The following is a 144,179-nucleotide window of genomic DNA, read 5'->3' as shown; positions in this document are numbered from 1 at the left end:
CACTACCCTCACTAAGATCCAATACAGTATCCACTACCCTCACTAAGATCCACTACAGCATCCACTACATTCACTTAGCCACTACAGTGGCTGGATTTCTTTTCATCTTATAGGTATATACTGTACTCGATATCATCTACTGTATCTTGCCTATGCTGGTCTGTACCATCACTCATTCATATATCCTTATGTACATATTCTTTATCCCCTTACACTGTGTATAAGACAGTAGTTTTTTGGAATTGTTAGTTAGATTACTTGTTCGTTATTACTGCATTGTCGGAACTAGAAGCACAAGCATTTCGCTACACTCGCATTAACATCTGCTAACCATGTGTACGTGACAAATAAAATTTGATTTGATTGATTTGATTTACAGTATCCACTACCCTCACTAAGATCCAATACAGTATCCACTACACTCACTAATCCACTACAATATCCACTGCAGTATCCACTACACTCACAAAGATCCAATGCAGTATCCAGTACACTCACTAAGATCCACTACAGTATCCACTACACTCACTAAGATCCAATGCAGTATCCACTACACTCACTAAGATCCAATGCAGTATCCCCTACACTCACTAAAATCCAACGCAGTATCCACTACACTCACTAAGATCCACTACAGTATCCACTAGACTCACTAAGATCCACTACAGTATCCACTACATTCACTAAGATACACTATAGTATCCACTACACTCACTAAAATCCAATGCAGTATCCACTACACTAACTACGAGCCACTACAGTATCCACTACCCTCACTAAGATCCACTACAGTATCCACTACATTCACAAAGATCCAATGCAATATCCACTACCCTCACTAAAATCCACTGCAGCATCCACTACACTCACACAGATCCAATGCAGTATCCACTACCCTCACTAAGCCACTACAGTATTCACTACACTCACTAAGATCCGATGCAGTATCCACAACACTCACTAATATCCACTACAGTATCCACTACACTCACTAGGATCCACGACAGTATCCACTACACACACTAAGATCCAATGCAGTATCCACTACATTCACTAATTCACTACAATATCCACTACCCTCACGAAGATACACTACAGTATCCACTACACTCACTAAGATCCAATGCAGTATCCACTACACTCACTAAGATCCACTACATTATCAACTACATTCACTAAGCCACTACAATATCCACTACAGTATCCACTACCCCCACTAAGATCCACTACAGTATCCACTACACTCACTAAGATCCACTAAAGTATCCACTACCCTCACTAAGATCCACTACAGCATCCACTACATTCACTAAGCCACTACAGTATCCACTACCCTCACTAAGATCCAATGCAGTATCCACTAGCCTCACTAAGATCCACTACAGTATCCACTACACTCACTAAGATCCAATGCAGTATCCACTACCCTCACTAAGATCCACTACAGCATCCACTACATTCACTAAGCCACTACAGTATCCACTACCCAAACTAAGATCCAATACAGTATCCACTAGCCTCACTAAGATCCACTACAGTATCCACTACACTCACTAAGATCCAATGCAGTATCCACTACACTCACTAAGATCCACTACAGTATCCACTACACACACTAAGATCCAATGCAGTATCCACTACATTCACTAAGCCACTACAATATCCACTACAGTATCCACTACCCTCACTAAGATCCACTACAGTATCCACTACATTCACTAAGATCCAATGCAGTATCCACTACACTCACTAAGATCCACTACAGTATCCACTACCCTCACTAAGATCCACTACAGTATCCACTACCCTCACTAAGATCCAATACAGTATCCACTACACTCACTAAGATCCACTACAGTATCCACTACACTCCCTAAGATCCAATGCAGTATCCACTACACTCACTAATATCCACTACAGTATCCACTACACTCACTAGGATCCACTACAGTGTCCACTACACACACTAAGATCCAATGCAGTATCCACTACATTCACTAAGCCACTACAATATCCACTACAGTATCCACTACCCTCACTAAGATACACTACAGTATCCACTACCCTCACTAGGATCCACGACAGTATCCACTACACACACTAAGATCCAATGCAGTATCCACTACATTCACTAATTCACTACAATATCCACTACCCTCACGAAGATACACTACAGTATCCACTACACTCACTAAGATCCAATGCAGTATCCACTACACTCACTAAGATCCACTACATTATCAACTACATTCACTAAGCCACTACAATATCCACTACAGTATCCACTACCCTCACTAAGATACACTACAGTATCCACTACACTCACTAAGATCCAATGCAGTATCCACTACACTCACTAAGATCCACCACAGTATCCACTACCCTCACTAAGATACACTACAGTATCCACTACATTCACTAAGATCCAATGCAGTATCCACTACCCTCACTAAGATCCACGGCAGTATTCACTACATTCACTAAGCCACTACAGTATCCACTACCCTCACTAAGATCCACTACAGTATCCACTCCACTCACTAAGATCCACTACAGTATCCACTACACTAACTAAGATCCACTACATTATCTACTACATTCACTAAGCCACTACAATATCCCCTACAGTATCCACTACCCCCACTAAGATCCACTACAGTATCCACTACACTCACTAAGATCCAATGCAGTATCCACTACACTAACTAAGATCCACTACAGTATCCACTACACACACTAAGATCCAATGCAGTGTCCACTACATTCACTAAGCCACTACAATATCCACTACAGTATCCACTACCCTCACTAAGATCCACTACAGTATCCACTACATTCACTAAGATCCAATGCAGTATCCACAACACTCACTAAGATCCACTACAGTATCCACTACCCTCACTAAGATCCAATGCAGTATCCACTACACTCACTAATATCCAATACAGTATCCACTACACTCACTAGGATCCACTACAGTGTCCACTACACACACTAAGATCCAATGCAGTATCCACTACACTCACTAATATCCACTACAGTATCCACTACACTCACTAGGATCCACTACAGTGTCCACTACACACACTAAGATCCAATGCAGTATCCACTACATTCACTAAGCCACTACAATATCCACTACAGTATCCACTACCCTCACTAAGATACACTACAGTATCCACTACCCTCACTAAGATCCAATACAGTATCCACTACACTCACTAATCCACTACAATATCCACTGCAGTATCCACTACACTCACAAAGATCCAATGCAGTATCCACTACACTCACTAAGATCCAATGCAGTATCCCCTACACTCACTAAAATCCAACGCAGTATCCACTACACTCACTAAGATCCACTACAGTATCCACTACCCTCACTAAGATACACTATAGTATCCACTACACTCACTAAAATCCAATGCAGTATCCACTACACTAACTACGAGCCACTACAGTATCCACTACCCTCACTAAGATCCACTACAGTATCCACTACATTCACAAAGATCCAATGCAATATCCACTACCCTCACTAAAATCCACTGCAGCATCCACTACACTCACACAGATCCAATGCAGTATCCACTACCCTCACTAAGCCACTACAGTATTCACTACACTCACTAAGATCCGATGCAGTATCCACAACACTCACTAATATCCACTACAGTATCCACTACACTCACTAGGATCCACGACAGTATCCACTACACACACTAAGATCCAATGCAGTATCCACTACATTCACTAATTCACCACAATATCCACTACCCTCACGAAGATACACTACAGTATCCACTACACTCACTAAGATCCAATGCAGTATCCACTACACTCACTAAGATCCAATGCAGTATCCACTACACTCACTAAGATCCACTACATTATCAACTACATTCACTAAGCCACTACAATATCCACTACAGTATCCACTACCCTCACTAAGATCCACTACAGCATCCACTACATTCACTAAGCCACTACAGTATCCACTACCCTCACTAAGATCCAATACAGTATCCACTAGCCTCACTAAGATCCACTACAGTATCCACTACATTCACTAATATCCAATGCAGTATCCACTACCCTCACTAAGATCCACTACAGCATCCACTACATTCACTAAGCCACTACAATATCCACTACAGTATCCACTACCCTCACTAGGATCCACTACAGTATCCACTACATTCACTAAGATCCAATGCAGTATCCACAACACTCACTAAGATCCACTACAGTATCCACTACCCTCACTAAGATCCACTACAGTATCCACTACCCTCACTAAGATCCAATACAGTATCCACTACACTCACTAAGATCCACTACAGTATCCACTACACTCACTAAGATCCAATGCAGTATCCACTACCCTCACTAAGATCCAATGCAGTATCCACTACCCCCACTAAGATCCACCAAAGTATCCACTACACTCACTAAGATCCAATGCAGTATCCACTACACTCACTAAGATCCACTAGATTATCAACTACATTCCCTAAGCCACTACAGTATCCACTACCCTCACGAAGATCCAATGCAGTATCCACTACACCCACTAAGATCCAATGCAGTATCCACTACATTCATTGAGCCACTACAGTATCCACTACACTCACTAAGATCCACTACATTATCAACTACATTCACTAAGCCACTACAATATCCACTACAGTATCCACTACCCCCACTAAGATCCACTACAGTATCCACTACCCTCACTAAGATCCAATACAGTATCCACTACACTCACTAAGATCCACTACAGTATCCACTACACTCACTAAGATCCAATGCAGTATCCACTACACTCACTAATATCCACTACAGTATCCACTACACTCACTAGGATCCACTACAGTGTCCACTACACACACTAAGATCCAATGCAGTATCCACTACATTCACTAAGCCACTACAATATCCACTACAGTATCCACTACCCTCACTAAGATACACTACAGTATCCACTACACTCACTAAGATCCAATGCAGTATCCACTACACTCACTAAGATCCACCACAGTATCCACTACCCTCACTAAGATACACTACAGTATCCACTACATTCACTAAGATCCAATGCAGTATCCACTACCCTCACTAAGATCCACGGCAGTATTCACTACACTCACTAAGATCCAATACAGTATCCACTACACTCACTAAGATCCACTACAGTATCCACTACACTAACTAAGATCCACTACATTATCTACTACATTCACTAAGCCACTACAGTATCCCCTACAGTATCCACTACCCTCACTAAGATCCACTACAGTATCCACTACCCTAACTAAGATCCACGGCAGTATTCACTACACTCACTAAGATCCAATACAGTATCCACTACCCTCACTAAGATCCACTACAGCATCCACTACATTCACTAAGCCACTACAGTATCCACTACCCTCACTAAGATCCACTACAGTATCCACTACACTCACTAAGATCCACTACAGTATCCACTACACTAACTAAGATCCACTACATTATCAACTACATTCACTAAGCCACTACAATATCCCCTACAGTATCCACTACCCCCACTAAGATCCCCTAAAGTATCCACTACACTCACTAAGATCTACTAAAGTATCCACTACCCTCACTAAGATCCACTACAGCATCCACTACATTCACAAAGCCACTACATTATCCACTACCCTCACTAAGATCCAATACAGTATCCACTACCCTCACAAAGATCCACTACAGTATCCACTGCACTCACTAAGATCCAATGCAGTATCCACTACACTCACTAAGATCCACTACAGTATCCACTACCCTCACTAAGATCCACTACAGTATCCACAACACTCACAAAGATCCAATGCAGTATTTACTACACTCACTAAGATCCACTACAGTATCCACTACACTCACTAAGATCCACTACAGTATCCACTACCCTCACTAAGATCCACTACAGTATCCACTACCCTACCTTAGATCCAATACAGTATCCACTACCCTCACTAAGATCCACTACAGCATCCACTACATTCACTAAGCCACTACAGTATCCACTACCCTCACTAACATCCACTACAGTATCCACTACACTCACTAAGATCCAATGCAGTATCCACTACCCTCACTAAGATCCAATGCAGTATCCACTACCCCCACTAAGATCCACCAAAGTATCCACTACACTCACTAAGATCCAATGCAGTATCCACTACACTCACTAAGATCCACTAGATTATCAACTACATTCCCTAAGCCACTACAGTATCCACTACCCTCACGAAGATCCAATGCAGTATCCACTACACTCACTAAGATCCAATGCAGTATCCACTACATTCATTGAGCCAGTACAGTATCCACTACACTCACTAAGATCCAATGCAGTATCCACTACATTCACTGAGCCACTACAGTATCCACTACACTCACTAAGATCCAATGCAGTATCCACTACCCTCACTAATATCCACTACAGTATCCACTACACTCACTAAGATCCACTACATTATCAACTACATTCACTAAGCCAGTACAATATCCACTACAGTATCCACTACCCCCACTAAGATCCACTACAGTATCCACTACACTCACTAAGATCCACTAAAGTATCCACTACCCTCACTAAGATCCACTACAGCATCCACTACATTCACTAAGCCACTACAGTATCCACTACCCTCACTAAGATCCAATACAGTATCCACTAGCCTCACTAAGATCCACTACAGTATCCACTACACTCACTAAGATCCAATGCAGTATCCACTGCACTCATTAAGATCCACTACAGTATCCACTACCCTCACTAAGATCCACTACAGTATCCACTACCCTCACTAAGATCCACTACAGCATCCACTACATTCACTAAGCCACTACAGTATCCACTACCCTCACTAAGATCCAATACAGTATCCACTAGCCTCACTAAGATCCACTACAGTATCCACTACACTCACTAAGATCCAATGCAGTATCCACTACACTCACTAAGATCCACTACAGTATCCACTACATTCAGTAAGCCACTACAATATCCACTACAGTATCCACTACCCTCACTAAGATCCACTACAGTATCCACTACATTCACTAAGATCCAATGCAGTATCCACTACACTCACTAAGATCCACTACAGTATCCACTACCCTCACTAAGATCCACTACAGTATCCACTACCCTCACTAAGATCCAATACAGTATCCACTAGCCTCACTAAGATCCACTGCAGTATCCACTACACTCACTAAGATCCAATGCAGTATCCACTACACTCACTAATATCCACTACAGTATCCACTACACTCACTAGGATCCACTACAGTGTCCACTACACACACTAAGATCCAATGCAGTATCCACTACATTCACTAAGCCACTACAGTATCCACTACCCTCACTAAGATCCACTACAGTATCCACTACACTCACTAAGATCCACTACAGTATCCACTACACTAACTAAGATCCACTACATTATCAACTACATTCACTAAGCTACTACAGTATCCACTACCCTCACTAAGATCCACTACAGTATCCACTACACTCACTAAGATCCACTACAGTATCCACTACACTAACTAAGATCCACTACATTATCAACTACATTCACTAAGCTGCTACAATATCCCCTACAGTATCCACTACATTCACTAAGATCCAATGCAGTATCCACTACCCTCACTAAGATCCACTGCAGTATTCACTACACTCACTAAGATCCACTACAGTATCCACTACCCTCACTAAGATCCACTACAGTATCCACTACCCTCACTTAGTTCCAATACAGTATCCACTACCCTCACTAAGATCCACTACAGCATCCACTACATTCACTAAGCCACTACAGTATCCACTACCCTCACTAAGATCCACTACAGTATCCACTACACTCACTAAGATCCAATGCAGTATCCACTACCCTCACTAAGATCCAATGCAGTATCCACTACCCCTACTAAGATCCACCACAGTATCCCCTACACTCACTAAGATCCAATGCAGTATCCACTACACTCACTAAGATCCACTACAGTATCCACTACACTCACTAGGATCCACTACAGTATCCACTACACTCACTAAGATCCACTACATTATCAACTACATTCACTAAGCCACTACAATATCCACTACAGTATCCACTACCCTCACTAAGATCCAATGCAGTATCCACTACACTCACTAAGATCCAATGCAGTATCCACTACACTCACTAAGATCCAATGCAGTATCCACTACATTCATTGAGCCACTACAGTATCCACTACACTCACTAAGATCCAATGCAGTATCCACTACACTCACTAGGATCCACTACAGTATCCACTACACACACTAAGATCCAATGCAATATCCACTACATTCACTAAGCCACTACAATATCCACTACAGTATCCACTACCCTCACTAAGATACACTACAGTATCCACTACACTCACGAAGCCACTACAGTATCCACTACATTCACTAAGCCACTACAGTATCCACTACCCTCACTAAGATCCACTACAGTATGCACTACACTCACTAAGATCCACTACAGTATCCACTACACTCACTAAGATCCACTACATTATCAACTACATTCAGTAAGCCACTACAATATCCACTACAGTATCCACTACCCCCACTAAGATCCACTACAGTATCCACTACACTCACTAAGATCCACTACAGCATCCACTTCATTCACTAAGCCACTACAGTATCCACTACCCTCACTAAGATCCACTACAATATCCACTACCCTCACTACGATCCACTACAGTCTCCACTACATTCACTAAGCCACAAAATGTTCCACTACACTCACTAAGATCCACTACAGTATCCACTACATTCACTAAGCCACTACAGTATCCACTACCCCCACTAAAATCCACTACAGTATCCACTACCCTCACTAAGATCCACTACAGCATCCGGTACATTAACTAAGCCACTACAGTACCACTACCCTCACTAAGATCCACTACAGTATCCACTACACTCACTAAGATCCAATGCAGTATCCACTACATTCACTAAGCCACTACAGTATCCACTACCCTCACTAAGATCCTCTACAGTATCCATTACCCTCACTAAGATCCAATGCAGCATCCACCCCACTAAGCCAGGATGAGCCACCAGTTTATCCTCTCATCTGAGCTCATTAATTACTCATCTGAAGTGCAGCCGCCGGCCGTTAGGTCCTGGCCTCTCTATCGACCAATCAATGACGTAGAATAAGAGGTCTTAGAGCGCTATCATGATAGAGTGGGCATTGATCCTGAGTAGTGTGTCTTAGACAATCACATTGATAACGTGTATGTGTGCATGTGTGTGTGTGACCTTTGTGTATGTGGTGTGTGCGAGCAATGTGTCTGAGGTTAACGCATTAATAACAACCCTCCATATAACTTGATCAGCTGATAACCTGAGAAAAGTGTGTATCTCAGAAAATCAATCAGCATCGCCACAAGGTATAGAGAGGTAGGGGTGAGGGAGGAGGGGTAGACGATGCATGCCAGGCATTCGTTCTTGTGCCTTTATCTTCATTATTTTACAAATGTGCACACTGTGAGGCACCTCTATACACGACACTGTACACCTCAGAGACACAGACAGGTAAAGAAAGGAGTTTTACTTTCACGGTCCATAATGGTCTTACAACAGTAAGCTTGGATAAATGCATTAATGCAAACAAGATAAGGTAACTCATTCAGCGGTTAGAGGTCAAGAGTTAAGCTAGATAAGGCCCAGAATGAACCACATACCAGGGAAGAGAATAGATCTCTAGATGGAGGAGGTGGGTGTAAACCGAGAGCATCTTCCTAGGTGGTTAATCCGCTCAGCATTGTTGCTGTGTCTGCAGCAACCAGCTCAGTGCAATAATCAAGAAAAAGGTTGTGAAGGGGAGGGTTCTATTGCTATGTGTGTGTGTGTGTGTGTGTGTGTGTGTGTGTGTGTGTGTGTGTGTGTGTGTGTGTGTGTGTGTGTGTGTGTGTGTGTGTGTGTGTGTGTGTGTGTGTGTGTGTGTGTGTGTGTGTGTGTGTGCGTGTGTGTGTGTGTGTGCGTGCGTGTGTGTGTGTGTGCCATAGATGCCCATCAAGCTGAAATATGAAGGACATTAGAGCTAGGTTGCTGACTTCACACTCTGAGAGGGGGTAAAAATATGTGATCTTGTACGGTATGAAAAAAAGGCAGAGGGGTTTAACCGTTTAAAACGGATGAGCTGACAGTGACAGGTAAGTGTTCAAACTCATATTTATAACACGTGGGGGGGGAAACCTGCACCAGAGGACATCGAAACCACTGCTGTCTGAGTGAAATGTTCTCCTGCCAAATGTACTTTTTGTAATTATGTTGGTGATTGGAACGGTGCAGGAGGACAGAACATTTATCCTACAGCAGACTTACCCCACCCGGGAACCACACCAAAGTTCTCTTCCCCACTTTACTCCTCAGTCGATAGATGGACGGATGGCAGCTCTGTCAAATGGTGAGCTGTTAATAGGAGCTGGCTGGTTTCTCTCTGTGAAGAAAATGAAAATAAAACATGGACACAATGATTACTGTACAGTATGGTGAGGTCAGCATTAAAACCTACTGGGTCACACACACACGATTTACCGGCCAACTGAAGCATCCATGTGACTGGCACCAATAAATCATAAAAAATGAAGAATCCATCAGAAAAGGTAAAGGCACTGACTGGGAATGTTCCCTCCAAACAGGTATCACTGATCTTTCAGTCTCATTGTCCAGACATACACATCCATCCATCATCCATCCCCATTCATTTAGGAATGTTTTCTATATTTTCCAATGGTCCCTATAGGAGGGTTGTTTTTCTGCGATACCTGACACTGTCTGTAGTTGATGATATTTTTCTAAAGCTTTATGCTGAGAACAACACCTTTCATTGAAGATGGATGACTTTGTATGTTCAGCAACCATGTGTGGGTGTGTGTGTGTGTACTCTAGGTCTATGATTTCTTATTTGTGACAGCAGACAGTGGTGAATTTATGTTCATGAGGATTCCTGAGACAGTTCAATCCATCTGTGAGTACACACACACACACACACACACACACACACACAGAGAGAGAGCTGGAGGGGACTATTGAGGTTAAATTCAGGGCAGAGAAAATAACAATAACACAGAACCGATAATACCAGACAGACAGCCCTGAAAACGGTACTTATAGCGTTATTACAGAATCCTCATGGTCATCATATATTGGAATGATATTTTGTGCCGACGATGGATCCATATGAAATACCAGCACTCCCTCTAGTGATGAAATGGTGTATCCATAAAATGAGACTAATATAGTCACTGAGGAAAATACAGGATTTATTAATGCTGTAATGAATGGTATGCAGAAATAGAATGTTTGTTCAGCTGCTACTGTAGCTCCAAGTCAAGCTCTGGAAGGATTAGACTTCACTCAAGACATAAATTAGGTCAAATCTAAATTATTATGTAATCGTTAGCAGTGGTCCATTAGGAACTCTAGATCTTGACATAGATACTTAGTATTCAGTTCTAGATTTCCCAGTGCTAGCAACTGATATAAAAAAATAATAATTTTGCATTACATCAAATATTTGTGAATATATTTCACAGGCAAGTTGTACTGAAGACGTAGTACTTTTATATCATCACTAGATGGAAGTAGATGGTTACATTTAATATTGTTTGGCAGGATTTTAATCCCTGGAAAGTGTCCTACAAATTAAATAAAACAGTTAAACTACCAGTAATCATTCAGGACCAAATGTTTCACAGCCACCTTCACATCCTTAATACCAGCTTATCAACATGCCTGTGGGACGGAGGACAAGACATTGCCAAAGAACTCTGCTATAAAGTGTCCCTTTTACCTCTCACCATGGTCAACACATGGTGCAAATGCCAGCATCACACACGGACACACACACACCGACACACACATACAGGGACGGACGGAGAGACGGATGCACGCAAATGCACATGCACACATGACCACCAGCAGCGTCCTATGAATCACTTCTTGAACATGGTGGTCAAAGCCAGGATCCCTGTCTGGGTCCTTAGTGACAGTGTAGTCAATGTTAAATGCTGAATTTACTGTTTGTGTTTAAACTCTCTGGCCAGCTATTGCGATTTTGGTCTTGGAGAGCAGAGTGGAGAAAGAGAAGGGCTTTGATGTCCAGAGCAAAACTGGATCTGGGCCTCCATTTTCAGACGGACAGCCCTGTGTGTACTGTGTTCCTTCACACTGTGATCACTTATCAGAAAATAATGACACTTGGAATGGGTGTGTGTGTGTGCGTGCATGTGTGTGTGTGTGTGAGGCCTTGACCTGGGCTGAAAACAAAACTCTCTTGGCCATAAAGACTGGGTGTGTCCTGTGCTTATAGTCTTAAATCACACCGAAACTACAGTACTGCAATATTGTATAACACAATGTATTTATATGCTAGATACATAGGCACGTACACTGTAATTACAGTGTAGTAGACATGATATAGTCTTGGTAATGTGGCATGATCATGTGAGCACCAGCATTTTTAAGTGAAGCGCAAACATTGTATTATATATGCTAATGATGCCATTTACCTATAGGGTCACCCAAGTTAATCTACGCCCACCTTTACAGTGAACTGAAAAATGCCTCCTTAATTGTGTGTGTGTGTGTGTGTGTGTGTGTGTGTGTGTGTGTGTGTGTGTGTGTGTGTGTGTGTGTGTGTGTGTGTGTGTGTGTGTGTGTGTGTGTGTGTGTGTGTGTGTGTGTGTGTGTGTGTGTGTGTGTGTGTGTGTGAGTGTGTGTGTATGCCACGTGTGTGAATTGGTCTGGAAGTCTCCATGTTGATTTTAACGCCGGGCGACAGCTTCCAGAACAGCGTTGTGGTCGCCAGAGGGAGAGGGTGTGTGTGTACTCTGCAGCTGCAGCACTGAGCCTTTATTTATAGGGGGACTGTGGATCAGACAGAGGCTGGGTTCACAAGGCCGCCTCTCCCAGCACATTATCCTATTTGTATTTCACATTGCTGCATGGCACTATGACTGAAATCTGCACAAATGCACACACACACACAGACACACACACACAGATGCGCACACACGCACACAGGGAAAGCTCTTCTAGACTGGAGTCAGGTGACTACAAAATAGAGAGATTATGTTGTTGTCAGCAGACAGAAATTGTGTTTTTTTCTTTCTCTCTCAAACTCATACTTGTCAGATTGTGTTAGGCAGATGTTGGTGAAGAGGTCAAATGGTGGGGATACTAGATTCATAGATGCTTAGAGTGTGCTGAGGTCCCAAGGACATCAAAGACTCAACTTCTGCTACTTGTGAATTTCACGTTTAGTACTTGTCTTAATGGGTAATAAAACATTCATATGGAAATGCCACACTAGGATATCCAAGAAGACTATGAAGTAAAGTTAGTACTGGAATCAGCCGTACTGACAACAAGTGCGAAGGCAAAGTGGAGTGAATAACTGTCAGGAATTGTGCTAGTGTAGCAGATCTGAAGTAGTGTCACCTTTAGCCAACCCAGACCATGGTTTTGGCAAGGTATTTGCCAGCACTAGCTTCGGGAGAACAAAGTGTTGTTGTTGCCGAGGGTTTGCGTACCAGTTTGACAAGTACAGGACCGGAACTCAAACATTTTGGTTGGATCAACTCATAAGAGTAGGACACCATGTGTCCCAGAGATCCTGGTATGGATCTAAATCAGACAGAGGGGAAACAATAGAACAATGAGGAAGTAACAGAAGGTCTGGGGTCCCGAGTTTAATTAACAAGCTCTTAGACCCTGGACTGATTACCTCCTGTATCCCTCCACGCCTCTTCCTCCTCAGGCAGACAACAACACCATAGAAATAAGGACTATCCACACTAGCATACCACAGAATAAAGCAATGTTTGCACATTGGAAGTTAGCCTTCCTTTAAAGTAAATGTTCTGTGATGTGTGGACCAGTTTTCATATTGAGTATATATACAGTGGGGCAAAAAAGTATTTAGTCAGCCACCAATTGTGCAAGTTCTCCCACTTAAACAGATGAGAGAGGCCTGTATTTTTCATCATAGGTACACTTCAACTATGACAGACAAAATGAGAAAAAAAATCCAGAAAATCACATTGTAGGATTTTTTATGAATTTATTTGCAAATTATGGTGGAAAATAAGTATTTGGTCACCTACAAACAAGCAAGATTTCTGGCTCTCACAGACCTGTAACTTCTTCTTTAAGAGGCTCCTCTGTCCTCCACTCGTTACCTGTATTAATGGCACCTGTTTGAACTTGTTATCAGTATAAAAGACACCTGTCCACAACCTCAAACAGTCACACTCCAAACTCCACTATGGCCAAGACCAAAGAGCTGTCAAAGGACACCAGAAACAAAATTGTAGACCTGCACCAGGCTGGGAAGACTGAATCTGCAATAGGTAAGCAGCTTGGTTTGAAGAAATCAACTGTGGGAGCAATTATTAGGAAATGGAAAACATACAAGACCACTGATAATCTCCCTCGATCTGGGGCTCCACGCAAGATCTCACCCCGTGGGTCAAAATGATCACAAGAACGGTGAGCAAAAATCCCAGAACCACACGGGGGGACCTAGTGAATGACCTGCAGAGAGCTGGGACCAAAGTAACAAAGCCTACCATCAGTAACACACTACGCCACCAGGGACTCAAATCCTGCAGTGCCAGACGTGTCCCCCTGCTTAAGCCAGTACATGTCCAGGCCCGTCTGAAGTTTGCTAGAGAGCATTTGGATGATCCAGAAGAAGATTGGGAGAATGTCATATGGTCAGATGAAACCAAAATATTACTTTTTGGTAAAAACTCAACTCGTCGTGTTTGGAGGACAAAGAATGCTGAGTTGCATCCAAAGAACACCATACCTAGTGTGAAGCATGGGGGTGGAAACATCATGCTTTGGGGCTGTTTTTCTGCAAAGGGACCAACACGACTGATCCGTGTAAAGGAAAGAATGAATGGGGCCATGTATCGTGAGATTTTGAGTGAAAACCTCCTCCCATCAGCAAGGGCATTGAAGATGAAACGTGGCCTGGTCTTTCAGCATGACAATGATCCCAAACACACCACCTGGGCAACGAAGGAGTGGCTTCGTAAGAAGCATTTCAAGGTCCTTGAGTGGCCTAGCCAGTCTCCAGATCTCAACCCCATAGAAAATCTTTGGAGGGAGTTGAAAGTCCGTGTTGCCCAGCAACAGCCCCAAAACATCACTGCTCTAGAAGAGATCTGCATGGAGGAATGGGCCAAAATACCAGCAACAGTGTGTGAAAACCTTGTGAAGACTTACAGAAAACGTTTGACCTCTGTCATTGCCAACAAAGGGTATATAACAAAGTACTGAGATAAACTTTTGTTATTGACCAAATACTTATTTTCCACCATAATTTGCAAATAAATTCATTAAAAATCCTACAATGTGATTTTCTGGATTTTTTCCCCTCATTTTGTCTGAAATAGTTGAAGTATACCTATGATGAAAATTACAGGCCTCTCTCATCTTTTTAAGTGGGAGAACTTGCACAATTGGTGGCTGACTAAATACTTTTTTGCCCCACTGTATGCCAGGGGAAAAAAGCGGGACATCCTAGTAATGTTCCCCATTCTAGTCATTGCATTTGTATGGACAATACTCTAGACCATCCAGATCAAGAATCCCATTCACATGGATAAATTAAGGGGGTTAATCAGTTCACAGCACTTTGTCATACCTGATAAATTAGTTGATTACTGCATGGATCTGGGAATTCTATGGATGAGAGAGGTTACCTCAGTCTAAGTAGGATTCCAATGGTTCATCCACCGAAACCAATTGCTGCCTCTTAAATGGCATTTTGAGCAGGGTCCATGGGGTACTTTTGACCAGGGTCCATGGGGTACTTTTGACCAGGGCCTATGGGGTACTTTTGACCATCGCCTATGGGGTACTTTTGATCTGGGTCTATGGGACACTTTTGATCAGGTTCTATGGGGTACTTTTGATCTGGGTCTATGGGGCACTTTTGATCTGGGTCTATGGGATACTTTTGATCTGGGTCTATGGGATACTTTTGAGCAGGTTCTATGGGGTACTTTTGATCTGGGTCTATGGGGTACTTTTGATCTGGGTCTATGGGGTACTTTTGATCAGTTTCTATGGGATACTTTTGATCTGGGTCTATGGGATACTTTTGATCTGGTTCTATGGGATACTTTTGATCAGGTTCTATGGGATACTTTTGATCAGTGTCTATGGGATAATTTTGATCAGGGTCTATGGAGTACTTTTGATCAGGGTCTATGGGGTACTTTTAATCTGGGTCTATGGGGTACTTTTGACCAGGGCCAATACAGTACAGGAGTTGGATCCCCTGTCACCATTCCAAGATTATTCACAAATGTTTTCAGTTCAAAATATCAAAACATGGTAAACCTAGACCTCTCTACCACTCTGACTTGGTTACAAAAAAATATGAGATGGAACACACCATAAAAAAACGTGGTTAGCCATATAGAGACATACTGTATAAAGACATTATTAACCGATTCCATGACACATGGTAAATTAACTGATAAATAAAACAATGCAGGAGCTAAACTCTACAAATAGCACTCCTGGTTGATTTGAAAAGTCTTATTCAATCGATCAATAATATAATAATACTCTTCTCATTTTTTAAAATCTCAAATTTACAATCTATAGAAACTGTGATAATTGAAATTTTCAGAACTTTTGTGAAACATCACAGCACAGTTGAAACACAAATGTCAAATACAAATCAAAACTAGATGGTGTTCAGCAGTAGATGGGAGGGGTTGAGTGGAGCTGAAGGGTGGGACTGAAAACAAACAAAAGATAACTATTGTAAAATAATATGTGTCTGTAAAATGTATATAGTATGTATAAGCTAGAAGTAGAAGCATAAGTGTTGTTGTCCATTCGTTTACTCCAATTAGAGGAGGGTTAGGGGAAAATAATAAAGGAAAATATATTTACATTTGACATAATTACACAAAAAATATATTTATGGGGATTGGAAATTATGCAGACCATTACATGATGCGAGCCACAATCTATCTACAATATTGTAGCTGATCTACCCCCTAAAAAAATACATTATTAATCTACTAAATGATGTCAACAGCTGTCATTAGGTCATTAAATGTATTGGTAAAAGCTTCTGACTGCAGTGTCCAACTTGAGACAGCCAGCCAGACAGACAGACAGAAAGACAGACAGACAGACAGACAGACAGACAGACAGACTAGATATATGCAGTTGCAGTCCAATGGCTTTTTTCTCTGTGCGGATGTGAGAGGTTATGTGGTTTGACCTGTGGTTTGGGTGCTTTGTGGTTTTATAGCCCGCTGCTCTCTCCCTGGTCCCTCCTCTGGCCTGATCCTCCCTCTCTCTCTCTGCTGCTGTATCCTCCCACTTGTCTATGTCTCAGACCTGGGTTCAACTACTATTTGAAATAATTGTAAATACTTTAGCTCGGCTTGATTGAGCTTGCCTGGCGCAACGGAACCAACAGAAACATTTCAAATGTACAAATCTCACTAATCTGACACTAAAATGATGCAGTCATTGCAGTGTAAATATTATTACACATTTATGTGTGAATTTTAACTCTGTTAGAGTGTGAAGGGATAAGGACAACCCAGCAGGCCACACCTTCCCCTAACTTGGACGAAGCTGGGCCAATTGTGCTCCGCCTCATGGGTCTCCTGGTTGCGGCCAACTGCGACACAGCCCAGGATTGAACTCGGATCTGTAGTGACGCTTCTAGCACTGTGATGCAGTGCCTTAGACCGCTGTGCCACTCAGGAGGCTCCCCTCTGTTGAAGTTTCTGAAAGTTATTGAAAGGAGTGGTTTAGGAAGTTCATTCAGTTCAGGCACATTAACGTTCAACCCATACGCGACTGTAGATGCTGTTCAAGAACATGAATCTTTAATGCTCTAAGTCACTGATGCATAACACAGCAGATAGTGATAGAGAGAGAGCAGACTACTCTATTCCCTAGTGCTTGGCTTAGGTCCTACACAGCAAGGCAAGAGCTGCATGCTTAGAGAAGGTACTAACCGGGGTAGCTGTATAGTAGGCTTTTTATAAGTGATTTAGTGAGTGAGTAAATGGTAGCACTTTACATAACAGCATGGAATAAAGTAGTATATACAGTAAGCAATTCAAAACATATACGCCACTGAGAGCAGCAAGAATAATGGACAAATGCTAAGCAGGGTGAATGTAATTTGCTACTCTTTGAGTGATGGTTTCATATTTTACTGCAGTGGGCTAAATCAGGGTCACTCAGGATGATTCTTGGTTGTCTTAAACAAACGTATACACCTCATACACATGGTTATGGGCTTTAAAAAAAGAGGACATCTGTACCATATCAGATATAGAGGCGAAATGTATTCAATTTTGAGTTTGCATCCCAATATTACATCACAGAAAACTGAAATATAACTAAACTGTTTGACATAGAAACACCGGATTTTGTCAGTAAAAAAAACAAAAAACGTTATTAATTGTGAAATTATGAAAAATAACCTGATCAAATGCACTTAAATATTTTGGCTTGCCCATTCACCCTCTGAATGGCACACATACACAATCCCTGTGTCAATTGTCTCAAGGCTTAAAAATCCTTCCTTAACCTGTCTCCTCCCCTTCATCTACACTGATTTAACAAGTGACATCAATAAGGGATCATAGCTTCACCTGGATTCACCTGGTCACTCTATTTCATGGAAAGAGCAGGTGTTGTACAATCAGTGTACATTTTACACTAGAGTCCAGAACATTCTCAGACCTTTACGGCAGTTACAACGGCACTAAAAACGACCAACAACCAGACATCCCAGCGACATATCAACACAGATGATATCATTAATGGAAGGGCACCTGTTTTAGCTTATAACTTCATTGCCTGGTGTCTGAACTACTGCCTGCCTGCCAGCCTGCCAGCCTGCCAGACAGTACTGTGTCACAGATACTTGACCAGAATTGATTGGTATCGAAGGATGCACTACAGCACACCATGGTAAGGTTGGGACACATTGGACAGCAAAGAAAGACAGCCACTACCTAGCACTAAACCAGATAGATTACTGCAGATACCACTTTTATTACAGTCTAAGCCTACTCATGTGATTGGTTGATAATATAACTTTATTCATAGCCTAAGCCTACACTTGTGGAAATAAAATAGATATAATTCTGTCATAGCCTAAACCCATTATTGTGTTATGTTTGAAATACACCCCTACTATGAATAGTTAGGGGGTGTTTAGTGCTGTTGCAACACATTATATATGAAGCCAAAAAGGGAAAATGGATTTAACTTGTTTATGTTGGTACAGTCAGTGGCGACCTGTCATTCAGGGCAGGTAGGGGAGAGCATTTTTTGCCAAATAAATCATATACATGGGGGGGTTGCCTGTTTTGCATGTTATTTTGTCATTAATACATGTCACATATCAGTTAGCAAACAAAGTAAAACATTTAATAAAATATTTTAGTTAATAAAGCCTCCATACATTTTTGCTTTCTTGAATAAGGCAGCTACAAAATGCAGGTGTTTCAGCCTAGCTCAGTGCTTTCTGTGGTGGTGGGGCAGCCAGCGGAAAACATGGAGCATAGGGGTTGGTAATGTTCTCTAGTTGCACCGTGATTCGCTCAGTGTTCTGTCACTCATGGGGACACTACGTCACTGCCAAAAATGCAAGCCCCTTGGGTGCTGCCGTAGAGTTACATTAGAAGTGCCCATCCAAGAAGGCTCAAGGTCATTGGCTACAGATAAAATGATGTCAAATCACATTATATCTACAGTAGCTTTGATTGGACTGTTCATGTCAACATCATATGTTCAAAATCTTAGCTAGCAGTCATCATCATGAATCAAGTCGACAATCTACTGGCAAATCCCTTTTAATCCTTGTCATTTGAATAGAAATAATAATGAAATAATGAAGAGAAATTAAAGGTAATGTATTGGTGCTCATTGGCCATAAACATTAAACAACAAATTGGAAATCGCAAATTCAACAACAATGAGTGGTTTGGAAGGAATCCGTGGCTATCTGTAAACATTGCAAAGAAATCACTAGCCTGCTATTCAGTGGAGTGGGTGTGTGGTCCCAATTCTAGGTTTAAGGGTCTATTTTCCAAGCTTAAAATGATAAACATTCAACATTGGCCATGCTGTCAATCCAGCATGATTTCTCAAAACAACTGTTAACTCAGAACTGGGAAATCTGACTTCAGTGAGTTCAAGACAACTGGGAACTCAGGAAAAAATTAGCTCCGAATGGGAAAATAGGTTTTGAACGGTCAGCCAACTCGGAGTTGAAAATCGGGAACTTGGGCCTCTTTATAGAGCTACGACCTGAAGATCACTGATGTCTTCATGATTTGGCCTTGTTTTTTTTACATTTCCCAGTTGTCTTGAAAGCACCATAAATCCTGAGAATGCCAAGACTTTGATGACAAAGTCTGATGACAAAATTTGCCCACGAAAGACTACTGCACCACCTTCCTGTTCAAGTGAGCAAAGCACAACAAGGTGAGTCCAAAAATGTATTGTTTGCTGCTGCAGAAATTATGAAATATGCCAGGGAGATATATATACTGTAGCTAAGAAAGTAATACTAAGTATGTTGTGTAGTAAGCTGTTAGTAGCCCATTTGCCTCACCCTAATAATTTGGTCTATTTTCCCCTCTTAATTTCTCCTACTGTTCTGACTTGGTGATGCACATGTAGCCTATAACCTGATTTAGAGAAATGTAATCATTGAATATTGTAAGAGCTTTCATTGTCTGCTTATATGCTCCTTTTATTTATCCTACGTTGCTGACCTGGTGTACAGGGAGTACACTGTAAGAACGGCCCATGTTCTAAATTCTGTCACTGTACATTTCAAAAGTGCTGAACAAATAGTTATATTCACTACGTCCTTCCTAGCTCCCTCATTAATGTCTTAATTGAAATTACGGATTGCCTCTTATCCGCTTGTCATCCACTTATGCCATAGTTTGTACTTCTCAATTGTCAGTAGAAACCACATTTGTTTAAGCAAGTCAGCCATATCTGCTATGTTTTCTAAAAGGCAGTGAATGAGGCTGCTTGAACTGTTTCGCTGTCAGACAAGGCTCCGCTGATAGACAGGTGTAGCAGTGGTAAGATGTTGGGACTCTGCTGTTGGGACAGCTTTATGTAGGCTCTAACAGTTTGTTGGCACCGTTTGTCACCGTTATAGTGCAATTAATGTATTGTTTAGTGTTGTGTTGTGCTGTGCTGTGTAGTGGCTTTGCTGGCATGCATCCCCCCCCCAAAAAATAGGTTTGCCCCACCAAGGTTGACATGCTAAAATTGCCACTGGGTATAGTAGTCATGATTTTCTGCAATTTCTGCGTCATATCACCAGTGTCCATCCCAAATGGCATCCTATTCCCTATGTAGTGCACTACTTTTGACTAGGGTTATGGTCATTAGTAGTGCACTATATATTGAATAGGGTGCCACTTGGGACATTGGCCATGATATATTTAAGCAATAAGGCCAGAGAAGGTGTGGTAGATGGCCAATATACCACGGCTAAGGGCTGTTCTTTGGCATGACGCAACGTGGTATATTGGCCATATATCACAAACCCCGAGGAGCCGTACTGCTATTATAAACTGGTTACCAATGTAATTAGAGCAGTAAAATGAAATGTTTTGCCACACCCGTGGTACACGGTCTGATTTCACATGGTCTTCAGCCAATCAGAATTCAGGGCTCAAACCACCCAGTTCATAATCTGCCTTGAATTCCCCTCACAGTTAGGAGGCATACTAAATGTAAAGGTTCACTGATTCTTCCAACCAGGTCAAGGTCCAAGAGAGAGAGTGAGAAATGTGGTCAATGTCATTACAAGTAAACCTACTGCTGTTTATTCAGTGGTCTAGCCATGTACATGGTAGCCTATAGTTTGAAGAGAGGAGCATATTGACGCTATGAGATTAAAACACACACACATGCATACGCACACAGACACACGTCCACACAAAGGTGAACTGATTCTTCCAACCAGGTTAAGGTCCAAGATAGATCAATTGGGGTCAATTGTCATTACAGTAACAATACTACTGTATATTCAGTGGTCTAGCCATGTAGGTGCAGTTTGATGAACATATTGACGCTATACACAAAAACAAATACACAGTCAGACACAGACACAGATAGACACACACACAATATTATTTTGGGAGTAAGTGGATTCAACATCATTGAAGTCATTGAATATAACTGTATGAATATGCATGTTTTCAACTTAGGTTACACTACATCTGTCAGAAGACACATGTAAACTAGGGGTGATGCCAGTGGAGGTTCCTCAGAGGACGAAGGGGAGGACCATCCTCAGCAAATTTTCATAAAAATACAAATAGTGAAACATTTAAAAAGTGATCCTTTTTTGATAAAACTACACTAAATATATTAATGTGACGAAACAATTGATTAAAACACACTGTTTTGCAATAAATGTTTACAGTAGCCTCAACAGCACTCTGTAGGGTAGCATGATGGTGTAGCCGGAAGGACAGCTAGCTTCCGTCCTCCTCTGGATACACTGACTTCAATACAAAACCTAGGAGGCTCATGGTTCTCACCCCCTTCCATACACTTACACAGAAATTATGACAAATTCCTGAGTGTCACGTTCTGACCTTTATTTCCTTTGTTTTGTCTTTATTTAGTATGGTCAGGGCGTGAGTTGGGGTGGGCAGTCTATGTGTGTTTTTCTATGTTGGGGTTTTGAGTTCAGCCTAGTATGGTTCTCAATCAGAGGCAGGTGTCGTTAGTTGTCTCTGATTGAGAATCATACTTAGGTAGCCTGGGTTTCACTTTTGAGTTGTGGGTGTTTGTTTCCGTGTGAGTGTTTGTTGCCACACGGTACTGTTTCGGTTTTGTTCGGTTCACGTTTATTGTTTTGTAGTGTTCAGTTTGTCTTTAAATAAACGTTATGGACACTTACCACGCTGCACATTGGTCCTCCGATCCTTCTCGCTACTCCTCCTCAGAAGAAGAGGAAGAATGCCGTTACACTGAGGACATCTTCCAACCTATCAGAGCACTTGCAGCATGAACTGACATGTTGTCCACCCCCAAAAAAGGAACAGAGTATGAATCTAGTACTGAAAGCATAAGCTACAGCTAGCTAGCACTGCAGCACATAAAATGCAGTGAGAGAGAAAGACAATAGTTGAACAGCTTTGAACAAATACATTTCTTCAAAAGTGAAGGAGAAGCAAGAGAGAGACACCCACACAGAGGGATGCTATGTTAGCTAGCTGGCTATGACTATCCAACACAACACTGGATCTCTGGTCACATACAGATGAAGTGTTGTGCATTGAAGTCCACAAGCAAAGGGAAAAGGTGAGAGGAGTATTAAAAAAATAATAATTCCACTTTAGTATAGTGCGTAGACGTGAGAAGGAACACAATGTGGCTACTATGAAAATGAACTGTGTGTACGTTTGATCAGGGGTGTATTCATTCCACCGATTATGTAGAAAAACGTTTCTTAAACGGAAGATAAAAACAGAACAAAACAGGGATAAACATACAATAAATTGTCCAACTGAAACTCTCATTTGCAACTGTTGGACTAATGATTACACCCTAGATCAGCTAGAAGCATGCAAGAGTGTGCAAGGCTGTATTGAATGTGTCACTGTGTCCATTTTTTCTTTCGACCTGTGTACACCTACGTTGTAAACTTTCATTCATAGGCTAGGTTGTAGCAACCTCAGGAAAGGTATAGTGCAAATTTGAGTATAAAGTAGTAGTTTGAATCTATCGATGTTGGCCTCCAGGGTTGCACAGTGGTCTAAGGCACTGCATCGCAGTTGCTAGCTGTGTCCCTAGAGATCCTGGTTAGAGTCCAGGCTCTGTCGAGAGCCGGCCGCGACCGGGAGACACATGGGGCGGCGCACAATTGGCCAAGCGTTGTCCAGGTTAGGTGAGGGTTTGGCTGGCAGGGATGTCCTTGCCCCATCGTGCTCTAGCGACTCCTGTGGCGGGTCGGGCGCATGCATGCTGATACGGTCGCCAGGTGTACAGTGTTTCCTCCAACATATTGGTGTGGCTGGCTTCTAGGTTAAGCAGGAATTGTGTCAAGAAGCAGTGTGGCTTGGTTGGGTCGTGTTTCGGAGGACACATGGCTCTTGACCTTCGCCTCTCCCGAATTCGTACAGGAGTTGCAGCGATGAGACAAGTCTAACTGCCAATTGGATACCATGAAATTGGGGTGAAAAAATGTAAAATAAAAATATCATAATAATAATAATAATAATCTATCAATGTTACATTGAGCTGGGTGATTGGAATATGAATAACAGTCACCCGCTATGCTGTAATAGAAATAAGGCCATGCTCATAAAAAAAATAATCATCCTCCCTCATCTTAAATGGCACCAACCGCCACTGGGTGATGCTTGGTTTGTTTCCTGGCTGACAAGGATTCAAACAACAGCTCTCTGATTCCCCATAGCGATCAATCCGAGCGCTGCAGTTGTCAGTAGGCTACACTTCGTTTTCCTGGGTCCATGTTGAAGTTGGTCAGCCCAGACTTTCTCGCATACTCAGCTTCGTCGGGTCATTCCAGGGCACGCGTTGCATCTGTTCCATCCCGCTCGCAGGTACAACAAACACCGACTACATCCGCACAAACTCAGTAAGAGAGGAATGCACCGGCGGAGTGTCGGAAAATAGCATTTCTGTGTGCCGACCTGCGTATGTGGTATGTTGCCCCATTTTTGTGTTATTCTTTGCTGCGTATGTAGTATGTTGTCCAATTGTTGTGTTCTTCTTTGAAACATCAATATTCCGGTGCAGGGAAAAGGTGCTGTTGAAAAAATTACGTCCGTTTGTAAAGCGTTCCAGAAGTCGCTAGACTGTTCATTCGTTTGTCGATAAGAAACACTCCCTTTGCCTGATTATTGTCTACTTTCGTCGAATTGTTTTTTATACGATCTCTTGAGTTGGTGTTTGTTGTTCAGGCTAATGGCGGTCTGAAATCAAGGTTTTATAATGTGGGCGGATGTGAAATAATTTTGTGGCAGAATCGGCAGATTAATCTAGGTGTGCATTTCGAATATTTTTTTTGTGTTGGCTACAGTTTGCATCAGAATTACAACTGCTGCATGCCATTGGCCAGTCAACAAGTATGTATAACGTTATATGGATTATAATTTGTTGCCGGTCAGTCTTTAGACACACACAGGCCGGGGCGCTTTATAATTCCAATGCGCTGTTCAGAACATCTGGATAGCTAGCCTGCCCCAAATATGAACAAAACTTTGTCATGCAGGTTATTGGCTAAGTAGGCAAAATAAAATAGCCTATGCTCGCCTAACAACTTGATAGATGCAGAATGAATAATGAATAATTAAGAATGGCTTTGTGTACGTTAATAGGCCTTATTATTGGGCTATTAAAACTGTCTTGTAAGAGAAAATATTACGCGTTTCAAGTTTACATGGACAAGGGAAATGGCTTTCTTGCAAGCTCTAACCCAACAACGCAGTAATCAATATCAATGTAGTACTAAAAATAATATAAGGTGTAACAAAAACACAAGAAATAGAAATAAGAAATATGTTGCCAATCACAATCAATGCTGAATTTCAAATGTTCAAAATAATATCCAATATGTATGAGTCATTCGTTCTTGAATCATAAAAATAAGTTATGCATGAAGTAGCCTAACAGTAAGCTATTTGTCATTGGAGACACTGACCTATATAAGGCACAGACCTTTTATATGGAAAATAAATACGTAATTTAGGCCTAGGCCTATGGCACAACACGGAAAGTCTAGAGATGTTGAAGGGGTGAGGAAATGTTATGCAAGGTAAGGAGGAAATAGATGGTTGCTCTCATCGTTGAGATAACGTAGCTTCTCATGGCTGATAGGCGGGGTTTTGATTGGGCACTGTGCAGGTCGTCTAATAGCCCATTGAAGGCATATCAGTCATGTTTGGAAGTAGCCAATATATTGCCCCTGTAACTTAATCATTATTTTAGGCTATAACGTTGCACCATCACTCATTCTTAGCCTAGACTACTAAGTGCTGTAAACGATTTTCTTTTCCGTTGTGGAAAGTTAATTATGATTCAAACCTCTTACCACTGTGGGCAGTTACAATGTAACAATATTTTGTTGGAATGGTTACAATATTACGTCACGTGGATATGATAAACATGTTCGTATCAACGTGCCTCAGAATGAAATTGTCCTTCCAGTGTTGCCGTAGATAGAGTTTCGGGACATGTATCAGAATTCTCCGCTCTCATGGATTCTGCTGTTCTGGCTGGGGGTATTTCAGGTCAAACGACAGCCTTCACAGCGATGCCGTGTGAAAATTGAAGTCAATTTGCGAACTGGTGAAGAAATCAAAAGCTGACCTGACGGTACGAGTAGACTTACAACACCTACATCGATTAAATATACATTAGGATAATTTGTGACACGAGTTAGCCCTAGTGTAAATTAACCGGGCGATATCCTAATGTAGCCCTATTGAAAGCACCAAAGCACGCCTGCAGTGGGATGTCTGATAGCCACTGGATTACGTAAATGTCCAATCCTTTCTGATCTGTCAGGGTTCTGTATTCAGGCTATTGAAACTTCGAGTTTGTTAGTTTGACACGGCATTGAAAGCAGACTTTTGAATGTCCTCGGTTGGCCTGTACTATCAGTGGACTTGCAGGATAACTTCTGATAAGGGAGTGGTCGAAATGTACACAATTGTTACCCGGAGGAAAATGGGGGAGGGTCATGCTTTTTCAATTTCAGTCATCGGGGGGAGGGGTTAGTATTTTTTTATTTAGTCAAGGGGAATCATGTCATTTGTAATCGATTAATTAACAAACCTAACACAATCGTAAATCTAAGCACTGATGGTAGCACTATGGGTATGGGGGTGTATCCAAAATATTTGTGCTATTTTCACCACCAAAAATTATCAGCACAGTGCTGGCAGTGGCATGAAATGGCTGGGTTTTGATTAATAAACCAGTTGTGGGTTTATCGAGGTTAGGCCCCTCACTGGCCAATCAGAACGTGCTCGATGAGGAGCCTCCCGGGTGGCGCAGTGGTTAAGGGCGCTGTACTGCAGCGCCACCTGTGCCATCAGAGTCCCTGGGTTCGCGCCCAGGCTCTGTCGTAACCGGCCACGACCAGGAGGTCCGTGGGGCGACGCACAATTGGCCTAGCGTCGTCCGGGTTAGGGAGGGCTTGGTCGGTAGGGATGTCCTTGTCCAATCACGCACCAGCGACTCCTTTGGTGGGCTGGGTGCAGTGCGCGCTAACCAAGGTTGCCAGGTGCACGGTGTACCCTCCGACACATTGGTGCGGCTGGCTTCCGGGTTGGATGCGCGCTGTGTTAAGAAGTAGTGTGTTAAGAAGTAGTGTGTTAAGAAGTAGTGTGTTAAGAAGTAGTGTGTTAAGAAGTAGTGTGTTAAGAAGTAGTGTGTTAAGAAGTAGTGTGTTAAGAAGTAGTGTGTTAAGAAGTAGTGTGTTAAGAAGTAGGGTTGTGTATCAGAGGACGCATGACCTTCAACCTTCGTCTCTCCCGAGCCCGTACGGGAGTTGTAGCGAAGAGACAAGATATTAGCTACTACAACAATTGGATACCACAAAATTGGGGAGAAAAAGGGCTAAAAAAAAAAAATGTGCCCGATGGATAAACATAAAATACCATAAATACATATATTTATTTATGGTATTTTATTTTTGCTTCAGGTGGTGTATTTATGGTATTTTATGTTTTGCCTTGGAATCAACTTCAACTTATAGTTTGTTAAACAGCTTACAGAAATGAAATAACTAAATATTGACCCATCCCATCTTTAAATATGTTAACTTGAACCAAATATAATGTTTTATATAAACATTGGGGCCATCTTCGCATTCACACGTCTCCAGAAGTTGCATTGCACACCATAAAACCAGGACAGTGTGTATCATTCAAGTTTTTCACAGAATTTTATTAAAACCAATTAGTTCGTTTTTTTTCAACAACAACAATAAATGCATATTCAATTTAATGATATCCTTAAATTGAGGTTAGCTGAAGGCTGGGACTAAAAACGAACAAAAGAGAACTCATGTAAAATATACTGTCCATATACTGTCTGTCAAATGTATGTATAAGCCAAATGTAGAAGACTAAGTATTGTTGTTCATTAGTTTACTCCAGTTAGGAGAGGTGTGGTAGGTTTAGGGGAAAATAATAAAGGAAAATATATTAAAACAAATATATTTTTACAAAATAATATACATTACCTGTCAAAAGTTTGGACACACCTACTCATTCCAGGGTTTTTATTTATTTTCTACATTGTAGAATAATAGTGCCAATGTCAAAACTATGAAATAACACACATGGAATCATGTAGTAAACAAAAAAGATTTAAACAAATCAAAATTAATTTGAGATTCTTTGAGATTCTTCAATGTAGTCACCGTTTGCCTTGATGACTCCTTTGCACATTCTTGGCATTCTCTCAACCAGCTTCATGAGGTAGTCACCTGGAATACAAGGTGTGCCTTGTTAATTTGTGGAATTTCTTTCCTTAATGCGTTTGAGCCAATCAGTTGTGTTGTGACAAGGTAGTGGTGATATACAGAAGATAGCCCTATTTGGTAAAAGACCAAGTCCATATTATGGCAAGAACAGCTCAAAAAAGCAAAGGGAAACGACAGTCCATCATTACTTTAATATATGTTTGTCAATCCATAAAATTTCAAGAACTCAAAGTTTCTTTAAGTGTAGTCGCAAAAACGCTATGCTGAGACTGGCTCTCATAAGAACCGCCACAGGAAAGGAAGACCCAGAGTTACCTTTGCTGCAGAGGATAAGTTCATTAGAGTTGACTGCACCTCAGACTGGAGCCCATATAAATGCTTCACAGAGTTCATGTAACAGACACATCTCAACTAGAGATCGACCGATTAATCGGAATGGCCGGTTGATTAGGGCCGATTTCAAGTTTTCATAACAATTGGAAATCAGTATATATTTTTTTGACACCGATTTGGGCGATTAAAAAAAATATATATATACATTTTTTACACCTTTTATTTATCCTTTATTTAACTAGGCAAGTCAGTTAACACTTTCTTACTTTCAATGACGGCCTAGGAACGGTGGGTTAACTGCCATGTTCAGGGGCAGAATGACAGATTTTTACCTTGTCAGCTCGGGGATTCAATCTTGCAATCTTACAGTTAACTAGTACAACGCTCTATCCACCTGATTACATTGCACTCCACAAGGAGACTGCCTGTTACGCGAATGCAGTAAGAAGCCAAGGTAAGTTGCTAGCTAGCATTAAACTTATCTTATAAAAAACATCATCATAATCACTAGTTAACTACACATGGTTGATGATATTACTAGTTTATCTAGCGTGTCCTGCATTGCATATAATTGATGTGGTGCGTATTCGCGAAAAAGGACTGTCTTGCTCCAATGTGTACCTAACCATAAACACCAATGCCTTTCTTAAAATCAATACACAGGTATTTATTTTTAAACCTGCATGTTTAGTTAATATTGCCTGCTAACCTGGCTCGTTGCGAACTCTGTGAAGACAATGTCAGCCAACTTTGCCAAACGGGGGATGATTTAACAAAAGCGCATTTGCAAAAAAGCACAATCGTTGCACGACTGTACCTAACCATAAACATCAATGCCTTTCTTAAAATCAATACACAGAAGTATATATATTTTTAAACCTGCATATTTTGCTAAAAGAAATCTAGGTTAGCAGGCAATATTAACCAGGTGAAATTGTGTCACTTCTCTTGCATTCATTGCACGCAGAGTCGGTGTATATGCAACAGTTTGGGCCGCCTAATTTGCCAGAATTTTACGTAATTATGACATAACATTGATGGTTGTGCAATGTAACAGGAATATTTAGACTTATGGATGCCACCCGTTAGATAAAATACGGGACGGTTCCATATTTCACTGAAAGAATAAACGTCTTGTTTTCGAGATGATAGTTTCCGGATTCTACCATATTAATGACCTACGGCTCGTATTTGTGTGTTATTATGTTATAATTAAGTCTATGATTTGATAGAGCAGTCTGACTGAGCGATGGTAGGCACCAGCAGGCTCGTAAGCATTCATTCAAACAGCACTTTTGTGCGTTTTGCCAGCAGCCCACCGCTGTGCTTCAAGCATTGAGCTGTTTATGACTTCAAGCCTATCGACTCCCGAGATTAGGCTGGTGTAACCGATGTGAAATGGCTAGCTAGCTAGCGGGGTGCATGCTAATAGCGTTTCAAACGTCACCCGCTCTGAGAATTGGAGTGGTTGTTCGCCTTGCTCTGCAAGGGCCGCGGCTTTTGTGGTGCGATGGGTAACGCTGCTTCGAGGGTGGCTGTTGTCGATGTGTTCCTGGTTCGAGCCCAGATAGGGGTGAGGAGAGGGACGGCACCTACAGTGGGGCAAAAAAGTATTTTGTCAGCCACCAATTGTGCAAGTTCTCCCACTTAAAACGATGAGAGGCCTGTAATTTTCATCATAGGTACACTTCAACTATGACAGACAAAATGAGGGAAAAAAAATCCAGAAAATCACATTGTAGGATTTTTAATGAATTTATTTGCAAATTATGGTGGAAAATAAGTATTTGGTCAATAACAAAAGTTTATGTCAGTACTTTGTTATATACCCTTTGTTGGCAATGACAGAGGTCAAACGTTTTCTGTAAGTCTTCACAAGGTTTTCACACACTGTTGCTGGTATTTTGGCCCATTCCTCCATGAAAATCTCTTCTAGAGCAGTGATGTTTTGGGGCTGTTGCTGGGCAACACGGACTTTCAACTCCCTCCAAAGATTTTCTATGGGGTTGAGATCTGGAGACTGGCTAGGCCACTCCAGGACCTTGAAATGGTTCTTACGAAGCCACTCCTTCGTTGCCCGGGTGGTGTGTTTGGGATCATTGTCATGCTGAAAGACCAGGCCACGTTTCATCTTCAATGCCCTTGCTGATGGAAGGAGGTTTTCACTCAAAATCTCACGATACATGGCCCCATTCATTCTTTCCTTTACACGGATCAGTCGTCCTGGTCCCTTTGCAGAAAAACAACCCCAAAGCATGATGTTTCCACCCCCATGCTTCACAGTAGGTATGGTGTTCTTTGGATGCAACTCAGCATTCTTTGTCCTCCAAACACGACGAGTTGAGTTTTTACCAAAAAGTTATATTTTGGTTTCATCTGACCATATGACATTCTCCCAATCTTCTTCTGGATCATCCAAATGCTCTCTAGCAAACTTCAGACGGGCCTGGACATGTACTGGCTTAAGCAGGGGGACACGTCTGGCACTGCAGTATTTGAGTCCCTGGGAACTCCTTCAAGACTGTTGGAAAATAATTCCTCATGAACCTGGTTGAGAGAATGCCAAGAGGGTGCAAAGCTGTCAAGGCAAAGGGTGGCTTCTTTGAAGAATACAAAATAAATGTTGATTTGTTTAACACTTTCTTTTGGTTACTACATGATTCCTTCTGTGTTATTTCATAGTTTTGATGTCTTCACTATTATTCCACAATGTAGAAAATAATAAAAAATAAAGAAAAACCCTTGAATGAGTAGGTGTATCCAAACCTCTGACTGGTACTGTATATTGCCAAAAAATATATGTGGGGGATTGGAAATTATGCAGAAAATTACAATAATTGAAGCCACAATCTATCTGCAATATGAAGTCCTCTGTTTTAGTGCTTTTTGCTAAGTGAGCTGCACAGGTTTTTGTTCTATTACCTTAGGGTTGACGTACCAACTTAATTATTTTGTGTATTTATTTGTGTATTTTGCCCCCTTTTTTCTCCCTAATTTCGTGATATCCAATTGCGATCCAGTTATGATCTTGTCTCATCATTTCGACTACCCAATGGGATCGGGAGAGACAAAGGTGGTGTTACCCGTCCTCCGAAACATGACCCTCCAAACCGCGCTTCTTAACACTCGCCCGCTTAACCCGGAAGCCAGCTGCACCAATGTGTTGGAGGAAACACTGTTCAACTGACGACCGAGGTCAGCCTGCATTAATGGGTATTGTGTGTAGATTGCTGAGGATTTTTTTTATTTATTTAAGGGTGTAACGTAACAAAAATGTGGGAAAAGTCAAGGGGTCTGAATACTTTCCAAGGGCACTGTACTGTCCTTGACCAAAGCTTGAAACTGAACGTGATTAGAAACACAGTTTGTGGATTTTGGAGTACTCTTCATTTCAAAATGATTTTCATATCTACAGTGTTTCCTGAAGTCCACAATCATCTCCTTCGTTTTGTTGACATTGAGTGTGAGGTTATTTTCCTGACACCACACTCCGAGGACCCTCACCTCCTCCCTGTAGGCCGTCTCGTCGTTGTTGGTAATCAAGCCTACCACTGTTGTGTCGTCCGCAAACTTGATGATTGAGTTGGAGGCGTGCATGGCCACGCAGTCGTGGGTGAACAGGCAGTACAGGAGAGTGCTCAGAACGCACCCTTGTGGGGCCCCAGTGTTGAGGATCAGCAGGGTGGAGATGTTGTTACCTACCCTCACCACCTGGGGGCGGCCCGTCAGGAAGTCCAGGACCCAGTTGCACAGGGCGGGGTCGAGACCCAGGGTCTCGCTTGATGACGAGTTTGGAGGGTACTATGGTGTTAAATGCTGAGCTGTAGTCGATGAACAGCATTCTCACATAGGTATTCCTCTTATCCAGATGGGTTAGGGCAGTGTGGTGAGATTGCATCGTCTGTGGACCTATTTGGGCGGTAAGCAAATTGGAGTGGGTCTAGGGTGTCAGGTAGGGTGGAGGTGATATGGTCCTTGACTAGTCTCTCAAAGCACTTCATGATGACGGAAGTGAGTGCTACGGGGCGGTAGTCGAAGTTAGCCTATATTCATATTCTCATTAGAGAATATGAATATAGGCTAAGGTATTTTGGTATTTCTGTACTAGCTGTCCACTGCCATAGGGTGCGTCAATGCTCTGTTCAAAAGTAGTGTACTATGTAGGGAATAGGGCTCCATTTGGGATGCAAACTTCCTTCTTTGACTTTAATGTGATAACTAACTTTGTCAATGTTATTGGATTTGTACAGAGACTTGCATGTTGTGTTACCAAGAGGTGTCTTTTAAAATGTCTGCCCTTTCAAACCCTGCATGTCTTGTGTCAGGGGCAATTTGAGTGTAGCACACCGTTTAGCCTAATCCTGTTTTATTGAGGGAAAAACCGAGATGGAGCAAATTGGGTGCTACATGGTTGGTTGTTATTCCAGCTTTGACTGCAAAATTCTGGAAACTTTTCCCAAATTCTCTGGTTTTCTTAATCTTCGTTGGAGGACTCAGGATTTCCTGCTTTTGCCCTCATGAGTCTGGGAATTTCTTACTGTTCAATACAAGAGCTTTAAAGAACAATATTAATATTGAATCATGATTGTGATTATTTATTGCTTGGATTTAAATGCATCAATGTTGTAGAAATTGTTTGGTTTGATTGAGTATTTGTAGTGGTGATTGTTTGATTTGAAGGGTTGAGTAGACACTGTCAGCTTGTAGATACAGTGCTGGGTAACGGAGAGTTGTCTGTTGATCCTATTCCCTATATAGAGCACTACTTCTGACCAGTCCTATGGGACACTGTGGTACCTTAAGTCACACATGTGGTGCTCCAAAAGGGAGAAGGTTTATCAAACAACATGCCAGTTTTCTTATATCTTCCAGAGGTCAAGGGCTTCTTCCGAACAAAGCCCATGGCGTAGTGGTGTACTTTTGTTTCCTTGTTGATTTCTTTTTCTTCTTCCATGAATTGCATGTGTTTTATCTCCATGAAGGGGCAGACTGCCTGGCTACCTTTTTTTAAAGCAAAAAAAATTCAACGTAAGGAATGAAAAAAGGATTGCGTGGTTTTAAAATGTATAAATAGTTTTGAGTCTCAAAGTAAAGAAATAGTTTTACTAGATAAGCCTAGGCTATATTGTAAGTGAGGCTTGTCAGTTAGACCCAGGTTTGTTTTCAGTGGTTGCCGTCTTTCGTTTTCTTCCAGTGAACAAAGTAACCGTAAGCCATTTGCGAAGAAGCTTTGAATAAAAAGAAACTTGCTCAAACCTTGCATTATGACAAAAAATACTTGCTGTGTGTTGGTCAAACCTTTTAGGGAATAGACCAAATGTCTAAAGGCTGGATAGGGCATGAGACTTGCAGCACGTCTTTTTAAAAGCTATGATTCATTTTAGCGGCACAGCCAAGTTCAAACATATAACTCCTGCACTGTTGAATAACTCAACTATTACAACCCTCACATTCCCATCCCATTAAAGCCTACAGTGTCTGTGTCCCAAAGGGCCCATAGGGCTCTATCAAATGTAGTGCTCTATATAGTATCTCCATACATTATCTCCTCAACCAACAGTAAATGATTGTTCTATGTCTGTCCGTCCATGCTTTCTCCATCCTGCTCTACTCCATGTTAGGCCAGTCACTCTTCATGAAAGTCATAGTTTAATTATCTGACTTGCAGTCTCTTGCAGTCTCACCCTACATACACAAACATTTCATGAGCTATTACGGGTCAGGCCAGACTCATATGTTCTACTCAGAGTTCTGCGGCCCGAGTTTTGGGTTCTCCATGTCAATAATCAGTTGATGGATACCACTACACCCTGCTCCATGCCACCTCGGAGTTATTGTAAGGGCGCAAGGTCTTCCTTCTAGGTCTGCTCAGACCTGGGTTCAAATACTATTTGTTTCCTTCAAATACTTAATTATCTTGCCTGGCAATATGGAATAGTCTGAAAAGTACAAACCCATGCAAACCCCTTATGGGCCTTGGTCAAAAATAGTGCACTTTAAAGGGAATAGGGTGTCATTTGGGAGAGAACTGTTATCTCACATCTTTGAGCGAGCTAAAATACTCACTCACTCATATTTCATCACTGACCGGCTGGCTGGCTGCAAGCTGTGCTGTGTTCTAACTGTTCTGACTATATTCAGGCTGCTAATGCCCACAAATCACACTGCTAATGCCCACTAATCAGACTGCTAATGCCCATTAATCCTCTGCTAATGTCCACTAATCACACTGCTAATGCCCACTAATCACACTGCTAATGCCCACTAATCATCTGCTAATGCCCACTAATCACACTGCTAATGCACACTAATCACACTGCTAATGCACACTAATCATCTGCTAATGCCCACTAATCCTCTGCTAATGCCCACTAATCCTCTGCTAATGCCCACTAATCACACTGCTAATGCCCACTAATCACACTGCTTATGCCCACTAATCCTCTGCTTATGCCCACTAATCACACTGCTTATGCCCACTAATCCTCTGCTAATGCCCACTAATCACACTGCTTATGCCCACTAATCCTCTGCTTATGCCCACTAATCACACTGCTAATGCCCACTAATCCTCTGCTAATGCCCACTAATCACACTGCTTATGCCCACTAATCCTCTGCTAATGCCCACTAATCACACTGCTTATGCCCACTAATCACACTGCTTATGCCCACTAATCACACTGCTTATGCCCACTAATCACACTGCTTATGCCCACTAATCACACTGCTAATGCCCACATGAAATGATATTGCACTTTAGCAGAATTTTTAACATAGAGGCTGGAATTCAAACAAATTGACTTTAGAAGGTGATTTCTGCTCTAGCTGACATTGGCATTGTTTTCAGCCAACAGCTTTTAATGCAGTGGGCTAAATTAGGGTCACGGAGAGTGTTTATTGGTAATCTTAAACAAATGAAATTTGAAACAAAAGGATACACCTCACACACGTGTTTATGGGCTTAAACAAAAGAAAACACTGTACCAGGTCAGGTATAGAGTTTAAATGTATTACTTTAAAAAAAAAATGTCTCATCGCTACAACTTTCGTACGGGAGAGACAAAGGTCGAAAGCCATGCGTCCTCTGAAACACAACCCAAGCAAGCCGCACTGCTTCTTAACACAGCTCGCATCCAACCCAGAAGCCAATGTGTCGGAGGAAACACAGTGCACCTGGCGACCTGGTTGGCGTGCACTGCGCCCAGCCCGCCACAGGAGTCGCTAGTGCGCGATGAGACAAGGATATCCCTACCGGTTCCCTAATCCGGACGACGCTAGGCCAATTGTGCGTCGCCCCATGGACCTCCATGGGACACCAGAGTCTCTGGTGTCACAGCTAGCACTGCAATGCAGTGCCCTAGACCACTGCGCCACCCGGGAGGCCCTAAATGTATTACATTTTGAGTTTGCATACCAATATTACACTTTATATACATAACAGAATACTGAAATATAACAAGACTTTGACATAGACAACACCTGATTTTTTTTTTTTTTTTACAAAAAATAAAAAATAAAAAGTTTTAATTTTGAAATGATGAAAAATATGTATAATATTCCACCCATGAGCACACTAGAGGGTGTTTAGTCATTTGACTGCAGGAAAGTGCTACAAGTCTAAATCTGTGTTGGTTTGAATCCAGGGCTAAACCTTAACCTACCGTATGATGATCCTGCTTACAAAAGCAGAGATACTTGTTAGGTTATGGGCCCCGGTCAAAAGTAGTGCACTATATAGGGAATAGGGTGCCATTTGGGACGCAGCCATTGGTTGCAAACCACTCATGTGTTCCTGTGAGGTAAAGGAAGAGAATTGATCCAAGTTCTGATTTAGATAGTACAGTGTTTTGGAATGGTGTGATCGTTAATCACATGAATCTCTTGAAGCGATCCGATTATATAATAGGTCAGGTAGATACACATTGTTTACTCCTGCAGGAGAGTAAGTATTATCCACCTGATTCAGCACTTCTCCACAGAGGCTCCTCTGTTTAGCTCAGTGGGGTTGTTTTTTCCTTAACGTGCCTATAGGGGAGTTTATGAATGTTGCAGAAAATAGACATTGGCCAGATGGCAAACAGACAGGCAGGCCGCTACAGGTAGCATTGGGTTGGTATGTTAGAATGGATGAGCCCACAGAATGCCCCAGAAGGAGTTGTACCTGGTCCATCTCCTCTCTGGAAGATGTGTCTCCTGATGTGCCACAGACCTGTGTTCAAATACTATTTAAAATATTTTATATACCTTTTTAACATTCAAGCCCAGATAAAGTATTTCAAATGATTTGGAATGATATTTGAATCCAGGTCTGATGTGCATACAGGCCCCTGGGAGGGTCTGGATGGCATTCAGCAGGGGAGTTGAGCCACGGTTTGGAAGAGACAAGATGTTTTAAAGAATGTATGTTTTCTTCTGTTAAATGAGCGGCGTAGTTTAATGGTCGTCGGGGTCAGATGACACAACAAACAACAAACGCATGTCTGGTGCTGTAAAGAACAGAACACACACACACAACACATGCCTAGAACAGAACACCGCTGTATGAGGAAAGGACAGCATGAGAAAGACGACTTGACAGCTGAGTAATGAAATTGTCTTGTGTTCCTGTGGTCTGGTGTTTGTGTGTGTCAACCCTGGACAAAATGTGCAGCTTGGCAGAGAAGTGGCAGCTTGGCCTCTTGACTACCGACAGCAGCACCAAGGCTGTGTCCCAAATGGCACCCTATTCCCAAATGGGCTCATAGGGCTATGTCAAAAGTAGTGCACTATGTAGAGAATAGGGTGCTATTTGGGACACTGAACAAGCATCTGCAATGGTTTAGCACAACCTCAGATAGTCAACCCAGCATGTTCTCAGGAACATCTTAATGATTCTTACATTTTTATCAAGATCACAGAAAAATGCTAAAGAGAGAGCTTTGCCCAAACACAAACACGGCTTCTTCTTTCTGCAAGCCTGTACATGTTTGAACATAATAATTGCTGCATTTCTGGTTTGTTTTCTTTACAATGTACTGTACCAACCAATGTGATGTGGTCTGGGAGGTGTACAGATGTAGGGTTCTTAATTTGCCCACCCTGTTGCAGGATAACTTTCCTGCAATGCATTTGGATTTCCACTTAGAAATGTCAGACTTGATTTTCCCTGATGAAAATGTATATGAATTATAATCCACATAATAATTCACATTTCCTGTTGTAGCAAACTGGCTCAAATGAAGATCCTACATCTGTATAGTGGTGAGGCCTTGTTGATTGAACTGGTAAGACCTGATTCACCCTTCTCATTTCTGTTCCTGAAGTTGTCTGTAGTGACATACATTACCATGGCTCTTGTAGTAGTGACATGTACAGTACCAGTCAAAAGTTTGGACACCTACTCATTCCAGGATTTTTCTTTATTTTTACTATTTTCTGCATTGTAGAATAATAGTGAAGACATCACATCTATGAAATAACACATATGGAATCATGTAGTAACCAAAAAGATTCTTCAAAGTAGCCACCCTTTGCTTTGTTGACAGCTTTGCACACTCTTGGCATTGTCTCAACCAGCTTCGTGAGGTAGCATCCTGAAATGCATTTCAATTAACAGGTGTGCCTTGTTAAGTTAATTTGTGGAATTTCTTTCCTTCTTAATGCGTTTGAGCCAATCAGTTGTGTTGTGACAAGGTAGGGGTGGTATACAGAAGATAGCCCTATTTGGTAAAAGTCAAACTCCATATTATGGCAACAGCAGCTCAAATAGGCAAAGAGAAATGACAGTCCGTCACTACTTTAAGACATGAAGGTGAGTCAATGCAGAAAATTTCAAGAACTTTGAAAGTTTCTTCAAGAGCAGTTGCAAAAACCATCAAGCGCTATGATGAAACTGGCTCTCATGAGGACCGCCACAGGAAAGGAAGACCCAGAGTTACCTCTGCTGATAAGTTAATTGGAGTTGACTGGACCTCAGGTTTCAGCCCAAAGTAATGCTTCTCAGAGTTCAAATAACAGACACATCTCAACATCAACTGTTCAGAGGAGACTGCGTGAATCAGGCCTTCATGGTCAAATTGCTGCAGAGAAACCACTACTAAAGGACACCAATAATAAGAAGAGACTTGCTTGGGCCAAGAAACACGAGCAATGGACATTAGACTGGTGGAAATCTGTCCTTTTGATCTGATTAGTTCAAATTGGAGATTTTTGGTTCCAACCGCCGTGTCTTTGTGAGACGCAGAGCAGGTGAACAGATGATCTCCGCATGTGTTGCTCCCACCATGAAGCATGGAAGAGGAGGTGTGATGGTGCTTTGCTGGTGACAGTTTGTGATTTATTTAGAATTCAAGGAACACTTAACCAGCATGGCTACCACAGCATTCTGCAGCGATACGCCATCCCATCTGATTATGCAGTTAGTGGGACTATAATTTATTTTTCAACAGGACAATGACTCAAAACACACCTCCAGGCTGTGTAAGGGCTATTTGACCGAGAAGGAAAGTGATGGAGTGCTGCATCAGATGACCTGGCCTCCACAATCACCCAACCTCAACCCAATTGAGATATTTTGGGATGAGTTGGACCGCAGAGTGAAGGAAAGGCAGTCAACAAGTGCTCAGCATATGTAGGAACTCTTTCAAGACAGTTGGAAAAGCAGACAGCCAAGATGATGCATGAGTGGCTTCGGGACAAGTCTCTGAATGCTCTTGAGTCGCCCAGCCAGAGCCCGGACTTGAACCCGATCAAACATCTCTGGAGAGACCTGAAAATAGCTGTGCAGCGACAGTCCCCATCCAACCTGATAGAGCTTTGAGAGGATCTTCCGAGAAGAATGGGAGAAACTCCCCAAATGCAGGTGTTCCAAGCTTGTAGCGTCATACCCAAGAAGACTCAAGGCTGTAATCTTTGCCAAACATGCTTTAACAAAGTACTGAGTAAAGGGTCTGAATCCTTATGTAAATGTGATATTTCAGTTTTTTTATTTTAAATTTGCAAAAATGTCTAAAAACCTGTTTTTGCTTTGTCAATGTGGGGTATTGTGTGTAGATTGATGAGGGTAAAAAAGATTTAATGATTTTTAGAATAAGGCTTACCGTAACAATGTGGAAAACGTCAAGTCTGAATACCTCCCCAATGCACTGTATATGAATGCTTTATAAAGCCAGACACATTTGTGGACGCAATTAAGTTGGTTTCCTCTCACCTAATTTTTCTTAGACAATTAAGGCAAGGGCTGTTTTCTCATCTCTTAACTCTGATTTTGCCTCTGCCGCATTGTTCTGAACACCAATATTATGGGTAACTTTTCAATTATGCACGTAGCAACACGGTCTAGAAAAAAGGCACCAATTCAACAGCACAGTGATGCGTTTCAGAACCGCGGACAGCGACCATTATCCAACGCGGGAAGAAAGCTCATTTGTCCTAAAAAATAAATAATATTTTTTTGTGTTGCACCATTGTTCTTACATTATATAACCATAAACAATTTCAGTAGCCTATGTCTTAGACTGCAGGACTGTGCCATCCCCACTGCCTCAACAATAGATCAGTCCACTCAGACCACATCGAATCAGATAGGTGTCTTGTACATCAAGGTTATTTATTTATTTGTTTTTTGCTACTGCTTGACTAAAGAAATCTCAGTTAACCAACAGCCTATCGACCAAACAATTGAATAGTCGACTAAATAGAGTCAGCCCTAGTCCATAAAATGTTATTAAGCTTTAAGTAGAAGCCTAAGTGTTGTCCATTAGTTTACTCCAATTAGTGAGGTGTGGTGGGGTAAAATAAAAAAAGGCAGGGATTGATAGATGGGTAACAATAACTAAGCAGACATTGAATATCTCTTAAGCATGGTCAAGTTAAAAATTATACTGCGGATTATATTTAAATCACCCAGACACAAGATACAGTCACCCTTCTGAAATGAGCTCCAAGACCGGAACGAAACTGCTCAGGGATGTTGCCGTGAGGCCATTGGTGTTTTTAAAACAGCTACTGAATTCAATGTCTGTGATGGTAGAAAACTGAGGATGGATCAACAACATTGTAGTGACACCACAATAATGACCTAAATGACAGAGTGAAAAGAAGATACACAGTTACAGAATAAAAATATTCCAAACATCTTGTGTGCAACAAGGCAGTAAAGTAACATCACAGGAATACACTTTTTGGCCATAAATGCAAAGTCTTATGTTTGGTTCAAATCCAACAAATCACTGAGTAACTGCCTCTTTATTTCCAAGCATGGTGGTGGCTGTGTCATGGTCGGGGTATGCTTGACATCGGCGAAAACTGAGGTGTTTTTCAGGATAAAAAGAAACGGCATGGAGCTATGAACAGGCAAAATCTGCGGAAAACCTGCTTCAGTCTGCTTTACTCCAGAGACTGGGAGAGGAATTCACCTTTCAGCACGGCAATAACCTACAACACAAGGCCAAATCTATGATGGAGTTGCTTACCAGGAAGACCGTGAATGTTCCCGAGTGGCCAAGTTACAGTTTTCACTTAAATCTGCTTGAAAATCTATGACAACTTAAAATTCTTCAAGTGTCTTGACAGAGCTTGAAGAATTATTTAAAACAATAATGGGCAAATATTTCACTCCAGGTGTGCAAAGCTCTTAGAATTACCCAAGAAGACTCATAGCTGTAATCGATGCCAAAGGGGTTTCCAACATGTATTGATTTAGGGAGCTAAATACTTATGCAACGACTATATTTTAGTTTTTAGTTGTTTTTTTACTTTGACATTACTGTATTTTGTGTAGATTGTTGGCAAAAAAATGAAAATGAAATCTATTTTAATCCCACTTTGTAACACAATAAAATGGGAAGAAATCCCAAGGGTCTGAATGCTTTTGCAAGGCACTGTACATTACCATCACTACGTAATCTGAGATTAAATTGCTACATGATTTCCCATCTTAGAGGAACGGAAACTAGGAAAGAGTTGGTGGTTGTAACTGATTAACGTTTGATTTAAAAAGTATGGATTTCAGAGACAGGCATGCAACAGAAGAGGACAAACATGGGTAGGGGTGCACGGTAAAGGGTTCAAAAAAGTAAAAAAATGTAAAGAATCGACTACATAGCTAGTCGAAGGTTCATTTAAAAAACTCTAGTCTGCGTTTAACTTCGTGGAGGAGTTGAGGCTCTTGGCTGAGGGAATAGGGTGCCTTTTGAGAAGCAGCCATGACCTCCATAATACAGTACAACATGCAACTCTGAGCCAAATTCCATCTGCTCATTTGCTGGATGAACTGTGGTGTGTTGTAAACTGATTGGCTGACTGGGGTTCTACTCGCAGCTGTCAAAAGCAACTGTTTAGCAACCACACAGTATAGAGACAGTAAATCTCCTTGCAACGACAGTGGTCAATGCTGGCTGGAAGAGCTCTCTTTCTGCAATGTTTGGCTGCCAATCCTGCACATTGCAGACCTGGGTTCGAATAATATTTGATCTAATTTCAAATACTTAACACTCGGAGCTTGAAAATTCCATAACTGCTAGAATTGCCATGTTGGTCATTCTGACCATTTTAATATTTCAATTGTGTAAATTTCAATGGTATATTCCAATTGCTAAATGAATGCATTTATTATGTTAAAATAAGTCATAAGAAACCTCACGACACCAAACGATGTTGAAACTAATTTCACACATATAATAATAGATGTGGCCTTAAGATACAATTGATAATATTGTAAATTTAAAAAATTGAGAATGAAAAGAATGATGGCCAGTGCAGCATCCATTGACACGAAGGGAACGGAGCTTAACAAACAGTCCATGCAGGCCAGACGTTTTGATTGAGGAGATTCTACAGTTTCTAATGAACCTAGTTTTGCCAAACAACTCTCAAAATTGCGCGGATGGGCACTGTTTCAAAATATAACTCGAATAAACACGGCTCACACGTTCCTCATGAGTACTGGCGACAATCAGCAATAGTCATTTGGGGAAAATATCCTTTCTATTTTATTCTGTTATGTCCCATAATATCCTTACTGTAAAATACACACTGAGTGTACAAAACATTAAGAACACCTGCTCTTTCCATATCTGAATCCAGGTGTGATCCCTTATTGATGTCACTTTTTAAATCCACTTCAATCAGCGTAGATGAAGGGGAGGAGACAGATCAAAGAAGGATTTTTAAGATTGGAGACGATTGTGATGTGGATGGTGTATGTGTGCCATACAGAGGGTGAATGGGCCAGACACAATATGTAAGTGTCTTTAAACAGGGTATGGTAGTAGGTGCCAGGCGCACCGTTTTGTGTCAAGAACTGCAATGATGCTGAGTTTTCGCGCTCAACAGTTTCCTGTGTGTTTTAAGAAGGGTCCACATTCCAAAGGACATCCAGCCAACTTGACACAACTGTGGGACACATTGGGCCAGCATCCCTGTGGAATGCTTCCGACACCTTGTAGACTCCATGCCCTGACGAATTGAGGCTGTTCTTAGGGGGGATGGTGCTAAACATAGCATCTCCAGGACTCCATGCATACAAACCACTGATGAGCATCTTTGGAACATCTACATTTTAAAAAGTATAATAAGTCAATTTAATATACACCATCACAATACATCCATTATGTATTTTATTCAGGTCTAAAGTAACATTATGATATGAAGAAAATGTATTTCAGAAGAACAGAATATGAGTTGGGCTACTGTATGTTACCTGGCTATGTGCCATGCCATAGACTGTAGACTTGTTCAGTTAGCAGACAAGATATGTTTAAGTCCCGTGGCATTATTTTATATTATATGATTTTATAGTAAGAAGAATATTATTGAACTTAGCTGAATAAAATAGAAAGGGTATTTATCCCATTCTGGAGCAAGTGTGCATATGAAGTGGCTATGTTGAGTGTAAAAGTGATCATTTGAAACAGGTCCTATATGCTAGATTTAAAGTTATTTGGCAACTTTAGTTGTGAATGATACAAACCTTAGAATGCCTTCAATCAAAAGATATATGGGCTGCATCAAGCGACTAGAGACTATTAATGACTTGAGAAAATCGCTAAAAAAGCTTTACGCTCTGTTCATTGCCTCAGGCTGCACACGCTGTTCTCTCTTCAAATGATCATATTTTCACCCATCAGACTTCTCAATTTAATCTAGTCTAATATGTAAAAATGGATTTAATTTAGAATGGCCTATTATTACATGTGGAGGAACAGAGGAAAAAATACATGCTATCCTTATGCATTGGAATAGTGAATGGAGGCCGCTTTCCTTCACTCATGCTGGGTAGGCTACTCCAGTTAGTTCCCTCCACCCCTCAACCACTGTTTGAGGAGTTTGTAGCCTCTTGCTGTGCGACAGATGTTATTCCGCCCAAACTCTGTATGCCATGGACTCTCTAACCCTGTTCCTGCAGCTACCCAGTGCTTAATTTGGGAAGTGAAATCTGTTCGGGAACACCGATAGTAACATATTTTCACAACAAAACATAGGGAATTTTTACATGTATATAATTACTATTACTTGGCTATTCATAATCAAATAAAAATTCACTGTAATTGTAGGCTAACTCTGTATACCGCCCTGTACCATCATTCACTGAACCAACATCAATGCCTAGGCCTTTATGTTCTCTCCCAGACTCATGAATAGAAACTTTGGAGTCCGCTTTCCCGCCTGTTTGTTTCTCAATCATTCTGGTTAGGCTACTCAAAGTTAGTTCACTCCACCCATCAACCACTGTTTGAGGTGTGGTTCAGGTAACCAGTCTATTCAGTATGAATAATAATACAGTCCACACTCAAAGGCCATTACTAGAATTTCTTACATTTTTGAGTGTAGTTTAGACCAATCATGACTTCCCAAATTAAGCACTGGGAAGCTGCAGGAACAGGGTTAGAGAGTCCATGGCATACAGGGAATAACATCTGTCGCACAGCAAGCGGCTACAAACTCCTCAAACAGTGGTTGAGGGGTGGAGGGAACTAACTGGAGTAGCCTACCCAGCATGAGTGAAGAACGTACCATTTTTTAAAATATTTTTCTGCATGCGTAATATGCGGTAGGCTATGTATTGTGTAATGGTGCAATCATTGTAATTTATGTTTTGTTTTAGGGAGGCTTGGGGTCATACAGTATATATGGTCACCGCAACAGTCCTAGGTGTTCCTTATGTTTGGTATACTCAGTGTACGTGTTGACTTTGGTAGAGCAGTGGAATATAAGTGTGAGATGTCAGCCATATAGCCTCGTCTACTAAGCACTAATACATTTAACTCAAAACATGCTATTCTGTTCTTTTGAAATACATTGTCTTAATATCATATTTTTTATGAATATCCCAAATTAAATATTAATGGTTTCTTTGTGTTTTTGTATATTAAAGGGATTTATTAGACTGGCAGCTATTGGTAATTGTTGAGGCCCGGAGATTCTACTGTTGAATATGCATACGGTCATTTTGACTGTCATGGCGCTTTGAGGTAGAAATACTCAGAAAGTTTTAGTCTTTTATGATATTTACACTACATGACCAAAAGTATGTGGACACCTGCATCTCATTCCAAAATTATATTCATTAATATTGAGTTTGTCCCCCCTTTACTGCTATAACAGCCCCCACTCTTCTGGGAAGTCTTTCCACTAGATGTTGGAGCATTGCTGTGGTGACTTGCTTCTATTCAGCCACGAGCATTAGTGAGGTCGGGGATTGATGTTGAGCGATTAGGCCTGGCTCGCAGTCAATGTTCCAATTCATCCCAAAGGTGTTAGATGAAGTTGAGGTCAGGGCGCTGTGCATGCCAGTCAAGTACTTCCACACCGATCTCGACAAAAGTGTTGCCACAAAGTTGGAAGCACAGATTTGTCTAGAAAGTCATTGTATGCTGTAGCATTAAGATTTCTCTTCACTGGAGCTAAGGGGTCTAGCCCGCACCACGAAAAACAGCCCCAGACCATTATTCCTCCTCCATCAAACTTTACAGTTGGCTCTATGCATTGGGGCAGGTAGCGTTCTCCTGGCAATCACCAAACTCCGATCTGTCCGTCGGACTGCCAGATGGTGAAGCGTGATTCATCACTCCATTGAAAGTTCAGAGTCCAATGGCGGAGAGCCTGTCAGCAACGGGTGTGGCTGAAATATCCGAATCCACTAATTTGAAGTGGTGTCCACATACTTTTGTGTATATATAGTGTATTTCAAAGTACTGCTAGAGTATAAAATAACCATATTTAGGAAAAGTCAGGGACAGGTGGATTAAAGGTTTTTATTCAAATTAAATGATTGAAATTACAAAAATGTAAAACAGTCCGCAATCGCTCAAAGCAAATGCTCAAAGTAGTTGAAATATCTCAAATAGGGATTGAACCCAGGTCTGCATGTTGCACATACTGTACTCTGAGATGAACACATTAGAATGTCCTGGGAGGGATATATTTCAAGAGGAGTTTGGAGTGAGAACTAAATGTCAACCCCTCCCGCTGTCCGAATCCTCCCACTCACAACTAATCATGACCCATGGCAGCCGCAGAGTTGGCTTCCTTTTCCCCATTATAGGAAGTGAGACGTTTATGGCCAAAATCTCAACCACAGCTTGTTGTAACACTGAGCGTGTGATATATGTTTTGGCGGCAGGTAGCCCAGTGGTTAAGAACATTGTGCCAGTAACCGAAAGGTCTCTGGTTCAAATCCCCAAGCTGACTAGGTGAAAAATCTATCGATGTGCCCTTGAACAAGGCACTTAACCCTAATTGCTCTTGTAAGTCTCTGGATAAGAGGGTCTGCTAAATGACTAACATGTATGTACTGCATGGGCGGTCTCAAAACATGGAGATGTTAGTGAATGAGTAAGTGATTGTGTGTGTGTTCAGCTCTAGCTGGTTGTTTGACATTCACTGATCGCTTTCATGATAATCAACAGTGATACTACTTCCACCCCCACACACCCCTGTTCTGTACACTGGGCCAACTTCCTGGTGAAGAGAGAGATGGTGCCGTTCTGTTGTCTCTATATCTCTCCCTCTCTGGCTCACCCTCCCTCTTTTATAAATGCTCAGTGCTGTTTCCATAATCACTGCACCGTAGTGGCAGCAAGCAACACATTGTGGATACTGATAGTGTGAGTGGCGGTGAGAGTGGAAAAAGAGAGGAAGGGAACGTAATAGAGAGAGGGCGATATATGGATAAAGAGAGAGTAGCAAAAAGAAAGCACTTCATCGTGAGAGAGCTACTTGTAATTGGCCCCTGCTCACCCCCCACAGTCAGAAGCCCTTATCCCAAAGTACCTAGCCACTCCTTCACCACAATGACTACAGAGGACGTCACAGCCAGGCCAACACTAACGATACAGACTCTTATGATACTTCATATGAATGGGCCGCTAGTCTAGTACTGATTAACTTGGTTTGCATCCCAAATGGTAGCCTATTCTTGCGTAGGGAATAGGGTGCCATTTGGGACTTACATTGGTGTCGGGCTGGGGCATCATGCATGCCAACTCAAGATTTATAAGATTTATACACTGGAAATATAAGCTTCTAGAAGATATTGTTTCCTTTATGGGTAATTCCCTCAAAGATAGGGAGTTTGGCCATCTGTGTGCCCTAAAAGATAACCTAAGGGTACATGAAGCCTCTGGTATAAGGATATCATAATCTAGGCTAAATCATTTGGGATTGATAGTCCTTATTTACATATTTCACATTTCATATTTCTCAGCAGATAACAAATGAAAGAAAACAGTCAAGTGGAGATAGTTTTGGAACAGATTAATTTGTTTTGGAACAAACTAATTGACCTCAGTTGGGCCTTTCGGAGCAGTTGGCAAAGTGTTAGCATGCAGAGTTCTATGAAAGACTACGAGGCCTGTACCCTGGCAGAAAGCTTGTCAGGCCTGTTACGCCATTGTGTCTTGGTTTCCGTTTTCCCATCTACTAATACACTAATACCTTCACTATTGATGGTTATTGAGCATATATAGTGCACTACTTTTGACCAGAGCCCCATGCCCTATAGAGTATGGCTATACAGTACAAATAGATTAGCATAATATCGTTCGAACTGCAGCAGCCCCCCCCCCAAAATGTTTCATTCTTGAGTTGGAGCTTGTTGAGCAGAGGCTGGCTGTAGGCTATACACTATACACTGCACCTGCTCTTTCCATGACATTGACTGATCAGGTGAATCCAGGTAAAAGCTTATTATTGATGTGACTTGTTAAATCCACTTCAATCAGTGTAGATGAAGGGGAGGAGACAGGTTAAAGAAGGATTGTCAAAGTGCCTTTGAACGGGGTATGGTAGTAGGTGCCAGGTGCATGGGTTTGTGTCAAGAACTGCAGCGCTGATGGGTTTTTCATTCAACAGTTTCCCGTGTATATCAAGAATGGTCCACCACCCAAAGGACATCCAGCCAACTTGCCACAGCTGTGGGAAGCATTGGAGTCAACATGGGCCAGCATCCCTGTGGAATGCTTTTGACACCTTGGAGAGACCATGCCCTGACGAATTGAGGATGTTCCAAGGGAAAAAGGGGATGCAACTCAATATTATGTGGTTCCTAATGTTTGGTATACTCGGTGTATGTTTTGGTTCTACAAAGCTGTGTCCATCTAACATTCAATGATCAATTAATTGCTTTCATTCTTGCACCATGCGATCAATGATCAGTTATAAACATGTATTTTACTTCTCTATGATGCCTGCAGCATGATCTATTTTCCTGCGCACACATTTAAAAAAAAATGTGGTCGGAGCACATCTGCACAACACTATTTGGCAAGACTGCACAAAGAGATCTAGATCCAGGCTAAGCAAACCGCTGTATACCTAACTGATTGCTGTAGTCTCTGTTTGTGTATGTGTCCTCAGAGGTTGTTAGACAGGCAGAAAGATTAGGCCACATCAAGGTGATTTGATTTGAAGGACCACTCAAATGATGCGCCCTGATCTAAAGGAAGAGACGGCGGAGAAGAAAAAACATGTTTTTGTTGAGGCCGAGGGCCTGAATTACTGGAGGGTAACATTTGACGTCCTCCTATCTGTTATCTATTATCCTAATGTGAACTGTCTGGATTTCATCAGCGTCCCAAGTTGCACCCTATTCCCTATATAGTGCACTATGTTTGACCAGGGCCCTAGGTGCACTTTGTAGGGAATAGGGGGCCATTTGGGATGCTGTTCCCTTTTCTCAAATCTGGACCCCCCCTTCAAGCAGAGGATTGGGAAAAATATATTGGCCTACAATATACAGTACCAGTCAAAAGTCTGGACACACCTACTCATTCAAAGGATTTTCTTTATTTTTACTATTTTCTACATTGTAGAATAGTGAAGACATCACAACTATGAAATAACACATGGAATCATGTAGTAACCAAAAAAAGTGTTAAACAAATCAAAATATATGTTATATTTGAGATTCTTCAAAGTAGCCACCCTTTGCCTTGATGACAGCTTTGCACACTCTTGGCATTCTCTTGACGAGCTTCATGATGAATGACATATGATGAGCACTTGATGGCTGCTTTTCCTTCACTCTGCTGTCCAACTCATCCCAAACCATCTCACTTGGGTTGAAGTTGGTTGATTGTGGAGGCCAGGTCATCTGATGCAACACCATCACTCTCCGTCTTGGTCAAATAGCCCTAACACAGCCTGGAGGTGTGTTGGGTCATTGTCCTGTTGAAAAACAGATGATAGTCCCACTAAGCGCAAACCAGATGGGATGGCATATCGCTGCAGAATGCTGTGGTAGCCAAGCTGGTTAAGTGTGCCTTGAATTCTGAATAAATCATCGACCAGTGTCACCAGCAAAGCACCCCCAAACCATCACACCACCTCCTCCATGCTTCACGGTGGGAACTACACATGCGGAGATGATCCGTCCACCTACTCTGTGTCTCACAAAGACACAGCGGTCAAATTTGGACTCATCAGACCAAAAGGACAGATTTCCACCGGTCTAATGTCCATTGCTCGTGTTTCTTGACCCAAGCAAGTCTCTTCTTCTTATTGGTGTTCTTTAGTAGTGGTTTCTTTGTAGCAATTTGACCATGATTTAAATTTATTTTATTTCACCAGGTAGGCTAGTTGAGAACAAGTTCTCATTTGCAACTGCGACCTGGCCAAGATAAAGCATAGCAGTGTGAACAGACAACACAGAGTTACACATGGAGTAAACAATTAACAAGTCAATAACACAGTAGAAAAAAAAGAGAGTCTATATACATTGTGTGCAAAAGGCATGAGGAGGTAGGCGAATGATTACAATTTTGCAGATTAACGCTGGAGTGATAAATGATCAGATGGTCATGTACAGGTAGAGATATTGGTGTGCAAAAGAGCAGAAAAGTAAATAAATAAAAACAGTATGGGGATGAGGTAGGTAAAAATGGGTGGGCTATTTACCGATAGACTATGTACAGCTGCAGCGATCGGTTAGCTGCTCAGATAGCAGATGTTTGAAGTTGGTGAGGGAGATGAAAGTCTCCAACTTCAGCGATTTTTGCAATTCGTTCCAGTCACAGGCAGCAGAGAACTGGAACGAAAGGCGGCCGAATGAGGTGTTGGCTTTAGGGATGATCAGTGAGATACACCTGCTGGAGCGCGTGCTACGGATGGGTGTTGCCATCGTGACCAGTGAACTGAGATAAGGCGGAGCTTTACCTAGCATGGACTTGTAGATGACCTGGAGCCAGTGGGTCTGGCGACGAATATGTAGCGAGGGCCAGCCGACTAGAGCATACAAGTCGCAGTGGTGGGTGGTATAAGGTGCTTTAGTGACAAAACGGATGGCACTGTGGTAAACTGCATCCAGTTTGCTGAGTAGAGTGTTGGAAGCAATTTTGTAGATGACATCGCCGAAGTCGAGGATCGGTAGGATAGTCAGTTTTACTAGGGTAAGTTTGGCGGCGTGAGTGAAGGAGGCTTTGTTGCGGAATAGAAAGCCGACTCTTGATTTGATTTTCGATTGGAGATGTTTGATATGAGTCTGGAAGGAGAGTTTACAGTCTAGCCAGACACCTAGGTACTTATAGATGTCCACATATTCAAGGTCGGAACCATCCAGGGTGGTGATGCTGGTCAGGCGTGCGGGTGCAGGCAGCGAACGGTTGAAAAGCATGCATTTGGTTTTACTAGTGTTTAAGAGCAGTAGGAGGCCACGGAAGGAGTGTTGATGGCCTGATTCATGCAGTCTCCTCTGAACAGATCAAATCAAATCAAATTTTATTTGTCACATACACATGGAACAGTTGATGTTGAGATGTGTCTGTTACTTGGGCTGCAATTTCTGAGACTGGTAACTGTAATGAATTTATCCTCTGCAGCAGAGCTAACTCTGGGTCTTCCTTTCCTGTGGCGGTCCTCATGAGCCAGTTTCATCATAGCGCTTGAGTGTTTTTGCGACTGCACTTGAAGAAACTTTCAAAGTTCTTGACATTTTCCGTATTGACTGACCTTCATGTCTTAAAGTAATGATGGACTGTATTTTCTCTTTGCTTATTTGAGCTGTTCTTGCCATAATATTGGCACCCCTACCTTGTCACAACACAACTGATTGGCTCAAACGCATTAAGAAGTTAAAAGTTAATTGGTGGAATTTCTTTCCAAGGGACACCTGTTAATTGAAATGCATTCCAGGTGACTACCTCATGAAGCTGGTTGAGAATGCCAAGAGTGTGCAAAGCTGTCATCAAGGCAAGGGTGGCTACTTTGAAGAATTTCACATTTCAAATCTTTTTTGATTTGTTTAACACTTTTTTTGGTTACCACATGATCAAATCAAATTGTATTTGTCACATGTGCCGAATACAACAGGTGTAGTAGACCTTACAGTGAAATGCTTACTTACAAGCCCTTAACCAACAATGCAGTTTTAAAGAAAATTCTTAAAATGTAAGAAATAAAAGTAAGAAATAATTAAAGAGCAGGAGTAAAATAACAATAGCAAGGCTATATACAGGGGGTACCGGTACAGAGTCAATGTGCGGGGGCACCGGTTAGTTGAGGTAATATGTACATGTAGGTAGAGTTATTAAAGTGACTATGCATAGATAATATCAGAGAGTAGCAGCAGCATAGGGGGGGGGCAATGCAAATAGTCTGGGTAGCCATTTGATTAGATGTTCAGGAGTCTTATGGCTTGGGGGTAGAAGCTGTTTAGGACCCTCTTGGACCTAGACTTGGAGCACCGGTACCATTTGCCGTGCAGTAGCAGAGAGAACAGTCTATGACTAGGGTGGCTGGAGTCTGACAATGTTTAGGGCCTTCCTCTGACACCGCCTGGTATAGAGGTCCTGGATGGCAGGAAGCTTGGCCCCAGTGACGTACTTGGCGGTACGCACTACCCTCTGTAGTGCCTTGCGGTCAGAGGCCGAGCAGTTGCCATACCAGGCAGTGATGCAACCCGTTAGGATGCTCTCGGTGGTGCAGTTGTAGAACCTTTTGAGGATCTGAGGACCCAACAAATCTTTTCAGTCTCCTGAGGGGGAATGGGTTTTGTCATGCCCTCTTCACGACTATCTGGGTGTTTGGACTATGTTAGTTAGTTTGTTGGTGATGTGGACGCCAAGGAACTTGAAGCTCTCAACCTGCTCCACTACAGGTCCGTCAATGAGAATGGTGGCGTGCTCTGTCCTTTTTCTTGTAGTCCACAATCATCTCCTTTGTCTTGATCACTCATGAAGGAGATGTTGTTGTTGTCTTTGCACCACACGGTCATGTCTCTGACCTCCTCCTTATAGGCTCTTGTCGTTGTCGGTGATCAGGCCTATCACTGTTGTGTCATCGTCAAACTTACTTAATGATGGTGTTGGAGTCGTGCCTGGCCATGCAGTCATGAGTGAACAGGGAGTACAGGATGGGACTGAGCATGCACCCCTGAGGGGCCCCCGTGTTGAGGATCAGGGTGGCGGATGTGTTGTTACCTACCCTTACCACCTGGGGGCGGCCCGTCAGGAAGCCCAGGATCCAGTTGCAGAGGCAGGTGTTTAGTCCCATGGTCCTTAGCCTAGTGATGAGCTTTTGAGGGCACTATGGTGTTGAATACTGAGCTGTAGTCAATGAATAGCATTCTCACATAAGTGTTCCTTTTGTCCAGGTGGGAAAAGGCAGTGTGGAGTGCAATAGAGATTTCGTCATCTGTAGATCTGTTTGGGCGGTATGCAAATTTGAGTGGGTCTAGGGTTTCTGGGATAATGGTGTTGATGTGAGCCATGACCAGCCTTTCAAAGCACTTCATGGTTACAGATGTGAAAGCTACGGGTTGGTTGTCATTTAGGCAGGTTGCCTTATTGTTCTTGGGCACAGGCACTATGGTGGTCTGCTTGAAAAATGTTGGTATTACAGACTCCGACAGGGAGAGGTTGAATATGTCAGTGAAGACACTTGCCAGTTGGTCAGCGCATGCCCGGATTACATGCCCTGGTAATTTGTCTGGCCCTGCGGCCTTGTGAACGTTGACCTGTTTAAAGGTTTTACTCACATCGGCTGCGGAGAGTGTGATAACACAGTCGTCTGGAACAGCTGATGCTCTCATGCATGTTTCAGAGTTACTTGCCTCGAAACGAGCATAGAAGTTATTTAGCTCGTCTGGTAGGCTTGTGTCACTGGGCAGCTCTCGGCTGTGCTTCCCTTTTTAGTCTGTAATTGTTTGCAAGCCCTGCCACATCTGATGAGCGTCGGAGCCGTTGTAGTATGATTCGATCTTTGTCCTGTATTGATGCTTTGCCTTTTTGATGGTTCGTCGGAGGGCATAGAGGGATTTCTTATAAGCTTCCGGATTAGGGTCTCGCTCCTTGAAAGCGGCAGCTCTAGCCTTTAGCTCAGTGCGGATGTTGCCTGTAATCCATGACTTCTGGTTGGGGTATGTATGTATAGACACTGTGGGGAAGACGTCATCAATGCACTTATTGATGAAGCCAGTGACATATGTTGTGTACTCCTCAATGCTATCAGAAGAATCCCGGAACATACAGTGCCTTGCGAAAGTATTCGGCCCCTTTGAACTTTGCGACCTTTTGCCACATGTCAGGCTTCAAACATAAAGATATAAAACTGTATTTTTTTGTGAAGAATCAACAACAAGTGGGACACAATCATGAAGTGGAACGACATTTATTGGATATTTCAAACTTTTTTAACGAATCAAAAACTGAAAAATTGGGCGTGCAAAATTATTCAGCCCCCTTAAGTTAATACTTTGTAGCGCCACCTTTTGCTGCGATTACAGCTGTAAGTCACTTGGGGTATGTCTCTATCAGTTTTGCACATCGAGAGACTGAAATCTTTTCCCATTCCTCCTTGCAAAACAGCTCGAGCTCAGTGAGGTTGGATGGAGAGCATTTGTGAACAGCAGTTTTCAGTTCTTTCCACAGATTCTCGATTGGATTCAGGTCTGGACTTTGACTTGGCCATTCTAACACCTGGATATGTTTTATTTTTGAACCATTCCATTGTAGATTTTGCTTTATGTTTTGGATCATTGTCTTGTTGGAAGACAAATCTCCGTCCCAGTCTCAGGTCTTTTGCAGACTCCATCAGGTTTTCTTCCAGAATGGTCCTGTATTTGGCTCCATCCATCTTCCCATCAATTTTAACCATCTTCCCTGTCCCTGCTGAAGAAAAGCAGGCCCAAACCATGATGCTGCCACCACCATGTTTGACAGTGGGGATGGTGTGTTCAGGGTGATGTGCTGTGTTGCTTTTACGCCAAACATAACGTTTTGCATTGTTGCCAAAAAGTTCAATTTTGGTTTCATCTGACCAGAGCACCTTCTTCCACATGTTTGGTGTGTCTCCCAGGTGGCTTGTGGCAAACTTTAAATTACACTTTTTATGGATATCTTTAAGAAATCGCTTTCTTCTTGCCACTCTTCCATAATTTGGAATATATTGCCAGATTTGTGCAATATACAACTGATTGTTGTCCTATGGACTGAGTCTCCAACCTCAGCTGTAGATCTCTGCAGTTCATCCAGAGTGATCATGGTCCTCTTGGCTGCATCTCTGATCAGTCTTCTCCTTGTATGAGCTGAAAGTTTAGAGGGACGGCCAGTTCTTGGTAGATTTGCAGTGGTCTGATACTCCTTCCATTTCAATATTATCGCTTGCACAGTGCTCCTTGGGATGTTTAAAGCTTGGGAAATCTTTTTGTATCCAAATCCGGCTTTAAACTTCTTCACAACAGTATCTCGGACCTGCCTGGTGTGTTCCTTGTTCTTCATGATGCTCTCTGCGCTTTTAACGGACCTCTGAGACTATCACAGTGCAGGTGCATTTATACGGAGACTTGATTACACACAGGTGGATTGTATTTATCATCATTAGTCATTTAGGTCAACATTGGATCATTCAGAGATCCTCACTGAACTTCTGGAGAGAGTTTGCTGCACTGAAAGTAAAGGGGCTGAATAATTTTGCACGCCCAATTTTTCAGTTTTTGATTTGTTAAAAAAGTTTGAAATATCCAATAAATGTCGTTCCACTTCATGATTGTGTCCCACTTGTTGTTGATTCTTCACAAAAAAATACAGTTTTATATCTTTATGTTTGAAGCCTGAAATGTGGCAAAAGGTCGCAAAGTTCAAGGGGGCCGAATACTTTCGCAAGGCACTGTATTCCAGTCTGTGCTAGCAAAACAGTCCTTTAGTTTAGCATCTGCTTCATCTGACCACTTTTTTTTATTGACCCTGGTGCTTCCTGCTTTAAGTTTTGCTTGTAAGCAGGAATCAGGAGGATAGAATTATGGTCAGATTTGCCAAATGGAGAGCAAGCTTTGTACGTGTCTCTGTTTGTGGAGTGCAGGTGGTCTAGAGTTCTTTTTTTCTCCGCCTGGTTGCATATTTAACATGCTGATAGAAATGATGTAAAACTGATTTAAGTTTCCCTGCATTAAGATCCCCGGCCATTAGGAGCGCCGCCTCTGGATGAGTGTTTTCCTGTTTGCTTATGATGGTATACAGCTCATTGAGTGCGGTCTTAATGCCAGCATCGGTCTGTGGTGGTATGTAGACAGCTATGAAAAATACAGATGAAAACTCTCTAGGTAGATAGTGTGATCTACAGCTTATCATAAGATACTCTACCCCTGGCGAGCAAAACCTTGAGACTTTCTTAGATATCGGGCACCAGCTGTTGTTTACAAATATACATAGACTGCTACCCCTTGTCTTACCAGAGGCTGCTATTCTATTCTGCCGATAGAGTGTATAACCCGCCAGCTGTATGTTATTAATGGGGGATGAGGGCCGGTTTGGAGTAAATCCGTCTCGTCCGACTTATTAAAGAAAAATTATTTGTCCAGTTCAAGGTGAGTAATCGCTGTTCTGATGTCCAGAAGCTCTTTCGGTCATAAGAAACGGTAGCAGCAACATTATGTACAAAATAAGTTACAAACAATGCAAAAAAACAAACAAAATAGCACTGTTGGTTAAGAGCCAATAAATTGGCAGCCATCCTCTCCGGTGCCATTCTATAGAATGTATAAATTCCATATGTGATATTTCATAGTTTTGATGTCTCCACAATTATTCTACAATGTAGGAAATTGTAAAAAAAAAAAAAAATGAAGATAAACCCTTGAAGGAGTAGGTGTGTCCAAACGTTTGAAGTATGCATGTGATAGTCTGTAATGTCCTCCAGTGTCCTGTCAAAATTCCGTAGTGGCTGACTGGTTTGGCATCCATGCACAGTGATTCCAGAGGAACAAAGCTGGAGCTGAGGCTGTCTGATTGGCTGACTGAGGTTTTTTCTAAAGGGAACCCGTGTGAATATTTAAAGAGGTCTGCGGTTTTCACAAAAATGCTTTGTCATATTTTGATGGCTGCTCTTGTCATGCCGTTTTGGTTTACTGTTTTTCTCCCTGCACAGTTTTCCCTCAGAATGGGAGTTCCCATTCTGTTGTAGTCTGTTTTTTCAGCTTCTAGTTAGGGTCAGTTCTGTGTCCTCTGGCCTCCTCTGTTGACTGTCTCATGGGTGTTTTATGATGTAAGGGCGGTAAAAAATGGAGAGATTAAAAGTGATTTAGTTTCAGGCAGAGATTTGAAAATGAGCGAGAAAGAATGAGGGATGGAAAACGAGAGAGGGAGGAGAAGGGAAGAGAGCTGGGTTGAAAGAAAAGTCAATGCAGGCCCATTCTTATACCTCTCCCAGCAAAGACGTCCATATTTCAACTGACACGTATTCCATCCAACCTCACAGAGCTTTGTTCCCCTGCCTCACTCTCTCTCTCGCTCTCTGTCTCATCTCTCTTTCTCCCCCTGTCCTTCTCTCTTTCTCCTTCTCTCTTTCCCTCCATTTCTCTTTTTCTCTCTCTCTCTCTAGGTGTCTGTTTTTGATGATTAGAAGGGGACCTCTCTCTTTTCACAGAATGAGTGTCTGGCCATGACACTCTCTTTAGTCTGGTGCTCTCTGTCTCATTGAGCTGAGTAGCTGTCTGTCTGTCTGTGTCTGTTTGTCTGACTGTGCCACAGCTTCAAACACACCTTCCTCTACTGGGCTGTCACCGACTAAAAACAAAACTTGGTTGACCAAGAGTAATTTGTTCTTAGACCAATCGATTGGTTTAAATTTTAAACATGTATTTTTCCATATAGACACATCCTATGTGTTTTAATCAAATATATTCACTGAGCTTGTCTGATGTTTTAAGCTCACTGTTTGATTAAATAATTAAGAGGGAGTACGACCGCAATTGATTTGATTGTGCAGGGGTCAGACTTGCTGCGCTTTGTTAAAAACAAATGACAACTAGAGTCTGTGTGACTGGCACCCATTGTCTTTCTCACCTCCCTGCTGCAGCGACCGCCACAGAACATCAACAGTGTTTATCACGCTGTTCGCGTTGGTGAAGCAATAACATAATTACAGCCATTTCTGACTGAAAAGCTCTGTTACCGGAATTCCTCATTTGTTTAGGAAAAACATTCCCTATTCCCTCAACACTTGCTCTCTTTACGGGACACATGCATGCATCACCTCCACGTGATCCATAGGGTCTGACCTATAGCATATGATAATCACATCAATAAATTGGTTAGAACAAACTCTGAACACCGTAACACGTGACAGCAAAATGGATGTGACAAAAAAGTTTGAAACGGGAGAATGTTTACTAGTTACGCTGGGGCTAAAGGGGAAGTCCGATGTGTGGAATACATTTGACCAGTTGTGTAAATTACTGGAGATAAATAATCTATGGAGTAAGCTCTGCGTGCATATTATGTGTGCTAAACAGCTGCGGTTAGATTACAAAATACATTTTCTGACCGTTTTTTTGCTAAGCCTTTATTTTACAGCAAAGACTAAAAACAGTCGCATTCATTTGTGAAGGCAATTTCCGAAATGGAATGGTTTTTGTATGGTTTACGCTAATTATTCAAGGGTCGCTTTGTTATTTTATAAAAATGCTTGATTGCATTTCAAATCATGAATGACTAGCATGCTGTGTGATGACATGACCAAATGAATGATTGATTGATACAGTAGCCTATATAAGTATTGAAATACAGGCCTCCGTATGTTATGGTATTAAGATTAAACAGGATGCGCTCTTAGGCCTACAGCTCAATGGTGGTTATACAAGGCTGCTATACTAAGTCTACTAATGACAATGACATTAATTATTATTTAATGATATTCATAATTATGCTAATAATACTAATAAGGAGATCAAGAAAAAGGAGGGTTATTATTATTGTTATAGTTATGTTATTTTTCTGACAATTTGGCAGTATAAATAATACCAGAGGCTGTTCTAATGAAAAAGTGTGAAGCCTTTTTACAGCATAGCAAAGATTTAAAAACAGCTGAATTTGTGAAATTGTTTTCCGGCATGTTGTAGTTGCTTGAGGCTAGGTGCGGAATCAGTAGGCTATTAAACAAACACTCAAACAGGCAACAGAAGCAGGATCTTATTTCTCTACAAGTCAAAAGTTTGGACACACCTACTTATTCCAGGGTTTTTCTTTATTTTGATGACCTGGCCTCCACAATCACCCAACCTCAACCCAATTGAGGTGGTTTGGGATGAGCTGGACTGCAGAGTGAAGGAAAAGCAGCCAACAAGTGCTCAGCATATGTGGGAACTCCTTCAAGACTGTTGGAAAATCTTTTCTCATGAAGCTGGTTGAGAGAATGTTAAGAGTATGTAAAGCTGTCATCAAGGCAAAGGGTGGCTACTTTGAAGAATATAAAATATATTTTGATATGTTTAACACTTTTGGTTACTACATGATTCCATATGTGTTATTTCATCATTTTGATGTCTTCACTATTATTCTACATTGTAGAATATAGTAAAAATAAAGAAAAACCCTTGAATGAGAAGGTGTGTCCAAACTTCTGACTGGTACTGTATATGGATGATTTATAAAGCCAGGCACATTTAACAGTTAAGCTATTGATTTATAGACCTAATTCAGTTGGGGTTTACTCCCTCCTCACTTTTCTTTCTTAATTAAGGCAAAGGCCATTTTCTCATCTTATAATTCCAATGCTGCCTCCACTGCATTGTTCTCAACACCCATAGGCTGGTTAACTTTCCTATTATACATATGTCTAGGAAAAGGGGCCAATTTAACAGCGCATTGATGTGTTTCAGAACTGCGGACAGCGACCACAAGAAAGCGAGAAAGAGCATTTGTTATAATATAATTTGTATTAGTGTTGCACCATTGTTCTTATGTAATATAACCATATACAATTTCAGTGTCTTAGAGTGATGGACATTGCCATCCCAACGGCCTCAACAATAGATTAGTCCACTCAGACAGGTGCGAATCAGACTGGTGTATAGGCTACACACCATGGAAAAAAAACATTTACTTTGATATTGCTTGACTAAAGAAATCTCGGTCGACCAACAGTCTATCGACCAGTTGACTAAATGGGGTCAGCCCTACTACAGTCTAACCCCTCTTATTCAACTGACAAAGGTCAAGCAGAAAGTTAAAACACCACTATAATACATTAATAGCTGACTGGTGTGGCTCGCTGGCTCTTTACAAAAAGGTGTTTTAAAGTACATAAAGTTAGAGCCTGTGTAGGCTAAGTGGTGAACATACAGGTTTGAACATACTGAACTGGAACTTTATATAGAAACTAAGGGTGTTTCTCTCAAATCCATACCACTTAAACTGGAATGGTTACTTTGTCTGCGTCCCAAATGGCACCCTATTCCTTACATAATGCACTACTTTTGATCAGAGTCCTATGGTCCCTGTTCAAAAGTAGTGCACTATGTAGGCAATAGGTTGCCATTTTTTTCAACATCCTAGAAATAAATAATTGAGTTTGGAGTATTTGACTATAATCCAAGTTGTGCAAGTTTTAAAAGAACTCTGTCCCCTTGGCTTAGCGCCATCCCCCTGGTTTAGCGCCATCCCCCTGGCTTAGCGCCATCCCCCTGGCTTAGCGCCATCCCCCTGGCTTAGCGCCATACTGTTATCTACTTAATAAGAGAGAGAGAGACTACATGTACAGTATTAGATAAGCCTTGTAGTTGCATTGTAACTAATATTATTTTTCTCTATATCTTTTCATGTGAATGGACCCCTCCTTTCCTCTACTCTCCCTCTACTAACAGGTAAGTCCTTTCCTATAGAGTGAGCCATATGAGTGTGTGGTTATGACCGGGTTTAGTCTCTTATCTGAAGTGTGTGTTTACATGCGTGTGTACGTGCATACATTTATGCGCTGTGTGTGTCCAGGCCTTACATGTATTGATGTGTATACTGGGCTCGTCTGTGAAAGAGACCTCCCACTGGTCACACTGGTTGAATCAACGTTGTTACTGCATAATTTCAATGAAATGACATTGAACCAACTTGGAATAGATTCTGAATTGACATCTGTGCCCAGTGTGCGTGGTCTCAGCATGACTCCCTGTGGAAGTAAAGGCTCCCCCCCCACAAAAAAAGCATGCTCCTTGTACAATGCAGCCTGGACTGATGCTACCTCTGCAGTGAGGACTCAGTCAACTGAACAGCCGGGGAGGCAGTGGGCTGCCTCCACCTGGGTTCAAATACTACGTTTTCTTTAATACACTGCTCAAACAAATAAAGGGAACACTAAAATAACACATCCTAGATCTGAATGAATGAAATATTCTTATTAAATACTTTTTTCTTTACATAGTTGAATGTGTTGACAACAAAATCACACAAAAATTATCAATGGAAATCAAATTTATCAGCCCATGGAGGTCTGGATTTGGAGTCACACTCAAAATTAAAGTGGAAAACCACACTACAGGCTGATCCAACTTTGATGTAATGTCCTTAAAACAAGTCAAAATGAGGCTCAGTAGTGTGTGTGACCTCCACATGCCTGTATGACCTCCCTACAATGCCTGTGCATGCTCCTGATGAGGTGGCAGATGGTCTCCTGAGGGATCTCCTCCCAGACCTGGACTAAAGCATCCGCCAACTCCTGGACAGTCTGTGGTGCAACGTGGCGTTGGTGGATGGAGCGAGACATGATGTCCCAGATGTGCTCAATTGGATTCAGGTCTGGGGAACGGGCGGGCCAGTCCATAGCATCAATGCCTTCCTCTTGCAGGAATTGCTGACACACTCCAGCCACATGAGATCTAGCATTGTCTTGCATTAGGAGGAACCCAGGGCCAACCGCACCAGCATATGGTCTCACAAGGGATCTGAGGATCTCATCTCGGTACCTAATGGCAGTCCGGCTACCTCTGGCGTGCACATGGAGGGCTGTGTGGCCCCCCAAAGAAATGCCACCCCACACCATGACTGACCCACCGCCAAACCGGTCATGCTGGAGGATGTTGCAGGCAGCAGAACGTTCTCCACGGCGTCCCCAGACTCTGTCACGTCTGTCACGTGCTCAGTGTGAACCTGCTTTCATCTGTGAAAAGCACAGGGCGCCAGTGGTGAATTTGCCAATCTTGGTGTTCTCTGGCAAATGCCAAACGTCCTGCACGGTGTTGGGCTGTAAGCACAACTCCCAACTGTGGACCTCTGGCCCTCATACCACCCTCATGGAGTCTGTTTCTGACCGTTTGAGCAGACACATGCACATTTGTGGCCTGCTGGAGGTCATTTTGCAGGGCTCTGGCAGTGCTCCTCCTGCTCCTCCTTGCACAAAGGCGGAGGTAGCGGTCCTGCTGCTGGGTTGTTGCCCTCCTACGGCCTCCTCCACGTCTCCTGATGTACTGGCCTGTCTCCTGGTAGCGCCTCCATGCTCTGGACACTACGCTGACAGACACAGCAAACCTTCTTGCCACAGCTCGCATTGATGTGCCATCCTGGATGAGCTGCACTACCTTTGCCACTTGTGTGGGTTGTAGACTCCATCTCATGCTACCACTAGAGTGAAAGCACCGCCAGCATTCAAAAGTGACCAAAACATCAGCCAGGAAGCATAGGAACTGAGAAGTGGTCTGTGGTCACCACCTGCAGAACCACTCCTTTATTGGGGGTGTCTTGCTAATTGCATATAATTTCCTCCTGTTGTCTATCCCATTTGCACAACAGCATGTGAAATGTATTGTCAATCAGTGTTGCTTCCTAAGTGGACAGTTTGATTTCACAGAGGTGTGATTGACTTGGAGTTACATTGTGTTGTTTAAGTGTTCCCTTTATTTTTTTGAGCAGTGTATTTAGAGTGTTACATTGAGCTTGCCTGGAGTACCAGATAGGCGGAGTGTGCACTTTTGGGATCTATTCTGTTGTTTCTGTTGCGCCATGCAAGCTCAATCATGCATGATTAAGTATCTGAAAGAAAACAAATCCTCGTTCAACCCAGGTCTGGCCTGCTAAACTGTGTTTATGCGCTTTATGGAGCATGGGCCGGCGAGGGACACACACACACACACAGGGCTGGACATACGGACTTCGTTTTTACTTTTTAGTAAAAAAAACATATTTTAGGTGCACTCACTCATACACACACACACAATACACAAATCACCCCCTTACTCAGCCAGGTCAAGGAGAGTGAGTAGGGTTAGGGAGGGTTGCACCAAAGCAACCTATATCATAGCTAGTCTTGGCTGCAGTGTGTGTGTGTGGGAGGGGGTACCCATCAAAAAGCTGGTCTCTGGTTTTATTTTGCATCAACATTTTTCACCTAGGAGAAAAAATGTATTTTTTACCTTCTGGATTTTAATGATGAGGGAGCACTGCGCCTTTTCCATGATGATCACATTGTTTGGTTGCACCTCGACTCACGCTGGTTGAGCGCTCTTCTTACCATTTCTATTATTCTAATAATATGTGGAAGAGCTTAAAGGTAGTGGGCGACTACATATTGAGCACATGGGATTATGCATTTGCTCCAGAATGTCCTGCTTTCTTACAATTATTCCAGTTGACTGGGGGAAACTTGGGAGTGATTTGAGAAACAGAAGTGTGATTCCTGTGAATCAGTGACAGGATAGCACATAGCTTTAGGTGGCAGACACTCAAACTTTAGGGACTGGGGGACAGGTACACACACACACACAGAGTGCCGCTGAGGCTACAGAGCTCTTACATAAGAAGTCTGGGACTGTTGTATGCCATCTTCATATTACCCAGTTCTCTTTCCTCTCTTCTGTCTTCTCCCCCCTCCTCCTCTCCCTTCTGCTCTTCCCCTCTCTTCTTATTCTCTCCTTCCTCTACGGTCTTCTCCTCTGCCAGGGACCAGCTAGCTCCTTTCACAGTTTATTCAACCGAGGGGTTTAGGTTTTCTCTCCCATCACACCTCACACATCTTAGTCCCCCCCCTACAACCCCGCTCCAACCTCACACCAGTAATATTGTAATCACATACCACTTTGCACTTGTTGACTGTGTTCGTTGGGGAGAGGATTAGTTCTCAGCTAAACTCTTTAGGAAAATAAATACGTATCAATAAATAAGTCTCTCTAAATACTGTTCAGGCCTCATGGCCCCCGGCAGTCCCTGGAAGTGTTTGCCTTGCTTTGCCTTGCTGAACCAGTCTTGGTGTTTCTTTACAGACTCTCTTTACAGACTCTCTGTTGATACAGGGTTTAGATGGATTTCCTCAGGTTTTCTTTGGGCCATGGTGTTCTGTACTGTCGTCCTGCCAAATGAATGGTAGATTACATAGGGAAAAAGTAATCATAGATCTGACAATGTGGAACGCAGGGTGACCTTGCTTACACAATCAGTTGTGAGATGGATGCACTGTCTGCTATCTTCCCACGAAGGAACTCTTAGAAAGGTGCATAAACAATAGCTAGTCTACATCCCGGATCACTGAAACGTATGCATGTCTAACGGGTTACTCTAGATAGGAACAAAAAGGTATTTCGTTTTAGTGACTGCATCCATCCAATTAGGGTCATTTAGGCCACAGCAGAGGCGGATGTAAAGTGCACCCATCAGTCCTAGACACAGACAGACAGACAGACCATTTTAATCTGTCCCAGTTGAGTTTCCAGACAGACAGACAGGGGTTCAATTTTAATCTGGCCCAGTTGAGTTTCCAGACAGACAGACAGACAGGGGTTCAATTTTAATCTGGCCCAGTTGAGTTCCCAGTCACACACAGTCAGTCCAGGACACAGTACTGTTATGCCACAGACTGTTTTGCCCACGGAGGTCCTGTCAAACCCACTCTCTCTGCTAGGCTCCCCGCGGTGTGTGTACTGTGGCCATATTCAGAGGTATTAATTTGTCTGTGTGTGTCTTGAGAGCTGTTAGTTTCTCCATCATTGACAACAGGAAACCAAATAAACATCAGGACTAGTAGTATACAGTGGGGCAAAAAAGTATTTAGTCAGCCACCAATTGTGCAAGTTCTCCCACTTAAAAATATGAGAGGCCTGTAATTTTCATCATAGGTACACTTCAACTATGACAAACAAATTGAGAAAAAAAATCCAGAAAATCACATTGTAGGATTTTTAATGAATTTATTTGCAAATTATGGTGGAAAATAAGTATTTTTAACCTTTTTATTTAACTAGGAAAGTCAGTTAAGAACCAATTATTACTTTCAATTATGGCCTAGGAACAGTGGGTTAGCTGCCTTGTTCAGGGGCAGAACGACAGATTGACAAGGTGACAATCTTGCAACCTTTCGGTTACTAGTCCAACGTTCTAACCACTAGACTACCTGCCGATTTTCTTCAGCTAATCATAAAAATGTCTACTGATAATAGCCCAATCAAATACAGTTGAAGACGGTTGAATGGCTATCCAGAGAGCATTGAAAAGGTGGCTTAAGTGAGTCTTTATCATTGTTAACTCTTACTGACTGGGTTTCCTATTCATTCCCACATACTGTACGTAGAGTTATTTAACCTTTTGTGACTAGGGGGCAGTATTTTCATTTTTGGAAAAATAACGTTTCCGTATTAAACGGGATATTTTGTCAGGACAAGACGCTAGAATATGCATATAATTGACAGCTTAGGATAGAAAACACTCTAAAGTTTCCAAAACTGTAAAAATATTGTCTGTGAGTATAACAGAACTGATATTGCAGGCGAAAGCCTGAGAAAAATCCAATCCGGAAGTGCCTCATGTTTTGAAAGCGCTGCGTTCCAATGCGTCCCTATTGAGCAGTGAATGGGCTATCAACCAGATGAGTTTTTCTCCGTATTCCCCAAGGTGTCTACAGCATTGTGACGTAGTTTTACGCATTTATGTTGAAGAATACCCGTAAGCGGCTACATTGCGCAACTGGTCACCTGATGGCTCCCAGAGTGATTCTCGCGTAAAATACAGAGGTCGCCATTATTCCAATCGGTCCTACTGAAAAAACAATTGTCCCAGTGGATATATTATTGAATAGATATTTGAAAAACACCTTGAGGATTGATTATAAACAATGTTTGCCATGTTTCTGTCGATACTATGGAGCTAATTTGGAATATTTTTCAGCGTTTTCGTGACTGCAATTTCCGGGCGATTTCTCAGCCAAACGTGAAAAACAAGGAGCTATTTCGCCTACAAAAATAATTATTTTGGAAAAAAGGAACATTGGCTATCTAACTGAGAGTCTCGTGAGTGAAAACATCCGAAGCTCATCAAAGGTAAACAATTTAATTTTATTGCTTTTCTGATTTCCGTGACCAAGTTACCTGCTGCTAGCTGGACAAAATGCTATGCTAGGCTATCGATAAACTTACACAAATGCTTGTCTAGCTTTGTAAAGCATATTTTGAAAATCTGAGATGACAGGGTGATTAACAAAAGGCTAAACTGTGTCTCAATATATTTCACTTGTGATTTTCATGAATAGGAATATTTTCTAGGAATATTTTATGTCCGTTGCGTTATGCTAATTAGTGTCAGTCGATGATTACGCTCCCTCATGCGGGATGGGGAGTCACTAGAGCTCCCACCTACTTCACAACCTGCTGCTCAGAGACTGTCTGTGTGCCGAATGGCACCTTATTCCCTATTAGAGGTAGACCGACTCTGATTTTTCAACGCCGATACCGATTATTGGAGGACCAAAAAAAGCTGATACCGATTAATCTGACTTATTTATTTATTTACATTTTAAATTGTACATTTATTTGTAATAATGACAATTACAACAATACTGAATGAACACTTGTATTTTAACTTAATATAATACATCAATAAAATCTATTTATCCTCAAATAAATAATGAAACATGTTAAATTTGGTTTAAATAATGCAAAAACAAAGTGTTGGAGAAGAAAGTAAAAGTGCAATATGTCCCATGTAAGAAAGCTAACATTTAAGTTCCTTGCTCAGAACATGAGAACATATGAAAGCTGGTGGTTCCTTTTAACATGAGTCTTCAACATTCACAGGTAAGAAGTTTTAGGTTGTAGTTATTATAGGAATTATAGGACTATTTCTCTCTATACCATTTGTATTTCATATACCTTTGACTATTGGATGTTCTTATAGGCACTTTAGTGTAACAGTATAGCTTCCGTCCCTCTCCTCGCCCCTACCTTGGCTCGAACCAGGAACACATCGACAACAGCCACCCTCGAAGCATCGTTACCCATCGCTCCACAAAAGCCGCGGCCCTTGCAGAGCAAGGGGAACAACTACTTCAAGGTCTCAGAGCGAGTTACGTCACTGATTGAAACGCTATTAGTTCGCACCCCGCTAACTAGCTAGCCATTTGACATCAGTTACACCAGCCTAATCTTGGGAGTTGATAGGCTTGAAGTCATAAACAGCTCAATGCTTGAAGCACAGCTAAGAGCTCTTGGCAAAATGCTTACGAGCCTGCTGCTGCTGCCTACCACCGCTCAGTCAGCTCTATCAAATATCAAATCATAGACTTAATTGTAACATAATAACACACATAAATACAAGCCTTAGGTCATTAATATGGTCAAACCCGGAAACTATCATTTCGAAAACAAAATGTTTATTCTTTCTGTGAAATATGGAAGCGTTCCATATTTTATCTAACGGATGGCATCCATAAGTCTAAATATTGCTGTTACATTACACAACCTTCAATGTTATGTCATAAATACGTACAATTCTGGCAAATTAGTACGCAACGAGCCAGGCTGCCCAAAATGTTGCATATACCCTGTGACTCTGCATGCAATGAACGCAAGAGAAGTGACACAATTTCTCTAGTTAATATTGCCTGCTAACCTAGACTTCTTTTAACTAAATATGCAGGTTTAAAAATATATACTTCATTGTATTGATTTTAAGAAAGGCATTGATGTTTATGGTTAGGTACATTCGTGCATCGATTGTGCTTTTTTCGCAAATGCGCTTTTGTTAAATCATCCACCGTTTGGCGAAGATAGCTGTCTTTGTTAGGAAGAAATGGTCTTCACACAGTTCGCAACGAGCCAGGCGGCCCAAACTGCTGCATATACACGGACTCTGTTGCACAGAACGCAAGAGAAGTAACACAATTTCCCTAGGTAAAATAAATTGATGTTAGCAGGCAATATTAACTAAATATGCAGGTTTAAAAATATATACTTGTGTATTGATTTTAAGATAGGCGTTGGTGTTTATGATTAGGTACACATTGGTGCTACAACAGTACTTTTTTCTCGAATGCGCTTGTTAAATCACCTGTTTGGCGAAGTAGGCTGTGATTCAATGATAAATTAACAGGCACCGCATCGATTATATGCAACGCAGGACAAGCTGGATAAACTAGTAATATCATCAACCATGTGTAGTTAACTAGTGATTATGTTAAGATTGATTGTTTTTTATAAGATATGTTTAATGCTAGCTAGCACCTTACCATGGCTCCACGCAGGCTATTCCCTATGTAGTGAAATACTTTTGACCAGGGCCTATAGGGCTCTGTTTAAACGTAGTGCCCTATTGGGTACCATTTGGGACGCAGCCCCAGACTCCACAGCCCTCACTAACAGGCTAACAGCCTGGGATCTGGCGATATACACACAGTCATTGTGAAATGTCTATGGCAAATTTCCTCGCTACGGTCTGAGCTGTGAACTGGCGATCTCAAGGAGTGAACTAGCAGTGTGAGCCCAGGAGAAAATCATCCAGTGCCCTGACCAGTCCAACTGAATGGCCTGTGGGCCAATCAACAGCCTAAGAAACTACCAGGTCGAGCCAGTCAAGAGCCTGAACGGCTTTTTGTTATTTTTACTGATTGGCCTTGAAAGAGCTGATGCTTTCAAACATTATCACAGATGTTGTGGTTACTTAATAGAAAAACAAGCTTAGAGAACACACATGTCCAACGTTAAACCCGGGAGGGTCAAACCCCAGTCCATTTCTTACCCACACAGAAACAAAACAGGTTATTAGTCTGTAGGCCTTAATGTTATTCTCTCCTGTTACGTCCCCATGCCACACATCTCTCTGCTTCAACTCATCTGACTTCCTACACAGGAAAGCATGTCAGCGTTTGATTTAGAGTTGGAAAGAAGTCATACAACCAAGAAATTCTCCCACAGAGATTGAAATACAGATCTGGATAGAGACATTACCCACTAGGTACAGATACCAATTCAACGTCTATTCCACATTGGTTCAACGTAATTTCATTGAAATGAACTGCAATGTTGGTTAAGGGCTTGTAAGTAAGCATTTCACGGTAGTCCACACTTGTTGTATTTGACTCATGTGACAAAGTTTGAGTTTATTCAACCAGTGTGTGCCCAGTGGTTATCAACTGCTTTTAAGTCGAGGTCGCTAAGAGGTTACCCTCTAAAGAATATCTCACGCAGAAAGGAATACAAATAGCAATGCATTCTCTGTTCCCCATTAGGTTTAACAGAGTGACAGGATGTTATGCGAATTGGTTAGAGATTTCTTGACTATTTGACTAATCAAATGATCCAAAACAATATTCAGTAAAAACAATGATAACATCAAAATTATGCAACAATTTCAAAGATTTGACTGAGTTACAGTTCATATAAGGAAGTCAGTCAGTTGAAATACATTCATTAGGCCCTAATCTATGGATTTCACATGACTGGGAATACAGATATGCATCTGTTGGTTATAGATACCTTGAAGAAAAAAAACTGTCAGTATCTGGTGTGACCACCATTTGCCTCATGCAGCGTGACACATCTCCTTCACAGATTTGATCAGACTGTTGATTGTGAACTGTGGAATGTTGCCCAACTCCTCTTCAGTGGCTGTGCAAAGTTTCCGGATTTTGGTGGGAACTGGAACGTGCTGTCATACATGTCGATCCAGATCATCCCAAAATGCTCAATGGGTGACAAGGCTACCAGGAATTGTGTACAGATTCTTGCGACATGGGGCCGTGCATTATCATTCTGAAACATGAGGTGATGGCGGTGGATGAATGGCAAGACAATAGGCCTCAGGGAGGGAGGGAGGGAGAGGGAGAGAGACGCACACGCGTTGGCACACAGTCAAGTCCGAAGGGCCCTATTTAAATAGGGGTGATGAAACCTCCTGTGCGTGTTGGCAGGAGGACACACAGGGGCAGGACAGAGGCCATGTGGCTGGCTGGAAGAAACGGGTACAGCCAGCGGTTAAATAACAGAGCTGACAGGTCAAACCACCTTAGCGCTCGTCATCACACCGGGGCTGCTGCCACCACATTTCTTAAAGGTGAAGGCACAGGACCCGGCAGAGAGAGAGAGAGAAGACACACCATGGGAGCTAGGAAAACCATCCAGCCATGATTAGAAACCCTTCCCCTACCAACCCTCCGACACACATCAACTTGATGGAAGGCTAATAACTGGTAATGACAAAGTTTTGCACAGTAATAAATGAATGATTTAAAAATGATCTCTTATAGTGATGTCTATTTCAATCTGTCCTCTGTAAAGGTCTTCTTTACTGTCTGTATAATAATGTCTGACTAACCGGCTGGGGTCTTGATTTACTGTCTACCCCGCCCTGCCATGCGATGCAGTGCATGTCGGTACACAGTCTGACATTATAATTATGGTGTCCTTCCCTGTTATTATCACCCGAACACTATTTACAAAGCAGCGGAGGCGGATCTCTCCGAGGAGATTGAGTAGGTAAAATATCATCTGGAGAGGAGGAATAGGAGGAGGAGGGAATGCAACAGGCTGCAATGACTACACTCTCTTCCCTGGCAGAGAGGACAGGTCCGAGCTGATGTAGGCCTACCCCAAACGTTGGATTTGATTTTTCAGGCGTTTTAATACCCTATGGACCAGGAGTTCTTCTGACCACATGACCTAACCAGGATAAACTCTAGGGTCTAGATCCTGGTTATATCCTACAACTAGGCCTTACTTCTAATCAAGCTGGGAGCCTGAGTAACCTGGGTCCAGAGTAACAGGCTCAGTTCACATGGTCAGAAATAACACCTCCTAGTGCTAGGCATACTGTGAGAGATGATGTTGCTGTGGATAGTGGATGTCACAAGTGATAACCAAACAACTGTTGGGTATCAGCGATTAGAAGCGTTGTTTGTCTTTTGCAGGTAAGATTGAGGGATACAAACAATGTCAACATCTCTCCTAATTGCAGCCCATGCTGATGGGAGATTATCCTTAATATTTCAGCTGAATATACTTTGGAGCCTGTTTAGAGTGCATGCCACATGGACGGGGTGTGCACTTTTGGGACTATCCCAATGGTTCCATTGGAGCCAGGCAAGCTCAATCAAGTGCTAGTTCAAATATTTTAAAAGTATCAATTCGATTTGAACCCCAGGTCTGCCACACCACCGAGTAGTGATAACTTCACGGCCTGTTACCCTTTGAGTTATTATTGAGTTTAGTTTGTCAGAGGTCCACACTCCGGGCTAGGTTGGCTAAAGGGCAAGCTTCACACTGTTAGTATTTGGTTGGGTTTGGTGTTGTTTAACAAAGTTGTCACAAACACATGCCGATTTAGACTTGTTTAGCTCACAAAGTATTTTTTATTCTCTGTTGTCTGCCGATGCCAAGGGTTGTGTCAAAAACAAAAGCAGTGGGGGGGGAAGGGGAAAAAGGGCTAAAATGTGGATACAGTACATGGAAAAAAACATCTTGGCGTTGGTCAAAAAATGTGTGCTGTGCTGCTTGGAAGTTGTGCTGCCTTCAAGCACAGAATGAGAGAAAGAGGAGGAGAAGAGGGAGAGGCAGCGATAGAGAAAGAGGAGGTGAAGAGGGAGAGGCAGCGATAGAAAAAGAGAAGGAGAAGAGGGAGAGGCAGCGATAGAGAAAGCGGAGGAGAAGAGGGAGAGGCAGAGAAAGAGGAGAAGAGGGAGAGGCAGCGAAAGAGGAGGAGAAGAGAGAGAGGGCAGCGAAAGAGGAGGAGAAGAGAGAGAGGCAGCGAAAGAGGAGGAGAAGAGAGAGAGGCAGCAATAGAGAAAGAGGAGAGAAGAGGGAGAGGCAGCAATAAAGAAAGAGGAGGAGAAGAGGGAGAGGCAGCAATAAAGAGGAAGAGGAGGAGAAGAGGGAGAGGCAGCAATAAGAAAGAGGAGGAGAAGAGGGAGAGGCAGCAATAGAGAAAGAGGAGGAGAAGAGGGAGAGGCAGCAATAAAGAGGAAGAGGAGGAGAAGAGGGAGAGGCAGCAATAAAGAGGAAGAGGAGGAGAAGAGGGAGAGGCAGCAATAGAGAAAGAGGAGGAGAAGAGGGAGAGGCAGCAATAAAGAAAGAGGAGGAGAAGAGGGAGAGGCAGCAATAAAGAAAGAGGAGGAGAAGAGGGAGAGGCAGCGATAGAAAAAGAGGAGGTGAAGAGGGAGAGGCAGCAATAAAGAAAGAGGAGGAGAAGAGGGAGAGGCAGCAATAAAGAAAGAGGAGGAGAAGAGGGAGAGGCAGCAATAGAGAAAGAGGAGGAGAAGAGGGAGAGGCAGCAATAGAGAAAGAGGAGGAGAAGAGGGAGAGGCAGCAATAGAGAAAGAGGAGGAGAAGAGGGAGAGGCAGCAATAGAGAAAGAGGAGGAGGAGAAGAAGAGGAGAGGCAGCAATAAAGAGGAAGAGAAGAGGGAGAGGGAGAGAAGAGGGAGAGGCAGCAATAAAGAGGAAGAGAGAAGGGAGAGGCAGCAATAAAGAGAGAGAGAGGAGAGAGGCAGCAATAAAGAGGAAGAGGAGGAGAAGAGGGAGAGGCAGCAATAAAGAGGAGGAGAAGAGGGAGAGGCAGCAATAAAGAGGAAGAGAAGAGAGAGGCAGCAATAAAGAGGAGGAGAAGAGGGAGAGGCAGCAATAAAGAGGAAGAGAAGAGGGAGAGGCAGCAATAAAGAGGAAGAGAAGAGGGAGAGGCAGCAATAAAGAGGAAGAGAAGGGGAGAGGCAGCAATAAAGAGGAAGAGGAGAGAAGCAATAAAGGGAGAGAAGAGGGAGAGGCAGCAATAAAGAGGAAGAGAAGAGGGAGAGGCAGCAATAAAGAGGAAGAGAAGAGAGAGGCAGCGATAAAGAGGAAGAGAGGCAGAGGCAGCAATAGAGAAAGTGTGTGTGTGTGTGTGTGTGTGTGTGTGTGTGTGTGTGTGTGTGTGTGTGTGTGTGTGTGTGTGTGTGTGTGCGCGCGCGCGCGCACTATGCTCATCATGTCATGTAGCTAGCTAGGCAGGCGACAAACTCGGTAAAGTGACCTGGGCTGTCTTTCTCTTTAAGTTAAGTAATGGTGAGAGACTGGGAGAGAGGGAGATGGATAGAGAGTGAAATAGATACCAAGAGAGAGGAAGCTTTCCAAAAACAAGTTAGGGCTCACCCCAGTGCAATGCTGCTTTTATCATGAATGTTTTCTATTTTGGTTTTCATGGGTTGTGTCCCAAATTTCCTATGGGCCCTGGTCAAAAGTTATGTGCTATAAAAGAAATAGGATGCAATTTGGGAAGCATGCATGTGTTTAATTTGTGGCTCATAGTATTTTCCTCATTTCCTCCCTTTTATCTTCCCCTTTTTTATTTGTCAGTTTGTCCAAATAACGTCTCTAAGAATTATCCCGGATGCTGCATCTCAAGCAGAAAGAGAGAGAGAGGGCTGTTGTGTTGTTTCAGACTGCAAGGTGTGTGTGTGTTTTCAAATAACTTAACTCAAAGTACTCAGGCCAACAAACAAACACATTTGACACAATAACACAACCAAATTTCAATTGTCCTAATATAGATAAGGCATGAGGTTTTGTGGGAGAAAAAGAACCATGACACAATGGGTGTTCCTCTTGTTTACAAGCTGTTAGCTGGACAGCTGCTCTCTAGCTTGTCTCCTGGTCATCTGTATTTATTAAAACATCTTTATGGGATGTAAAAGTGGGGTCCATAATTATTGGCCCCCTTTATAAAGATGTGATAAAAATACTAAAATGAATCATAAAAATACTGAGCTATATTGTATGTTCCAAACGTTTAGGAAAGGATGTTATGTTATCTGGAAGTGAAGAGGGAAAGTCCATAAACACAGACTAAGGATATCAAGGATAAGGAAAGATCCTGTATGGAGGAATGGTCTGAGATCCCTCCCAATGTGTTCTCCAACTCATAAAACATTTTAGAAAAAGGCTCAGTGATTTGACCCTCACAAGGGGAGGGTGCACAAAGTATTGTCTGTAGGGCTATACAGTAGGTGTTGTGGTTGTACCTACCTAAGCCTGTAGTTAGTAATCCATGAGGATTGTATACTGTTACAGCACATTCAGAAAGTATTGATACCCGTTGACTTATTCCACATTTTGTTGTGTTACAGCCAGGATTAAAAATGGATTCAATATTCGCACTCTACACACAATACCCCATAATGACAAAGTGAAACATGTTTTTAGAAAGGTTAGCAAATGTATTAAATTAGAAAATACAGAAATATCTCATTTCATATTCACACACCTGAGTCAATGCTTTGTAGCACCTTTGGCAACAATTATAGAGTCTCTAATAGTTTTGCACACCTGGATTGTACAATATTTTCCCATTATTCTTTTAAAAATTCTTAAAGCCCTGTCAAGTTAATTGGATCTTGCAAACCTTTCGGTTACTAGTCCAACGCTCTAACCACTAGGCTACCTGCCACCCCAATAGGAATAAGCCCTAATAGTTTTTTTGTAAAGGCTACAGGTTCATATAGGGTCAGACCCATTGTTAAACATGCTTCCCATGTACAGGTTTTATGTCCTTTTTCGCTATATTGCCTCACAGGGCCATGTGCTCGCTCATTCAGCATGCTGTTGTTGGCAGATGTGGTCCAATTCCTGACCTTTTTAAATAGACGTAAATATTTTAGGTGACACGTGATATAGTACGAACGTTTGTCGTCTAACACTGGAGTGTACTGCACTATACAGAAAACCAGGGTTCAAATAGTGTTTGTTTTATTTCAAATACTTAATCTGCTCTTGATTGAGTTTGCCCACACATATGGACACTCTTTCATTAGTGACAGAATGCATCTCGATCTCTTGTAATTCTGTTGAGTGCAGCGGGTCCTGGTCAAAAGTAGTACACTATATGGGAATAGGGTGCCATTTGAGACACACGGTCTGCCTTAGAACAAGGTCAAGTTCTACAGCCCTTCACTTTGTTCCTCTCCATTTGTTTGTTTTGTTGTGGGCCTCTGGGTCTTCTGACTCCATAGTCTCTCTCGCTCTGGTCATCCTGTAGCCTCTAGATTCCTAGGTTGTTCCATTCTTCCCCCATCTGTTTGTCCACACTAAGACAGTGATCCAGCAGTCATTTCCCCAAAGCAATTTAGTCGCTCGGTTTGTTATGTTATGGGACCCCCAGGAATGTACTTTAGATTGGAGTGTGATAGAGATGGACATACAAGCCTCAATCAGGAGCCTTAATGACGATTAGAACCACGCTAAATGTATTTGCATGTTGAAGTTGAATATAAATCCATTAATAAAGGCACCAAGCTGGTTAGGAACGTGTTTAGCTCAGTGAAAATAATACAATGATCTCTTTTATAATGCAGTCATCTCTCTGACTGCGCCCCGAATGGCAAACGGTATTCTCTATGTAGAGCAGCAGTATTGTCAGGCGGCGGGGTTGTCACACAAACGAAGACTGTCGCCGAAACAAAGTTGTTCGGTGGAATTGTTCTGCGTAGTTTTTGGAGGAAGGAAAGAAAGGAAGACTCCACACCACTCTCTCACTTGAGTATCTTAGCTAGTTATTTTCTGATGATCTCATTTTGTAGCTTTGGCAAGTATATGTGTGTTTCCCATCCCAGTTTTCTCTTCTCCCTGTAGGTTTTAGACGCTCTCCACCCCATGGCTGCAACCTTTTCTAATGTATTGTACTCCGCGCGCACAACCAAAGTGGAATTCCTAGTTTCCCTGCACAGTTTGGAACTGCCGATCTGTGGTCAAGAAGTCTGAGTTCATCCCGGCCTATGTTGCCCTTGTACAGTCTAGCTTAACATTGTTGTCATCTATCGCCCACCAGGTGCCCTTGGAACCTTGGAAAGTCAATGAGCTTGACATCTTGATAACCTAATTTCCAGACGATGGCTCACCACTCATTGTAATTGGCGACTTTAACCTCCCGACGCCTGACTTCAATAAAAAATGTTCCGCCTCTTTCTTTACATTTCTTTACACCCTTTCCAGTCCACGTCCACTCACAAGGAATGCAATATGCTTGACCTCATCTTCACTAGTGGCTAATCTCACTGCAACTTCCCTCCAGGTCTTTCACTACATTGTTTCCTTTTTTGTCTCTCTCTTTCTCCAGATGAAATCCTGCACCTAGTGGTGTCTGGCTGCTCGACAACCTGCCCATTCAACCCTATCCCCTCCTCCCTTCTCCAGACCATCTCTGGAGACCTTCTCCCATTCCTCACTTCCCTCATCAACTCATCACTGACCACTTGCTGCATCCCCTCTGACTTCAAGATGGCCAGAGTCGCTCCCCTCCTCAAGAAACCAACACTGTACCCCCTCTGACAGACCCGTATCCCGTTTCTTTCCGAAACACTTGTGTGCTGTCTCTGACCAACTCTCTCGTTATCTCTCTCAGAACAATGTTCTTGACCAGTTAGGCTTCAAGGCAGCTCACTCAAATGAGACCGCACTCCTCTCTCACAGAGGCTCTCTGCTCTGCCAAAGCTTACTCTCTCTCCTCTGTTCTCATCCTCCTAGATCTGTCCGCTACATTCGACACAATGAACCATCAGATCCTCTTCTCCACTCTCTCAGGGTTGGGCGTCTCAGACTCTGCACATTCCTGGATTGCATCCTACCTGGCAGGTCGCTTCTACCAGGTAGCGTGGAGAGGATCTGTGTCAGCACCATGTGCTCTCACTACTGGTGTCCCGCAGAGCTCATTTTCTAGGCCCTCTCCTTTTTTCTCTACAGCAAATGACAAAACAGAGCTGCTCCTTCTCCCGGGAAAGGCCTGCCTGCTCCAAGACCTGTCCATCACGGTTGACAACTCCATGGTGTCCCCCTCCCAGAGTGCAAAGAACTTTGGTGTGACCCTGGACTACACCCTGTTGTTCTCTGCAAACATCAAAGCAGGGACTCGCTGCTGCAGGTTGATGCTCTACAACATCCGTAGAGTACGACCTTTCCTCACACAGGGAGCAGTGCAGGTCCTAATCCAGGCACTTGTCATCTCCCGTCTGGACTACTGCAACTCTCTGTTCGCTGGGCTCCCTCCTTGTGCCATCAAACCCCTGCAACTTATCCAGAATCCCACAGCCCACCTGGTGTTCAACCTTCCTAAGTTCTCCCATGTCACCCCACTCCTCCGCACACTCCACTGACTTCCAGTCGAAGCGTCATCTTCAAGCCCTGGTGCTTGTCTACGGAGCAGCTAGGGAACTGCACCTCCTTACATTCAGGCTCAAACCCTACATCCCAACCCGAGCACTCCGCTCAACCACTTCTGGTCTCTTGGCCCTCCCAACCCTTACGGGAGGGAAGCTCCTGTTTTTAGCCCAGTCAAAAGCTCTTCTCTGTCCTGGTACCCCAATGGTGGAACAAGCCCCCTGAAGTCAGGACAGCAGAGTCATTGCCCATCTTTCGAAAACGACTTAAACCCTAACTCTTTGAAGAGTATCTTAAATAACTCTCACGGCGCCTTCGAGACACTTCTCTGTTCCACTAGCACTGACTTTTCTGATAAATAGTTTGTTGAGGGAAAATGTACTTGATACGATTGTGATGTGTCTCACATAGCTATGTTAAGATTAATGCGTTAATTGTAAGTCCTTCTGGATAAGAGCATGTCCTAAATGATAAACGTTTTAAAATGTCTTGTTTGGAATCGGGACATCATGTTTACATTGAAACCATCGGGACATCATGTTTACATTGAAACCATCGGGACATCAGGTTTACATTGAAACCATGTAGGCCTATGAGTCCCAAATGGCACCCTATTCCCTATATAGTGCAATAATGTAATGCACAAAATAAGAGAATGGGTGCCATTTGTGATGCAGCCCATATGTATTCTTCTATAGTTGTTATTTTGTTTTTGTATTACACACATGTTGATTGGCTATTCTAATTATATTTGAATAATAATAATTTATAACATAGCGATTTTCATAAGTCTCATTGCACTTCAAAAGCATAAAACAAACAAGAAATGCATCATGAGTAACCTAGCTATAGTTAGGTCAACCAATAGAGGCCAATTATTTTGAATTCATACATCGTCCAAAGATGGAGAGGGACCGTTCATGGCTTGACCAGAGGAAGGTGGTCTGGGAGATGGTTGATGAAGAGTCTGGTGATGATCATGTAGAGGGCTACTCTGGGAACCAGCCTGAGTCATGTAGCTACTGGACTTCTCCTCCTTCACAATGTATGACACCCACTTGGGTGATGCCTCAGCAGCTCTGGGCACCAGAAAGTTCAGCACACACAGTTCAGAATAGTAGCCAGTCGTCCTCACTACGAGCCCTCTGCCTCAGCTTCCTCTCAAGCTTCTGGTGACTCTTCGATAGATGTTTTCAAAGGATCAACAGCCAGGTGAAACAAAAAAGATGGTAGAGTGTCCAGATGCATCATTCAAAAAAAATTAATTTGATTTGACCTGCCAGTCCATGTGCAAATCTGTGGGTCAAAACTACTAGAAATATGCAATAAATATGCAACAAAACTATTTTATCAAAAACAAAACAGCTGATTTAAAAAAAAAACTCAATTTAAAACACTAAATTCTGTACATATTTACAGGAGCTCTTTGCTTAGGCTGCTATTAGGGCGCCATAACAACTACCATGACAACCATCCATATACAGTTTGAAAATTGCTGTTTTGGTCACTGATTGGAACGCAGGGCTGTACAGTAACATTCTACGTATGCTTCTCATATTCCTTCTGTTAGAAACATTTACATTTGGTCCTATCCAAATTTAAGGAAGTAAGAGCTTCACTGTTAGTCTACATCTGTTGTTTACGAAGCATGTGACGAATAAAGGGTTAACAATGTACTTGCTAACACTTTTTAAAGGTTGCATGTGCGAAAGAAAGGTAGAGTAGTAGTCTTTAATGGAGAGTGACAGAGACAAAGGAGTAGTGAAACCTTTTTCCTAGAGATTTCCAAGAGGCTGTTGTCTCCAACTGTGGAGCAATGTGAGCTCAGGTCTAAGACAGAGACTGGTCCAGTCCACTCCTCTTCTGAGAGAAGAGGACGAAGAGAAAAGAGAGAGAGAGAGAGAAAAATCTGTCCTGTCCCCTGACAAATCTTTATGGTTCTAGAATCCATGGAATTCCGCCTGTAGTTTGGTAACCGATGTGACATCACATTGTTTTAGTTTTCTATCTTCCTGGTTGGACATCTGGCAGAGTTTGATATATTCTTTGTCCAACTTTTCTCACGTAGGTAGTGAAATTCAATTCTGTGTAGCTGTCAAAAGGAGTGTGCTTGGTACTTACTGTAGAGCTAGGCTAGCTGTGACTGTGACAAGGTTTGGCAGGTTTCCTAGCTTGCTAGGGCTCGGCCAATGTGGTATCCAGGTTTTGGCACCGGCACTGCTGGGACGGACCATTTGGAGGAGGAGTTTGGAGAAAATCTTTGGGCCCCTATTGCTGACCTATTTGCAGTTTGGCAACCTATCACATTCTCCTGGAGACCTCTGGGACAACAGAGGAGACCATTCGGAGGAGGATGTAGGGGGTGGGAGGAACACAGAACTTAAAGCATGGAGCCAGAGTAGTGTAGAAACGTTCTCTTTCTCTCTCTCTCTCGCTCTCTCTCTCTCTCTTTAGTCTCTGCTGGACTGTAAATACTGAGTACAGTATGTGTGAAAGTGTCATGGGTCTGACTTCAGCAAGTTAATTGTACAAAAGTTTATTCATTTTCACAATGTTTGTTTTTCTGTATCTACTTTGTTGTGGTGTTTGGTGAATGGCATGGCCTGGCTGGAATGCCACAGTGTGTGGACTCAGGATTCAGACTGCTTCCTGTGGCTCTGCCAAGAAACAAACACTAGCCACGCTCTTTCTCTAGCACTCTCTCCCTCTCTCTCACTTGTTGGCTGCTTTTCCTTCACTCTGTGGTCCAGCTCATCCTAAACCATCTCAATTAGGTTGAGGTCGGGTGATTGTGGAGGCCAGGTCATCTGATGCAGCACCCCATCACTCTCCTTCTTGGTCAAATAGCCCTTACACAGCCTGGAGGTTTGTTTCGGGTCATTGTCCTGTTGAAAAACAAATGATAGTCCCACTTAGGGCTGTGGCGGTCACAAAATATTGTCAGCCAGTGATTGTCAAGCAAATAACTGTCTGCCTCATGGTAATTGACAGTTAATTAACATTAATACATTTTGCGTCTCCTGGCTTCCACACATCTTTAAAAAGTCTAATAAATCCATGTAATATAGCCTACACCTCCACAATAAATCCATTATATATTTTAGACAGGTCTGAAGAAACATGATGTGAAAAAAATGTAGTCTATTTCACAGAACAGAACAGCATACTCTGAGTTGTCCTGATGTTAGGTACTGATCTGGCTATGCCATTTGGCTGTCTGCTACACTAGTTCATTTAGCAGACAAGATTTGCATATAATTCCGTGGCATTATTTTCTAGTATGAAGAATACAATTGAACAAATATTTTCTCCAAATTATTTGAGGGAGTGCGCACATGCGGCTATTCTGTGTTGAGCGGTTAACAAAAATAGGTACTCCTATATGCTCAATGTAAAGTTAATAATGTAACTTGTTCTACAAACATTGGGCTATATGTTTTGATGTTTAATACTATATGTTATATGTATGGCTATATGTTTAGATGTTTAATACATTGTAAGGCTGCATGATGCGACTAATGATGATTTGAAAAAAGTTGCTTGAAAGGCATGAGCTCTGCTTTGTTTTTTTTGTGTAGTACCCGCAGCATCCCGGAGTTGCCTCTTCACTGTTGATGTTGAGACTGGTGATTCACGGGTACTATTTAAGGAAGCTGCCAGTTGAGGACTTGCGAGGTGTCTGTTTCTCAAACTAGACACTCTAATGTACTTGTCCTCTTGCTCAGTTGTGCACCGGGGCCTCCCACTACTCTTTCTATTTTGGTTAGAGACATTTTGCGCTGTTCTGTGAAAGGAGTAGTACACAGCATTGTACAAGATCTTCAGTTTCTAAGACAATTTCTCGCATAGAAGAGCCTTCGAGTTTCGGAAGAAAGTTCTTTGTTTCTTGCCATTTTGAGCCTGTAATCGAACCCAAAAATGCTGATGTTCCAGATACTCAACTAGTCTTAAGAAGGCCAGTTTTATTAAATAAATAAAAATCCACATCAATCTACCAACAATACCCTATAATGACAACAGGTTTTTAGACATTTTAAAAAATGATAAAAAAATGAAATTCCTTATTCACATAAGTATCCAGACCCTTTGGTACAAGACTCGAAATTGAGCCCAGGTGCATCCTTTTTCCATTGATCATCCTTGAGATGTTTCTACAACTTGATTGGAATCCACCCGTGGTAAATTAAATTGATTGGACCTGATTTGGAAACGCACACACCTGTCTATATAAGCAATTGAGGGAGAAGGGCCTTGGTCAGGGAGGTGACCAAGAACCCAATGGTCACTCTGACAGACCAGTTTCTCTGGAGATGGGAGAACCTTTGAGAAGGACAACCATCTCTGTAGCATTCCACCAATCAGGCCTTTATGGTGGAGTGGCCAGACAGAAGCCACTCTTCAGTAAAAGGCACATGACAGCCCACTTGGAGTTTGCCAAAAGGCACGTAAAGGACTCTCAGACCATGAGAAACAAGATTCTCTGGTCTGATGAAACCAAGAATGAACTCTTTGGCCTGAATGCCAAACCTGGCACCATCCTTATGGTGAAGCATGGTGGTGGCAGAATCATGCTGTGGGGATGTTTTTCAGTGGCAGGCACTGGGAGACTAGTTAGGATGGAGGGAAAGATGAATGGAGCAAAGTACAGAGATGACTGTTGAAATCCTGCTCCAGAGTTCTCAGGACTGGGGCGAAGGTTCATCTTCTAACAGAACAATGACTCTAAGCACACAGCCAAGACAATGCAGGAGTGGCTTCAGGACAAGTCTCTGAATGTCCTTGAGTGGCCCAGCCAGAACGTATACTTGAACCCGATCCAACATCTCTGGAGAGACCTAAAAATAGCTCTGCAGCGATGCTCCCATCCAACCTGACAGAGCTTGAGATGATCTGTAGAGAAGAATGGGAGAAACTCCCCAAATACAGATGTGCCTAGCTTGTAGCATCATACCCAAGAAGACTCAAGGCTGTAATCGCTGCCAAAGGTGCTTCAACAAAGTACTGAGTAAAGGGTCTGAATACTGATGTAAATGTGATATATATATTTTTTTCTTCTAAAAAACTGTTTTTGCGTTGTCATTATTGTGTGTAGATTAATGAGGATATTAAAAAAAATACATTTGAATAAGACTAACATTACTCAATGTGGAATAAGTCAAGGGATTTGAATACATTCCAAATGCACTATATATTATATTTTATTAATCCTTTATTCTTTGTTTAACCAAGATGATGCTGATTGGTCTCTCATGATGTGACAAGCCCCTTACAGTGCAATCGGAACCATGTGATTCGTTACAATCAACATCCCCTTGCTGCCTCCAGCTGAAACACACATGCTTAAAAAAGCCCTTGTTGTGTGGAAGTGGTTACCAGTTTAGTTGGTACGTCTTCACGGAAATACATGTTTATTTTCGTTTGCTCAACCCTGAAACAATGACTCGATGCGATGGCAATAAATGTAACAATACGCGTTTTCACAAACTTGCATCAGACACAGGAACAGGATGCCATGTAAGATACCTAAACTCGCTGAAACTAGCAGATTTCGTTTCACAACCCCCTCTTCTCTCCTCCCCTCCCTTCCCTTCATTCTCCATCTTTATCTATCTTTTTTTTTTTACCGCAGTATCCTTAGTCCCTGCGTTTGTCCTGATTTACCCTCGCCTTTACCCAGCATGCACTGTGGTGATTTTGGTGCTCTGTCAGAGCGGGGCGGGTGCACACTTTTGATGAGATGAGAGGGAGGGAGGGAGGGAGGACAGTGGCAGTCGGACATTGTACTCTCTGATGCTGTCTACATCTGTGCTGCTCTCACACCAAACGACCCCACTCACACCGCCCTCACCTCACCTCTGTTTCCTCCTCCTTTCCTCCTCCCACCTCCTGCCCCTTCCTCTCCTCCCTCGTTCTCTTCTCCCCCACCCCCTTCCCTCTCTTCTCCCCATTCTCTACTGCAGTGGGTTTGCAAATTATTTTTCCCCTGCTTTTTTTCCTTTGTCATTCTGTCCCTGAAATTGTGTGCATGTGGATGAAAACTAGAAAAAAAAAGTGTGTTACAAAGCAGAGCTGAGAGCTGTTTCTGTGAGCGCGCTGATAGCAGTCCTCATCTGACCTGCACTCAGACTGGCACAGTGGAGGGATGCAGGGAGTGAGGAAAGAAGAGAGAGACGGAGGGGGCGGGGCCCGGGGAGCCAAATGGATTCATGCATTTTAGACTATTCTGCTCTGTTCATTTGATCTAGTGTTCCAATGCTGTGTGTTCTCCACACATGACTGGTTCTCCCTCTCCCTCGGTACTCTCTATCTCTCTCTGGGGGTCAGTTCAGGAGCTTAGTGCTACACACATATACACACACATCCACACACACAAGCTTACAGATCAAGTGGTTCTGTCTGGCTTGCTGCAGTTATTCATTCCTCCATCCCTCTTTTCTTTCTTCAATAAGATCTGCTTCCCCCCTCTATTTGTGCTCTATCCTTAGGGGAGCTTTTTTCCTCTGCTATTCGTCCTTTGGTGCACCTCAGTAAATATAATTACAGTAGATGACTGTCATGCCACAAGTGGATGAATACACTACCCTGTTCTGTTTATCGCCCTCTGCTGAGGCTAGTTATAAGCTATAGTTATAAGTACTGTATTAGCTACACGGTTCATTCCGGATTACAGTTGTAGTGTAATGTATTTCTTCTCAACTCATTGTTGCCCATTTCATTCTGTGACGGGTTTGTATTGACCCTCTCTAGCACTGACTACATATAAAGAACAATATACATGTACTGGTATTCATCTGGTTCCCAGAAACACATTCTGTCCTTCAGACCTGTCTGTCTGCCCGCTGTAGCAGCCTCCACATGACCTGTCTGTCTGTCCGCTGTAGCAGCCTCCACATGACCTGTCTGTCTGCCCGCTGTAGCAGCCTCCACATGACCTGCCGGTCTGCCCGCTGTATAGCAGCCTCCAAATGACCTGTCTGTCTGCCCGCTGTAGCAGCCTCCTCATGACCTGTCTGTCTGCCAGCTGTAGAAGCTGTCATCAAGGCAAGGGGTGGCTACTTTGAAGAATCTCAAATATAAAATTGATTTAGATTTGTTTAACACTTTTTTGGTTACTGCATGATTCCATATGTGTTATTTCATAGTTCTGATGTCTTCACTATTATTCTACAATGTCGAAAACAGTAAAATAAAGGAAAACCCTTTGTGTCCAAACTTTTGACTGGTACTGTACATATAATTTATCATTCCAAAATGGATGTGGCAACAACAGACTTCCCCCGTTAAGTCTATCCAAAGTGTGCAAGTTTGAACATGTGTCCATTAGGCCTATGGATTTTTTCCCAGCATGTATTAGATTGAGCAATAAAAGCCTCACTTTCATTCCATAGGCTGGGATCTGCATTATGCAGCTGTTGCAGGAGCACATTTTTCACTGGCTGTCCAAAACAATTATTGATAGGCAGCTTAAACTTCTTGAATTCAACCATTATTGGGTTTAAATACACATTTAGATTTGTGAACAGCCATCCACATCGGCTACAATCCGTAGGGCGTAAATAGGTAAATGAGAGCGTAGCAGGGTGATTCACATCAATGCGTTATGTAGATATCAATAATATCTGTATCGCCATAGACTACACCACTGCTGTCATCCTTACCTCCAAGTGTTTATTCAAGTTGGATAATCTTTGGATGCCGACAGCGGTCACACCATTGGAAGACATAGCTTGGACTATGTCCTACAAAAGCCAATTCCTGCTCTTTTCCCGCGATCCATCAAACACATTTGGTGTGTCATCATGGTGGTCTCTGACTTGTGGTAAGACTTTATTATTATTTTTATTTCACCTTTATTTAACCAGGTAGGCCAGTTCTCATTTACAACTGTGACTTGGCCAATATAACGCAAAGCAGTGCGACAAAAAAACAACAACACAGAGTTACACATGGGATAAACAAAAGTACAGTCAATAACAATAGAAAACATCTATACATAGTGTGTGCAAATGGAGTAAGAAGGTAAGGCAATAAATAGGCCATAGTTGCGAAGTAATTACAATTTACCAAATTAATACTGGGGTGATAGATGAGCAGATAATGATGTGCAAGTAAATGCTGGTGTGCAAAAAAAGTATATAAAAACAATATGGGGATGGGGTAGGTAGTTTGATAGGCTATTTACAGAAGGGCTGTGTACAGCTGCAGCGATAAGGTAAGCTGCTCTGACAGCTGACGCTTAAAGTTAGTGAGGGAGATATGTCTCCAACTTCAGCGATTTTTTTTTTTTAATTTTTTTATTTATATATATATTTTTTCAATTCATTCCAGTCATTGGCAGCAGAGAACTGGACTTGCTCAGGTGGAACAAAGTTAAAGTTGCGCCTTTTTTCAATGCTGATTCGAATGTCTTTGAGAAAACAGAGAAGTGTCAGATTTTTTTCTCGCAAACATCCTTTCTGAATTTAAAAGTAATCTGATTACAATATTTTTGCTGGTAACAGATTACAGTTACCGTTTCTGTAATCCCTTACATGTAATGGATTACATATCCATTACTCCCCAACCCTGCTCATATACTGTACCATGTCTTGAAATATGAGTTCTGCTTTTAATCACATGTATTTGTTGTATAGTATGCTATATGACAAGCTGGGTGTGAATCGTGCGTGCAAGCTTGTGTGTGGGCTACAAGACAATCTGGTCGTCAATCTCAAGAGGAAATAACAGCTTTAGTACATGGTCTTCTAGCCAGAGATTATATACAGAGAGAAGCCACAGAATGTACAGTAGGGAACTCTTAGATTCGGAGTAATATAGGGTTGAATCCTAACTGTAGATACATGAGGGTCTTTGAAGAAAACATTCTACATTTGTTGTGCAGATAAGTGTGCATATTTATAGTCTTTATCTACAGTAGTATATTCAGTTCTTATGGAAGAACTTGGATGTGACATTTGACAGCTAAAATGACTAATTTCAATCTCTTTACAGAATTACAGAATCATTGTATTGTGGCAAATGGACTTTCAAAGAACGCTAATGGATATATTATATTCCTGTTCTATTTTATTCAATTTTTTGCTTGATGAACTTTGAAGCCTAGTGTGTTTTTAAGTGCTGTGCATCAGATGTAGGAGAATGAGAGATGGATGCCAAGCTCTCCTCTGAATCATTGAGTCAACCTCAAATATAACTCAATCACCATGGAAACACAGGGAAATGATAGTTGATCAGAATGCATTGGGCAGATCTCTCTCTCACTCACAGTACCAAGGATGAAATGTGAGCTGTTTCAGACTAAAAGTATAATACTATGTAAACGATACTTCATGAAATATTAACATTAGCTCGTTTACTGCCCCGTGTGCCCCATACTGCTGGTCAGGAGTGTATATTTGAATGATAGGTATGATATGTAATGAATAGATTTCTTTCATGTGAAATGAATATGGTTGATTTAAGGTTAGGGAAAAGTGCAGTGAATAGTGACACTTTTTAGGATGTCAATATAAATGAATGTATTTATGGTTTGTAATTTTGTCTTCTCTTTTAAACATGTGTGTTATTGTTTTTGTCATCGAGGACCACTTTGGAAACAAGCGTTTTAATTAATACTTATAAGTGATATCCTCTGGGTCCACATTGCACATTTGTTGTATATGTCTGTTACCCAAAATAAATGCAGTTCTATTATGAGCTTCCCGAAAAGTGTTTATGCAGTTCGATTAACTTGTGCGACAGACAGACAGAGAGATGTGATTACTGCCACTAGAAGAGGATTGGCTACGTGGCACTGAACTAATGGAGTCAACAAAACAAATAAACAAGTTGTTTCCTTTAGTTTGCTTTCTCCGTTTTCCTTCCTGCTTGTGCAATACTCTACTGCAGGGGTTCCAAAACGTTTTCACTCGCACTGTTCATGACATTAACTGTTCACACCGCTCGTATTTCTTCCAATTCTATAATTTTGTCATGGGGTGTACTCTGCTATTTTTCTGTTTTTAAATAACTCATTGACCGACGTCTGTTAAATTATTTGAATTCCATTTTGTTCATTGTTTTTCTTCCTGGGAGATCAAATGCGCACATTGCGCAGTTTCTCTAGAGATAAATCAGATCAAGCCCGAAAAAAACGCCACTCGCTGGAGAAGACAGATTTTGGGATATCCCTCTCGCTTTGCCTCTTCCTCTCTGGTTTAGCGCAGAAAACGTGGTAATTAACTATAATGACCATAATCCATTGCGCGTTACTTGTCTGGGTGTTTCTTTTACACCTTCTATGTTAGGTTCGTCTGGGGCAGACACGGAAAGAGTGCGCGATCGAGAGGGTAGTTGCTTTGCGAGGTATCTCTACTTGAAAATGATGATCTAAGTGATTGATAGTTGGTATTCAGCATTCATAAAAGTATGCCTTATTTACTTTGAAGAACTACTAAAATAGTGATTTTGTCAGTCATTATAGGCATCAGCTTTATAGAGATGAGATAGCATTTATTTATTTTTTATCAGGTAAGTTGACTGAGAACACGTTCTCATTTGCAGCAACAACCTGGGGAATAGTTACAGGGGAGGGGAGGAATGAGCCAATTGTAAACGGGGGATTATTAGGTGACCATGATGGTTTGAGGGCCAGATTGGGAATTTAGCCAGGACACCAGGGTTAACACCCCTACTCTTACAATACGTGCCATGGGATCTTTAATGACCTCAAGGAGTCAGGACACCTGTTTAACGTCCCATCCGAAAGACAGCACCCTACACAAGGCAGTGTCCCCAATCACTGCCCTGGGGCATTTGGATATTTATTTATTTTAGACCAGAGGAAAGAGTGCCTCCTACTGACCCTCCAACACCACTTCCAGCAGCATCTGGTCTCCCATCCAGGAACTGACCAGGACCAACCCTGCTTAGCTTCAGAAGCAAGCCAACAGTGGTATGTAGGGTGGTATGCTGCTGGCAATGAAATAAGTCATCAAATAACACAAATGTAATATACCCAACAACAGAAATACAGTGATTTCAGAAAGTATTCAGACCTCTTGAATTGTTCCACATTTTGTTACGTTATAGCCTTATTCTTTTATTTTTTATTTTACCCCCTTTTCTCCCCAATTGCGTGGTATCCAATTGTTAGTAGTTACTATCTTGTCTCATCGCTACAACACCCGTACGGGCTCGGGAGAGACGAAGGTCGAAATCCATGCGTCCTCCGAAACACAACCCAACCAAGCCGCACTGCTTCTTAACACAGCGCGCATCCAACCCAGAAGCCAGCCGCACCAATGTGTCAGAGGAAACACTGTGCACCTGGCAACCTGGTTTGCGTGCACTGCGCCCGGCCCGCCACAGGAGTCGCTAAGTGCGCGATGAGACAAGGATATCCCTACCGGCCAAACCCTTCCTAACCCAGACAACGCTAGGCCAATTGTGCGTTGCCCCATGGACCTCCTGGTTGCGGTCGGCTGCGACAGAGCCTGGGCTCGAACCTAGACCACTGCGCCACCTGGGAGGCCCCACAGCCTTATTCTACGATGGATTACATTCTTTCCTCATGAATCTACACACAATACCCAATAATGATTAAGCAAAATCAGATTTTTTTTACATTTTTTTTTTTTTACATAAGTATTCAGACCATTTGCTATAAGATTTGAAATTGAGCTCCGGTGCATCCTGTTTCCATTGATCATCTTTGATGTTTCTACAACTTGATTGGAGTCCACCTGTGCTAAATTCAATTGATTGGACATGATTTGGAAATGCACACACATGTCTGTATAAGGAACCAGGGGAGAAGGGCCTTGGTCAGGGAGGCGACCAAGAACCCAATGGTCACTCTGACAGTCCTCCAGACAGTGGATGTCAGAGCAAAAACTAAGCCTGAGGTAGAAGGAATTGTCCGTAAACCTCAGAGACAGGATTGTGTCGAGGCAGAGATCTGGGGAAGGGTACCAACACATTTCGGTATAGCACTGAAGGTCCCCAATAACACAGTGGCCTCCATCATTCTTAAATGGGGTAGAAGGGCCTTGGTCAGAGAGATGCCCAAGAACCCGATGGTCACTGACAGCTACAGAGTTCCTCTTTGGAGATGGGAGAACCTTCCAGAAGGACAACCATCTCTGCAGCACTCCACCAATCAGGCCTTTATGGTAGAGTGGCCATACAGAAGTCACTCCTCAGTGAAAGGCACATGACAGCCCGCTTGGAGTTTTCCAAAAGGCATCTAATGACTCTCAGACCATGAGAAAAAAGATTCTCTGGTCTGATAAAACCAAGATTGAACTCTTTGGCCTGAATGCCAACCACCATGTCTGGAGGAAACCTGGCACCATCCCTACCATGAAGCATGGTGGTGGCAGCATCATGCTGTAGGGATGTTTTTCAGTGACAGGCACTGGGAGACTAGTCAGGATGGAGGGAAGAATGAACGGAGCAAAGTACAGAGAGATCCTTGGTGAAAACCTGCTCCAGAGTGCTCAGGACCTCAGACTGAGACGAAGGTTCACCTTCCAATAGGACAATGACCCTAAGCACACAGCCAAGACAATGCAGGAGTGGCTTCGGGACAAGTCTCTAAATGTCCTTGAGTGGCCCAGCGAGAGCCCAGACTTGAACCTGATCGAACATCTCTGAAGAGACCTAAAAATAGCTGTGCAGCTACGCTCCCATTCAACCTGACAGAGCTTGAGAGGATCTGCAGAGAAGATTGGGAGAAACACCCCAAATTCAGGTGTGCCAAGCTTGTTTTTAAATTTTTTATTTCATCTTTATTTAGCCAGGTAGGCTAGTTGAGAACAAGTTCTCATTTGCAACTGCGACCTGGCCAAGATAAAGCATAGCAATTCGACACATACACCAACACAGAGTTACACATGGAGTAAAACAAACATACAGTCAATAATACAGTAGAAAAAAAGGGGTAAAAACCAGTGAGATATACCTGCTTTTAGCGTCATACCCAAGAAGACTCAAGGCTGTAATCGCTGCCAAAGGTTCTTCAACAAAGTACTGAGTAAAGGGTCTGAATACTTATGTAAATATGTGATATTTTCAGTTTTTTTTATTTTGTATAGATTTGCAAAAAATTCTAAAAACCTGTTTTTGCTTTGCTATTATGGTGTATTGTGTGTAGATTGATGAATAAACAAGAACCATTTCATCCATTTTATAATAAGGCTGTAAAGTCACCAAATGTGGAAGAAGTCAAGTGGTCTGAATACTTCCTGAATGCACTGTATTTTATTAAAGCAAAGTAATGTGAATAAATGATGGTTAATAAGTGATAAGCAGTAATGGGCAGTCACTACCATCATGGGTCTTTTTAAAATGTATTTTTACATCTGTTGTTACAGCATTCAACCTACGCATTGCATTGTGCATTTAATGTTCAAAACAATAATCAAAACCGAAGTCGAAAAGCGTGGTTATTTTCTAATAATCTAACCTAAACTGAACAGACCAGAAAGCCCTAATCGCTCAGAGCTACAGTAACGGCAAAAAGACCTCGCCCGCTTTAATAACTAGATTTGATCAGACATTACACACAGAGAAATGAGTCATCAGAGAGTGAGAGTGGGAAATGGAGAGAAAGAAGCTGAAAGTGAGAGAGAGGCTGAGAGGCCCTAGTGAAAAAGAAGGGGGGGGTAAGAAGTGGAAAAGTTATTGTGGGAGGTTAAGGGAGTCATAAAGCATCTCTGGGATCTTCAACCCTCTGCTTCTGCATGTGTGTGTACCACGTGTGTACCACGTGTGTACCACGTGTGTACGTCGTGTGTGTACCTCGTGTGCCACTGCGTATGTGTACATCCAGAGTGTCACCGTTTGTTTCTTCATATAAGGAAGGCTAAGGCTCGATGTAAGGCTCGATGCAATGTTTTAATACAAGTTGCTTTTAGTGCCAGTACTCACAGTAGAAAGTGCGAGGTGCCAGTACTTGTAGGCTTTCAGCGGCCCACTACTTGTTTGGTAGTACATTTATTTGTTCATGTATGTGCTTCAGTGAAGGCTGTTAAGGGGAGGACGGTTCATAATAATGGCTGGAATGAAGTCAGTGGCATGGTATCCACCACATAGAAACCACGTGTTTGATAACATTCCATTGACTCCATTTCAGCCATTATTATGAGCCGTCCTCCCCTCAGCAGCCTCCACTGATGTGCTTTAACTCGTTGTCGAGCATTAGGCCTATACATGGACATTATTTTTGATTATAGCACCGCAAACCTCTTTGGACGTATTTGAATAGAAAACATTTGACCACTATTATGATCGATTATGAGACTGATAGTGTTAATCGCTCAGACACCAGAATCTGATGTTTGGTTCTCGTTCTTCCAGGATTCTGTCTGGGGGAACTCGGCAGACTCCTCCAATCCCTCCCTCTCTCTCTGCCTCTCTCCCTCCCTCTCCCTCCCTCTCTCTATGCCTCTCTCCCTCCCTCTCTCTGTGCCTCTCTCCCTCCCTCTCTCTGCCTCCCTCTCTCTATGCCTCTCTCCCTCCCTCTCTCTCTCTCTATGCCTCTCTCCCTCCCTCTCTCTATGCCTCTCTCCCTCCCTCTCTCTATGCCTCTCTCCCTCCCTCTCTATGCCTCTCTCCCTCCCTCTATGCCTCTCTCCCTCCCTCTATGCCTCTCTCTCCCTCCCTCTATGCCTCTCTCTCTCCCTCCCTCCTCCCTCCCTCCCTCCCTCCCTCCCTCCCTCCCTCCCTCCCTCCCTCCTCTATGCCTCTCTCCCCTCCCTCTCTCTCTGCCTCTCTCCCTCCCTCTCTCTCTCTGCCTCTCTCCCTCCCTCTCTCTCTCTCTGCCTCTCTCCCTCCTCCTCTCCTCTCTCTCTGCATCTCTCCCTCCCTCTCTCTCTCTCTGCCTCTCTCCCTCCTCTCTCTCTCTCTGCCTCTCTCCCTCCCTCTCTCTCTGCCTCTCTCCCTCCCTCTCTCTATGCCTCTCTCCCTGCCTCTCTCTATGCCTCCCTCTCTCTATCCCTCCCTCTCCCTCCCTCTCCTCTATGCCTCTCTCCCTCCCTCTCTCTATGCCTCTCCCTCCCTCTCTCTATGCCTCTCCCTCCCTCTCTCTATGCCTCTCTCCCTCTCTCTATGCCTCTCCCTCCCTCTCTCTATGCCTCTCTCCCTCTCTATGCCTCTCTCCCTCCCTCCCTCTCTATGCCTCTCTCCCTCTCTCTATGCCTCTCTCCCTCCCTCTCTCTATGCCTCTCTCCCTCCCTCTCTCTATGCCTCTCTCCCTCCTCTCTCTATGCCTCTCTCCCTCCCTCTCTCTATGCCTCTCTCCCTCCCTCTCTCTATGCCTCTCTCCCTCCCTCTCTCTATGCCTCCCTCTCTCTGCCCTCCCTCTCTCTATGCCTCCCTCTCTCTCTATGCCTCCCTCTCTCTATGCCTCCCTCTCTCTATGCCTCTCTCTCTGCCTCTCTCCTCCCTCTCTCTATGCCTCTCTCCCTCCCCCTCTATGCCTCTCTCCCTCCTCTCTCTCTGCCTCTCTCCCTCCCTCTCTCTATGCCTCTCTCCCTCCTCTCTCTATGCCTCTCTCCCTCCCTCTCTCTATGCCTCTCTCCCTCCCTCTCTCTATGCCTCTCTCCCTCCCTCTCTCTATGCCTCTCTCCCTCCCTCTCTCTATGCCTCTCTCCCTCCCTCTCTCTATGCCTCTCTCCCTCCCCCTCTCTGCCTCTCTCCCTCCCTCTCTCTATGCCTCTCTCCCTCCCTCTCTCTATGCCTCTCTCCCTCCCTCTCTCTGCCTCTCCCCCCCTCTCTCTGCCTCTCCCTCCCTCCCTCTATGCCTCTCCCCCTCCCTCCCTCCCTCCCTCCCTCCCTCCCTCCCTCCCTCCCTCCCTCCCTCCCTCCCTCCCTCCCTCCCTCCCTCTATGCCTCTATGCCTCTCCCTCCCTCTATGCCTCTCCCTCCCTCCCTCCCCTCTATGCCTCTCTCCCTCCCTCTCTCTATGCCTCTCTCCCTCCCTCTCTCTATGCCTCTCTCCCTCCCTCTCTCTATGCCTCTCTCCCTCCCTCTCTATGCCTCTCTCCCTCCCTCTCTCTATGCCTCTCTCCCTCCCTCTCTCTCTGCCTCTCTCCCTCCCTCTCTCTCTGCCTCTCTCCTCCCTCTCTCTCTGCCTCTCTCCCTCCCTCTCTCTGCCTCTCTCCCTCCCTCTCTGCCTCTCTCCCTCCCTCTCTATGCCTCTCTCCCTGCCTCTCTCTATGCCTCCCTCTCTCTATCCCTCCCTCTCTGTGCCTCTCTCTCCCTCCCTCTCTCTATGCCTCTCTCCCTCCCTCTCTCTATGCCTCTCCCTCCCTCCCTCCCTCTATGCCTCTCCCTCCCTCCCTCTCTCTATGCCTCTCTCCCTCCCTCTCTCTATGCCTCTCTCCCTCCCTCTCTCTATGCCTCTCCCTCCCTCCCTCCCTCTATGCCTCTCTCCCTGCCTCTCTCTATGCCTCCCTCTCTCTATGCCTCTCTCCCTCCCTCTCTTTATGCCTCTCTCCCTCCCTCTCTCTATGCCTCTCTCCCTCCCTCTCTCTATGCCTCTCCCTCCTTCCCTCCCTCTCTCTGCCTCTCCTCCTTCCCTCCCTCCCTCTATGCCTCTCCCTCCTTCCCCTCCCTCCCTCTATGCCTCTCCCTCCCTCCCTCTATGCCTCTCCCTCCCTCCCTCTGCCTCTCCCTCCCTCCATGCCTCTCTCCCTCCCTCTCTCTATGCCTCTCTGCCTCCCTCTCTCTATGCCTCTCTCCCTCCCTCTCTCTATGCCTCTCTCCCTCCCTCTCTCTATGCCTCTCTCCCTCCCTCTCTCTATGCCTCTCTCCCTCCCTCTCTCTATGCCTCTCTCCCTCCCTCTCTGTGCCTCTCTCCCTCCCTCCCTCTCTCTATGCCTCTCTCTCTCCCTCCCTCTCTATGCCTCTCTCCCTCCCTCCCTCTCTCTAAGCCTCCCTCTCTCTCTCCCTCCCTCCCTCTCTCTGTGCCTCTCTCTCCCTCCCTCCTCCTCCCTCCCTCCCTCTATGCCTCTCCCTCCCTCCCTCTATGCCTCTCCCTCCCTCCATGCCTCTCTCCCTCCCTCTCTCTATGCCTCTCTCCCTCCCTCTCTCTATGCCTCTCTCCCTCCCTCTCTCTATGCCTCTCTCCCTCTCTCTCTATGCCTCTCTCCCTCCCTCTCTCTATGCCTCTCTCCCTCCCTCTATGCCTCTCTCCCTCCCCTCTCTGTGCCTCTCTCCCTCCCTCCCCTCTCTCTGCCTCTCTCTCTCCCCTCCCTCTCTCTGCCTCTCTCTCTCCCTCCCTCTCTCTGCCTCTCTCTCTCCCTCCCTCTCTCTGCCTCTCTCTCTCCCTCCCTCTCTCTGCCTCTCTCTCCCCTCCCTCTCTCTGCCTCTCTCTCTCCCTCCCTCTCTCTGCCTCTCTCTCTCCCTCCCTCTCTCTGCCTCTCTCCTCCCTCCCTCTCTCTATGCCTCCCTCTCTCTCTCCTCCTCCCTCCCTCTCTCTGTGCCTCTCTCTCTCTCTCTCTCCCTCCCTCTCTCTGTGCCTCTCTCTCTCTCTCCCTCCCTCTCTCTGTGCCTCTCTCTCTCCCTCCCTCTCTCTATGCCTCTCTCCCTCCCTCCCTCTCTCTATGCCTCTCTCCCTCCCTCCCTCTCTCTATGCCTCTCTCCCTCCCTCCCTCTCTCTATGCCTCTCTCCCTCCCTCCCTCTCTCTATGCCTCTCTCCCTCCCTCTCTCTATGCCTCTCTCCCTCCCTCTCTCTCTATGCCTCTCTCCCTCCCTCTCTCTCTATGCCTCTCTCCCTCCCTCTCTCTCTATGCCTCTCTCCCTCCCTCTATCTCTATGCCTCTCTCCCTCCCTCTATGCCTCCCTCTCTCCCTCCCTCCCTCCCTCCCTCTCTGCCTCTCTCTCTCCCTCCCTCTATGCCTCTCTCTCCTCCCTCTCTCTATGCCTCTCTCCCTCCCTCTGCCTATGCCTCTCCCCTCCCTCTGCCTCTCTCCCTCCCTCTCTCTATGCCTCTCCCTCCCTCCTCTCTATGCCTCCCTCTCTCCTCCCTCTCTCTATGCCTCAATCTCTCCCTCCCTCTCTCTATGCCTCAATCCCTCCCTCCCTCTCTCTATGCCTCTCTCCCTCCCTCCCACTCTCTATGCCTCTCTCCCTCCCTCCCTCTCTCTCTCTATGCCTCTCTCCCTCCCTCCCTCTCTCTCTCTATGCCTCTCTCTCTCCCTCTCTCTGCCTCTCTCTCTATGCCTCTCTCTCTCCCTCTCTCTATGCCTCTCTCTCTATGCCTCTCTCTCTCCCTCCCTCTCTCTATGCCTCTCTCTCTCCCTCTCTCTATGCCTCTCTCTCTCCCTCCCTCTATGCCTTTCTCTCTCCCTCCCTCTCTCTGCCTCTCTCTCTCCCTCCCTCTCTCTATGCCTCTCTCTCCCTCCCTCTCTCTATGCCTCTCTCCCTCCCTCCCTCTCTCTATGCCTCTCTCCCTCCCTCCCTCTCTCTATGCCTCTCTCCCTCCCTCTCTCTATGCCTCTCTCCCTCCCTCCCTCTCTCTATGCCTCTCTCCCTCCCTCCCTCTCTCTATGCCTCTCTCTCCCTCCCTCTATGCCTCTCTCTCTCCCTCCCTCTCTCTGCCTCTCTCTCTCCCTCCCTCTCTCTATGCCTCTCTCTCCCTCCCTCTCTCTATGCCTCTCTCCCTCCCTCCCTCTCTCTATGCCTCTCTCCCTCCCTCCCTCTCTCTATGCCTCTCTCCCTCCCTCCCTCTCTCTATGCCTCTCTCCCTCCCTCTCTCTATGCCTCTCTCCCTCCCTCCCCCTCTCTCTATGCCTCTCTCCCTCCCTCCCTCTCTCTATGCCTCTCTCTCCCTCCCTCTATGCCTCTCTCTCTCCCTCCCTCTCTCTATGCCTCTCTCTCTCCCTCCCTCTCTCTATGCCTCTCTCCCTCCCTCCCTCTCTCTATGCCTCTCTCACTCCCTCCCTCTCTCTATGCCTCTCTCCCTCCCTCCCTCTATGCCTCTCTCCCTCCCTCCCTCTATGCCTCTCTCCCTCCCTCCCTCTCTCTATGCCTCTCTCTCTCCCTCCTCCCTCCCTCCCTCTCTCTATGCCTCTCTCCCTCCCTCTGGTAAGAATGGCCTTTTGTCAGACAGCTAGCCAGCGTCCAACACCTCACACACACAGCGTCTCATAGCCAGGGTCAGCTCTGCTCTGCCAATACAGAGAGCCGTCAGCTACACTTCAGCCCATCTCCCAGGCCTCAGCTAAACAGCGCGCACACAGACATTCAAAAACAGGGATGCATATATGTGTGTGTGTGTGTGTGTGTGTGTGTGTCAGAGGAGGCTGGTGGGAGGAGCTGTAGGAGGACAGGCTCGTTGTAATGGCTGGAATGGAATCATGTTTGTATTATTAACCTTTGTTTAACCAGGGGAAGTCATTGAGACCAGGGTCTCATTTCCAATGGTTCCCTGAGAACTACAGTTAAAGCAATGTGAACAACAATTCAAGCATGATAACTACAAAATTGCAGTTACATTTAAAATAAATTACGTTACATTCAAAATGCCAGTAGAAACAATATATACAATCAATCAAAACAAGTTAATTAACCTTTTGGGACCAAATAAGTTTTAGAGTGACCTGTATGTCATTCCTGCAGGTAGCCTAGTGGTTAGAGTGTTGGGCCAGTAACCGAAAGGTTGCTGGATTGAATCCCTGAGCTGACAAGGTAGGTAAAAGTCTGTTATCCTGCCAATGAACAAGGCAGTTAACCCACTGTTCCTAGGCTGTCATTCTAAGTAAGAAGTTCTTCTTAACTGACTTGCCTAGTTAAATAAAGGTCAAATAAATCATTAATTCCAGGACTGAGGGGTATAGTAACTGAAACCAGTCTCCCCTAACTCAGAGGAGACCTCTAGAACCAACCAGTCTTGAGAGTGAATCTAATAGATACTAGACTTCCAATTTAGAAGTGAGGTAGTATCAGAGTTTCTGGAGAAGTGCTTTATATACAAATAATAGCCCATGTTAGGCCCTTCTGGTAGTCAAAGATTCCCTGCCAACAGAACTATATAAGAGACAATGATGTGCATAGAAATGATCACCAGTGAAGAAACGCAGGGCTGAGTGGTAGACTGAATCTAGAGGTTTTAACATAGAGATTGCTGTGTGCATGTACACTGAACAAAAATATAAATACAACATGTAAAGTGTTGATCCCATGTTTCATGAACTGAAATAAAAAAAATCGCAGACACTTTCCATACTCACAAAAAGCTTATTTCTCTCAAATTCTGTGTACAAATTTGTTTACATCCCTGTTAGTGACCATTTATCCTTTGCCAAGATAATCCATCCACCTGACAGTGACACACCCTGATCTGTTTCACCTGTCTTTGTGATTGTCGCCACTCCCCTCCCAGGTGTCACCCATCTTCCTCATTGTCCCCTGTGTTACCTGTGTTCTCTGTTTGTCTGTTGCCAGTTAGTCATGTTTGTTTGTCAACCATCAGTTTGTATCTCAGTTCCTGCTTTTTCCAGTCTCTCTTTTCTCGCCCTCCTGGTTTTGACCCTTACCTGTCCTGACTCTGAGCCTGACTGACTACTCTGCCTGCCCCTGAGCCTGCCTGCCTGACTACTCTGCCTGCTGACCTGTAACTTTGCCCCCTTCTGGATGATCTAAAAACAACAACAACATTTTCCAAGATATGCTAGGCATTAAAGTTTTGATATTGGGAAATTAATTATTAAGATCGCAGGGATCACCACCTTTGTGGAGCGGGAGAACAAGGGACGACTTCCACACCTTAGTACTAATACTCAAGAGAATGGATTAATTAAATATGTGCCAATGGCTCCACAATCAGAGGTGCAGGAAGCTGTAGAAGACACGGGTCAAGCATGTCTGCCCCAGTGGACTATTTAACATCAACATCTAAGAGAGTGTCCAGAACTTCCTTAGTAGTGACTTGCCGAAGAGAGACCAGTGGGTCTCCATTTACAGTAGCAGGCGAGTCTGTGATTCACATTTGAATTAAGTATAGGACAGTGTATGGCATATTTTGACTAGCATGGCAAAGAATTCTCTTGTAGAGAATGAGGCAAAACAATGTGTATAGAATAAGTGATAATCAGAGATGAGCCTGTGTCATGAACAGTCCTTTCATAGTCCCCTTTCAAATGAAAGGTCTGATGCAATACAATATTGTTTAAAGGTGTCCGTTATTTCGCTTTTGTCTGTGTTGCTGCTTCTTCTTAGCAATTTAATAGCCTTCCAAAGCATAGCTGCATCGTCACGAAGGTCAGAAAGGGAATTAATGAAATAGATTTGACTTAGCCCTTTTTATAGAAGCAGTACATTTGTTTCTAAGTTGTCTGAAGGTCAGCCAGTCAGCAGTGCTACCAATGTGTCTGTCTTGCTTCAGACCAAGCTTTGTTCCTTGGCTGATTTAACTCAGCAAGATCTGGCATGAACCATGGGTTGACTCTATCTTTAATTCTTAATCTCTTCATTGGAGCATGTTTATCAGATACATAGATAAACATTCTAGTGAATGGTTCAAGGGCAAATTGGAATGGCAACGGTCATTAAGGATGGTTGCTCATGGAAGGGTTTAAAGTTTCTCTCAGTGATAAGGCGTGGTTTCGTTTTAGGCAACTTTGTGTTCCTGACACAGACTATGGGACAGTGATCACTGAGGTCCGTTTCAAAGACACCACTAGTTCTGTATTTATGAGGGTTATTTTTTGAAGTATGAGATCGGAGTTGATTTAGCAGGATTCTTTATATTCAAACGAGTGGGGTCAGCAATCAGTTGAACTAAGTTCAGATCAATAAATGCTGATTTAAGACCATAAGACGAGAGAGTAATAAGCCAATCGATCTCCCCAATATCACTATATCAGAATAAGTGGAACCGAGTCAAACGTGGTTTCCATATGTTTGATGTTTGATACTGTTCCATTAATTCCATTCCAGCCATTACAATGAGCCGTCCTCCTATAGCTCCTCCTACCAGCCTCTGTGTGTGCGTGTCTATGTGTTTAAATCAGTATTTGGTTTATGCTTTCTAGGAAGAAGGAACCATATGGGGCCTCTTCGGGGGGACATTACAGAACACTTAGATAGAAATGTCTTCAACAGACATGATAATCTAGCATTTTATTTTACCTTTATTAAACTAGGCAAGTCAGTTAAGAACAAATTCTTATTTTCAATGACCTTGTCAGCTCGGGGGTTTGAACTTGCAACCTTCCGGTTACTAGTCGAACACTCTAACCACTAGGCTACCCTGCTGCCCCAACCATGTAGAATAGGGATTCGGTACTGTGCCAGCTCTAGTCATTACATTTCTACGTACATTTCTATCTGCAACGTATGTTCTAAAGTTTGACCGATTCATCTCACTGAGTAGAATTCACCCCTGGTGTGTTTGGTTAACACACACACACACTGGCTGGGTGGTGGGGTCAGGCAGTTCTCCTCAGTCTCTGAAAGTTGAGGCCTTCCCAGTCAACTTCCTTATTCCGACCTGGGCTGCTCTCCAAATGGCACCCTATTACCTGTAGTGAACAACTTCTGACTAGGGCCCTTAGGGCTATTATGGACGCATGCCTAGTTTAGGGCCAATACGGATGCAGGCCTAGTTTAGGGCCAATACGGATGCAGGCCTAGTTTAGGGCCAATACGGATACAGGCCTAGTTTAGGGCCAATACGGATACAGGCCTAGTTTAGGGCCAATACGGATGCAGGCCTAGTTTAGGGCCAATACGGATGCAGGCCTAGTTTAGGGCCAATACGGATGCAGGCCTAGTTTAGGGCCAATACGGATGCAGGCCTAGTTTAGGGCCAATACGGATGCAGGCCTAGTTTAGGGCCAATACGGATGCAGGCCTAGTTTAGGGCCAATACGGATGCAGGCCTAGTTTAGGGCGTCTCCAAATTCAAATATTTTCAGCATTATTTAGGTCGGAAGTGGAGGATTTAGTCATATTATTAAACATGAATGAGCTCAAGAATGACAACTTTATTACAGTTGAATTAACTTAGTATCCATCTTTAGGGAAATGTGTGGCTGTGATCGACAGTCTGGTGGAATTCTGTTAACCACAACTGGAACATTCAAGTTGTACTCTTTCAGAACACACAGCAGGGTTTGTCTCTATACTGCATGAGGCGATTGTGGTGCTTTGGTCCAACACACACACACACACACACACATATATAGACGGTGTGTTTTTCCCCTGGTGGTTCAGCGCCATCTTAATGTAATGTAAAGTGCAGTCCAGAGGATTATTTTATCAGCCAAATAGTTTTTTATTGAAAACCCCATCTGGTGGCCTTTATTATGGTTCCTCCGCAGTTGGATGATGATGATGATCAGGGCCATATTCTTCTCCTTTGTGTAATGTTTTGTGTGATAAAGCTTGAAGTATGTTATCAAAGGGCCATGTTAGATAAGGGGCACAAGAGACGGTTATGAAGGCTCTGAGAATACAGCCATGTATTTAATTAATTACATTCATTTAATGTCATGATGCATGATGACATTTTGCACTAATAACTAAATAATTACCCCGAAGGCAGATACCACACAATTTATACAACTGGAGGCTTAGCTACGTGTGTGTCATTTATTTTCTCTGGTGCTTAGAACTCAAATAAGTCTTGACTCACTATGTATGTGTATTTACTGCAGATAACATCCACCTAGTGCACCATTTAATCTGATTCAGCTTGTTTCCCAAACCCATTTCATATTGGCTAAAGTTTTACTGCGTGGGTAAAGGGAAGGTAGGAGTCTTGGGTAGTACATCAAAATGTACAAAGTATTCAGTTGTACAGATTTCTTTGTTTTCCCAAGATTACCATTTGTGGGCAGTTATTCAGCACTTATTTCATATTGTTCTGGCTAATAGTATCCGGTGAAATGACTCAAATGTACTGCATTGTAAATGGACATGGTCTGTTGGCCGAGCTTCTCTTTCTCTCTCGCCACTGTGCTTTGGTTGCTGAGATACGGGCAATGTTTATTTTTAGATGGATATATTGGTAACCTACCCAGAACATTTCAAAACCTTCAGTCAATCTCAAAGGTATTTTATCCTTTTGCACACATTTCTAAATTAATAAATAAAAACAATAAATGTAATATTATGACTTTTTGATCTGCACTGTTTAACATTTCAGTTACACCATAACACTTTTAAGCCTGAAACTCACTTGCTTGTGATTTCTGACAACCTAGCTCTCTATCTCAACATCCATCCTTTACACCTAGCTCTCTATCTCAACATCCATCCTTTACACCTAGCTCTCTATCTCAACATCCATCCTTTACACCTAGCTCTCTATCTCAACATCCATCCTTTACACCTAGCTCTCTATCTCAACATCCATCCTTTACACCTAGCTCTCTATCTCAACATCCATCCTTTACACCTAGCTCTCTATCTCAACATCCATCCTTTACACCTAGCTCTCTATCTCAACATCCATCCTTTACACCTAACTCTCTATCTCAACATCCATCCTTTACACCTAGCTCTCTATCTCAACATCCATCCTTTACACCTAGCTCTCTATCTCAACATCCATCCTTTACACCTAGCTCTCTATCTCAACATCCATCCTTTACACCTAGCTCTCTATCTCAACATCCATCCTTTACACCTAGCTCTCTATCTCAACATCCATCCTTTACACCTAGCTCTCTATCTCAACATCTATTCTAGTGCTACTGTATTTCTGTATTGGGCAAGAGTTCACCCGAGATAGAAGTAGCTAGGTTCACTTCCTATAAATGCATGGGTCGACTACAGTGTTGTGTGCATGCGTGCGTGTGTGTGTGTGTGTGTGTGTGTGTGTGTGTGTGTGTGTAATGTGTGCGTTCATGCATGCAATGGTACTTCTCTCATGTTGCCCATATAGGTGTTTGAAGGGTATCCAAAGATGTGCTGTTTTGATGATGTAAGTGAGTGGCATGTGATCCAGCCAGCCGAGCAGGAAGTTGGCCCTGGAGGAAAAGAACTGTGGTTGTGTCTTAATAGACTAATGTAACATCCTCTCCTAGTCACATCATCTCCTTTCCTTCAGCTGCACTGATGTGAAAGAGCTGGAATAATGACAGAAAATACTGGGTAGACAAGACCATAATGATTTCACTTGTCCTATGTTTTCAGACCAGTGTAGATGGAGGAAGGTGATGAATCCACAGTAGACTAATGAGACACATTAACTCGACCTACATGTATATATTACCTCAATTACCTATACTAACCGGTGCCCCTGCACATTGACTCTGTACCAGTACCCCCTGTATATAGCCTGCACATTGACTCTGTACCAGTACCCCCTGTATATAGCCTGCACATTGACTCTGTACCAGTACCCCCTGTATATAGCCTGCACATTGACTCTGTACCAGTACCCCCTGTATATAGCCTGCACATTGACTCTGTACCAGTACCCCTGTATATAGCCTGCACATTGACTCTGTACCAGTACCCCTGTATATAGCCTGCACATTGACTCTGTACCAGTACCCCCTGTATATAGCCTGCACATTGACTCTGTACCAGTAATATAGCCCTGTATATATATAGCCTGCACATTGACTCTGTACCAGTACCCCCTGTATATAGCCTGCACATTGACTCTGTACCAGTACCCCTGTATATAGCCTGCACATTGACTCTGTACCAGTACCCCCTGTATATAGCCTGCACATTGACTCTGTACCAGTACCCCCTGTATATAGCCTGCACATTGACTCTGTACCAGTACCCCCTGTATATAGCCTGCACATTGACTCTGTACCAGTACCCCCTGTATATAGCCTGCACATTGACTCTGTACCAGTACCCCCTGTATATAGCCTGCACATTGACTCTGTACCAGTACCCCCTGTATATAGCCTGCACATTGACTCTGTACCGGTACCCCCTGTATATAGCCTCGCTATTGTTATTTTACTGCTGCTGTTGAATTATTTGTTACCTTTTCCCCCTATTTTTTTACTTAACACTTATTTTTCTTAACTTCTTAAAGCATTGTTGGTTAAAGGCTTTAAGTAAGCATTTCACTGTAAGGTCTACTACACCTATGGTGTGACAAATACAATTTGATTTGATTTGTATTCGTAAGCTGCAGACTCCTTCTCTGTCAGTGGTTGGGAGGATCGTGTTCTTTTGCATAAGGCAGCCATTCAAGGTGTTCGGGCATGTGAACACTGACTAAACTGCTTGACTTAACCCTGGATTGTAAACTGTCATGGTCAAAACATATTGATACAGTAGTAGCTAAGATGGGGAGAAGTCTGTCCATAATAGAGAGCTGCTCTACCTTCTTAACCACTATCAACAAGACAGGTCCTAAAGGCACCTAGTTTTATCGCACCTGGACTACTGTTCAGTCGTGTGGTCAGGTGCCACAAAGAGGGACTTAGGAAAATTACAATTGGCTCAGAACAGGGCAGCACGGCTGGCCCTTAAATGTACACAGTGAGCTAACATTAATGATATGCATGTCAATCTCTCATGGCTCAAAGTGGAGGAGAGAGTGACTTCATCACTACTTGTTTTTGTAAGAGGTGTTGACATGCTGAATGCACCGAGCTGTCTGTTTAAACTACTAGCACACAGCTCAGTCACCCATGCCCACCCTACAAAACATGCCACCAAATGTCTCTTTTTATTGATTTATTTCACCAGGTAGGCTAGTTGAGAACAAGTTCTCATTTGCAACTGCGACCTGGCCAAGATAAAGCACAGCAGTGTGACACAGACAGCAACACATGGAGTTACACATGGAGTAAACAATAAACAAGCCAATAACACAATAAACAAGTCAATGACACAGTAGAAAAAAGAAAGTCTATATACAGTGTGTGCAAAAGGCATGAGGAGGTAGGCAATAAATAGGCCATAGGAGCGAATAATTACAATTTAGCAAATTAACACTGGAGTGATAAATGAGCCGATGATGATGTGCAAGTAGAGATACTAGTGTGCAAAAGAGCAGAAAAGTAAATAAAATAAAAACAGCATGGGGATGAGTTAGGTAGATTGGGTGGGCTATTTACAGATGGATTATGTACAGCTGCAGCAATCGGTTAGCTGCTCAGATAGTTGATGTTTAAAGTTGGTGAGGGAGATAAAAGTCTCCAACTTCTGCGATTTTTGCAATTTGTTCCAGTCACTGGTAGCAGAGAACTGTAAGGAAAGGCGGCCAAATTAGGTGTTGGCTTTGGGGAGGATAAGTGAGATATACCTGCTGGAACGTGTGCTACGGGTGGGTGTTGTTATCATGACCAGTGAACTGAGATAAGGCGGAGCTTTACCTAGCATAGACTTATAGATGACCTGGAGCCAGTGGGTCTGGCGACGAATATGTAGGGAGGGCCAGCCGACTAGAGCATACAGGTCGCAGTGGTGGGTGGTATAAGGTGATTTAGTAACAAAACGGATGGCACTGTGATAGACTGCATCCAGTTTGCTGAGTAGAGTATTGGAAGCTATTTTGTAGACGACATCGCCGAAGTCGAGGATCGGTAGGATAGTCAGTTTTACTAGGGTAAGTGAAGTGAAGTGGAGGCTTTGTTGCGAAATAGAAAGCAGATTCTAGATTTAATTTTGGATTGGAGATGTTTAATGAGTCTGGAAGGAGAGTTTACAGTCTAGCCAGACACCTAGGTATTTATAGTTGTCCACATATTCTAGGTCGGAACGTCCAGGGTAGAGGTCGACCGATTATGATTTTTCAACGCCGATACCTATTATTGGAGGACCAAAAAAGTCGATACCGATTAATCGGCCGATTTTAAATGTATTTTATTTTCTTTGGAATAATGACAATTACAACAATACTGACTGAACACTTATTTTAACTTAATATAATACATCAATAAAATCAATTTAGCCTCAAGTAAATAATGAAACATGTTCAATTTGGTTTAAATAATGCAAAAATAAAGTGTTGGAGAAGAAAGTAAAAGTGCAATATGTGCTATGTAAGAAAGCTAACGTTTGAGTTCCTTGCTCAGAACATGAGAACATATGAAAGCTGATGGTTCCTTTTAACATGAGTCTTCAATATTCCCAGGTAAGACGTTTTAGGTTGTAAAAACGCACGAAAGTGCTGTTTGAATGAATGTTTACGCGCCTGCTTCTGCCTACCACCGCTCATTCAGATACTTGTATGCTTGTATGCTCAGTCAGATTATATGCAACGCAGGACACGCTAGATAATATCTAGTAATATCATCAACCATGTGTAGTTAACTAGTGATTATGATTGATTGTTTTTTATAAGATAAGTTTAAAGCTAGTTAGCAACTTTGCTTGGCTTAGTGCATCCGCGTAACAGGCAGTCTCCTTCTGGAGTGCAACGAGAGAGAGGCAGGTCGTTATTGCGTTGGACTAGTTAACTGTAAGGATTGTATCCCCCGAGCTGACAAGGTGAAAATCTGTCATTCTGCCCCTGAACAAGGCAGTTAACCCACCGTTCCTAGGCCGTCATTGAAAGTAAGAATGTGTTCTTAACGGACTTGCCTAGTTCAATAAAGATGTATATATAAAAAACGGCAAATCGGCGCCCAAAAATACAGATTTCCGATTGTTAGGAAAACTTGAAATCGCCCCTAATTAATCGGCCATTAATCGGTCAACCTTTTAGTCCAGGGTGGTGATGCCAGTCGGGAGGCCAGGTGCAGGCAACGAATGGTTGAAAAGCATGCATTTCATTTTAGTAGCGTTTAAGAGCAGTTGGAGGCCACGGAAGGAGTGTTGTATGGCATTGAAGTTAGTTTGGAGGTTAGCTAGCACAGTGTCCAAGGAAGGGCCAGAAGTATACAGAATGGTGTCGTCTGCGTAGAGGTGGATCAGGGAATCGCCTGCAGCAAGAGCAACATCATTGATATATACAGAGAAAAGAGTCGGCCCGAGAATTGAACCCTGTGGTACCCCCATAGAGACTGCCAGAGGTCCGGACAACAGGCCCTCCGATATGACACACTGAACTCTGTCTGCAAAGTAGTTGGTGAACCAGGCGAGGCAGTCATTAGAAAAACCAAGGTTATTGAGTCTGCCAATAAGAATATGGTGATTGACAGAGTCGAAAGCCTTGGCCAGGTCGATGAAGACTGCTGCACAGTACTGTCTTTTATCAATGGCGGTTATGATATCGTTTAGTACCTTGAGCGTGGCTGAGGTGCACCCGTGACCGGCTCAGAAACCGGAGAAGGTACTGTGGGATTCTAAATGGTCAGTGATCTGTATATTAACTTGGCTTTCGAAGACTTTAGATAGGCAGGGCAGGATGGATATAGGTCTGTAACAGTTTGGGTCTCGGGTGTCACCCCCTTTGAAGAGGGGGATGACCGCGGCAGCTTTCCAATCTTTAGGGATCTCGGATGATACGAAAGAGAGGTTGAACAGGCTGGTAATAGGGGTTGCAACAATGGTGGCAGATAGTTTTAGAAAGAGAGGGTCCAGATTGTCTAGCCCAGCTGATTTGTACGGGTCCAGGTTTTGCAGCTCTTTCATAACATCTGCTGTCTGGATTTGGGTGAAGGAGAAGCTGGGGAGGCTTTGGCGAGTAGCTGCAGGGGTGGGGGGGCGGAGCTGTTGGCCGGGGTTGAAGTAGCCAGGAGGAAGGAATGGCCAGCCGTTGAGAAATGCTTATTGAAATGTTCGATCATCATGGATTTATCAGTGGTGACTGTGTTACCTAGCCTCAGTGCAGTGGGCAGCTGGGAGGAGGTGCTCTTGTTCTCCATGGACTTTACAGTGTCCCAAAAGTTTTTGGAGTTAGAGCTACAGGTTGCGAATTTCTGCTTGAAAAATCTAGCCTTTGCTTTCCTGACTGCATGTATTAGTTCCTGACTTCCCTGAACAGTTGCATATCGCGGGGACTATTCAATGCTATTGCAGTCCGCCACAGGATGTTTTTGTGCTGGTCAAGGGCAGTCACGTCTGGAGTGAACCAAGGGCTATATCTGTTCTTAGTTCTGCATTTTTTGAACAGGGCATGCTTATCTCAGATGGTGAGGAAATTACTTTTAAAGATTGACCAGGCATCCTCGACTGATGGGATGAGGTCAATATCATTCCAGGATACCCAGGCCAGGTCGATTAGAAAGGCCTTCTCGCAGAAGTGTTTTAGGGAGCGTTTGACAGTGATGAGGGGTGGTCGTTTGACCACAGACCTATAGCGGATACAGGCAATGAGGCAGTGATCGCTGAGATCCTGATTGAAAACAGCAGAGGTATATTTGGAGGGCAAGTTGGTCAGGCTGTGTTGAGTTATTTTGAGGGGACAGCTAATTTACACTGTTATACAAGCTGTACACTCACTACTTTACAGTGTAGCAAAGTGTCATTTCTTCAGTGTTGTCACATGAAAAGATATACTCAAATATTTACAAAAATGTGAGGGGTGTACTCACTTTTGTGATATACTGTATGTTGAAGAGGGTGGGGCGTAAGCTGCATTCCTGTCTCACCACACAGCCCGGTGGGAAGAAATGTGTTTTTGCCTATTTTAACAGCACACTTGTTGTTTGTGTACATGGATTTTATGATGTTGTATGTTTTTTGCTCAACACCACGTTCTATCAATTTGTATAGCGGACCCTCATGCCAAATTGAGTCAAAGGCTTTTTTCTCTCTCTCTCTCTCGCTCTCAAACTCTCTCTTTCTCTCTGTATAAGGTTTATGTAAGATTTGTAATCTCTGTGTCTGTTCTCTGGTCCTCTCTGTGGGGTGGTCAGTGCTTTCGATGGTGAGCTGGACAACATCACAGTGTGTAGAACCCCTCTATCACATGCAATCTTATTCATTAGAATCTAAAAGGCAGAACTGATTCTAGGTCAGCCTTCCTACTCAGAGATTCTTTATGAGCACACACCAGATCTTAGGGTTAACTCTTCTTGACATTATAATGGTGTCATTCTTGCTCATGGAAAACCTTGTCGCTGGTTAGATGGTACTGTACTTTTCATTGATACTACTTTGCTTATATCCTTCCCAGACTAATGTGATGAGAATATGTTAGTTTTGATAATGGCATGAACATACTATTGGACAACTTTAGGTGGATACTGTGTTATGTATGCAGTGACTGTTGCTAAACTGTATTTTGTATTCCACCACGTTAGGTGGCCCACTCATCCCAGCCACCGGGTGTGTCACAAATGGCACCATATACCCAATATAAACTCAGCAAAAAAAGAAACGTCCCTTTTTCAGGACCATGTCTTTCAAAGATAATTTGTAACTTCACAGATCTTCATTGTAAAGGGTTTAAACACTGTTTCCCATGCTTGTTCAATGAACCATAAACAATTATTGAACATGCACCTGTGGAACGGTCATTAAGACACTAACAGCTTACAGACGGTAGGCAATTAAGGTCACAGTTATGAAAACTTAGGACACAAAAGAGGCCTTTCTACTAACTCTGAAAAACACCAAAAGAAAGATGCCCATGGTCCCTGCTCATCTGCGGGAACGTGCTGCACGGAGGCATGAAGACTGCAGATGTGGCCAGGGCAATAAATTGCAATGTCCGTACTGTGAGAAGCCTAAGACAGCGCTACAGGGAGACAGGACGTACAGCTTATCATCCTCACATTACCACGTGTATCAACACCTGCACAGGATCGGTACATCCGAACATCACACCTGTGGGACAGGTACAGGATGGCAACAACAACTACCCGAGGAACACCAGGAACGCACAATCCCTCCATCAGTGCTCAGACTGTTCTCAATAGGCTGAGAGAGGCTGGACTGAGGGTTTGTAGACCTGTTGTAAGGCAGGTCCTCACCAGACATAACCGGCAACAGCGTCGCCTATGGGCACAAACCCACCGTCGCTGGACCAGACAGGACTGGCAAAAAGTGCTCTTCACTGACGAGTTTTGTCTCACAAGGGGTGATGGTCGGATGGTCGAAGGAATGAGCGTTACACCGAGGCCTGTACTCTGGAGTGGGATCGATTTAGAGGTGGAGGGTCCGTCATGGTCTGGGGGGGTGCGTCACAGCATCATCGGACTGAGCTTGCTATCATTGCAGGCAATCTCAACGCTGTGTGTTACAATTAAGACATCCTCCTCCCTCATGTTGTACCCTTCCTGCAGGCTCATCCTGACATGATGCTCCAACATGACAATGCCACCGCGCACAGAACGAGCAGTATGGCTGATGTCAGTGTTCTGCCATGCCCAGCGAAGAGCCCGGATCTCAATCCCAATGAGCACTTCTGGGACCTGTTGAATCGGAGGGTGAGAGCTAGGGCCATTCCCCCCCAGAAATGTCCAGGAACTTGGTGGAAGAGTGGGGTAACATCTCACAGCAAGAACTGGCAAATCTGGTGCAGTCCATGAGGAGGAGATGCACTGCAGTACTTAATGCAGCTGTTGTCCACACCAGATACTGAGTGTTACTTTTGATTTTGAATCTTGTTATGTTCATACAAATATTTACACGTTAAGTTTGCTGAAAATAAACGCAGTTGACAGTGAGAAGACATTCCTTTTTTGCCGAGTTTACTATATACACAGCTAGTGCGCCCAAAATAAAATAAATAGTGTGTTGTTTGGGACACAGAAACTGAAAATGCAATATTGCTGGTTTATCTTGGAGCTAGAGCATGAGCTGTGTCAGTTGTCTCAATCAGAGGAACCTTTTGTCTTTGAAGGAAAGGCCCATTGAAAAGGTCTATTCCTAAATAGATATCACCATGATGTGTTCTCTTGTACCTGTATGAAAACATGAATTGACTGATACATGAAAGGCACGTATCAAGTCTTTTAACCATCACACATGATTAAAGTACTTGACTCCATTGTTTTAACAATCAGCTTCTTTCAAACCTAACAAATAGGCAGTTCATTTGAGAGACATTGAAATAGAGTGAGCAAGAGAGGTACACAACCACATGACTTTGACAGATAGGTGAAAGGGGAGGAGGACAGTGGGGGAATGGGGGGAGAGACCATGCTCTCTTTCTCTCTCGCTCTATCGCTCTCTCCAGCTGACTCAGGCCTGTGGGGTGTGTGTGTGTGTGTGTGTGTGTGTGTGTGTTCAGAGCCATCAGTATCACTGTGGTAATTCAGGACTCTATGTGCCCAAATTATAATTAGACATTCGCCAAAGCGCTCAACCAATTGATTTCCTTAAAAAAAGGCCATCTGTGGACCAAGTGGGTGTATTCAGACAACACTCCTGTCTCTCTCTCACACACACACTTTGAGCTTTATCACACGAAACATTACACAAGGAGAGGAAGTCTTGTTGTTCTGATTGTTCATTTACCAAGCTTGAATCGAGGAGTGTAATTGAAAATGGCCCCCATCATCATCATCATCATCATGGCGGAACTATAATAAAGGCACACACACACATAGTCCACCCACTGCTCCCTATATCTATCTAACCCAGACTGATCTTTCATTTATCACTGCTGTGTCAGCCACCCTCACTCACTCTCTCACTCACTCACACACACACACATAGTTCACCCACTGCTCCTTATATCTATCTAACCCAGACTGATCTTTCATTTATCACTGCTGTGTCAGCCACTCTCACTCACTCTCTCACTCTCACACACACACACACAGTTCACCCACTGCTCCCTATATCTGTCTAACACAGACTGATCTTTCATTTATCACTGCTGTGTCAGCCACTCTCACTCACTCACACACACACAGTTCACCCACTGCTCCTTATATCTATCTAACCCAGACTGATCTTTCATTTATCACTGCTGTGTCAGCCACTCTCACTCACTCTCTCACTCTCACACACACACACACAGTTCACCCACTGCTCCCTATATCTATCTAACCCAGACTGATCTTTCATTTATCACTGCTGTGTCAGCCACACTCACTCACTCACTCACTCACTCACTCACACTCACTCACTCACTCACACACACACAAACACACATCACAACAGACAACTTTCTGTGAACCCCACTACAGCCAACAGGCACTCCCCAGCTACCTTTGATAAGGCTGCAATTATTGTCCTGATGCCAAGTTGCATGTAGATAGATTATCATTTTATCCTTAAAATTATGTAAATAACTAAGTATAAGTGGATGTATGCACACCCCATGCCCTGTACCCATTATGCACTTCACCCCTCCAGCCAGCTGTTCATCAAAGGAGGGGGCTATGGGAGGAGGGTTTGAGTTGTGTACAGCAAACGTGCACACTAAGATGGCACCTCTACAATTTTCTCTTCACACTCTTCAATTACCAAATTTTCCTCCAATGTAGCACTAATGCAATTCCACAAAATACACAACATGTACAGCAGCAGATTGGCAAAAATCCAAACAGGTTGTCTCATGGAAGCCTTTAGCCTAGATTCAAAGCATACACATACTGTAATTGACACTGCCGGACTGCACACGAGACCCGGCTGCAGTTTAGAGTTGTCATCAGGACTGAAAATTAGATCCCTGTCCGATGCAAGCCCGATGAGCTGAAGCCCGAGCCCAGGCCTGGCCCAACATCACAGAAATGAAATGAGGCCGAACCTGAAATAAAACTGATTTCTAGAAAACAGCAGGCTATATTGATTTAAACTGGTGTTGAAAACAGAGCGGCGGAGTTGGGTGGCAGCGGACTGAGGAGACGAGGAAACCGCTATTGGGCTTAGAAGAAGCGCAGAGAAAGGAAAATTCACCTTCGCTATGATCAACTGAATGATGCAAATATTGTAATATTGTAATTGAAGGCATGTTTCAAATTCTTGCTTATACTAACACTCCCAAAGTCATATACAACTGTTTTAACGCAATAGTTGTGTGTGGTCACCTACATGATAATTTCAGCACCGTTTTGATTGGGACAGAGCCATGGCACTGCTTTAAGACAACGTAGGGGACTTTAACGTGCGGAACTCATACAGATAAATCAATCAATGTCAGATCTTTGTTTTCACTGAATCTCCGTTTCGATATTTGGTAACAATTAGGCTGGGGAAATGTTAGCTTAATTGAGGTGAAGGCTAATGATGAGTCCCGTGTGGCTCAGTTGGTAGAGCATGGCGCTTGCAACGCCAGGGTTGTGGGTTTGATTCCCACGGGGGACCTGATAATCAATTAAAGTGATTTTGTTTCACTGAATCTCTGTCTGTATATTTGGTTAATGGATCTCTGGTTGGACAGGTGGAATTGGAAGCTCATTTATTTGTTTGCTCATCTATCACTAATCAGAAACATTTAGCATGCAATAATGTAGCCTAAATCAAGTGTATTATCTATCTATTGACTCACGTAGTAGTAGCTTTATATAGTGCCTAGGCTACTTTCCTATGATCCCAATTCCACTGAAACCCCAAATCCTGACTCCTGTCTCGCATGAAAATGTATAACTTTATTCTGTAATCCATAGGTTGCATTATCAAAGCACGTCTCGCTTATTTATGTGAAAATACAAGGGGCACAACTTTCACTGGGGATGGGGGGACATTCTGAAATGGCATTTTTGTCCTCCCCAGTTTTATGATAGAAAACGAGGCAACGGTGTGCTTTAGGACCATGCGGACGCCTCCGAGTGGTCGGGTGGGCTGTTTGGAGTGTTTTTCCGACCGGATAAAATGAAAAATAATAATTATGTCCCCCACTTCTAAAACCAAAGTTGCGCTCCTGTAAAATACCCTTATAACATTTCCCCTGCTTCTCTGCGCTGTCTTGTAATTACTGCCCATATGTGAACTTCGGTTGAGAATGTGTGATCAAGAAAAGGTATGAGAGTAGATATGGATATTTTTTTTGACAGAGTTGGTCCCCTTTAAGATACCTTGATATCTCCCGAGTGGCGCAGCGGTCTAAGGCACTGCATTAGAGTGCTAGAGGCGTCACCGCGACCGGGACACCCATGAGGTCGCGCACAATTGGCCCAGCGTCGTTAAGGTAGGGTTTGGCTGGCTGGGATGTCCTTGTCCCATCGCGACTCCTTGTGACGGCCGGGCACATGCACTCTGACTTCGGACGCAAGTTATACAGTGTTTCCTTTGACACAATGGTGAGCAGTGTGTCAAAAACCTCCCTCTGGATCCTGGGCTGCCCTCAGGTGGTAAGGGTAGGCACCAACACATCTGCCACATTGATCCTCAACACTGGGGCCCCTCATGGGTGTGTACTTAGTCCCCTCCTGTACTCCCTGTTCACCCATGACTGCGTGGCCAAGCACGACACCAACACCATCAAGTTAAGTTAAGTTTGCTGACGACACAACAGTGGTAGGCCTGATCACTGACAACGATGAGACAGCCTATAGGGAGATTAGAGAACTGACAATGTGGTGCCAGGACAACAAACTCTCCCTCAATGTGAGCAAGACTAAGGAGCTGATCCCATTAACATCGACGGGGCTGTAGTGGAGCGGGTCGAGATTTTCAAGTTCCTTGGTGTCCACATCACCAACGACCTATCATGGTCCAAACACACCAAGACAGTCGTGAAGAGGGCACGACAAAACCTTTTCCCCCTCAGGAGACTGAAAAGATTTGGCATGGGTCCCCAGATCCTCAAAAAGTTCTACAGCTGCACCAACGAGAGCATCTTGACCGGTTGCATCACCGCCTGGTATGGAAACTGCTCGGCATCTGACCTTCAGGCCCTACAGAGGGTAGTGCGTACGGCCCAGTACATCACCGGGGCCAAGCCTCCTGCCATCCGGGACCTATATAATAGGCGGTCAGCCCATAAAATTGTCAGAGACTCCAGTCACCTGAGTCATAGCGGTACCGGAGCGTCAAGTCTAGGACCAAAAGGCTCCTTAACAGCTTCTACCCCCAAGCCAAAAGACTGCTGAACAATGAATCAAATGGCCACCGGACTATCTACATTGATACCCCCCCCTCCATTTGTTTTGTACACTGCTGCTACTTGTTGTTTATTATCTATGCATAGTCACTTCACCCTGACCGACATGTACGAATGACCTCAACTAACCTGTACTCCCACACACTGACTCGGTACCCTCTGTATATAGCCTCGTTATGTTATTGTGTTTTTAAATTTTTTTTTACTGTATGGGCGCTTCTGATTTTGGTAGTATTTCCCGGGACTCTCGGCATAAATATAAATTATTCCCAGTATTGAAACTTTGTAGATTTTCTGGAAAATATGAATCCCTAATACACACACACACACATTGACATGGACACACCAGCCAGATCGCTCAAGATCCGCTGCGAAATTTGACGTCCATCCAGGTAAGCAGGACATGAGTAGATTACTTCAAAACAGGCCACTAGGGGCAATGGTGACTGCTATTACCGTACAGTAGGTTTGGGGTTTGTTAGGGCATTGTGGACGGGGCTGTCGGAAGCCGTAAACTGTGAGCTCCGGCTCCGAGGGTCGCTGGTTCAATCCCAGTGCTAAGCACTCGCTTTTTATTTTGGGAGGTTTCAACCTATCCAAACATGAACCTTTAACTTAACCATTCGGAAGGAATGCTTAAACGTAACCATGGAGATGTTTTTGTTAAAACATGTTATATAGTTGACCTGAACCACTTTCTGTGGTACGCAAGAATGTGCGTGTATCTGTGTGCGTGTGTTAATGTTGTCATTGCTGCTCTCTGATTCCACTTACTGACTCTGTGCTGCTCTAACACTCCTCCAACACACACACACACACACACACACACACACACACATACAGCACAGCACATTTACATCTAGCCTACTTCCATACTATACTATACTATACAACAGCCATGATCGTTATGTGCTGGAGACAAGTCTTCTATCATGCATCGTTATGTACATAGTATGGGACCATAGGCTGCATCTTCATGTATGTCACAGTCTCTCTTTCTCTGTTGTGTGTTGTTCTCCCTGTTAAGGCTTTAGAGCTGTGCTTGTGTGTGTATATGAGTGTGTGTGTGTGTGGTTGAAGTTCCATCTATGTCCACTCTGTGTCACTGTGGGAAGCATGTCTAGGGCACTCTTGGCATAGGAGACCTGTTCCTCGGGGGGCCAAGACTGTGACCTATAACAACAACAGAGCTGAATCTGACCTGAAAGGCATTCTACTAACAAACTCTACTGCAAAGTTCTCTCGGTTTGAAAGAGCAACTGAGCAAACAGACTTTTCCTCCGCAATTGTTTTTGTCAGCAGACAGTTTGCTTTGCATCACTTCAGTATTGGTTGAGATGTTGGGATCATCATTCATAGCCTATATACGATACATACAAATGAAGCCTTCTTAAGCAAATCGTACAAAACCCTTCGTATGTCTTTCAGGCTCCAATGGTGTAAGCCGACGCATCACCGTGGGGGATTCTGACAGTCCGCACACAGGTGAGAATAAGTGCCATCAGAGACACTCATCTATACACGGCTCTGGGTACCTTCTGTATAGTTAACAATGTCATACTGATCTCCTAGAAACTGACTGGAAATACAGAGAGCTAGAGAGTTACGTTTAAGTGCTATGTTTTTTGTGAGTTGTCCATGTAATCTCCAGCTCTATCTCCCTCCAGCCCAGGCCAGTATCAGAAGGCAGGGGAGGGTATGAGAATGGTGTCTATGCCCTGAAGCCCAGCAGCATGTCAGGTAACACATTGACGTATTCATCTACTTTGTAGGAACAGTCTTTTTGGGGAGGCGCATGTCACAGCACAGAATGCCTCACTGGTCTGGGTCAAAATGTGTGTGTGTGTGTGGGGGGGGGGGTTGTTTACTGCATTAAATTGAAAATAATGTCCTCATCATCAGGGCTTTTGACCCAGGCGAGTGTGGCATGCTGTGCTGTGCTGTCTTGTGCTGTGCTGTGCTGTGCTGTGCTGTGCTGTGACGCTCACAAAAAGAGACTGTTTCTGTTTCTAAATGCTTTCTGCTTCTCGTTTCTAGAGCAAGGAGACAAATGCACCACCCCCCGCTGGAAACATGAGGCCATGCAAAATGGTACAGTTCTATACCTCCCTCTCAACTATTCTAGCTGTCTATGTATCTACATCAGTGTTGGCTGCTGAGGGGAGGACAGGCTTGTGGTAATAGCTGGAATGGATCAATGGAATGGCATCAAACACATGTGTTTGATACCATTCCACTCCTTCTGCTCCAGCCATTACCACAAGCCTGTCCTCCCCAATTAAGGTGCCACCAACCTCCTGTGATCTACATAGTACAGTTACAGTCCTCCCTGTCATTCTATCTCTCTACATAGTTCTGTTCCTCCTCCTCATACTTCTCTATTCTATACTGTCTGTCTGGGTTGTGGGGTTATAGTAAAGTAGTCTTGTGGGGTTATTGTAAAGTAGTCTTGTGGGGTTATAGTAAAGTAGTCTTGTGGGGTTATAGTAAAGTAGTCTTGTGGGGTTATAGTAAAGTAGTCTTGTGGGGTTATAGTAAAGTAGTCTTGTGGGGTTATAGTAAAGTAGTCTTGTGGGGTTATAGTAAAGTAGTCTTGTGGGGTTATAGTAAAGTAGTCTTGTGGGGTTATAGTAAAGTAGTCTTGTGGGGTTATAGTAAAGTCTTACATTGGGGGTAGTTGAACAACAGTGAAGAAACACTGCACTAAAAGGTGCTCTCAGAATATATTTTGTCATTAGGAGAATGACATGTACTATTGAAAGGTTTCTGACCCTATTGAACTCGATTTGATCTAATATATGTCATATGGTTGAGGTAGAAGGAACAGTCAGAACAGTCAGTGACATTCTAAACCACTGTATAGCAGCTCACATATGAATTAGAGATCCAATCATTAAATCATTTCCCCATTTCAGATGCACCTTGATCTTCCCTTTCATTCTCGGAAAGCTGTGTGTATGTGTGTGTGTGTGTGTGTGTGTGTGTGTGTGTGTGTGTGTGTGTGTGTGTGTGTGTGTGTATGTGTGTGTGTCCGCTGGCCTTACTGACAGAGATCTGAACTAAATAGTAATGTCTGCGTGGGAGAGAGATAGCGTCATGCCAGCTGGGTACTCTCGGTGTCTGTGTTTTATTCATGTGGAAATGTCCAGGCTGAATATGGAAACAGACAGGGTTTGGTTGGGTCCTCTCTGTCACTGTTTAAAGAGGAGAAGCTCTTCTGCACACTGCGCTTGCAAAGTGTCAAATATATATTTTCTGTGCCAACGTTTCAGCCTCACAGCCTTAGGCAGAGCCATGAATGTTAGATGTTTGTTACTGTTACCTGGCAGAGGATCCGTGTGCAGTGATGAGGTCAAAGGCATTCACGTGTCACTCCTTTTGCCATGGGTAACATAGAGGGCTGCTTCTGTATTGTTGCCGGGTAAAGTAGTATAATTGTGTGGTTTTCTCTTCTACAAAAATAATTTTACCCTAAGGCAGATAGTGTGCTATTTGATGAACCCATTCATTCTATTTCATGAACCCATTCAACCCACCCCCACCCCCTCCACACACACACACTCCCCTCTTTTAGTGCTCCATTTTTAGGTTCCGTTTTGAATAATTCAGTTCTCTGTCTCTCATCCAGATGGATGCGGGACACAACATGCTGTCTGTCTGTCCGTCTGTCCTGTAGCTCTCACTGAAACCTTTTGAATGTCTGTCTTTCTCTCCCCCTATGTCTCGTGCGTTCAGAGAGAGAGAGAGAGAGAGAGAGAGAGAGAGAGAGAGAGAGAGAGAGAGAGAGAGAGAGAGAGAGAGAGATAAGTAGGTGTTCTAAAACTTTTGGCCAGCAGATAATTGTGTCAAGGCATCAGTTAGTTACTGTAACTCAAATGGCATTGAAGGACCAGAGCCCAATGGAGAACTGGTCAAAACTAGTGCATTGGGTTTCATTAGGGGCACGTCATTGCGTCATACAGTACGTCTTGATAGGTAAGAACAGAAGAAGGGTAATGGAGGGTGATGAAGAGACTGGATTCACATTTATTTATCCCCAAAATTAAAGTGTTTCTGGTCATCATCACTCATTCTGCCGTTGTTTTGTTGTCCATTTGGTGTACAGATGTCAGATTAGCATTAGCACATACTAACACAAATTAACAGAGCCTAAGGGACAGTTCACCCAAATTAGAAAATAACATATTTGTTTCCTTACCCCTTATCTATGGATGAGAAAAGACATCATTCCATGGTTTGGTTTTGGTTACCTGGCCACTGTCACCAAACGCTAACCTTAGCGCTTTTGTCCAAATATCTATTCAAGACAATGTACCAGATAATAGCATATTTTACATTTCTTAGTGACATTATTGAGCTACACAATCAGTTTCCGACATGTTAGGTTATTTGGACCTGAATAGCAGTATTGACTACTAGCATCTGCTTGTCGTTAACTATGACACCATTGCCTGAGATTCACCAAACACCATAATTCCTTTTCTGAGTAGGCTTCCCCTGTGAGCAGGTCGATAATCTCTAGACATTTCCCACTGAAAAGGCATCTAGTAGTAGTAGATCTAGTAGTAGGTATAACTCTGAACATGATCCGGCAGCACTGTGCACTGTTGTGGCACAAATTACTTTATGGATTACCAACAATGGAACTTCTAATTATCACACTAGCTACCAATATTAACGGAAGTGTAAAGAATATATGTTTAATTTAGTACCAGAAAATATAGGTGCCATTAGCAGAAAGCCCCAGGAAAAGACCATTTTCTTGTTATTGTTAACACACTTGACACCTCGTGAGCTAATATAGTGATGAACCTAATAGACTTTAGTCACACTCACTTTGGGGTGAACATTGCAGTGTTCATTGAGAATCATTGAGGCTCTCCCAACGGTTTGCCTCGGCTCACCCCGGCCTTGTGAGGGGAAGGTTGCCCGGGGCCTGGTGTTAGCCTAGTGTCCTCCTCAGGTAACACAGTGTTGGACGGGGACATCTGGCTCAGGATAACACGTCACACCAGGCCCTATCCTTGCAAGACTGAAGCCTGCCATCTGAAAATTGTTGTTGACCAGCTTTGAACCCTCTGAGACCTCAAGTGATCGATTAGGGAGGGAATATATTAGCGAAAAGCCTGCTTCGCTATCCAGTATCGACAGGTGCTGAGGAACGGCTCTCCCTGGTACTGTTATACCCATATCCATAGATCCGCTGACCTTTCTGTGAGACCTCAGAAATACAACAGAAATGGCATAATTCATGGTTATCCTTGAATGTATTAACGCATGGGAACAACGGTCACCTCACCTCTGTGGATCAGTTAACGGTTCAACCCTAGCATTATCACTGGCAATGCCTGGGTCTGGAGGAACAATCACACTTGCTCCAAAAAAGATCCCAATCTTTGGGTGAGTTTTGAGTAGATATTAGTGTTTATGTTTAGAGGGAGATATAATTTTTTCTAAAAAATATATATATATATATTTTTTATTCAGGAGAGATTTTAATTGAGTGAAAGAGTGATTTTATTCTGTTTATGAACAAATAGTATATCTACGGTGTGTGCATGGCATCTAAGATTGAAATGATGCCTTTGCAATACTATATTTGATTGTTGAATGACTGTTGCTGTCTTGGTGTTTGGGGTTTTAGTGGTAAGCAGCTCGAGCTCTTTGAAGCGTCTGTAGAGTCGATGGAGTCGTCAGAAGAGTGGATGCAAAAAACTCTGCTCTCTGAAACGTTTACTACTCAGTAACTGTTACTTAGTACCATGGAGATGTTCATTTCACGGTGGTGCAACCCAGTAGACCAAATGAACGAATTAATGAACCTATTATTTGATCAGTCAATTAAGTAATTGAATCTTGAAGGATCTGTTTGAATTCATCACTATTGAAACATTGTGTTGAACAAATTCATTGAGTCAACATAGCTGAGCAATTTTTTTAAGCGTTCTTTATCAACGTAATAACGTTGCATTAACGTTGTTAGTTGGTTGAATTTGTCAAAGTAATTAATGTACACAGCTTTGGTCTGATTTCAACACAGATTTCAACCACAATTCAATAATAGGGTTTCAAGGTTTTGATTGAATTCATGTTTGATGGCAACTCAGGCAAACAAAGCAGAATATAGATCAGACATCTTTTGTGTTTCTGTAAGAGTTATATAATTAATGATTATGTTGTATACTTGGCAATATTGGTCCAGAAAGTATGCAATCCCAAAGGAAAGTTGATCAATATGAAGTGTGTTTATGTTTCAATTCAGTGTAAAACTCGAATTCACTGTATGTTTTATGGTCACTTATCTTTTTTGTGTATAATGTATTTAAACTGTGTCTAAATTCCTCTGTCTGTTTCTGTCTCTATATGTTGTCTACTGCTAGCAGCACCATATTACCAAGTAAAATAAATGATGGTTATGTGTAAATGTACTTAGCGAATAAAAGTGATTCTGATAATAGTAGGGTTGTGTAACGCCCTCAAACGTCAGCTTAAAAACAAGTTCTAGCTCTAAAGCGATCAATTCCTCAGATGAAGAAATAGTTACACTAGATACAAATAACATTAACAAAAAAGACAGAAAACACCCCAAACTGAGAAAAAATACCCTTATCTAGAACAGATTGCAGAGTATTGACTGGAGTTATATTGTCTGATAGAGGACTCGGGACAGCAACTGTCAAGCGTCTAAGGAACAGGAATGAGATTAAGGGCCACGGAGGACTTCACCTCATGAAAAAGTTAAACTGGTATCAAGGGCCACCTTAGGAGCAGATTTGCCTCAAAGCGCCTTACTTTTAGCAGCTGTTATGTGTTGATTGTGTTGCAGTCTTAGCCACAGTCGTCTGAGCCCACTCCGGTGTTGTGTCACTGGTTACGATAGGATGGCTGGTCACGTGGATACATATTTTTAGAAGGGTATTTTTATGGATCCATTGGCTGCATCGGAAATGGCACCCTATTCCCCTAATGTCTCTGGTCAAATGTAGTGCACTAAAAAGGGAATAGGGTGCCATTTTGGACACCTCCACTGTGTTTAAGTGACTATAGTGTGCCTCTGTCTTTGTCTCGCAAACACGTCTGTTCAGCATCTTCTTTGATTAATTATTTGATTGTTCAGAATCGCCTTATATGCGCTTTTATCTTTTGATTCATTAGTCTAGTAATGAAAACAAATTGTTATTTTGTTTGTAAACGTGTGCATTTATGTAATAATTCATCTAAACGTATTTAAGGTTCAACACAAGGGATAATCAACCAGGGGCTATGCGTTCTCTGGAAAATTGTGAACAATGTAGAAGATGTGTTCCATGACCCGCTATCAGAGTGGAACTTACCCTCCACAGAGTTGCATTATTTTCCAAAGAACGCATAGAGCCCTGAGTTGATTATCCCTTTTATACAATGTCTATAATTTAACACATTTAGAAATTTAGAAACGGTAGAAATTTGTTCAACATCCACTGAAGTAGCTAGCAAGGTTACTAGATAGGTTCAATAGTTGCCTGGCTAACCAAACCATCAGTCCTTTCTTGCTATTATGAAAATCAACAATGACAATAATATTTCAATTCGACTTCTGCTTTCAAAAGCAGCTCAAACAGAACATGTATGAATGAACTACAGCCATTGAATTCTACCGTGCAAATATACTGTGTGTTATAGAGAATTATGCAACGGGTGGATCTAATCTTGGATGCTGATTAGTTAAAACCACATACTTGGCTGGGCTGTGTCTATTCCATAAATTACCACCGGCTAAATCTATGACGTTGAAACGCCTATTTACTCTGTTCCATCTCACTGCGCAATCCACTGTCTCATCAGCCTAGCCAAGCGATTTCTTTTAGACTAGCATTTGGTTTTCAACAGTGGAGATTTGTATATAACTTGCTGTCTGTCTTTCAATATTGAAATTCGATCGAGACAGACAGGCAGATAGCTTTTCTCAGCCAGTCGAACTCATGAATCAGCTGGCATAATTTTTATGGATATATATAAAGAAATGTCAATAGAAAACAGGTAAAACTAAACTAAATGCTGCTAGTTTGAAGTCTTGCAGCTTCAGTTTGAAGTGATTGTGTTAACTGTTGTTGGCTAGTTACTCTGAACAACAGTGATCTGAAGAGAGAGCACATTTTCTATGCCAGGTGAAATCGCGCCTCATTAGCTCATTGTTATGGATGTATCCAAATAAATGTCACTAGAAAACAGCTTAAACAAACGCAAATGCAGCTACTTTGCTGTTATTCTGGCTGCACTGTTTGATGTGACTGTAAGTTAGCCGTAGTTGGCTATCAAGCAAGGGATAAGAACGTTGCCAGCCAGTATGGCAATGGAACATTTAGAACAATCCACTGGGTCGCGTCCATAGATACAGAAAAAAAGATTTAACGACAGTCGCGTCTCTGGCAACCGAACTGATAGAACGAATAACTAGCCGGCTTAGGTAGCAACCTTAGATTTGTGTTGGATCTATATCTTGTGGAAGGATGAAATAGTATGGATAAATTAATCAAAATGAAGTTTTTATGAAAATATGTCAATAATCATTTATTAAATCTTAATAAGTACACTGAACAAAAATATAAATGCAACGTGCAACAATTTCCCAGATTTTACTGTTACAGTTCATTTAAAGAAAATCAGTCAATTGAAATAAACTCATTAGTCCCTATTCTATGGAATTCACATTACTGGGAATACAGATATGCATCTGTTGGTCACAGATACCTTAAAAAGGTAGGGGCGTGGATCAAAAAAACAGTCAGTATCTGGTGTGACCATTTGCTTCATGCAGCGCTACACATCTCCTTCACATAGAGTTAATCAGGCTCTTGATTGTGGCCTGTGGAATGTTGTCCCACTCCTCTTCAATGGCTGTGCGAAATTGCTGGATATTGGTGGGAACTGGAACATGCTGTCATGCATGTCGGTCCAGAGCATGCCAAACATGATCAATGGCTGACATGTCTGGTGAGTATGCATTCTATGGAAGAACTGGGACATTTTCAGCTTCCAGGAATTGTGTACAGATCCTTGCGACAAGGGGCCATGCATTTTCACTCTGAAACATGAGCTGATGGCGGTGGATGAATGGCAATGGGCCTCAGGATCTCGTCACAGTATCTCTGTGCATTAAAATTAACATCAATAAAATTAAATTGTGTTCGTTGTCCGTAGCTTATGCCTGCCAATACCATAACCCTACCGCCACCTTGGGGCACTCTGTTCACAACGTTGACATCAGCAAACTGCTCGCCCACACAACGCCATACACACTCTGCCATCAGTTTAAACTGGGATTAATCCGTGAAGAGCACACTCTTCCAGCTTGCCAGTGGCCATCAAAGGAAAATTCTGGCATAAATGAACCCTTTTGAATAATCTATTCTCTTCTAGTCTGAAGCGAAGTCTAATTTTGACTTTAAATAGGCCTAAGAAGGCTAAACCCGATTATTCCAAGATTTGAACTGTAATGTGAATGATATTGTTGATCATCCGGATCTAATTGTCAAATTGAATTGACTCATCAGGTGTTGACGAACAAACCAAACTTCTACCGAGACTGTCAGCTACTACTTATTCATACAGAAATGTACAGAAATGTATTTCAGATGACTTTTCTTGTGTTATTTTGTTCTGTCTTAGTTTGTTGTTAACTTCCGCCAGCGGCACGGCACCACCATATGTGTATGACTAGGTGGTGGTGGTTGGTGAGACACATCACAGCCTTGAGTGCAAGGCTTTAATCTGCGAGAACATCACCATCTTGTTGCTGTCTGTCTGTTCCACTTCTAGGATTGACAGAGTCAGATTAGAAACCCCATGTCGTCATAAAGCTCCTGCCCCGTTCGGCTGAGAAGGCACTGTGTTTTGGGGTGGGGCCGGGCGAGGACGGGCGGGGCAGGTGCTAGATGTTGTACTGTAGGGGTGGGCCAAGGACTCAGTATATAAGACACATTCTACCAACATAGCCCCTACTTGCTCCGTACACATCTTTCTTATCATATCCATATCAATCATTTCATTATTAATTTACCCTACTTGAACTTAACGCTGAATGAATCACGCTTAGCTCTGAATTGATACGTAACATTGTCTCCAGTCTGCTTTTTTTCTTCTTTTTTTGTCGCCTTCGTCAGCCTTTTGTATGTGCCTACCTGCCTTCGGTGCAGCCGCTGGCCATCATGAACTACTGCATGCCTGACATGTATGAGATGCCTCATGGCGTGGGCGGTGGCTACCCGATGCAGGGCGGTGGGGAGTACTGCATGTATGGAGGTGATGGTCCCGGGGGGTACGGGCACGTTGAGCCCCAGCCCATGCACCAGATCCACCCTCCCTGCATGGAGCAGGCTTGGCCCCCCAGCCAGCCCTACGCCTGCTCCTACCCAGGACCCAACCCCGTGTTCAAAAGTGAATACTGCACCATGGAAGTGCCTCTCAGCCACTACAACCACCAGCCCGACTACTATTCTGAGGGGAAGCCCGACTTCTCCCACATGCAGTGGATGCAAGAGGTTAACAAGAAAGGTAGGGAATTGGGACTAGCGCTTATGGTAATACAAGCTGGAAGGAACTAGGGATAGTGTGATGGCATGACAAGCTGAAAGGTCGGGACTAACCCGGTGGTGTGATGGGGTGACGGCCTGACAGCTTGTGTTGGAGTGCAGTTGTAGAGACAGTGTGACAGGTGCACAAATATCTCTTTTTGATTGACTACATCTGACCTGATATTGTTGTATTGTATGTAGTGTGTAACAGTATTTGATGTATACTAGTCTAGTTTGGCTTGAACAGTGCTTTACCTCATTTCAAACCGTTGCGGTGTTGAACCTTGCTCGTATGTGTATATATAATATGGTAATGACTCTTGATACACTATAATCGTAGTGATTCTGATACTATATGATTATTACCACCGAAACACTGAGGTCTGTGAGTTTATCAGTTGGTAAGTAGAACCATTAGCACAGTTTGTAGTTATGTATGTTGAACTATATATTCACTTTCAAACTCTTGAAGTTTAAAGGCAAATTCAGGCCACCAACATATTATGAGTCCATGGACTTTGAAAAACTTGTTGACAAACGTATGAATTGACTGTCAGCATGTCTCTGCGTTTGATTGTCCTGAACAGTGTTCTTAGAGTCTGTCATAATGATTTGCTACAGGTGGATAATTAATTGTCTTGACGACCTGAGCTCCTTCGATCAGGCTTTAGTTTGGACTAATTGCAGTAAATCCAAGTCGACCTAAGGTGTCATACCGTGCCAGAACTGACCCGGCACCAGAGGACCTGTTGCATTTTGTGCTTTGTGTGTGTGTGTGTGTGTGTGTGTGTGTGTATTGATTGCTGGTGCAGGGAGAAGGCCTACAGAAAGTGTAACAGAAGGCTGGAGCGTGCCGGTTGATGGATTGGCCTGGACTTCCCTCGACTAGTATTGATCATTTATTGACCTCTGCCCCCACCCTTCCCTTCCCTTCCTACCCCCCACGTGCATTCACCCTTCTCGTGTGTCCGGGTTGGATCACCTCACTCACTGATCCTACCTTGTTAACTCGGCTTCTTAACTTATTAATGCTACACGCTTTAGGCCTTTTTGGAGAAAGTGTGTTGAAATGAATGATGCCAATCTTAAATACGTCTGTTGGAATTCACCTCTTTGTTTCTAAGTTGCTTTGTCTAAAAAATATCATGTTCAGTGGTCTGCTTGTGGTCAGACAGTAGTAAATTAATACTTTATTATCTCATAGGGACATTTTTCTGCCAACAATAGAGGCATTCCTGGCATACATCATTTGTTGTTTCTTAATGTTTGTATCCCGGATATTGTGTCCCTGTTAACGGATCATCACAGGCCTATATGGTGTGTTTACATTTGATATATTTCTCTTCTGTTAGGGTACATCCCTAGTTACCTGGACAAGGACGAGTTATGTGTGGTATGTGGGGACAAAGCTACAGGATATCACTATCGCTGTATCACCTGTGAAGGATGCAAGGTAATACCAACAGTGGACATATGTATTAGTAACATATGTAATAATACCAACACTCTCTGACATAGTATCAATTAAAAAGGAAAAAGTCAGTTGATGGAAAGAGATGATAATTCAATTCAAATAAAGATTCCATTACCACTGCCACCAACCTGAACTTAGACTGATAGAATGTTGCAGATCATTGTGTTTCAAACATTCCTTTTATCTTTTTTCCAAAGGGTTTCTTCCGGCGGACGATCCAGAAGAACCTGAACCCAACGTACGCGTGTAAGTACGAGGCAAAGTGCATCATCGATAAGGTGACCAGGAACCAGTGCCAGGAGTGTCGCTTCAAGAAGTGCATCACTGTCGGCATGGCAACAGACTGTAAGTACTATTCTGCTTAGTTGAGATCCCCAGAATAACTTTTATAGAGGATGTTCCCTCTTCTAGAGTGAGAGAAAAGTATATTAATGTAGCCTAATATTAAAGTTTTCCTATTTAATTGAGAGGACATTCACTACCACTCCAATAGCAGCAAAAAAAATAACAAATGAACTAACTAGCACTACTTCTGATTGCTCAAAAAATGTGTCTATATATATGCTCCAATCTACCTGAGAGATCTGCTTACTGAACTTGATGACTGTGCCTGGCCTGCCAGGTGGCTCATCACGGAGAGCTGCTTAACCTGTCTATTTCAGAGTACAGAGATAGGAATAACTAATGTCATGACTCATCATAACAGATATAGACTTCCAACCAACCTTGTTGTTAAATGTTACTCTGTACAAATACTCTAAAAAGCTAATATATTCTTAGATCCAAAAAAGTCCTATTTTATTGTGTAATGTCTATCATTTCTATAATGTTTTCTGTTTTTACTTTAATTTCTATTATTTATTTATTTATTTATTTATTGACAATCTTTTTTTAATGACGGCTATGATGAGAATATCAGTGTAAATATCAGAGGCAGAGTGCATATGTTTTAAATTGTATCTTGTATGTATTGTAAATTGTATGGGGCCATACTTGCTTACTTACATTAGAAAATGTAATTTCTTAAAATAGGTCAAGTCGGCCATCAGAGGGATACATGTAAATGTCCAACTTCAAGGTTTACATCTGGTGGCCGACTTGTCCTAACTGCCAGTGGTTTGTGGAGAAAGAGTTTAAGATCTTTGATAATCTTATGAAGAATTTGTGATGGGAAATAATCACAGCCACCTGGTGAGGTTAGCATAGGGCTAACGTGTGCCAGATTATCTGATGGGACCAGCTACAACACTATGTCAACAATTTTAAACTCAACCCTCTATGGCATGGTGTTGCCCTCAGGCAACAAACTACCTTTTTGGACCTTTGATTTGATTTGATTTGACCTTTTTGGACCTCACACTATATATATATATATATATAATATATATATATATATATGACTGTCTGTGTCCAATGAAATGAGGGGCTGAAATGGGTATGGCCTTTTGTCTGGGGGTGGAGCAGTCCTTTCAGGAAGCAATGCTGCATGGGACACAGTGCCACCAATTGGTAAGATAAAATCACTTTTTAACATGTTTAAATTGAAATAACTTTATATAAAAAATATGTGCATGAGTATGTTTGATTGTTTAAAGACATTTTATTTTTATACTAAAACTGTTTTTTGGTTTGTTGCCTCAGGGTAACATTGTGCAGTTAGATCACTTTTGTGTGTGGAGATGTGCTTGGATGCATAATTATGACCATAGTCAATGTTTTTACTATCTACTGATACTTACAGGAAATGGACACAAGAATATTTTATCGGTGGAAGGAACATGATCGAGCAGTTAGGGTCATTCCCTGTGACAGTGAGCTTGAGGAGAGTGACAATGAGGACAGTGAGCTTGAGGAGAGTGACAATGAGGACAGTGAGCTTGAAGAGAGTCAGGAGAGTGGATCCCTGAATCAGGTTTCAGAGACAGTTAGGAGGTCAGGGGTCAGTCAGAAAAGTAATGTATGTGTGTGTTTGTTTGTATGCGTGTCAGTGAATGAAGAAGGGTATATGACACATTCAAATTTGTGCTTCCTGCTTTCTTTTTAAAGGAGAATGCCTGTCTGTTGACAATGAGACTGGGTCTGAGGATGAAGATGTAGAGACTGGTTTACGAGTGTCCCTCTTGTGCTCACACTGGCTCAGCAGGGAATTCACTGCACTGGTACCGTTAGTGGCATCAGAATACCAGGCGTCAACTTGGTGTGTGATGATGAGCTGAAGAGAGCAGGACATGGATCTTTTGGAACAGAAGATGGCCGTGGTTGGAGAAACCACCTTGCACGTCGTGAAGTGGTACGATAACCGTTCAGTAACCCTTCTCAGTGATTACACTGGAGCCCACCCAGTCACCGAGTTTGACATGTGGGATCGCAAGCGAAAGATAATCACCAAAGTCCCCTGCCCTGCTGTGGTGAAAGAATACAACAAGAATATGGGTGGCGTGGATCTGCTTGACTCACTGATTGCACTGTACCGGAACAAAATCAGATCAAAGAAGTGGTTCCACCGGCTGGTGTTCCACTTCCTGGATATGATCATCGTGACCACCTGGCTGCTCTACAGAAGAGATTGTGAAGGCACTGGCATGAGAAAGAAGGAACAAATGAAGCTGTATACCTTCAAGTCAAACATCGCTGAAGGCCTATGCAAAGCATTTCGCTACACTCGCATTAACATCTGCTAACCACGTGTATGTAACCAATAAAATCTGATTTGAAAAGTAGAAAGAGTCTGGAGCGCAGGAAAGGTCGTCCAAGTTCCACAATTGCTGGTGAGTATGAGGAGAAGAGGAGAAAAGGACCCGTTGGATGATTATGGCTGAAAAGAAGGGGAGACACAAGGTACCAGGGTGCACAGGTACACCAAAAGGCAAGTGCCGGAAATGTGATGTTCACCTCTGTTTCACATCCACCAGCAACTGCTTCCTAAGGTTCCACACAGAATACAAAATCAGAGTGTGCTTTGTCAAAAAGAGAAACACTGATTTAATCAATAACCCACACAAACACATTCAGACACACTGAAACACACACACACACACAGACAGTCATTTGGATGTTGGTTTATATGTTTATATGAAATGTGAGAAACATTTATACATGAGGTGTTAGTTGTAATTAGTAGTAGTTTGTTTATTTGATTGTTTGATGTTTTGACTTTAAAGCTTCTAATTGTGATTGTCAAAATAAACTTTTTCTAATGCATATATTGCTTGTTTTCCTTATTCCACTTATCATATGTACTATAGAAAACCTTGGTGTTTCAGTACCCTCGTAGCACATTGTTGCCCTGAGGAAACACACCAATATCTGGTTGGGGACGACGACACATTTTATGATGGATATATTATCAGGGACCCCCAAGCTCCCAAAAATGGGGTGAAATACCCCCCCCCCCCAAATAGAAATTCATGCCATAGAGGGTTAAACTGTTTTAATGTTCACAGGTATGGCCCCTATGTGGTTTATATTGTGGACTTACTCTCTCGCTTCTTTTTCGCTTGATACTTGACAAAACCCCACCCTTCCTCCCTCTTAATCCCCTCCTCATTCGTGACTCCTTGCCCCCCTCTTTGACCCTCCCTTGCCCGACCACTTCACCCTTCCTCCTGATCCCTAACTCCTCCCCTCCTCTACCCCCCTCCCCTCCCAGTGGTGCTGGACGACAGCAAGCGGCTCGCCAAGCGGAAGTTGATCGAGGAGAACCGTGAGCGGCGGCGGAAGGAGGAGCTCCAGAAAACGGTGTGGGACCGGCCTGAGCCGTCCCAGGAGGAGTGGGACCTGATCCGCATGGTCACCGAGGCCCACATGTCAACTAACGCCCAGGGAAACCACTGGAAACAGAAACGCAAGTTCTTGGTGAGACGTCTTCTCCGTGGCTGACAGCATCTAACCAACCATGTCTGTTCTGTGAAACATTCCCAGTTCCCACAATCCCTCTCTTGTTCCCTTCCCTACCTCCCATCCCATCCCCAACCCACCACTGTTCCCAACGTTAATATGTCCATGTTTTTTGTATCTCCTTGTAGAATGGGGAGAATTAGCTGGACGCTGGAGAAAGTGTGTTCCTCAACGCAGCAGACACTAACTTAAAACGGAACAATCCATTCCTCTTGTTTTCTTCTTTCTCTCCCCTTTAATGCAGTGTTCTTTAATAATCTAAACAAATACTAAAAACAAATAACTGTTATCTCTCGCGCTTTCTTTCTCTTTCACTCTCTGTCTGTGTCTAGTGTAGTATCTACCTTATAATTTCACTCCTCACATTTTAACCTTTTTTTTTCCATAAAGTCTGATCGTCCACTGCAGTTTGAAGTCTGTCTCACTTTCTTTGACTCTATCCTGGAGTTTCCATGTAGAGGCTATATACATAGAAAGATGAAATTGTAATTTATTTAATTGAATTGTCATTTATTTGATGTTTTTAATTAGTAATTAGTTCCAGATTTAGCTAAACAGCTCATTTTCATCCATAGTCCCTGTGCAGGGTATATTGTTATATAGTATTATATTGGTATTGTAGTATTAAATTATGCTATATTATCATAATGTAGATCAGCTTTGATAAACTCATTTGTGAACGTTGACATACAACAGTATGATTTTGATCTGAAAAATTAATAAATAAAAAAGTTTGAAAGGAATTTGAACCTGAATACCTATAATTAAATACCAGTTCATAAGTATAAAACAAATGCTTCAGCCTGAGCCTAAATCTTGTCATGGAAACTCCACTTTGCATTTTGTGTACTACTCACCTGTTTTCTCTCTCTGCACTTACTTGTCTGTCATCTACCTTTCCTCAGTTTAATTAAACTTGTTTTTTTTTTAGTTGGCTCGACACGGGTTCCTCATTGAAACGTTCTTCACAATCTCTGTTGATTGTCCAACAGGTCGAGGAAGCAATGCTACTTAATGAAATAACATGTAATTTATTCTATACTTCTGACCAGAGTGCAGTGGGGGTGAAGGAAACCAAGGTAAGAACTAATAGACAAAATATAATACTGAGTTTAAATACTATAAAAACGCTTTTCAAATCGCACCTGCTATAGCTAGCTATTATATTATGGGCTAGTGTTAAAATACAGTGCTGTATATGAGTCATTCAAATTTGGGTTTGAAAAAAAAATCTAATTTGGATCCTATTTTTAGACATATCTACTACTCACACATTTTTTGTATTGCATATTTTAATTGTTTCCTGAATACCTTACCAGGCATTAAATTATTGACTACCGAAACAGTGAAAAGGTTTCTGTTAAGGGAGAACCGTGTACAGTATTGATCATTTTGATTAACCTTCTATTACATATTAATTTGAGAAATGTTATACAAAATGTGAAATATAGTAAAAAGAGGATTTTTAATTTGACTTTCAAAACCTTTACATTTAATTTAGAGAAACATTTCACCATCAATGTCAGGCTCTGACCAATGGACAATTTTCCCTGTACTCACAGACCAAGCTTTACGCACACTGTGGCTGCATTTACACAGGCAGCTCAATTCTGATATTTTTTTTACTAATTGATTTTTTGACCAATCAGATCACCTCTGAAAAAGATCTGATGTGATTGGTCAAAAGACCAATTAGTGGAAAATATATCAGAATTGGGAAGCCTGTGTAAATGCAGCCTATGTCATACATACTTTGGCTGATTTGGACATGTCGCTGTGTAACTTTTTTGGCGGGGAGGGGATTAGGCTGAGGAATTTGTCCACTGTGTACCATATTGTAGCAACCGTAACCCAACATTTAGACCTCTTGGGATAACATTTAAGATATTGGCTTGACAGTCACTGGACCTGGGTTCGAGTCCTGGTCTGGGCTACCCCGAACTGTTGCTAGATTGAAACCCTGAGCTGACAAGGTAAAAATCTGTCGTTCTGCCCCTGAACAAGGCAGTTAACCCAGTGTTCCTAGGCCGTCATTGTAAATAAGAATTTGTTCTTAACTGACTTGCCTCGTTAAATAAAGGTTAAATAAAATGAAATACAAATGAAATACCCTACAATGATATCACTACAATATCATGTCCTGCATTTAAAGACAAAAGAAGCGGTTTCATCCAATGCAGTGCATTACTTTGACTTCCAGGGAGAAGTAATTATGTATTTAATGTACAATATCATATCAATGTTTTTTTTCAAGAGATGTGAAGGAATACAATGGATTAACAATCAAGTGTCTATTACCAAAACATTAATGTCAACACCAAAACGAAGCAAATTGTTTCGGTCGTGGCAGTTTCAGTTTTGACCATTTAAATGTATTTTGGACTTTAATGAATCCCCATAGCTACCATATGGCTAGTTAGCTATCTTTTAGACATCCAAAAAACATATATATATTATTGACACATCATGGGGCCATGATGGAGAAGGATGCAATCCCATTTCATGGTTATATTGTAGGGATGTGGCTTCAGGCCCATTCATTCTACAGTCTGTGTTTCAGTAGTGACATACAGTACAAAGTGGGGAAATCATTTTTCAGAGAGCGATTATTTTTAAATAGACTAATTAGAGCAGTATCTTTCAATTTAATAATAAAACAACTCAATATGTTCTAGTGAAATAATAGTGTTAAAAAGATTACAAAAATCATGGATGACTTTATTTTCAAACATTAATTTTAGGAGTCAGGGTGGGGTACAGCCACCTCAATAGAAAAGGGTATATAATAAACCATGATTTTGTACTATATTAATTGAACAATATGTGTTATTGCCTTGGCAGGAATTAAAATAGATCATTATGTTAATATGTGTCCTAAGTTTGAAGATTTTCTGGTAAAAAAAATAAATCTGTTTTTTTTGACTGGGGACAGCAATTTGAGCCACTTCTCTAGAATGCCCCATATAGCTTTAAGTGCTGTGTATACAGTATGGAGCTAGTTTTCCGCAAGCTGTGTCAGTTTAAAGGCATACCAGGGAGAAGGACTCTTAAAGGGATAATGTTATTATTATTATTAATTAGTGTTTTATTATTTCGTCAATATGCCTATTGATTTAAAGCCAAAGCAACCGAATCTGGGGGTTGCTGTACACAGTGCTTTGTCCTCTGCTACTCAACTCAATCTGGGCTCTTTGTTTATTTACTTGCTCTACTCTCTATCGCTCTTATGTCACTTCTGGTCAGAAGGCAAGTAGTTGAATATGTTATAATAATAATACCGTATCAGTGGATAACCCTAGTCAAAGACTCTGCCGACTGAGTACGAGAAAATGAATGGCTTGCACTTTGCACTTTGCACTTTCCCTCCTTTTTAAGTTTCCCTCCGCCTTTCCTCCTTGTCCCTCCTGAACAATCACAGTGGAAACGCCATCCACTTTGTTTTCCTGTTATGCTGTTATACTCGTTGACCTGTCTCACGCTTATTGGAGAAAGAGGAGAACATGTTGTGTTGTGTGTGTGGTCTGTCTGTCTATCTTTCTAGCTGCGTCTGAGTTATCACCCTCCTCCCTGGATAGGGCACTGGTCAAAAGTAGTATACTATGTTAAATAAGTACTGCACTATATAGGGTGCACTCTGTCTTGTGGTCTTTTAACAGTCTGTCCCTGTCTAGCCCTGTTGAACGTACCTACATCCTCCCTCTTCTTTTTGTCGTTTCAGCCCGAGGACATTGGTCAAGCGCCGGTCATAAATGCACCTGAAGGGAGCAAAGTGGACATTGAAGCCTTCAGTCAGTTTACAAAAATTATCACCCCCGCCATTACCCGAGTGGTGGACTTTGCCAAAAAGCTGCCTATGTTCTGTGAGGTACGTAAGCAAGGTTGTTTTACTTTATTGAAACTAAAATAAATGTTTTAATTCTTATCAAGCTATATTTATTTTTGGGGGGGATGTGTTTCATATTTTTGTTCTCTTCATATGATTGAATTCCTCATTATTTATTAATGAGGATGGTAATAAAGACATTGGTTATAAAACACTATAACTGTCACGTTCTGACCATAGTTCTTTTGTGTTTTCCTTGTTTTAGTGTTGGTCAGGACGTGAGCTGGGTGGGCATTCTATGTTGTGTGTCTAGTTTGTCCGTTTCTATGTATGGCCTGATATGGTTCTCAATCAGAGGCAGGTGTTAGTCATTGTCTCTGATTGGGAACCATATTTAGGTAGCTTGTTTTGTGTTGGGGTTTATGGGTGGTTGTTTCCTGTCTTTGTGTTCTCTGCACCAGATAGGACTGTTTCGGGTTTTGCGACGTTGTTATTTTGTATTTGAGTAGTGTTCACGTTATCGTCTTTTATTAAACATGTTGAACACGAACTACGCTGCATTTTGGTCCTCCTCTCCTTCGACGGAAGAAAGCCGTTACAATAACTTAAACAGAAACATCAATAGCATAAGCAATTTCACTAAAATAAAAAATAAAATGAGAGAAAATGTTCAAACTAAAAATGTAAAATTATTTAAATATTTAGTTTATAGATAAATCTACATGTTGTGAATTATGTTCTTGTTTAGAGCTACATTTCTACTGGTCTGTCATAAAAAATATATACAAAATACTTAGAAATGGTCTCACCATGTAAACTTTAAAAAATCTACATAACTAATAATATATTAAACTAAACTGAATTTATCCATGTTCAAAAAATAGCTAATAAATAAAAAATAACATGGAATGTAGAGTTCAGTTTGTAATAACTGCTAACACTACTAATATGTGTGAACATAAACGTTCTAACAATTTCTGGAGTTTTACCTCTCCTGCACATTCTCCTATTTTCCCTTTTAATTCTTCAAATCATATCAGTCGTTCATCTTTATGTGCAAAAAAATCAATAACAAAATATATAACGTTCGCTCTCTGTGTTTGTCTCTCTCCTCCCAGCTGCCTTGTGAAGACCAGATTATCCTATTGAAAGGCTGCTGCATGGAGATCATGTCTTTACGGGCAGCCGTTCGCTACGACCCCGAGAGTGAGACGCTGACGCTTAACGGGGAGATGGCCGTGACCCGCGGCCAGCTGAAGAACGGAGGCCTGGGTGTGGTGTCGGACGCTATCTTTGATTTGGGCTTATCGCTGTCTTCGTTCCATCTGGACGACTCTGAGGTCGCTCTGCTACAGGCCGTCATCCTCCTGTCCTCCGGTGAGAGGGAGGGAGACAATCTTGCCGGCACACAAACACACGTTACTTCACCATACTACCAGACATCTGGCCCTTTGTTTTCTCTACATGCAGGTTTATGGGTTATATCACCATTGTGACAAATACACCTAAAAGCGTTTTAATTGGGTCATGGCAATTGGGCCATAGTCTTGCAACAGTTCCATCCACTTGTAAGCTGACAATATAGAAGATATATCTTTTTTACAGATAGTTAATTCAAAGATATCCTTCAAAAGGTGCCACTTTAAAACATTTGGTGAATTCAAACATTTCCAAAAGAGTGTTCTTTATCAATATTCTATTTTGTGTTGTTATTCATTTTTTTTTGGTCACGACCTGACATTTTAATCTTGAACTAGTTGGCAAGATGACAAGTAGGTCACATTACAAGTAGATTAGGTAGGAAATAGGAATACATTGTGGGTGAGATAGTAAGAGAGCGGGTGACCCCTGAGCTCAAGCAGATAGAGAATTGGTCTAACAGCACGCCATATTAACCCCTGGTCCCGTGTGTAGAAAGAGGATTTACATTAACGATATATCATGAAACGTACGTTACACATCTATAAACACACATGTAGATTTAGCGATAATATGTGCTTATAGATGTTTATACCATGGCATTGTTGAACACTTGTTTCTTATTGGCTTGAAGGTCATTCTAGAGCGTGCATTATTTCTCTATAACGCACAATATTTGCACGGTAGAATTCAATGGCACATTCTTACATGTTTGAGCTGCTTTGGAAAGCAAAAGTCCAATTAAAAACGTTATTCATTACAAAACCCACTGATATTGCCAACTACTTTAATGATTGTTTCATTGGCAAGATTAGCAAACTTTAGGCATGACATGCCAGCAACAAACGCTGACACTACACATCCAAGTATATATGACCAAATTAGGAAAGACAAACATTGTACTTTTGAATTCCGTAAAGTGAGTGTGGAAGAGGTAAAACAATTATTGTTGTCTATCAACAATGAAAAGCCACTGGGTCTGACAACTTGGATGGAAAATGAATGAGGATAATAGCGGATGATATTGCCACTCCTATTTGCCATATCTTCAATTTAAGCCAAATAGAAAGTGTGTGCCCTCAGGCCTGGGTGGAGGCTAAAGTCATACCGCTACCTAAAAATAGTAAAGCCCCCTTTACTGGCTCAAATAGCTGACCAATCAGCCTGTTACCAACCCTTAGTATACGTCTGGAAAAAATTGTGTTTGACCAGATACAATGCTATTTTACAGTAAACAAATTGACAACAGTCTTTCAGCACGCTTATAGGGAAGGACATTCAACAAGCACAGGACTTACACAAATTAATGATGATTGACTGCGAAATTGATAATAGAAAGGCTGTTTTGTTAGATTTTATTGCGGCTTTTGACATTCTTGATCACTCTGCTGCTGGAAAAAACGTATGTGTTATGGATTTACACCCCATGCTTTGTGGATAAAGAGTTACCTGTCTAATAGAACACAGAGGGTGTTCTTTAATGGAAGCCTCTCCAACATAATCCGGATAGAATCAGGAATTCCCCAGGTCAGCTGTGTAGGCCCCTTACTTTTTTCAGTCTTTACTAACGACATGCCACGGGCTTTGAGTAAAGCCAGTGTGTCTATGTATGCGGTTGACTCAACACTATACATGTCAGCTACTACAGCGACTGAAATGACTGCAACACTTAACAAAGAGCTGCAGTTAGTTTCAGAATAGGTGGCAAGGAATAAGTTAGTCCTAAATATTTCAAAAACTAAAAGCACTGTATTTCGGACAAATCATTCACTGAACCCTAAACCTCAACTAAATATTGTAATGAATAATGTGGAAATTGAATAAGTTGCGATGACTAAACTGCTTGGAGTAACCCTGGATTGTAAAACTGTCACGGTGAAAACATATCAATAGCTAAGATGGAGAGAAGTCTATCCATAATTAATCGCTACTCTGCCTTTTTAACAACACTATCAACAAGCAGGACCCACAGGCCATAGTTTTGTTGCACCTGGACTATTGTTCAGTCGTGTGTTCAGGTGCCACAAAGAGGGACTTAGGAAAATTACAATTGGCTCAGAACAGGGCAGCACGGCTGGCCCTTAAATGTACACAGGGCACTAACATTAATGATATGCATGTTAATCTCTCATGGCTCAAAGTGGAGAAGAGAATGACTTCATCACTACTTGTTTTTGTAAGAAGTGTTGACATGCTGAATGCACCGAGCTGTCTGTTTAAACTACTAGCACACTCGGACACCCATGCCTACAAGACATGCCACCAGAGGTCTCTTCACAATCCCCAAGTCCAGAACAGACTATGGGAACTGCACATTACTACATAGAGCCATGACTACATGGAACTCTATTCCACATCAGGTAACTGATCCAAGCACGAGCATCAGATTTGAAAAAAAACAACAACAAAAAAACAGATAAAAATATACCTTACAGTACTTAACAGCGGGCACTGTGAAGAGAAACACACAAAGTTACTTATTGTAGATATGTAGTGGTGTAATAATGTTATATGATGTACTGTTTTATCTTTTGTTTTATATGTAATGTATGTGCCTTAATGTGTTTCGACCCCAGGAAGAATAGCTGCTGCCTTTGCAACAGCTAAAGAGTACAAATACGAATTGGCATTGTTGAATTGGATTCTCATAATGGCAAGCTAGGACTGAAGGTTTGGTTAGCTAAACTAGGAAGTCTGTTTGTTTGGTTACCACAATAACTACTGTAGCTAGCTATCTAATAAACTGGCTGGCTACTTCAGTGAAAGTTGAACATATTTCTAGCAGCAAATGTGTTCAATTATAGCCATGGTATAAAAGGGATAATGAACTCGGAACTCTATGCGTTCTGTTGGAAATAATGCAACTCCATGTTGTTCATTATTTTGCATAGAACGCATAGCCCCTCATTGATTATCCCTTACTTATTACTTCTGATGTACACTTAACTTGTACACAATAAATATGTATATATTATATATATATTTATTCATATACAATAAATTATTATCAAAGAGCCTGTAGTTCCTGTAGCTTACCACATAAAACCAAGAGCCAGCCTCCCGTGAGACATGTAACAAAACAGTCGGTAAGCAATGAATCAGTCGGTAAAGCCAGTAAGTCAGTGTCTGCCATCCATGTTGGATTAACCACAGTCAGTCACATGTCATTACTGCAATTAAACAGTCAGTAAAACCTTGGTAAGTGTATAAAACAGTCAGTAAAGCCCAAAGCCAGTAAGTCTGTGTGTGCCGGCCTGTTTTCATGTGTGATTAACCACAGTCAGTGACACGTCAATACACTGCTGTTAACTTCAACCAGAGGACTTTTTAAACCCATTAAGCCAATCTTTTACATAGCGATCATCAGGGATTACAGAGCCCACCCTAGGAAAGGAAACCATCTAATGATGAGACTACAATAGCCGTCCGGGGGAAATCAATAGCTTTGTGCAGGGGCCACACATCTCCCTCCCTCCGTCTCTAAGACAATACCTTCTCTGTTTTGGAAGCCATCGATCTATCATATCCCCATGCACAAATTGTCTGCATTGACTTTTATTGTTGTGAAATCAATGGCAAATGCGAGCCAATCTGCTATTTGTTCTAATAATTCTGTAGCATACTCAAAACTCAATATTTTATAAATCGAATGTTCTGTAAATCTATCGCACATGCAACCCCTGGAGTGATTAAAACAAGCTAGCAACAGATTACAGAACATCCGATTAATAAAAGTATTGAGTTTTAAAGGTATAGAGTCTATCTCCAATGAGATTGTGTTTGTACATTAGGGTTGGATTAGTATATAGTATTTTTCCATCTACGCGACAGTACTAACATACAGTACAGTATGAAAACTCTCTCTCCCTCCCTCCCCAGACCGTCCGGGGCTGACCAGCGTGGAGCGTATTGAGCGCTGTCAGGAGGAGTTCCTTCTGGCCTTTGAACATTACATCAACTACCGCAAACACAAGGTGGCGCAATTCTGGCCCAAGCTGCTGATGAAGGTGACGGACCTGCGGATGATCGGGGCGTGCCACGCCTCCCGCTTCCTGCATATGAAGGTGGAGTGCCCCAACGAACTTTTCCCCCCACTCTTCCTGGAGGTCTTTGAGGACTGACGGACAGACGGAGGACTGATGGACAGACGGACAGACGGACAGACGCGCATGCACACACCCTGCCAAGGTGTGTGTGTTTGTGTGTGGTCGGGGTGTGTGTGGGCGCCTGTCGGGGGCTACGACAGTGGGCCTCAGAGTGGCTCTAGGCGTCTTGGGACACGTTGGAACTCTCATTAGCACTACTGAGTCATTTCATTCCATAGCTTTGGTACAGCCTAGCTTCTCAGCCTAGTTTTATGGATGGAACCATCCCTTACGATGCGGGTACAAGTGAACAGCCTTTTCTTTTGGTTTTTATTTTGTAAATGTTTCACCTCTCCTCAGTTACTTCTCTATAGGTTTTTTGGGTTAATTGTACAGTCAGTCAGTCGGCTTATTGGTGATTATGTCTAGTTGTTGTCGTTGACAGCGCTCGTTCAGTCAGTCATATGAACCATGCAACTTCTAGTGTTTCATTTTACTCCAGTTTATTATTGAGTGCTGACTCCACCAACCCTGAGAAGGTCAGTACTGTACAAGACAGTGACCGACAGCAGAAGCCAGTTAACCTGCATTATTCCATTCCCTTCCTTTTCGTATTCTCTTCCTACGAGACTTCCCCAGTCAGGGGATGTGTAGTAGCTTTCATATAGGTGTCCCTCTGGTGCTGGTGTTCTGTGAGAGCTATATCTATACCTGCTCAATGCTGCCATTCTAACACACTCTTACTGTACTCACATCATTCACACCATAGAAATAGTCAATGTTCTGTAATGGGATGGCTATTCTTATTCTATTTCTATGATTCACACCACAAGCTCCCACCTTGAGTAAACCTAGGCTCATTTCTAAACAATGGAAAGGCACAACACTAAACAACTCATCCATGTAGAAAAAGCTAGCTAAAAGATGGCTTGTTTCTCCTCTTCTGTGTGAAACCTAAACGATCAGGACAGATATATAAGCACACTTTGACACGAAGTCAGGAAAAAGATTAAAGCCATTCAATAGCTATCTCTTTTTTTTCATGATGCCACTCATGCAGTGCCAAAAAAAATTGGGAATTCATCCAATCATTTTGGATTGTTTCCCGGAACCCGGATGCATGATCTAACCTGATCTGATTGGCTATCAGTGACTTCTTCTAGAACCTAGAACATGCTTCAGGCTCTCATTCACGTTCTAGAGTGTAGACTTGCATCATGAAACAGAACGTTATTGAAACAGAGAGAATGTTCTTGTTGTTGTCACCATGGCGTGTAGTTCCTGAGCTGCAGATGGACAAATCAGACAGACAGACACTGTGAGCTGTGATGCTGGCAGAAATTCCTTCTGCTGTCACACAAGATTCCATGGGAACTTTTTAACTATGTTCAAGCGTCATATTATATTCTCAACATGTGAGTTACTGAAAGTGATCATGATCCTCCTATAAGGACTGGTTGTTGCTATGATACTTGCTAATTGGCTGATTCATGCCTGTATGAATGACATGTGGGTAGAGTCAGGGGATCAAACCCTTTCTATGTTGACCACAGTCAATGGAATTCTGAGTCAGAGGAGAGAATCGCTGCCACTAGGGGTGTCACACCCTGACCTTAGTATTCTTTGTTTTCTTTGTTATTTTAGTTAGGTCAAGGTGTGACAAGGGGTGTATTGGTACACTATTTATACCGAAACGTTTGGTACGGGGACCTCGGTTCGGTCCACACTTTGAACCCAAATGAATAGATAAAAAATATCTTAAAACAATAATAGGTTATGCCTACGCTGCGTTGTATGCCTCTTGAGTAAATCTGAGCTGAAAAAAAAAAAACATTTCAGGCTATTCAGTTAAAACAACTAGAGCCTATGCACACATTGTAGGCCAATTAAAATTAGAATGTTAATTGGCGCATTTCAAACTGTCCTTTTGTGAGGCGCAGCCGAGAGCTAGTTCTGTACGATGGCAAGTGGTGGGGTCGATAAACCAGGAGGATTCTCCATCGACAGTTTGGGAACATTTTGGCTTCCCAGTAGATTACAATGGCGGTGGACAGAGAGAGAATATCGCCACTGCTCAACCAGAATAGCCTATGCAGCTGCCAACACCTCAAACATGTTGACACATTTACGCCAACACCATCCCAGTATTCTTACCATAGGAGCCAAACGGAAACGCAAAAAAAAACATTAAAACAATTTTGTCTCCCCTCTGCATTCAAGCAGCCCCCCGCAACTGATTCTGACCGGGCCAAAGAATTTCTAAGAGCGATAGGTATGTTTATAGCCACGGATATGCGCCCATTCTTGGTGGTTGAGAACAGGGGTTTTCAGCACCTCATGAAAGTGCTTGAGTGCACTACGAAATTCGCACTCTTGCACCCATTTCAGCAAACGGGTAGTACCCGCTCTATACAAGCAAGCTAAAGACAAAGTTGTCAATGAATTGGCCAATATACCCTGTGTTGTGCTTACTACAGATGGATGGACCTCCAGGGTAACAGATAGCTACTTAACAGTGACACCCCATCACATTACCCGGAGTGGGAAATGAGAAGTATCGTGTGCCCAATTTGAGAGGCACACAATTGCGTGCCTTTGTGTCTTTGTAAGAAAACATTATAGCATAGGTCTCTCTATATACAATGTCTGAGCCATATTTACATTGATTTCACACATTAATTGCACTTTTTAGTGTTGTTGTTGATGAGTAAAAATACTGTGTTGGTATTCCTGATGGTGCTCTCATCAGGCATTATATGACTCATGATCATGTATGGAATCAGGAATACCAACACTTTGTATTTTCTTAAATAAACCAAAATGAACTACAGTAAATGTTAGCCTGTCATTTTCCCCACTGTACCGAAACCCAATGGAATCGTGACCCCAAAACCACAATACATACAGAACCGTGGGTTTGGTGAACCATTACACCCCTAGCTGCCACATTAATTTTTTTTTAAATGATGCAACATCAGCAGGGTACAGAGAAAAACTTGATGATAAAAAAAAGCTCTTTATTTTGGTTGTATATTTCTTTTTTAAAAAGTTGTATGATATTGTGGTTTGTTTGCAACAGTTAAAAAAAATGTATAAACTTTGCGTAAAAATCCAACTATTATAAGCTTCACACTACTCCTCAAAGCAGCTTGTGTTTTCTCTGTAAAAGTGATGCCTTTCATAAAGCAATAGACTTCACCGTGTTTAAATGACTAGGACCTCACAATTCACACAAACTGCACAGTTAACAATGCGCAGACAATCAGAGAGAGACAGACAGGTAATTGGAAACAGGAAGTGGCGCAGGGTCCAATTACTTCCTGGTTTACAAGTTGAATGGGGACACAGGCTAAGTCAATGGCCCTAGAATGAGTTGTGACAATCAGCATTTTTGAGGCAATTCGTTTGAGACAGGCAACAGCGGCGCAGAATGGCAAGTCTTGATCACATAATGAGTAGTTATTTGGAATGCAAGGTGATTTATAGTCGTCGGTAGTTGATCTCAAACATGCACTCTGCCGAATGTCACCTTATTCCACAAGATACTTCTTAAAGCGCCGGTGTGGTATTTTCTCTCGCAAGAGTGGTCACTCTTAATAACTCAGTTACAAACCAATAACAAATGTTGCACCAATAGAAAAGAAGCTATTTTACAGTACTACAGAGGATAAGGATGTATATTTTCAGACTGCAGATTTTTTTTACAGATATTGTATGCATTATGAACATTTTACTGTTTTACGTAAATAACGGGAAAAAACAATCTCTCAATTTCATTGCAAAACCACAATGACATACTGTTCTAGATTTGCTTTAGATATATCTATGTGAACATCATGAACTAGTAAGATTCATAGACGGATTGAAGTGTTAGTTTCACCTTGACAAAATATCTGTTGGTTACTGTATGGAACTATATCAGTGGTGGCTGGTGGCACTTTAAATAGGGAGGACAGGCTCATAGTAATGGCTGTAATGAAATGAATAGTGGTCTCAAACACATCAAACATCTGGTTCCCATGTGTTTGATACCACGCCATTCATTATTATGAGCCGTCCACTCGTCACCAGCCTCCTCTGAACACAACATATACTATACTGCAAAGTTGGCCAGGACAATTTGAATAAAAACCAGCTCCATTTCTGAAAGCCAAGCAAATCCACTCACTGTTAAAAGAATAAGAAATTATTTACTTGTGTGTTTTCTTGACTTAATGTTTTAGCAGACAAATACCAACAATATGTTGTTCATGATGTAGTAAACGTTTATCAATGATATCCGGAATATTGGATGACAAGTCTTTGGAGAGAAAGAGTGAGAGAATGAACTTGTGGTGTTAGTGTAATTGATTGAGAATGAGTCTGTGGGTGTAGTGTTTTTGTACCAAATTGAAACGTGTTGCACACAGCGTTGCCTATGGAGTTGGATCTGACCTGTTTTGACTTGGGTACCCTGGAAGAAAAGACAAGTTGCACAAAAAATATAATAATTATGAATTTGGATCCTCATGATTATGATGCCATTTGCACGTAATGTGAATTGGATCTTGAGAATAAAGATGGTTTTAAGAAAATGTCCTCTGAACAGTTTTTTGTTTGTAAAATGTGTCTCACACCACGGCGGCAGGTAGCCTAGCGGTTGATAGCGTTGGGCCAGTAACCGAAAGGTCACTGGTTCAAATCCCCTAGTCAGCAAGGTGGAAAAATCTGCCATTCTTCCCTTGAGCAAGACAGTTAACCCCCAACAACAGATGCTCCCCGGGAGCCGATGACATTGATTAAAGACACATTTCGGTTGAATGTAATTCAGTTGTGCAACTGACTAAGTATCCCCCTTCCCAAAGGACAAATTCAAAACAGAAAACAAACAGAAAAGGGAACAAACAAAAAGTAACTTCAACAACCAAAACGGAACATTTTTCAAAAGGTGCGTCCACTGAAAGTTGGCACACAACTAATAAGGGGTTTCTAAAAGACACACCAGAGTGAGCTTTAAATTTACCCCAGAGAAAACAAACTAAAGGTTCTTTCTGGCTAACTAACGTGCGGTGTAGCTCTCCCAACATGTCCTCTCCAACTGATGCACTGAGCCAGCACAGATGTAACACATACTGACCAATGAGGTGACTCCAATCAGT

The 144,179-nt window shown here is 42.7% G+C and overlaps 1 protein-coding gene across 11 annotated transcripts; it reads left to right on the top strand.

The window, feature by feature from the left end:
- Positions 1-24,553: 24,553 nt before the first annotated feature.
- LOC112229625 (thyroid hormone receptor beta) lies at positions 24,554-140,909 on the top strand. 11 transcript variants are annotated; one of them, XM_042309923.1, is made up of 12 exons: positions 24,554-24,818; positions 38,148-38,208; positions 115,219-115,275; positions 115,463-115,530; positions 115,828-115,881; positions 125,696-125,796; positions 126,015-126,162; positions 129,467-129,672; positions 130,707-130,793; positions 133,433-133,579; positions 134,656-134,914; positions 138,836-140,909. In XM_042309923.1, exons 4-12 carry the CDS (start codon positions 115,524-115,526, stop codon positions 139,075-139,077), a joined length of 1,251 nt encoding a protein of 416 aa, XP_042165857.1. In that variant the 5' UTR covers positions 24,554-24,818; positions 38,148-38,208; positions 115,219-115,275; positions 115,463-115,523; the 3' UTR covers positions 139,078-140,909. The 11 variants fall into 11 exon arrangements, with proteins under 11 accessions (XP_042165857.1, XP_042165851.1, XP_042165852.1 ...); XM_042309918.1 differs by having other exon boundaries at positions 24,555-24,818; positions 115,458-115,530; XM_042309917.1 differs by lacking the exon at positions 38,148-38,208.
- The last annotated feature ends 3,270 nt before the right edge of the window (positions 140,910-144,179 follow it).

The sequence above is a fragment of the Oncorhynchus tshawytscha genome, linkage group LG31, assembly GCF_018296145.1.
Source record: "Oncorhynchus tshawytscha isolate Ot180627B linkage group LG31, Otsh_v2.0, whole genome shotgun sequence".
NCBI classification, from domain to species: Eukaryota; Metazoa; Chordata; class Actinopteri; order Salmoniformes; family Salmonidae; genus Oncorhynchus; species Oncorhynchus tshawytscha.
The sequence above is the reverse complement of the archived record's forward strand: the minus strand, read 5'-3'. Positions and strand labels throughout refer to the sequence as shown.

What these genes read in the sequence shown, in the direction of transcription:
- LOC112229625 (XM_042309917.1), top strand. An exon ending in TCACCTGTGAAGGATGCAAG is followed by an intron (nt 125,797 to 126,014) that starts GTAATACCAACA and finishes TTTTTTCCAAAG; the next exon opens with GGTTTCTTCCGGCGGACGAT. An exon ending in TGGGGGTGAAGGAAACCAAG is followed by an intron (nt 130,794 to 133,432) that starts GTAAGAACTAAT and finishes TTGTCGTTTCAG; the next exon opens with CCCGAGGACATTGGTCAAGC.